This window comes from Vipera ursinii, assembly GCF_947247035.1.
Source record: "Vipera ursinii genome assembly, chromosome: 7".
Taxonomy (NCBI): domain Eukaryota; kingdom Metazoa; phylum Chordata; class Lepidosauria; order Squamata; family Viperidae; genus Vipera; species Vipera ursinii.
The window spans coordinates 56,883,513-57,005,408 of NC_139521.1; the positions used below are offsets into that span (position 1 = coordinate 56,883,513).

The 121,896-nt window shown below is 37.7% G+C and overlaps 2 protein-coding genes and 1 long non-coding RNA gene across 4 annotated transcripts in view; 2 read left to right on the forward strand and 1 right to left on the reverse strand.

Annotated features, from left to right (window-relative positions):
• TBCK (TBC1 domain containing kinase) overlaps positions 1–23,699 on the forward strand; it is an 89,951-nt gene extending 66,252 nt beyond the window's left edge. The window contains exons 23-25 of the mRNA XM_083367113.1: positions 607–782; positions 7,155–7,314; positions 21,962–23,699. Coding sequence (XP_083223239.1) covers positions 607–782; positions 7,155–7,314; positions 21,962–22,072 — 447 coding nt within the window. The 3' untranslated portion in view covers positions 22,073–23,699. The remainder of the gene's footprint in view (positions 1–606; positions 783–7,154; positions 7,315–21,961) is intronic.
• LOC310643071 overlaps positions 1–27,807 on the forward strand; it is a 937,169-nt gene extending 909,362 nt beyond the window's left edge. The window contains exon 3 of the long non-coding RNA XR_014493007.1: positions 27,784–27,807. This is a non-coding gene — a long non-coding RNA (uncharacterized lncRNA). The remainder of the gene's footprint in view (positions 1–27,783) is intronic.
• Positions 27,808–54,162: 26,355 nt separating this feature from the next.
• Positions 54,163–121,472, reverse strand: NPNT (nephronectin). Of its 2 annotated transcripts, XM_083367094.1 has the most exons (14): positions 121,198–121,472; positions 107,773–107,873; positions 95,257–95,307; positions 91,806–91,898; positions 89,752–89,844; positions 84,062–84,181; positions 81,431–81,550; positions 78,834–78,968; positions 77,632–77,754; positions 67,278–67,736; positions 61,393–61,488; positions 60,723–60,821; positions 58,408–58,664; positions 54,163–56,318 (listed from the first exon to the last, which is right to left on the reverse strand). In XM_083367094.1, exons 1-14 carry the CDS (start codon positions 121,266–121,268, stop codon positions 56,223–56,225), a joined length of 1,914 nt encoding a protein of 637 aa, XP_083223220.1. In that variant the 5' UTR covers positions 121,269–121,472; the 3' UTR covers positions 54,163–56,222. The 2 variants fall into 2 exon arrangements, with proteins under 2 accessions (XP_083223220.1, XP_083223221.1); XM_083367095.1 differs by lacking the exon at positions 89,752–89,844.
• Positions 121,473–121,896: the final 424 nt, after the last annotated feature.

Genomic DNA, 121,896 nt, shown 5'->3' on the forward strand with positions numbered 1-121,896 from the left:
TTGAAAGGTGGAACAGTCATAGTGTCCTCCATCCCACTTAGTTTAATTAGCAAAGAAAGATTCCTGGTTCATTTTTTCCCCCAACAGTATACTTTACTGAGAAGAAAGTGGTTGCAGATTAGAGCAGGCAGAATCTGTTGGCTTAGTGCAAAAATTATGCAATCAAGTTCCCCTTTTCCCTGGCCACCCTCCTATTATCAGTCAATGTCCAATTAAATGTTCTCAGATTGTTTTGGACGTGGACCTGTGTTCACACCTTTCCCATCTCTGCATTCCTTTTGCTGACTTTGTACTGGATTGGTGTGAAATGCAGTCAGAGCCAGCATCTCTTCAATCCCAGCACCCCCTTAATCACCCACATTCCAATTTCTCCCCTCCTCCATTGCAAATGTCAGGCTGGCAAGATGCGATGCAAAGCAAGAAGCAGAATGTCAGCCATGACATGCCACCCCTCCAGAAAAAGGCTGTTAGAGAAGAATGGCAGCCATGACATATAGCTTGCAAGATAGTTGGAGAAACATATTTCCTTACAGAATGTTCACAAACTCTTAGAAATGGTCAATGCAAATAATAACTTTTGTTGCACTTCTTTTCTTTGTTGCAAAGTCTAGGGATTCTATCCAATTAAATGATCTGAAATCTGAAGTGTCACCACGGATCTCAGCTGAAGATTTGATTGACCTCTGTGACCTGACAGGACCTGGCCATTCTAAAATGCCAACCAAGAAGACAAAGTCTAGCAAACCAAAGTTGCTTATTGTTGATATTCGGAACAGTGAGGAGTATCCTTCTATGCTGAAAGTCATGGCTTAATAATTTCTCACTGTTTTTGTCCTTGTCACAGTTTTGGATTGAAAAGTATTTTATGAGAAATGGGAGAAAAGCTTCCCACTAATTGGAGGAAGATTAGTGATTGAAATCATAGGACTGAACTATCTTTAATCTATTATGTGTGTGTGTGGGGGGGGAAACCTCAGCACTTAGAAAATCAGACATCAGTAAGAAAACAATCTACCTTTATTTTCTTAGTAACATCTTTTTTCTGTGTTCATTTTTAACAGCAACAACAAAAATCAAAGCAAACGTATCAGCATGACACAGAATTAACCATCCTAATATCAGCAGTGCTAGAGAGTTGCAACAGAGTAAAACATCACAGACCCCATACTCCAAATTATGTGTTTCTTTGTGTGTTTTTTTATCTCCACACTATTAACCTTGTGTGATAGATTGGGTTGAGAAGTAGCCCAGAGTCACTGTGTGCGAGTTGGGTGGCTATGTAAATGTGATAGAAAAATAAATACATAAATAAAAGGTAAAGGTAAAGGTTCCCCCACACATGCATACTAGTCGTTTCTGACTCTAGGGGCTGGTGCTCATCTCCGTTTCAAAGCCTAAGAGCCAGCGCTTGTCCGAGGACGTCTCCATGGTCATGTGGCCGGCATGACTAGACACCAAAGGTGCACGGAGTGCTGTTACCTTCCGACCGTAGTGGTCCCTATTTTTCTACTTGCATTTTTACGTGCTTTCGAACTGCTAGGTTGGCAGAAGCTGGGACGGTTAACAGGCGCTCACTCTGTTATGCGGCACTCGGGATTTGACCCGCCAAACTGCCGACCTTCTGATCGACAAGCTCAGCGTCCTAACCCACTGAGCCACCGCGTCCCTAAATACGTAAATAGTGATGTGCAAATATTAATGTGGAAATCATTGGCTCAATGTAGAATAAGATCTCCTTTCTTTCCCAAACTATTGGAAGTTTCAAAACATGGTCCACTTAACTGCAGTAGTACCAATAGATTTTATGTTCCCTTCTGTGCCAGTTATAGATAGCTAACAGGTTTGCTTTCCCTCACTCTCTGCAACAATGGTTGTTGAAACTCTTGGGCAATTCACATTATTGAAAAGGATTATGAAAAATGATGATCCTATTTTTTTATCATTTTCCCCCTAGATTCTGGATTTTTTGTTATCTCTCTATCAGGTCACACACTCACACACACACACAGAATTACTTAGTTTTCCTTTATCCAACATAGCTTCCGTTACTCAACGTATCTTCTCAGTGCCTACAGATCTGCTTTTCAGTAAGACCCAATGAGAAATCCTATGTCTTCCTATTGCAGGTATCATTAATTAGAACTGCTACTTTTATTTTTACTACTAGAGACTTAGAAACATTTAGAACTGAATTACTTTTAATTTTAAACACCCTTTTCTTAGTCACACCTTTATTAGAAAACAGAATTGCTATGGCTTGAAAACAAGCCAAAACCCAACCCTCAGTATGTTGTACTATCTAACTAAAACAGCGGTGATCAAGGATAACTGTTTTTTTATAGATATTTATTAATTTCATGTGTTTGTTGAGGTTTGCAAGGCCAAGCTTCACCATGTTAATCTGTTGGCTCTTCATTATTTAGTTTTCTGAAGCTTTTCTCCTGCAGTAGTTTAATCTTTTTAAGCCAGATTCATTTATAAGGAAAGCTTTTAATTTTGCCTGCACGACATGTTAAAAAAAACTCACAGAAACTTGAGCAGTTCTGCTACTAATAACTCTTTGTTGAAATTAACAGGCAGCTTTTCTTGCCAAGGCAGTGGGTGTGTAAAGTTAATAACATTTCATCTGTAAGATTTGCTGTTAAACCCAGAGGTCGGCTTTTAGTAGATCAGTGAAATATATCCAAAATAGGAAGTACTACAAAAAGAAGCAATAACTTAGAGGAGTTTAGTTCCATAGTCAGTGGAGAACTATATCCCAAGCACAGAAGGCATTTCTCAGTTCACAGAGATCACTTTGTTGTTTTTTTTCTCATTAACTGTGAATCTTGGTTTTACTTAAAACAAGAATCTACAACTTGCAATCCTTGGGAACCCTCAGACTTCCCCATTTTCTGATGAATTATGCTTAATTGGATACGATGAATAATCATACTAGCAGTGTTCAGTTCACCCAATTTAAATGTTAATTAATTTTCTCAACTCTTCCCACTTTTTGGAATGTACTCCCTGGAGTTCATTTGAAAGCCAAGTGCTGCTTTCAGTAGTGGGGGAAAAGTTCTTTTGTGCTCTTCAGGCAAAAGGCTTTTTATTCTCAAAAATAGGCCTGTCTTACAGATTCTTAGGCCCAGAATCCTAGTTATAATTTTGCGTATGTAATACAGTCTGAAAAGAATTAAAAATGTTTCCAGATTTAGGAGTAATTTAATTTTACCAGTATAAGAGTAAGGTAAAGGTAAAGGTTCCCCCGCACATGCGTGCTAGTCGTTTCCAACTCTAGGGGCCGCTGCTCATCTCCGTTTCAAAGCTGAAGAGCCAGCGCTTGTCTGAGGACGTCTCCGTGGTCATGTGGCCGGCATGACTAGACGCCAAAGGCACACGGAATGCTGTTACCTTCCCACTGTAGTGGTCCCTATTTTTCTACTTGCATTTTTATGTGCTTTTGAACTGCTAGGTTGGCAGAAGCTGGGCCGAGTAACAGGCGCTCACTCCGTTACGCGGCACTCGGGATTCGACCCGCCAAACTGCTGACCTTCTGATTGACAAGCTCAGCGTCCTAACCCCACTGAGCCACCGTGTCCCTAGTATAAGAGTATTGTGTAGTTATTTTATATATATATATATATATATATATATATATATATATATATATATATATATATATATATATATATATATATATATATATGTTTTCGTAGATTCTCGCGGGTGTCTGTATGTGTAGATCTAGAGTCTCGGGTTTCTGAAAGGAACGCGGGAAGAAACCCGAGACTCTAGATCTACATATATATATATATATATATATATATATATTAGAAAATCATTTTGGAATAAAATTCCAGTGAGGCAATCAGGTCATTTCACAACAAAGGTTTCATCTGGAAGCCACCTAATTCAGTTGAAATTAAAATAAAACTCCATTAAGGAAAAAAAAGCAGTTCATATCACAATAAAAGCTTTATCTGGGAGCCTCTTAATTCACTTGAAAGCTTGCCTATAACAGAAGGCTAAAGGTCAATCCATACAGACTCTAGCCTGTTTAAATAGTATTCAGCCTGATGAAGCATTATGAAATTTTAGGCAATTGCGTGGAAAGGAAGAAAGAGATTCAATTTCCAAAGCTTATAAACTTGTTTTTGTAGGATAACATGTATAGACTGCACATATCTAGTCAACCACTAGATGGAAGTCTGATTGTCCTATATTTGTCTATTCTTTCATCTAGTCTCAGCCCTTTGAGGTATTCCAGGCAAGATGCAGAACTAGGAGTATTAGTTCTATCTTTGTTGTAAGCTTTCATTAACAGTATCTTCTTGCAAGTCTGAAAGTATATCTCCTTCCCCATTGCCTTTACAGTCCCTAGGACCCCTGAGATGTTTGCCACTTCCCATTCCTTCTGCCGGTTCAGCTGTTCTTATCTGAGTGTTGCCTAGTCTATGGTTCTTCCTCATATCTCCCAACATCTTTCCCACATACTATTACTTCTAATGTTCACATAGAGATTTGGAATCCAGATATGGTGTGCCCGTATCCAAACTGTGCAGTCAAATAATTTGGACATTATTCTTGAGCCAGTGTCACTGACTTTGGTGATTAGAGTTTAGTTGTGCTCATCATCTTGTACTTTGATACACCCAATATTCATGCCTAAAAATTTTGATACAGTATGTTTAAAAATAGTATAATTAATAACAAATTGATTGGAAAATTAGGCCAAATCTAGCAACTTGGAGCTTCCATTTATTCTTATTTTAGTGGTGGTTCCCATATAAATTCCTATAGAAGCTAGGCTAAAAATAATTTGATTTATATTACAGGTATAAGCTGTAGTGAATTATTTTTTCTCCAAGATAAGGGAAATCTTTCTGTTAAAAGTTGGCACCGTGCAGGGTAGCATTTAAGTGAAATAACAACGTAACATTTAAGTGATGTATGCTTTTGCAATATTCAGCAGGTTTTTTTAAAAAAAATATGTTACAAAAATGTCAGTCGTGTTTCATTGTTTTTGATGAGGATCCCTGCAAAATTCTTTACAGGCCTTTAGTTCTGTTGCATACATTTTTGCTACTTATAATCAGCTCATTACTGGAATGGTTAACATTCTATTTAAGATTGGAGTGAATACTTCAAACACATGCACAGTGACCTGCTAAAACAATTGCAGAAACCCAACATAAATGTTTTTTCTCTTTTTGAGGATATATTTATACAGTTGTCAGAAAAGGCTATCCTATTTTTATCACTATTATACTACTAATGATAAAGATGTAGATTTATTTACATATTTTGTTGTTGTAGTCCAAAGTATAAGATAATTATTCCCTCCAGCTAGGTGAAATTAATGAAATTAACTAGTGGGATGGGTCAGGTTTTTGTTGATCTCAAGGAAATGTTGCTGTTATGCTTCTCATGGTATAATCTTGACAGTCATCCAAATGGAACTGCTTATACAAGTTGTTTTAAGAGGTATTCAAACTAGTATTAATCCTAGATTAGCTGTAAGCCTTCCTAAGGGATTTTAAAAATTATCATAGTGTTGCAATAACTTAAATAGAAAGTTATTACCTTAATTTTTAACAGGCAAACCAACCATTTGTACTCAGTAGATGAAATTGAGGACCCAGATTGTTGGGGGCAATTAAGCTGACTTTGTAATAATGCCGCTTGGGGGGTGTATGTAGCCCTAATAAGCAGGCATATACATAGAATGAAGGCTACTGCTAAGTTTGTAAAGCCGCCCTGAGTCTTTGGAGAAGGGCGGGATATAAATGGAATTAAAATAAATAAATAAATAAATAAATAAATAAATAAATAAATAAATAAATAAATAAATAAATAAATTGGAACTTGTTTAGCTCCAACAACAGTATTAATTTACTCTTGGTTATAATATTTTACAGTCAGATAGGAATAGTAATGCAAAATGATATGCAATTAATAAAACTTTATTAAAATATTGAAGCCTGTATTAATAACTATTCAATACCAAGCTGAACTGTAGCTATTTTTTTAAAAAATCTTTAAAACACATCAGATTTAGTAATATGTATTAAAAACACATTCCTTGCACAAATATAGAGGAGAGCATGTTGTACTTAGTATAAGAATGAAAAAGAGCCTAACAGTATTAATAGTGAATATTATGCATGAATATTGAAAAGGAACCTTCATTATTACCCACAGAATTTATTGTCTATCAGTATTTCTGGGATTACATCTTAAAGATCCTAATACAGAAGTTGGAAAGTTATGGACCAGAGTCCTTATCTGGGCTTCAACATTGTCTCAATTGCTAAGGATCTCATTTTGTCTCCCATGCTCTGAAAAGTCACCCTGAACTCCATAATAATTTTACTTGGTTATAGAGAAGCTGCATAACTTAAAGAAAAAGAACTGCTTTAGAATTCTTACCAATTGAAAAGCAGAAGAAACCATGCAAGTTAGAGCAGACCAAATCTGCTGAAGACAGCAGAGTCATTAGGAAGAAAGAGAAAACTTTGGACAATCACATTGTCCAAAGATATGATGATGTTGAATACCTTTGGGCCAGTTTGAGAGGTGGACATCTAAGTTACATAGTCCTACAAGAAGTCTCAAGCACCAGGTTTATAGCTGAGTTCCTTACTCCTATTTTAGAGTAACAATCTCCTTTGTTCTAGTTATCATTTGTAGAAAAATAGTTCTAGTTGAAGCAAACTTTGGGTGAATTCGTCTTGTTGGGGCTTCCCTTACCTGGTGTTCTACGAAAACCAGAACCAATAGCTGCTGAATAATTCCGGCACTGAATAGCTTACAATTTAGTTTCCCATCTTTGTCCTGATGGACCATTCTACCTGTAAATGTTGCTTTTAAGGAGACAATCAGAATGAGATGGGGATCCTTCCAGAGTTTTCCCAGGTCATTAGTTGTCAGGAGAACACTGCAGTCTGATGCTTGGTATGTTTTTTAGTGTTTTTTATTGTTTTAAAATGTTTTTAAGATTTTAACTGTAATATATGCTTTTGAATTGTGAGCCACCCAAAGTTGCTTGCTGAGTTGGGTGGTTATAGAAATTGAATAAATAAATAAAATGGCAGCATTTATAAGATTTCTAGTTTTGCTCTTGTTCATGGTCCTCCTTCTCAGTTTCCTTAACTAAAAATTTTTTTATCTAGTTTTAACCGTGGACATATACCAGGAAGTATCAATATCCCATTTGGATCAGCATTCACTGCTGAAGGAGAATTCATCCAGTGCCCTGCTACTTCCACACTTCAGAGCTTTAAAGGGAGAGTTGTGGTGATAGTAGGACATGTGCCAAAGAATGCAGCACAGGTAAGTTGGATGGGGGAGAAAGTATATCTATTGTTCAGAACAATGATTGGCAAATAGTACAGTACCTGGACTGCAATTTTACAGACAACTTACAGATGTAAAAATGTGTACCCGAAATCCACCATCAACTACTGTATTTGCACACCTTAAAAAATCAAGTAATACCTACATAAACATTGAAATTTCAAATGCTTTTTTAAAATGTCCAGGTCATCCTTTCAGCCTGGTTATTTGGACTATAACTTTGATCATCTACAATAAGTTGTAGAAATTTAATAATTTATTTAATAATAAGTAAATTAATAGTTTGTTCAGTTCTCATGGGAAATATATCAGAATTTGATTAACAGGCAACTCAACTAATCCATTCAAGGATATCTTACACTCTAAAATATATGCAATGTTTCATAACAAGGACGGGCTAAAGAGACCAACCTATGTTAAATAAAAAGGCAATATTTTATTCCATTTTAGTTGTTGCTTGCCCAAAATTTATTTATTTATTTATTTTATTGATAATGATAATTTTAATGATAATATTGTAAGGAAATCATAGGGAATGACAGGGTAAAGGAATTGTCATTTTTAGTTGTTTCAACAGATTGCTAATGCCTAGCAATCACATCTCTCTCTCTGGTGAGAAAGAAGTTCCCTGAGAATGGAATCCAGCTCAGAAGATTAAACATCTGGTCCCAGTGACCGAGCCAGATTGGATCCTGCAATATTATCCTGGGACACATTTGCCTTATTTCAAATCACATCTTCCAAAGTAGGATTCCCTGGATGTCTGATTCCAGAGGAAACTTGGGGATCTCTGGATCAAATTGAACCCAAATTTGGCTAAGGGCTAGAATATTTTAGAATTTAAAGGCTATGATTTTGTGGTTACAGCTATTAAAATGAATGGAGCAATTAGTGTTTGGCAGGGAAGAACAAATTAAGGGATGGTGGGACATATTCCGAATGATTCAAGGCATTTAATACAGAACAGAGGGAGATTTCTTGATACCATATATAACAGTAAATCGTGCTAAAAGAAACATTCACATTCACTAGCTTTTTCCGTTACAGTGTAAACAATCTTTATTTTAAAAAAAGTCTCAGATATTTATGTTTTAAATATATATAAAAAGTAGTAAAATACAGAAAAAACACAATGAAGTATTTGTGAAGGAGCAGAAAAATTAAAAAGATTTTTTTAAAAAATATAGGGGGATTGTTAAGGAATTGCCTTACTAAAATTCTTTAATTCTTTTATTGATTTATTTATTCAGCAAATATGTGCCCCAGGGCAATCAAACAACTTGCCAATTTTCATATGAACTGCATATAAAACAAGAAATAAAACATCCACAATCACAATTATAGCATAAAGACAAAACAACACATAGCCCATAAAAAACATGGATGCAAGAAAATATAATAATTGTGCATATTCTATTGACTCAGCAGCAATACGTCCCAGCAGTGTGACCAAGGCCTACATTGTTTGGTAGTTTGCATTGAAATGCTGCTTGTTTTCAGTTAATGTATATATCGAGGAACTTGTGCACATTTCACTAAAGGAACAGCAGATTTATACATATTTTGGGATTTTCTAAAACTGTTAGTACAGTATTTCTTTTTCCCTTAGGTGTTCTTGTAACAGCTCCATATTTCCTGAAAAATTAGAATTTTGAGTGTTATCACAAACAATTCAGAGCTACCATGTAAAACAGCAGTCCCCAACCTTTGGGCTCCGTGGCAGGAGGCGGGGAGAGGGGATGGTTTTATACACGCACCTGCCACTTGCACAAATGGAGGTTTATACACTCACCTTTTACTTGTGAAGCCCAATGGGCTGTGGACCGGTACTGGGCCATGGACTGGGGATTGGGTACCCCTATCTACATGTTACAAAGCTCGTAATGTAAGTTGCCCAGTGTCACAATAGATTTTTGTCTTTGAGACTGTCCATCCATAGCAATATCTGTAGTGCAGTTTTAGGAACTAATTGACTGGATATACACTAAGCTCTATGTGAAGTGATTTAGGACATTAGTTATTTTCTAAGTTATAAGGCTAAATCAGCTAATAAGGGGACTCTGGTTTGAGCTGATAAGATTTTCTGCAAGAAGTGTTCTTTTAAAAGAGATAGCCAACTTTTAGCTTCATTAATCTGGTGACAGTAATATTTAGAAATTTTGTTCTGTGATTATAAAAACAACAGGTTCTTGAACTCAAGCTCATTCCAGATATAGTGAAGATTAAACAAATGAACTTTACCTTTACCCTGTTTTTATAACTGTTAGTGATTAGGGAGTGTGAACTTTTTATCACCATTCATTTATTTTGCCCTGTAAAAATTATGGTACGGTATGTTTCTAAGTCATTAACTGGAACCATTTTTAAATAGTTTGGTTATATTATTTTACTATTGCATTAGAATGCTTGTTAGTGTATTATATTTTTAGAATTATAATTGATGCGATTTCATCTCCCCAAACTGTATGTGTTCTTTTTTAATTCTGACAATGAAATAAGGCAGGATGACACATTCCTGGCCTCAGCATATATCTCTTTGCCTCTATGAAACTGATAGATTTTTAAATATGTTTGGTGACCTTTCCATGTGGGAACTGTTTCCTTGGCTGATAACTAAAGAAAATTATTTGTTTCATAGCATCACAAGTACTGGGAAATTAACTTTAGGGTGCATTTTCAGTGGAAAATTATTGACTCAGTGGCCCCAAATAACAATACTACACAGTAGATACACATAGCAGCATTCATTAGTGTGTGCCAAATCAGCTAATCCAACTCTGGAACCAACCCAGTCTCATGGAGTTATTGTGGAGATAACCCAGAGTTAGAATCAGAAAATAGAACAACATTGTCTCATAGCTGAGCATGGGAAAACCAAAACAATTATTTTTGTTGTTTTTTTACCAGTAAATGAAATCCATCAAAGAGTGGAAAAGAACATGCTACAAGAAATTGAAATATTTCAAATTTTGTACAATTACAGATTTTTTGAAGCCACAGTTTTTCTACAAATTGAGTTGTGTTTTCTTATTTTCAATTATCCATAATTTAGTTTTTGGGGAACGTTAATTTTATATAATTATAAAAGTCCCCAAGGGGATGAACAGCTTTGTAAAGTTTTAGACATAGGTTATCTGTTGAAGCATAATGGAAGTCATGAATCTTGTCAGTTGGCCAGGTCAATTAGTTATTGCAGTTAACAAAACATTATTATTCGGGGAAAATCTGGTGAAAGATTTAAAAAGGTTTGGAGATTTTTTGAAAATTATATTTGTCTCATTGTTTATATGAGTTAAAATCAATCATGGAAGGCTAAGATGAGAAACAGTATACAAACAGCAGGTGCTTTATTTTTTCCATTATTTAATATGTATTGCAATTACAGTCATACAACAAGATCATAAAAGTATATTGTAAGTGAAATGCTGAATGATAACAAGGAGATATAGTATTTGATGACCTCTCTTCTGATAATAGTGATGATGTATTTTTAGCCTATTAAGAAAAGACTCATAGACTTTTTCATTCTAACTAAATAGCACATGATGTAATGAATGTTACAAAATTCACTTGCTACTATCTTCAATAAGATTTTGTGCTTTGCAAGAGGAGAGTGGTTATTTTGAAAATGTGTGTACTTTTAAAGAAAAGAGATAAATCCATAAATTAGATCTCAAATTTAAAATAATATATTTAACTGTACTGTATGGTAGGTTTATTTCTTATCGTATTTTCCATCTACCTAGATTAATAGGAACTTTAAACTGCTTGTAAGCTGAACTCTTATACCTGCCATTTCTACTTGAAATTATGGAGTGGAAGGGGTACATTCCTTACCAGTTGAGAATTTAGGGAATGTTCTTTTTATCTTGAGTGAACAAATAGTGCATTTTTGTCATAGTTTGTTCCTTACTACTTATCTCACTCATTACCTTGATGTTTGTAGAGTTGTACTCTTTCACTTGTTTTAAATTCCAAGCCACATCTAAGAAACTTTCTTAATGCTTTCTGCTTCATTGTTCAAAAGATCATTCATTATTGGTCAGATTGTTCAAAAGATTGTTATGTGCCAAATCAAGTGATTCCAGATACCAAATCAAGTGATTCCAGATTTAAATATTGATGATACTGGCTGGGAGAAGATTCATCAAAATACTTAGTTTGCTATTGGTTCCAAAACTTTTGGCTTTTGAATATATTGTGATGAGTGGAAACATTTAGATAAACAAGTAATTCAAATGCTTATCTGTATTAATATTCTATAAAATGTAAATGTAAAATCAACAATTCAGGATTTATCCCTTTCTTTAGAGCATTCTTGTTGATTTGTAATATTTTATCTAACTTTGAATTTATTATAAAAAGTTAAAGAATAACCTGTTTTGACAGCATGATCCCAGAAAGCCTCAAGGCCAAGTCAATACATAAACTATATTGATGTATAAAAATGCAGGTGTTTTCCTATCCTTTTTATCACCCTGTTCTAAATGTTCAATTATTCTTTCCTAGAGTCATCTACTGCCGCACAAAATTAAAAGCTGTAAAACAGTTAGCTTTTGATACATGACTATGTACAGGTAGTCCTCGACCTACGACCACAATTGAGCTCAAAATTTCTGTTGCTAAGTGAGACAGTTGTTAAATGAGTTTTGCCCCATTTTACAGCATTCTGGCCAAAGTTGCTAAGTGAATCACTTTAATTGTTAAGTTATCAACACAGTTGTTAAATGAATCTTGCTTCTCCATTGACTTTGCTTGTCAGAAGGTCGTAAAAGGTGATCACATGACCCTGGGACACTGCAACCGTCATAAATGTGAGTCAGTTGCCAAGTGTCTGAATTTTGACCACATGACCATGAGGATGCTGCAACAGTCATAAGTGTGAAAAATAGTCATAATAGTCAGTGCCATTGTAATTTCGAACAGTCACTAAATGAACTGTTGTAAGACCACCTATATAAGTATTTTGAACTGAATTATATATGAAAAAGCATATTGGCATATTCAGAAAGAGAAATTTATAATAAATTTATATAGCAGTGTTCTTGCAAGCTTTCCTGATTTGCTTAGATTAATTTCATACTTCAGAATTTTAAATTTAAATTAATTGGATTTTAAGTAGAGGAGAGTTGCAATTGCAGAAGTTATTAATTGGATTGTATTATTTTAACATTGTGTCTTTCTCATTCTGCCAGCGCTTTATGGATGTTTCTAAACAGAGGGCTACAATTGCTTCTATTCAAAATATGTTTTCCTGACCCTTTCTTTTGGGGGAGGGGGCAGGAGAGAGAGTGGAATTAGGCAAAAGTGCTAGAAGACATGAGAAGGGTTAAAATAGAAGAGACTCTTCTATAAATTATCCGTGACAGAGGCAGCATAATTGCAGAAATGAAAGCCTAGTTTGGAAGCATCCTAAGTTGACTATGTAAATAAGTAAAAATAAATATGTAACATATAGTCAACTCTATTGATACTTCCTTTGTTGCTTCTTTCCCCCCCTCTAAGTTCACTTGGAAAAACAAAAGTTGAAAACTTGTGGAAGCATTTGGAAGCCGTACAGTTGTCTTGTGTTCAACCTTAAAACTTGCATTATCTCCACCCCCCACCTCCAGATGGGGAAAAGCAGTGAAACCAGTTTTCCAGTCATCTGTATGGTGTAGGAAAGCTAAACCATTGTGTAAGAGTAATGATGACCACTTAAAAAAAAAAAAGAAAACAGGACAGGGCTAAGAAAGATTGTATGGCAGTCACATTATCACTGCAACACAGCTACAGTTTATAGCTCTAGTCCAGGGGTAGGCAACCTTGGCTCTTTTATGACTCGTGGACTTCAACTCCCAGAATTCCTGAGCCAGCAGGAATTCTGGGAGTTGAAGTCCACTAGTCATAAAAGAGCCAAGGTTGCCTACCCCTGCTCTAGTCCAATTGGAGTGTCCATCTATTATGTTGTTCTTATTGCCTTGTTCTAACGCTGAGCTTTTCTACTTTTAGTTTGCTCTGTTCACTTTCCAGACTCGGCTAATTTGCATCAAAGTCTCTCTCTCTTTATCTCTCTCTCTCTCTCTCTCTCTCTCTCTCTCTCTCTCTCTCTCTCTTTCTTTCTCTCTTTCTCTCTCTCTCTCTCTCTCTCTCTCTCTCTCTCTCTCTCTCTCTCTCTCTCTCTCTCTCTCTCTCTCTCTCTCTCTCTCCCCCCCCCCCACAAGAAGGAGGAGGCAAAGTTCGCCAAGCAAATTGCAAGGACTAGTCCAGGCAGTTGCCAGGTCTCAGCACTGACGTAAAAACATAGACACACATAAATGGTATTCAATCAATAAAATTGCTATTTACTTCAAATTATTGGCCAGATCAATAAAGGTCTGGTTTGTACAGCAACCAAACAGGACAGGTATAGATGCCAACAAATAGTTAAGACTGCAGAAAAAACCATTGCAACCAGCTTGCCTTCCACAGAAAATCTTGTATATTGCACGGGTCAAAAGGAGGGCTGAGAAGATGTGTGCAGACAAACTGTTTCAACTACTCCCTTCAGGACATACCAAAACAACTAGACACAGGGAGGACAGTTCTTTCTCATGACATCATTCTGCTGAACACCTAATTCTCATAGCACTGTCTATAGTCTTTGTCAGGGGTCCCCAACCTTGGCAACTTTAAGACCTGTGGACTTCAATTCCCAGAATTCCCCAGCCAGCTGTTGAAGTCCACAGGTCTTCAACAGAGTTGAAGTCCACAGGTTGAAGTCCACAGGTCTTCCACAGAGTTGAAGTCCACAGGTCTTAAAGTTGCCAAGGTTGCAGACCCCTGCTCTATGTGACTTTACACATATAATATGGCTCTATTATCTTCTTTACTCTGCCCTCTTACTGGTATTATTATGATAGAGAACTTTTCTGTTCCTTTGCCTGTACACTGAAGCTTCTGCACTGGAGACAAATTCCTTGTGTGTCTAACCACTCTTGGCCAAATAAAGTATTCAATTCAGTTGAACTCATCTTCATTCAGTACTGCTCAATATGGCCTACAAAGGCTAGTAAACTCTGCAACATTAAAATAAATAAGCTACTACTTTGTCTATGAAATAAAAGAAAAGCCACATTTTGGCGCTGTTCCCTTATGCTCAGAGGACCCACTTGAAAGTCTAGTAACATTCAGTGCCAAAGATAATGCAGAAGTTTAGAAAAGTTAAAAGGGCCACCTCCTTTTTCACAGAATTGTAAGAAAGGGCACCTGATGTTTTTTTCTGATTCTATCTGGCACTAGGAAGCTATAGTAGTAGCTATACTTGCCTCCCTTCCCAGCAGCTAGCAACTCATTTTTCTTTGTTCAGCATAACTTATGATGGTAGGCTTGAATGGCATGGTGGCTTAGGAAATAAATCTCTAGACAAGGAATAAGTGCTGGGTTTAATGAATTACAAGTGAAAACTAATTTAAAGCATTCGAATTCTGCTGGTATCACAGGATGAAGAGTTGATAGATACATTTACTACATCCTGTAGCCTCATAGGCTGCCATAAGATAATTACATTTTCTCCCTCCTAAAGAAAAAAAGACCTAGCAAGCAATATATTATTTCAATATTTCTCCCCCAAAGCTATATGATTGGAGGGGCTCATTAAAAAAAAAATAACTGTAAGAAAAAGTTAAGAACACTTGGTGGTAAAATTCTCCCTTCTCTACCTGTAATTTAGCTTATCTAGAGGGTTTGAAGAGAAATATATAATTTTTATATTTTTTGTGTCTACAAAGATGGTATAATTTAAATATGGGTTCAAGGAAACCCTTTTATTTATGCAAAACTCAAATTCCTCTGCTCTGCACACCTATAATGGAAAGTTCTCCTATTTTATTACTGTAATTTTGCAATGGAAAACTAAGGTCCTCCCCTCTAAATAAATAAATAAATGTGAAACTTAAAGTGAAATCCATGTAAATATTTGGAACGATTCTCTCTCTTCCCCTTCAGCCAGAGGTAATACGTGCCAGAAATAACCCTTTAACTTTTGTTTTGTTAAAGAATAACTGTAAAGATTGTGTTCTGACTTTGAATGTAAGAAATCAAACAGTACTGGAAAATGACCTATCTCTATTCTGATTTTAGTCTCTTTGATTATTCACATATTCTGTTGCTTTTTAATTGTCAAAAATTTGGCTGCCGGTCAGATACACAGACTATCTTAGCAACAATAATTAGAGAACATTCAGCTTTGGCCCTACTTTTCATTTAACTTTTTGATTTTTAATTTGCCTTTCAATATAGAATTGAAATAAAGACATATTTTCCCTGTTTACTGCTGCTGTTTAGGTTCTAAATTATTTAACTCAGTATTCTATAAATCATTATATATCGGGATGAAGACTATTAAAATACTGTAAATTAGCAATAATACCAAATACCAATTCAAAAATACCCTAATGTGAAAAATGTATCCTATGATGACAGTTTTACATGTTAAAGCATATATTCCTTCATCCATGTGCAAACTAGGTGATAAAAAAATGCAAGTGATTTCCTACCCACCACCCAACCCTCAAAATCTGAATAGGGAACGTTGTATATGCACAAAAATTTCAATTCCTCTCTTTTTCCTTTTTTGGGTAGTATTTTAGATCAAGCATAGATCTGATTTATTAAGTCTACTACTTTATGGAATAGTATTTCTGTTAATATATACTAATGCTATTTTTCCCATGTCTAGTTATATATGAAAATATGAAAAAGCTGCATGCATACAAACTCTTTCTTTCATGTGCATTCATCCAAGTTCAGATTTGTATTGTAAGATCTGACTCTTTTGTCAAAATGTTCAATTAGGTGCCTTTTTAAAAAATCAACCCTTTTAAGTACTTCTTTTCCCTGCTCCAGACCACCCAGCTAGCAAATGCCGTATTTGACCAGTTGTCACAGATTGTCTCCCAGCATGATGGCAGTCATAGCTCATCATCTCTTCAAGAGTTCTAAAGGGGTCATTTGTCAAAGCTCCGTCAGTTACTTAGGCATTGCAAAAGAACAACACAGCACAAGATTCATTAGCTTTTATGAGACCTCAGCAATTGCTGTTGCCTTTTGGATAAATAGAACTTAGAGAATATGTGGGATATGCTAAACCAAGCATACCAAACCTTTTGGCTTGCCCGGGCCTCACTGAGTGAAGAGGAATTGTCTTGGGCTGCATATAACATATATAATAAGTAACTATCACTAAAAATGACATTATGTTAAAAATTTAACCTTGTGAGCTCTCAAGCTAACCTTGTGAACTCTCAAGCTTCCTCTTTCCACTATGTATTCAAGATAGACAGTGATTAATATTTATATGTATTTATATGTTAGGGTGCCAACCTAGCAGTTCGAAAGCACATAAAAATGCAAGTAGAAAAATAGGGACCACTACGGTGGGAAGGTAACAGCGTTCCATGCACCTTTGGCATCTAGTCATGCCGGCCACATGACCACGGAGACGTCCTCGGACAAGCGCTGGCTCTTCGGCTTTGAAACGGAGATGAGCACCGCCCCCTAGAGTTGGAAACGACTAACACGCATGTGCGGGGGAACCTTTACCTTTATATGTTAGGGTGTAGGAATATACATATGTATATTTAAAATCCAATAAACGCTACTGATATCTGGGATGAAGAAAAAACCTTTTTAACCACTGAGCTTTTGTCAGTCCTCTGCTGACATCATTGAAGTAAGAGCAAATAGCTGGAAGAACTCGCTTTTATAGCTATGTGATATTTAGCGCTCTGGTCATGGAGCGTGTGTTAGTGGTTAAAAAGGTTTTATTGGATTTTAAATGTATCTACCTGGGATTCCAGTTTTTAGAATTGCTAAGGATACATATGTATGTATACAGCATGTTTATATGTGTGTTATGTATGTGTACACTTTTGAGAGCAGGCAATCGAACTTTAATGTGTACCAATGTGCCCACAGTAAAAAAAAATGACAATTTTTTGACAGTTTACGATCTTGTGGGGCCACTTTACTAGCTGTTTGGTGCCTCATGGAGCCTGTAGATCTTGGATTGATCATGCTGTGCTAAACCATGAGGTATATGAAAAATCGGGGAAATGTCAATCTAAGTGCCTTCCCTTTCCTCTTTTTTCATGAGCATCCAGGAAAAAGAAAAACAGTCCCAAATTCAGTTTCACTTCAGCATGCAAAACAAGGGATTGTAGCTAAATTCTAACTCTGAATGACTTGCAAAAAGAGCAAAAGGTTAGAATATGGTTCAGCCATTAACAATCAGAATATATATATATATATATATATATATATATATATATATATATATATATATATATGTTTTCTGAGGTTTTCGCGGGTGCCTGTATGTGGATCCTTGGTTTTTCGGGTTTTTCCCCGCGTAGAACTAAAGGTGTAGGCGCAACGTTTCGACGAAATCCCATCCGTCATCATCAGGCTAGTGGTTTCTGCTTCCTTCTTCTGGGAGAAGTATGTGGCTGTTTGTTTTTCTTTTTTAAACTGCCAGAGGGGGTGTGTTCCGTGAGTGGAAGTGTGCTGATTGGGTGGGGATTATGTGTGTTCTGATTGGGTGGGAGTGTGTTTTGAATGGTGGGGGTGTTCTGATTGGGTGGGGGTGTGTTTTGAGTGGATGGGCTGGTCTCAGCTGCCAGCCTTAGACCTGAGCTGGTGAGTTGTGCTGTTTTTGTTTGCCTTCGTGTTTGTGGTGGTGCCATGTTTTTATAGTGGGTGTCAGTTTGCTTATTATGTGGTTTGGAGGGGTTTAAAGTGGCTGATGTTGCAGCTGTAGTTAGGTTTCTGTCCTGTGGTTGTGCCTCCCCATCATTGTGGGTTCGGATTTGCTTTTTGAATAGTTGTGTGGTGGTGATGTCATGTGATGTTATCATGAGTTTGGGTCTGGTATCATTCTTGGTGGTTGGGACTCGTCTGTCAATCAAGGCGGGTTTCCAAATAGCTGGTAGGCGAGAGGTATCATCTCGTTTGTTCATGCTGTGGGGGCGTTTTTCTATCTCAATGGCTTCTCTGATTATTCTGTTGTTAAAATGTTCAATTTTGGCGATAGTTTTGGTTTTTTTAAAATCAATTTCATGTCCCGTGGCTTCAAAGTGTTGGACCAGGGATGAAGTTTGTTCTCCCTTTCTGAGTGAGTTTTTGTGCTCTTCAATGCGTGCACTTATTCTTCTGTTGGTCTGTCCGATGTATGTGGTGGGGCAGGTGGTGCATGGGATTTCGTATACTCCTTGGTTTTCTAACCCAATTATGTCCTTGGGGTTTCTTAGGATGGTGGATACTTTTCTGTCTGTGTAGAATGCTGTTTTGATGTTGTGTTTTTGGAGGACTTTGCTGATTCTGTCTGTGGTCCCTTTTATGTATGGGAGGAGGGCTTTGCCTTTTTCTTGTTCTCTGTCTTGGGTTTTTGTGGGTGTCTCTCTTCGGATTAAGTTGGTAATCATGTTTCTTTGGAATCCATTGGCTGTTAGTACATTAGTGAGGTTGTGTAGTTCGGTTTTTAGGTGTTGTTTGTCAGCTAGTTGTTTTGTTCTGGAGATGAGTGTCTTGGCTACGGAGTTGATCTGTGCTGGGTGGTGGTGTGAGAGTGCATTCAGATAGCGGTTTGTGTGCGTTTTTTTATGGTAGATAGTGTGTCCTAGGGAGCCGTTGGATTTCTTGTAGACTAAAACATCAAGGAAGGGAAGTTGGTTGTTAGCTTCTGTTTCCATGGTGAATTGTATTTTGGGGTGTAGGCTATTGAGGTGTGTGAGGAAGTCATATATATATATATATATATGGATCTTTGGTTATTCGGGTTTTTCCCCGCGTAGAACTAAAGGTGTAGGGGCGACGTTTCGATGGAATCCCATCCGTCATCATCAGGCTGGTGGCTTCTGCTTCCTTCTGGGAGAATGATTTTCTATGAAATAGACCTAAAATATTGATGTTCAGTGTGCACAAATAGACCCTTCGTTGACAGTGTTGGCGTCAGGAATGACCTTCTCACCAAATGAACAAGAAAAAAGAGCTCTAAGTTTGTCCTATCAGTATTGTACCCCTACTGTATAAATGTGAATTTCTGAAGCTATCCTTGCTATTGGCCACAAAGTCTTGCTATGTTTATCCTGTACTGATTTGGCCCCACTTGAATAAGAAGAGGGACGCCAAGATTCCTTGGCTTTTTTCTTCACTAAAGCTTTTAAGAACAATTAACTCTGACTGTTATCAGCTATATTACTTGCCTATACAAGTAACAGCTAGATATAGATCATGTACTCTATCTCCAGTCTCCAAAGACCTACATGAAAACCTTTGAAAGGATGTTTCTTTTAGCTTTCATCACAGACCAATAGATATTATCTTGTATTTGTTCAACACGAAAATATTTGTTATGAAACATAACGAAATTATCCATTTATTGTTTAAAGCAAACTAATCCCTGGTTTTCAAATCAAGAAACCCATCGATTTACAGTAGTTTTTGTACTGTTTTTCCTTTTTAATTGTCAAAATATTTTTGTTGTTAGTTTAAATAGGCATGTATTACTTTTGTCCGCTCTGCATAGGGATTTTGTTTATTATATGCATTACAAATATTATAGAACATGAGTTAAAATGAATTGACATCATAGCTGAATTATGTGACCAAATTCTAAAAAGATTGTTCATATAGGTGCATTACAGAGAAAGTATAAAGCATTTGTTGTGTAATGTTTTAATTAAATAGCTATGTAAAGGATACCTATTCCTGCATGAGCCTGTTATAGCATTATAATGAATTTGAGTAACATTCTGTGGCATTCTGTGGCATCCATTTATTAAGCAAATGAAGAATTTTCCTAACCACTATTTTCAGGTAAAAATTAAGACTATTTTCTTGAATATAATAGGTAAAGGGTTAATATGGCAATAAAAGAACCATATTATATAATTTAGAAAATGGAAAACTATATCAAGTATGTATGTTTAAAAAATATTGGAAGTCTCGTTAAGTATTTTTGTTTTGTCTTGTTTTTCTTTCTATTGTTTTCAGTACTTTTTTAAATTTCTTTTTGTATTGCTTGGTACTTATCTTTTAACTTTCTAAACGTACTTAATGAAAATTATATACATAAAAAACCATAATAGCTACAATAACACATGTTGTCTACTAATTGAGCATATATTTAATGCAATTATAAGACCCATGGTGAAATCTGAAAGTCAGCAACATTTCTCATTGGTCTGGAAAATATTTGTGTTGTTTCTCCATTTACACGTTCATCTCTGAAAACAAATATGTTGGTCTGCTTTTAACTGAGTGTAGAGGTCCCACCTTAGACATGAAGGCAGCTGGATAACTTTGGATCAATCAATCTCTCTCAGTACTCATGTCAGAGAGCTGTTGTGAGGAAAATAGGAGGAATGTACAGTACAGTGTGTTCATTGGTACAGTATGTTCACTGTCTTGAGTTATTTAAAAAAATAAGGTGGGATATAAATAAATGAAATCCGTACATAAAAATTAAATATAATAAATCATTAGTATATTGTAATAGAATAAATAGAAATCAGTCAAATAAAGAAATGAATATGGATCTTCAAATTCAGTTCTCCAGACCTAAGCATGCAAATGTTAAACATTCAGGATAATTTTCAAGTGATACATGAGACAACACACTGTTGCTCTACAAGAGCCTTGGTGGAGCAGTGGGCTAATGCCTCCTTAAGTAACACCAGCTGCCTGCAATTAGTGCAGGTTCGCATCCCACCAGGCTCAAGGTTGACTCAGCCTTCCATCCTTCCGAGGTAGGTAAAATGAGGACCCAGATTGTTGGGGGCAATTAAGCTGACTTTGTAATAATGCTGCTTGGGGGTGTGTGTGAAAGCCCTAATAAGCAGGCATATACATAGAATGAAGGCTACTGCTAAGTTTGTAAAGCCGCCCTGAGTCTTTGGAGAAGGGCGGGATATAAATGGAATAAAAATAAAAATAAAAATAAAAATATGGATAAAGGAGGTGATGGTAGGATGGTGGAGGAGGATTACCACTAAAACTCAGCCACTTCAGCTTGGAAAAAGTAGGTAAAGCTTCTGTAGTATTTCCTGTAAAAAACAAACATAAAAATTACTCGAAAATAATATAGTAAGTAAAGATTGCTCTTTGATAATAGGAGAATGCAGAAGATTTAGTAAGCCTTCTCCCTAGTTTTTCTTATATAGCTACACATAAGTGGTCCTCAACTTACAATCATTCATTTAATGACTGTTTGAAGTTACAACAGCACTGAAAAAAGTGACGTATAACCATTTTTCTTACTTATGACCATTGCATAATCCCCACAGTCACATGATCAAAATTCAGACACTTGGCAACTGACTTGTATTTATGACAGTTGCAGTGTCCTGGGGTCATGTGATCACCTCTTGCAACCTTCTAACAAGCAAAGTCAATGGGGAAGCCAGATTCAGTTAACAGCTGTGTTACTAACTTCATAACTGCAGTGATTCACTTAAAACTGTGGCAAAAAAGGTTGTAAAATGGGGCAAAATTTACCTGTTTCACTTAGCAACAAAAATGTTGGGCTCAATTGTCGTAAGTTGAGGACAGCCTGTATTGAAGCAATATATATACATTATTCTAATGTAAAATATTTCTACTTCAGTTCACAGCTCATCTGGTGAAAATAAAATATCCAAGAATTTGCATTTTGGATGGTGGTATAAACAAAATCAAGACAACAGGTCTTCTAACAGTTCCTTCTCCACAAATATGACCAGAAAAGCTTCAAGTGTCTCTTAGCTTTATGGAGAAAAAAATCCTCTTAAGAGTACAACAACATTTTAATTCTGCTCATGCCTCAAATATTGTGTCTGTTTACAGTGGTTTTTCAGTTGAGTGGGTTTTTTAAAAATGTATCATTTTTTACAGAACTTAGCTTGGCTGGAAGAAACCATAAAGCATGGGTCTCAACTTGATCGCATCACGTGATGTATCGTGATGTTTTTGCCTTTGCGGAGTGGGGGTGGGATCTGGCCCGCGGGCCGCCAGTTTGACACTCCTGCTATAAAGCATTAAAATGGTGTAATTCTAAGAAAGCTTCAATTATTTGAGCTTTGTCCATCTAGCAAGAGAAAAAAAACAGCAGTTCTACATATAAAATCTGCACTTATTAACTCAAATTATGAGTTTGAAATTACATGAATTAATAATATCATTTGAATGACTGATACATTTAAGATATAATTCTTTCAGTTCAAGAATTAATTTGTTTCACTTATTAGTTTATCAGGACCATGGAATATTTAAAATCAAGTAAGGTGGGGGGGAACTAGAAATTGCTTTCATAACCTGCTTGTTGAATCTTTTACAGAATATTTTTATAGAAATATGTCCAAACATCTTTCACTCTCGTTTGTTACAACTTTAACAAATAATAGTGCAGCAGTGATAGTGCAGCAGTGTCATGAAATAGCCTTGTCTGTTAAATTTAAATATATTGTGCTTTGAAAATTATTTGTAAAAGAATAAACTTTTACTGTTACATTTGAAATATTGTTTCTGTAAATATTAGCTTTGCTAATTAAGAACTGTGTCTCTCTGTGTGTGTTCCCTGAATCCTCATCAGTGCAAAAAATTGAAATTGACCAGATAATTTTCTCACTAAGGGACTGGAATGCTTTTACAATCCAGAAGAATAAATTGTTGGAAGAAAAGTCTTTATCATAGTTCCATCCAAGCCGGGGATAAACAACATGGCGACTGCTTTGGGAAGAGGGTTACAGTTTATTGCAGAGGAAAGCCAGGCAGGAAGATTGATCCAGAAAAAAGGACTGACCACATGTGGGTAGTGGGTTTTTATACCCCCTGGACTCTATTGTTTGGAGTTATTTCCGGTTCCTGTTTGGGGCTATTTCCTGTGTGTCCTGAGTCTAAGTGGGCCCCTCTAGGAATCTTGCTGGTTGTGGGTATGTCTTTGTCTTTCCTAAGTGTCTAGCTCCAACCTTCTTGATGGCTCACATTTGCATTTCTATAGAACTAGTTTTCTGTTTGGGGGGAAGGAGACCTGAAACTATTAAGAAAACTCAGCATGCTTTCCTGGTTCTTCAATTTATTTTTAGGAAATATATTTTTCTGCCCTTTTAATATTTCCTTCTCTGGGGAGCTGACTTCCCTCAGTATGATTTGAAAAATCTAAATGGCAGTGTAAAAAATAGAGTTCATGCAAGGTCATTTCTCCCACAGGGTCATTAGGGTGTTTTTTTCAGGTATAATTTTTCATTTTATTAATTTGGGACACATGTAAGAGTACCATTGGATTTGGTAAACATTATTTCCCACGCACATATTACTTATGTTTAAATACTTCATCAAAAAATAAGATTAAAATAAAAATGGCAAATATTTACCCTAAAATGAGTCTGATTTTACTTTTTTCATAGAGACTTTGATAATCAATATTCTCTTTCAGAAGAGAAGTTGAATGGTGGAAGTTTTCAGATCATCCATTCTTTAACTTTGCACACATCATTAACATGCTCTGAATCTACATTTTGAAATGAAGACATTATTTATTTTATTTTATTTATTTTTATCCCATTTATATCCCGCCCTTCTCCGAAGACTCAGGGCGGCTTACAATCTAAGAAGCACAAATCAATGTGCTTAGCAATAGCCTTCATCCTATGTATATGCCTGCTTATTAGGGCTTTCGCCCCCCCTCCCCCCAAGCGGCATTATTACACAGTCAGTTTATTGCCCCCAACAATCTGGGTCCTCATTTTACCTACCTCGGAAGGATGGAAGGCTGAGTCTTTTATATATATGGTTCTGTGTGAGTGGCAGGCGTGCACACCCTCCACCAGCGCAAATGGAGCTCTGCATACAATCGCAAGTGCTCTGCTCACATAAGTGGACCTTCATGCACAATCACCCACCACTTGTGCAGCCCAGTTCTGAACAGGCCACAGCCCAGGGATTCGGGACCCCTGATATAAAAGACACGTAAGTAATAAATTGTCTTATTCCATCATAAATACATTTGACTCAGATGTCTCCACTTCCAGAGTGTTAGGGGTTTGAGCCACTTTAGTTTAAAGGTTAAGACACCAGTCTAGAAAGAGGGAGACCATGAGTTCAAGTCCTGCCTTAGCCATGAAAGACTTTGGGCCAGTCACTCTGTCAATTCAATCTACCTCACAGGGTTGTTTTCTGGAAAATGGGAGGGGAAGATGTGTTAGATATATTCACTATCTTGAGTTATTTGTCAGTATAATAATGGTGGCATGCAAATGAATAAATAAAACTGCCTCAACTGCCATCTTGACTTTTTTAACCTCAAGCCATGTTCATAAAAATTAAATAGTAAACAAGCTTTACAAGGAACTTCAGAATGTTTCATTATGTCAGTTATATAAGAAAAATGGAGAAAATTATCCAGATTTCATTCGCCCAGTCCCTTCATCAACCAACAACCCATCCCAGTAGAAGTTAGAATGAAGACAAGGAAATACTATTTCATACCCATTCAATAGTTCATTTTTTAAAAAGCTTTGGAATGGTTTGGGAACATGCTTAGAAAATGCAAAGCTATTTGGGGAAAGTTTCGGCATGTTTTATTACTGCCTGCTGTTGACAGTTGACTTACTGCTTAGGCCTCTTCTAAGGCCTAAGCAAGTATAAATGCTATTTCATCTCCAAAGAGATCTGGGGAGAAAAACATATAAAGCAGGATTCAAATGTTATCGTTCTTAGAATAAATCTACTGAAATTTGCTAAATGAAGTATATTAGTTTTAATAGGTCTGCTCTAAATATAATACCACCCTAACTCTAAGTGACCTAAAAAGTTTAAACCCGGCAGCTGGAAAAATCTGTGATTTCATTCCTGTCACTTAAACATTACAAAAGATAAATGGTGCTGGCTGAACTTAGATAACCCAAAATATACAATGCATCTTACCTCAATGCCTTTGATTCTTTTTCTTTTCTAAATATAAAAATAAGATTTAAAATAATTCTTTTGCAAAATAGAGCTGGATATCTCTTTTGTCCTCCAGGTATTCCAAAGCATGTTCCCTCAACTATCAAAGGACGTGTTTTTCTAGTGAATATGCAGTTACCTGGCAGTAACACTATAAGCTGATTCTAGCATGAGTCACTGATTCCATCTTTCTCTTTAGGGAGAAAATTTATCTTTTTCCCCCCCAGTTTTAGAACATAACTCTGGCGCCACTGAGCACAAAGGTAGCATAATAAATCTTTCTTCTAGTAGATAATTGTTAATATTAGTTACAATAACCTACTTGTCAGTATCTGGGGAATCAGGGGCAGTGGTTATTACAGAACCCAGGATATTTAAAAGATTTACCGTAGCTTCGTTACCTTCCTATTACTAGGTGGAATTGCTTGCTTCAACCCTTCAGAATAATCTTTAGTTAATCCTTTGTAGTTGGCCTATTTATTTTCTGGCATTCTAGATACTGAAGGATGATAGGTACTGGTGCAAATTTTAACAAATATCTATTTTAAATTTGCATTCATTTTAGCCATTTTCTCCAATTTGACAAATCTCCAAATTTTATGTTAACTTGAAATTCCTGGAGCTATTCTATTCTATTCTATTCTATTCTATTCTATTCTATTCTATTCTATTCTATTCTATTCTATTCTATTCTATTCTATTCTAGTCTGTTCTGTTCTATTCTATTCTATTCTATTCTATTCTATTCTATTCTATTCTATTCTATTCTATTCCATTCTGTAAATAAATAGAAAAAAGAAAAGGAGATTGTGGTTTAATTGTATAGCTTCTAAACCATACGCTATGCAGAGATTCCATGGATCATTTTTTGGTATCGGCAATTAATAATTTGCATAAATTTAGACACTTGAGTTTATGAATCATTAGTTATGGCTTAATATTATATGTAAACCCAGCATCTTCTACAAACTATAGTTAAAAATCATGGTGTAGCACACGAGTGTGTAATTGTTTAGCTCTTCTTTTTTTCTACATATTTCAATTTCACTTCAGTCCCTTGGTTTCATGAGAATCAAACATTATACTGATTTTTCAGAGTTTATTCCCTTTTTTGGCAACAGCCTCCCTCAAACTGGACTTCTCAAGATGTACTGGATTATATCTCTATTATCTCCAACCACCATAATTTTAGTTGATTTTTAGTCCATCATATCTTGACACCAGATTGGGGAAAGCTACTGGCTCAAAAACTGTGAGAGGGACCTTGGGAGTCCTAGTGGATGATCACTTGACTATGAGCCAGCAGTGTGAAGGAGCAGCCAAAAAATCTAATACAATCCTGGGTTGTATAAACAGAGGCATAGAATCAAGATCACATGAAGTATTAGTACCGCTTTATAAAAACCTAGTCCACCCCTGGAATACTGCAACCAATTTTGGTCACCATAGTACAAAAAAGATGTTGAGACCTTGGAAAAAGTTCAGAGAAGAGCAACTAAAATGATCAAAGGCCCGGAGACTAAAACATATGAAGAACGGCTGCAGGAATAGGGTTGGGCTAGTCTAAAGAAAAGAAGAAACGGGTGAAATGATAGCAGTATTCCAGTATCTGAGGGGCTGCCCCAAAGAAGAGGGTATCAAACTATTCTCCGAAGCACCAGAGAGCAGGACAAGAAACAATGGTTGGAAACTCACCAAAGACAGAAGCAACCTGGAATTAAGGAGAAACTCCCTAACAGGGAGGACAATTAACCAGTGGAACAGCTTGCCTCCAGAAATTGTGGGCGCTCTATCACTGGAAGTTTTTATGAGGAGTCTAGACAGTCACTTGTCTGAAATAATATAGGTTCTGTTGCTTGAGCAAGGGACTTCCAAGGTCCCTTCCAGCTTCTATTCTATTCTATTCTATTCTATTCTATTCTATTCTATTCTATTCTATTCTATTCTATTCTATTCTATTCTATTCTATTCTATTCTATTCTATTCTATTCTATTCTATTCTATTCTACTGTAGCATTTGTGCCTGGATTCAATGTCACCAAATTTTCAGTTGAATAGTTAAGAATCTGCTGCCTTGCAAATTTTAAAACTGGAGGCATGATAAGATAGTTATATGTTTGCCTCCTCCATGAAGGAGTTGTTTTTTTTTAGAAATAGTTGGAAGGAGTGTCCCAACATTCATTGGAGCTGCTGAGAGTGCAGCCATCAAGAGCACTCTGAAATTATTCATTAATCATTACATTTTGGAGAAAAATATAATTGATAATTGGGCCTTCATAAGCTCACATTTATCAGATAGAAACTGAACACAGATTTATGTTAATAATAATAATAAAGTTGGAAGGGATCTTAGAGGTCATCTAGTCCAACCCCCTGCTCAGGCAGGAAACCCTTTGCCATTTTGGACAAATGTCTGTCCAGTCTCTTCTTAAAAACTTCCAGTGTTGGAGCATTCACAGCTTCTGGAGGCAGGTTGTTCCACCGATTAATTGTTTTAACTGTCAGGAAATTTCTCCTTAGTTCTAGGTTGCTTCTCTCCTTGATTAGTTTCCATCCATTGCTTCTTGTCCTGCCTTTGGTGCTTTGGAGAATAGCTTGAGTCCCTCCTCTTTGTGGCAGCCCCTGAGATATTGGAACACTGCTATCATGTCCCCCTTCGTCCTTCTCTTCATTAAACTAGACATACCCAATTCCAGCAGCCGTTCCTTATATGTTTTAGTCTCCAGTCCCCTAATCATCTTTGTTGCTCTTCTCTGTACTCTGTTAAACTTCAAGTGTCTTACTTCTTTGTATAAAAGGATGGGGGATTAATAATAGTGTTTCTGTTCTCAAGATTCATTTGAGAAAGCCATGACTTGCCAAAACAGTACTGTATAAAATGGATTTAAAAACATGTTTATTATATTAGTGAATATGAACAAGATGATATAAGAATGACTCTGTTCTCTCTGCAATCTGAATTAATTTGCATATCTTAAGAGACATCTACTTTTTATTTTAGAGTAAATGTGTTACTTGTGCATACTCCTAGCACCAGCAAAATAGTAACCACGTGCTTCCACCTTAATAACAAACTAGCATATGAAGTTTTGAAGGTCTACTTAAAAACAACTTACTCCCTTATAACCCCCTTCCAAAGTATCTTGAAGTAATGTTGGAGCAGACTTTTTCCTATAATATACAGTGGCAAAAATCAATACTAGGAACAACATACTCCAAAAATTATGCAAAACTAAATGGGGAGCTTCACCTGCCTCCCTCAAATTATCAGCACTAGGGCTGGTCTACTCTGGAGCAGAATACTGTGCCCCTGTATAGCTTAATAGCCGTGAGATACCAGACTCAACAACACTATGAAGATTACATGCAGATATATCAAAACCACTTCCAACTTGCTGGGATTCCTGTTCTGAGCCATAAAGCACTGCTAACTTTACAAAGGTAAGATGTACTAGTGAAAGAATTCAGAAAAAATATGAACAACTCACTCCTACCAGTGCACGCTGACCTTTGTCTCTAAAACTGAAATCCAGGAAGCCCCCAATGGCACTTGCACAACATCTGTCCAACTACTTTAACATCTCTATTCCAAATGGAAAGCCAAACACCCAGACATAGGAAAACACATAAAAGACTCCACAAGAAAGGTGCCAGGATAGGATTCACACCTCATATGATATCTTCCAGGACTCACTATATAAATGGGGTGTAATATCATCCCCTCAGTGTGACTGTAAGCTCCCATGTCAAATTGTAGATCACATTGTAGAAAAATGTGGGTTAGATAGCATCATCACCAGATGGATTTGTAGCTGGCTGACTGGCTATACTCAGCGTGTGGTCCTCAATGGAATGGCATCTACATGGAGGGAAGTGTGTAGTGGGGTGCTCCAGGACTCTGTTCTGGGCCCAGTGCTCTTCAACATCTTCATCAATGATTTGGATGAGGGGATAGATGGGGAACTCATCAAATTTGCAGACAACACAAAGCTGGCAGGAATAGCCAGCACCCCAGAAGATAGGCTTAAGATACAGGAGGATCTTGACAGACTTCAACATTGTGCGCTAACAAAATGAAATTCAATGGTGAAAAAAGTAAGGTTCCACATTTAGGCAAGAAAAACCAAATTCACAGGTACAGTATAGGTGCTACCTTGCTCAGTAGTAGCAACTGTGAGAGTGGTCTTTGGGTTTGTCTAGTCTAATGAAGAGAAGGATGAGGAGTGACATGATAGCAGTGTTCCAGTATCTCCAGGGTTGCCACAGAGAAGAGCAAGTCAAGCTATTCTCCAAAGCACCTGAAGGCAGGACAAGAAGCAATGGATGGAAACTAACCAAAAAGAGAAGCAACCTAGAACTAAGGAGAAAATTCCTGACAGAACAATTAATCAGTGGAACAACCTGCCTCCAGAAGCGGTGAATGCTCCAACACTGGATTTTTTTTAAAGAAGAGACTGGCAGCCATTTGTCTGAAATGGTATAGGGTTTCCTGCCTGAGCAGGGGGTTGGACTAGATGACCTCCAAGGTCCCTTCCAACTTTATTATTATTATTGCTGTTGTTGTTATCGTGACCAGCTGTAAGCTGAGGGCACATACGTGCCAAGTATCTGACTTTTTTCCATATAAAGCATCTGCACTTCAAAGATTAGATGGACTGGACATTGGTATTTAAACATAGATGTTTTTTAACATGTATATATATTTTTAACATTTTAACATTTCTGTTAGAGTGTGTGTGTGTGTGTGTGTGTGTGTGTGTGTGTGTGTGTGTGTGTGTGTATTCCATGTATGTATGATATAAAAAGGTAAAGGTTCCCCCGCACATGTGTGCTAGTCATTTCCAACTCTGTGGTCATGTGGCCGGCATGACTAGACGCCAAAGGCGCACAGAACGCTGTTACCTTCCCACCGTAGTGGTCCCTATTTTTCTACTTGCATTTTTACGTGCTTTCAAACTGCTAGGTTGGCAGAAGCTGGGACGAGTAACAGGCGCTCACTCTTACGCGGCACTCAGGATTTGACCCGCCAAACTGCCAACCTTCTGATTGACAAGCTCAGCGTCCTAACCCACTGAGCCACCACGTCCCTTATGTATAGGTAAAGGTAAAGGTTCCCCTGCACATGCGTGCTAGACTCTAGGGGCCGGTGCTCATCTCTGTTTCAAAGCCGAAGAGCCAGCGCTTGCCCGAGGACGTCTCCGTGGTCATGTGGCCAGCATGACTAGACGCCAAAGGCGCACGGAACGCTGTTACCTTCCCACCATAGTGGTCCCTATTTTTCTACTTGCCTTTTTACGTGCTTTTGAACTGCTAGGTTGGCAGAAGCTGGGACGAGTAACAGGCCCTCACTCTGTTACGCGGCACTCGGGATTCAACCCGCCAAACTGCCAACCTTCTGATCGACAAGCTCAGTGTCCTAATCCACTGAGCCACCGCGTCCCTTTTTCCCTTATGTATACTATATGCTAAATAAATGTGTTGAATTTGTATCTTTACTTCCTGAATGTAAGTTTTGAAGTTTTATTAATTAATTAATTAATTTATTTATTTATAATGAGACTTGTATGCCGCCCTATCTCCCGAAGGACTCAGGGCGGCTAACAACAATAAAATACAAATAAATACAAATATTAAAAAAAGAATTAAATTGTGTCAAAGTCCCACTAAAACCAATAAAAACATTTAAAATCATAATTAAAAACCCCATTATCATCAGTCCAGGTCGGCCTGTTGGAAAAGATATGTCTTAAGGTCACGGCAAAAGGACCGAAGGTCTGGGGCCATCCGGAGTTCCCGGGGGAGTTGATTCCACCAAGCAGGTGCCCCAAAAGAGAAGGCCCTCCCCCTGGGGGTCGCCAGCCGACATTGTCTGGCTGAGGGGACCCTCTCTGTGTGAGTGCCCAGGGCAATGGGAAAACGTTCCTGGCAGCAGACGGTCCTGCAAATATAAAATAAATAACAATAATAAAAAATAATGATAATAAAATAATTAATTTTATTATTTTCTCCATTTGTAGAGAAAAAAATAGAATTAGTAGCCTTGTATGTAAGTTAGTTACTAGCTATGATGGAGTTCTTAATAGATCCACTTCAAATGGCAGTGGAGTGTAGTTAGCTAACTTTTCCACCATACACAATAATCCATAATTTGGGAGTTAGCATAGTAATACTCTTGCACTCTATCAGAGACTGAAATCTCATTAAATAATACTTTAGTGAGTTATTAGGAAACAGTATTGTTACTATTGAAGAGCATCTATAGTTGTAACATTGCTATTTTCACTTGGCATTTCTTGGCACATCAAGCTATCAAAAACTCTTTTGTGCCTTAATTGTTCTTGTCACAACGGATTCTTCATGAATTTATGAATGGTTGTTGAACTGAAGCTGACCATTTTGTGACTGTCTCTAGATCCTCATGACAAGCTGCTTTTGGCTGCAGATATATGCATCAAATAGTGGCACAAAGTCCAATGAGGGAAAGGAATTTGTTCCTTGTTTGAAAGTCACTGTTTGGCAATTTTTTACTTGCATGAAATGGTACATTGTTTTGTGGTAGGCTCTGGAAACTTGTATCCTCTTTGAAATCTTAAAGAATAAATTTATTCAAGTGTGATTAACTGGAAAATGGTAAAGGGATTTGTTTGTAATCTGTCCTTAGTCTCTGTGTGAAGGTGAATCTGTACAAAGGTGAATCCAAGATCATTCCTTGGATTCATAGTTTATTGAGAAATATAGCTATAGGTGACTTGTGACTGAGTGGAAGATGTGGTCACATTTTTGGTTGTCAACCATGTGTCTATGCAAAGTTTCCTCTTCAACTGAACCAGTTTTTCTCCTTGAGAACTAAAAGAAAGAAGGAAAGAATAATTTGGGATTTTATTTATTTTAAAAGGAAGCAGTTGTAAGGATAAGCACTGAAAAAATTGCTTGGTATTTGTCCCCTCTTCCAGATCCACTATTTTGAAAATGAAAGTTCATTTCAAAACTCAGATGGGGGAATATTGTAACCTGGAATTATTTAGATACATAATGAAGTTCAAAAAAGAAAAAAGAAAATCTAATACCTTTTTAAACCACTCTGCTCAAAGATATCCTGTTTTACAATCAGTAAAATAAAATATAGGGAAAAATTATGTTACTCTGAAAAGAAATGATTAGACTGCTGGCTTGCCTTAACATCAAGTAGTTGTGTTTTTTTATTATTTATTTATTTTATTTCAAGAAATGTCTTCCTCTGGTGGCCATACCTTGGATCACTTGATTTTGAAGTACTGAGAAACAGCCAGTGTGTTTAATTACTATTTTTATATTGTCAATGCATATGTTCACTATGCCTTGTAATTTAAACACAATGTATTTTCCTGAGACACAGAAGTCTGACTCTGTATGCTTTGTGAACTTTACAGATCACTACAATGCAGTCATTCTTAAGGAACTGCAATTATCTTTATTAAAGTAAAAGCTGTAGAGAAGAAAACTGTCCTAAAACCTAAGATTTTGACAAATACCATTTTTCTTAAAAAAGCTAAACGATGAAAGACAGATTGGAATGTAACTTAATATCTTTTCAACTAAATGGTACCAGCATGTTGACTATGAAAGTGTTAAACAAAGCCATGGTCAGTGAGAAGTGACAGAAAACTTTACTCGCATTCTGGAGTTCTCTAAACAACATCTTCCTACCACCACAGTCTCCTTTCCCAAATATAGGAACTAGGAAAAGGTGGTAGAGCACAGGTGTTTGCATATCGAAGATCTGAGGTCTTCCACAGCTCTTCAGTTTTCAGCATCTATGGATGTTTCCAGTAGGCCTCAAAAATATCGTACTCAGAATTCCAGATAGCCACGACTAGGGAGTGTGGATAATTCTGAGCTAGGTGGACTAATGGCAGTAGAAATGTTTGACTTGTGAACTTTGAGAAATAGAGTTCCCATTCTTCTTTATTCAGAGAAGCATTGAAAGCTAACCCTTAGACTCTCAGATTCCAAGATTCTCCAATAGATGTATCCAGTGATGGGATTCAGCCGGTTCGCACCACTTCGGCAGAACTGCTAGCTAATTTTTGGTTGCCCGGGATGGACTTCTGGAAGTGGCATCCACACAGAGAACTGGTTGTTCACATATTTGAATCCCACCAATGGATGTATCACACAAGTCAGGGGTCCCCAACCTCTGGTCCGCAGACCAGTACTGGTCCATAACCCACTGGGAACCGGGCCTTGCAAGCGGTGGGCAAATGTGAGAAGCCTTATTTGTGTATGCACCAGGAGCTAGGTTGTGCACATGAATCCATACCCTTCCCCTGCTGCTGCCATCACTGTTGCTGCTAATCCGGGGAGCCAGAAAGGTTGGGGACCATTGACATAAGTGAATAGATATTAACACTAAAATAGTAACAATATTAATATATCTCTCAGGGTTGTTTTTTTTTCTTTTACTGGTGCTTCTTCTTTATAATTGCTTTTGTTTCAAGAAATTACAAGCTAGACTCGATTTTTTAAGGATAATTTTCCATATGGAGGTTTTGGTACTCCAATCCATCATTTCTAAATTTCAGTGCTTAAAATACTCTGCTGTGACAACTTGTCAGCTACGACCAGTTTTTTTATTTTTGTTTTGTTTTTTGTAAAAGAAAAAGGTGCCGGAACTCACACATGTCATACAACCCACCTTGCCTACACTACAAGGTTCCATCCAAAAAAGGTGCCGGAACTCCATTCTGAGCGTTCTATGACAAAAAAAGCCCTGGCTACGACTCCGACAGATGCTTATTGATTGTAATTACTTATTTATTTTAAACTTGTACACATGTAATATCTAAATACAAGGTTGACTCAGCCTTCCATCCTTCCGAGGTAGGTAAAATGAGGACCCAGATTGTTGGGGGCAATAAGCTGACTTTGTAATAATGCCGCTTGGGGTGTGTGTGAAAGCCCTAACAAGCAGGCATATACATAGAATGAAGGCTACTGCTAAGCTTGTAAGCCGCCCTGAGTCTTTGGAGAAGGGCGGGATATAAATGTAATAAAAATAAATAAATAAATAAATAAATAAATAAATAAATAAATAAATAAATAAATAAATAAATAAATAAAAATACTCCTGTTCATGAAAACTTTTAAAATGTGCTTCTTTTGTCATTTTGTTGATTTGTTTCTTTTTCAAGGAGACCTACCTTTAGCCTGTAGCAAAATGGAAATCTGGTCAATCTGATAAATACTCTGAAATTACATAGCTGCAGTTATCTGAATCAGCACTGGAATAATAAAAATGCTGTGGAATATTTATAAAGACTAGGCATGCTTCTGAATTTACTTGGGAGAAATCATTTGAGCACAGAAACTCTTTGCTATTCATTAAAGAACTCTGACCATTGTCATGAATCTGAAAAAAGGTTGATGCTGTCTTAAGGCACCCCTCATTAAAGTTAACTGTTAAAGCAATGTCGTCTTCTTTTTTCAGATTCACATGGAAATCTGGAAAACTTTCCCCTAATAAAAGCAATAGTTAGTGTATTTGCATTCATCCAAAGTCTAAAAAGCTAGGCCAGGTTCTAATGAATCCAGGCCAGCAGACAAGGTTTATTTTTGTATTAACTCCAGTTTTTCTAATTGATCTGTACGGGCTTGTAATTTTTATAAATCAGTCATCAAGCTCTATGGCTCACAATTTGTTTTTTCGCCTTTAACATCATAACATAAAGGATTTGACCAATATTGCTAATGGGCTATTTTCTTCTGGCCCCATATGCAATGATCTGTTGCTCTCACTGAAAAATGAGAAGGTTGATAACAAAGGTTTTTGACTGAAGGAACTCAGATAATGAACTTTAGCACTTAGTTAAATGTATTTGTTATATGTATTCAGACAACTTTGTTTAGACAGGTGAGATAATGGAATGAGTATAGAACATACCTTCTTAAGAGTATATATTACTCTTAATGTGCTGTTAGTTTGTAAAATTTGCCTTATTGCTTTATTTTTCAAATAGTTTACAGGATGAAAGATGCACCTAGATACTTTCATAAATAAATTAATTGGATACAGACAATTTCCTACAAAGTTTCAATAGAGGTTTTGCTCCACTTCTATTGTCTAGTTCCCCTCTAGACTGCTCATCAGCCACATAATGATCTCCAGGTTTCTCCTAAGAACTAAAAGTTAAAATTTGATCTCATTAGAAGATATGATTAACAGTTCTTTGTCCAAAGCACTTTCTCTGCTGCTTCTTTAAGAGATAAGTTACAGCTGTTAATTTTTTGTGGAGCTCTGTATAAGTGGGATGTAAGAACTCCACTCTCTATGTCAGCCTTGGGATGATGCTATTAATAATACAGCTATTGTTTTCTTTTGTGAGTCTATTATGGGCTCCTATTTCTGAGACTGGCACATTTTATAGTTGTTTAGTCACTTTAGAATACACACCCGCACACACATACACACACTGCAAACAAAAAATAGGAAGAGATTTTGACATTTGATAACATTATTTCGGAAGAAGAGGATTTGAGCTGGCTGCAAAGTTTTTGTAGGCTGAGAAGATAATTGAGGCAGACTAGGCTCAAATTCCATGCAGTCTTTGAAACCTTTTGTTATGCTGTTGCTATCAATACACCTGCAAGTCAAGTTAGTACATAATCAAGTGGGTACTACAAGAAGGCAATTTTTAATGGCTCTAGCTTCATCTTTTATCCCATTTGGAGACATTATGTAAAGATCTAACTCTCTAAAGAAGGCTCTAATGCTGTGAAAAATGGAAAGAAGAGGTGATGACAGCCAGAAGGATGATGGCTGGACTCAGTTATATTGGCAACAGGTGCACTATTGGAAGACCTGGGAGACCAGGTTAAGGACAGATCATTATGGGAAAAAAATATGGTCTTCAACAGTCACCACTGACCTGAGGGCACGTAATAAATAAATTAATCAATCAATGGTATCTGCAAATCAACATTTTTAAGCTACTATTCGGAGTGGTAACAGTCACATTTATTTCTATTATATCATAGATAGATATATACATCTGTTATTGCATACTAATTTTCATGGAAGATAACAAACTGGATTATCACATATTCAAGCACCGTTTGTTGAATTGTGTATCACAATAAGCTGGATTTGCTAAACTTACTAAGCAAAAGTCATGGACTATACAATGTCTATGTTACAGACTAACTTTTACATATTGCTGACAATGCTGTTAATCGTGCCTAATTCTCAGCGATTCTATGGACCAGCAGTCTAGTGTGGTTTCTTTCACTTGTTTTATTCTCTGACTGATGTTAGCTTGGGTAGTGTATAGCCACTATGTTTTTTGGGCAGCCTCATTTCCTTTTACCACTGACTACTCTGAGCATAACTGCTTTTCCAGTGAATTTGATCACATGACATACCTGAAATAAGTAAGGCAGAATTTTGTGATTTGGCCTTACTGTGATGTGTCTGGTTTTATACACCCCAGTAACTTGCTGGTTTGTCACCCTTGCTGTATAAGGAATGCACAGGAGCTTTCTCCGACACCACAAGTCAAATGAGTTGATTTTCCTCCTGTCTACTTTTTCCATGATCCAACTGTAGGTAGCTTTTGAAAAACATGAAATAATCTGCATTTAGTTGGCAGGCTGATGTCTTTCTTTTCTATACTCAGTTCATGCTCAGCTGTGTGACCGAGTGTGATTTGATGCTTTATTTCTGAACTACCTTCACAACTTTAATCTTTCATTCGATTTCTTCACTGTCAGTTGTTATTTTGACATTTCCACACATCTTTATTAGAAGACAAAACAGTAAGATTGCTCCCCACAAATACATGTAACCTTCCAGGATATCATTCTATCATTGAGCATCCATGTTCATGCTTTTTCCATGCAAGTAGATATTCCTTCAAATACTACAGTGGACTGGGATGTCATTCCCCCCCTCCCACCGAGACCTCAGCTAGGGTATATTCAGATACCATGAGCATTCTTGAAAATAAAGAGGATATTTGAGGTGGTGCTTCAGAATGCTAGCATTCATTTTAAATTACCAGAGTGTTTAAAAAATGAAATAAAGTAAGGTTGTACATAGAACGTAAGAGATAGCCTGGGATTAGTTTCATGAGTACCTATAGACACCATAATAAGAATTTAGGATTTAACCCCATCTGTAAGTCCCTCTATTGTAAAAATAATACTGAGACTAATTCTTCCTCTATGGCATTCTGAATTACAGTCAAAATATCTAAACACTGGAGGGCCTTTACTCTGAGATGATGTCATGACCTCCCCTTAGCTGGCTTTGAAAACTGATACCGGAACATTCCTTACCTGGAGAGACAATGTCCCTGTGACTCTGGGCATATAAAAACAAAAGCGCATATGAGCCTTCATTGTCTGTACTGCAGAAACGTTCATACTAGTCTCATCTTACCATTATCCATTAAATACCCAGAGTGCATAAGACCATTCTACACCTCCCTGCTGCTTTCAGATATCAACCATTCTACAACATACCATTGTTACTACATTCTGTGCAACACTACTTAAAATTTATTGGATGATAACCTGTGCCATACACTAGACTTAATAATCACCTAGCTTGACAAACTAGAATGGTCTGTATTTTGATAGATATAATCTTCCAGGTGCTAATCTTTATATTCTCCTATACCCATCAAATGTTCCTATCCCAACTTTTAGATTTTTAGGCTTTTATATGTCTGTGTGTGTGTGTGTGTGTGTGTGTGTGTGTGTGTGTGTGTTTATGTGTGTGTGTGTGTGTTTGTGTGTGTGTGTATTTTCTATGTGTGTGTATATATATATATTTTCTATGCTTTTTAACTGACTGTACCCCATCCTTCTTATGCTGGTCTATAACATAATAAAGATTTGATTTGATTAGGCTGATTATAAAATATTTTTGGATTAATGATAAAGCTTCTTGTGGGTTTCACAACTTCTGTCTGCTTCTTCAGGTATATGAAAGATTAGCCTTAGGAGAGAATTTTTTTCATTCATCTAATGCTGCGGAGACAAAGAATAATCAAAGAAGGTCACTGTTTAATTTTTAAGAAATTGTGTTAAGCTTCCAATCAAGTCTCTTTGTTCACAAAGAAACACTTTAAGGACAATAACAGTTTGTACAATGGTTGCATATACATTTCTGATATTAAACTTGTGTGCATGCTTTCATTTAGATGCTGATCAGTTTATCCTAAGAATGGAGTGAGGCAGTGCTAGAAGATTATGGACTCCATTAAAGTAGAAAATGACCTAGTATATCAAGTCTTCTCTTGTGAATAATGCTATTAGGTCTTGCTGACAAGATAGACAGCAAGGGAGCTATGTAATTTAATTTGTAAATCTTCAGTTCCACCCACTTCAGTAAGATGCTGTACAATCTAGAAGTAATGTTATTCATCATAGGAATCTGTTTCTAACCATCACGATCCCCAAATGATTATACATGCATCATGATCTTTTAATTCATGCTGTTTTGTACTTGTGTCACAAGTAAAAATATGCAAGGAGTGGAATTTCTGCTGCAGTGCATGGCTCATCCTATGCCCATTCTTGCCCTTCCATAGATGTCTATATTTTTTAATTGAGGCACAGCAATAAGATAATTAACATCAGAGTATTTTTGCATTATTTCTGGGATTCTCTTTCTGGAGCCCTGGGTTGGGGGGGGGGGTTGAGAATGGTTTGCAAAGCAGTTTTTAAAGCTTCACAAGCCCTACTTTATGCTATAAATTCAATAAGCTCCAAGAAATAAAGAGAGATTGTATTTTTTCATCATTTTGTTTTCACAGCAACTCTACATTTAAGATGCTACAAGAGGCAGTTAGTTGCTTAAATCTTTCAGTGAATTTCAGAATTGTGTACAGATTTCCCAGTCATAATCTGATTCTGTGATATTGTGTGTGCCATATAAATTCTGCATGCAGGATCAGAAACATCCATAGACTTAGGTTGCTTTTTAGAGTCAAACAATAGTGATATTCAGACTGCCTGCCGATTCCTGCTTCCCTTTTAGCAGTGTTATTTCGTGATTTATTAATTAGATCAGGAGTGTTCAAAAAGGAAGCGAATAGAGATCACGTATGCACTAGCTGACCAAGAACAATGCACTCTTTCTATTTGCTGCAAGAAAGCTGGAAAGAAAATCTCTTTTATGAATAGCTAGACAATATTGATGGCTAGTGGAGAAAATCTTAAATTCTCTTTGGGTTGCTAAAACTTATCTCCCAAACCCAGACTTTAGATTTCCAAAATTTGGAGATGACCAGGTTATTTAGGTTTTGTTTAAAAGAGGCAAATGAGAAAAAAAAATCTAGTAATAATCAGATGGTCCACTGCATCTCCTTCAGAATTTCCTACAGGCAAAGCCCAGTTTTGTTTCAATATGTTGGGAATAGTGACAGCAAAGATTTGAGGGTTTTTTTAAAGAAAGCATTACAAAAATAATTGCTAAGTAGTTGACTTATCAGTAATTCTCATCCTTTTCTTTTTTTTTCTTTCCTCCAAATATACATACTTAATGTAGCAGGGCTTTAGTCAGACAACTCAGAAAAATAAAATTAACATCGAACATGTTTGTCTGTTTAAGTTGTGGGGTTTTTTTACCACCTGGGTTCTAATCACATGCAGGATTTGTGATCTATTAGGCTATTTAACATTTAAGATTTTAAAGCACAGGAAAAGACACGTGCAAAATGTTACAATAGGATTGGGGTTCGAGTTGGTTTCAAGACAGCATCTCGTATCTTTATTCCATTCTCAAATACCTAAGCAGGGACAGGCCCAGTTGCTATCTTGGCAGGAAACTACCAGAGACAGGGAAGTTGAAAAAATAATTACTTCAAATCATTTCCACATTTTTGCCAAAACTCTTTACATGGATATCAAGCTCAGCTTAAAGAAGATTTGACCCAAACTTTTTCAGGGCTACCTAATTTTGCTGCATCAAGGGAAAGTACTAGGTTGACCGTATCTGTGTCCAAAAGCTAAGCAGGGCTATATGCAATTCTTTTAAAACATAAATCACCAAGAGATCCCATTGTTGTTGTTAGCTGCGAAGTCGTGTCCAACCCATCGCAACCCTATGGACAACATTCCTCCAGGCCTTCCTGTCCTCTACCATCTTCTGGAGTCCATTTAGGCTCACGCCTACTGCTTCAGTGACTCCATCCAGCCACCTCATTCTCTGTCATCCCCTTCTTCTATTGCTGTCAGTCTTACCCAGCATTAGGCTCTTCTCCAGTGAGTCCTTCCTTCTCATTAGGTGGCCAAAGTATTTGAGTTTTAGCTTCAGGATCTGGCCTTCTAAAGAGCAGTCAGGGTTGATCTTCTCTAGGACTGACCGGTTTGATCGCCTTGCAGTCCAAGGGACTCGCAGGAGTCTTCTCCGGCACCATAGTTCAAAGGCCTCAATTCTTTGGCGCTCAGCCTTTTTTATGGTCCAGCTTTCACTGCCATACATTGCAACTGGGAAGACCATAGCCTTGACTATACGCACTTTTGTTGACAGGGTGATGTCTCTGCTTTTTAGTGTGCTGTCTAGATTTGCCATGGCTTTCCTCCCGAGGAGCAAGCATCTTTTAATTTCTTGTCTACAGTCCCCATCTGTGGTGATATTGGAGCCCAGGAAAATAAAATATGTCACTACCTCCATTTCTTCCTCATCTATTTGCCAGGAATTGAGAGGGCCAGATGCCATGATCTTGGTTTTCTTAAAGTTAAGTTTCAACCCACGTTTTGCACTCTCCTTCTTCACCCGCAACAAGAGGCTCCTTAGTTCTTCTTCACTTTCTGCCATTAGAGTGGTATCATCTGCATATCTTAGGTTGTTGATATTTCTTCCGGCAATTTTAATTTTAACTTGATTCATCTAGCCCTGACTTTCTCATGATGTGCTCTGCATATAAGTTAAATAGGCAGGGCGACAGTATACAGCCTTGCCGGACTCCTTTTCCAATTTTGAACCAATCAGTGGTTCCATGTCCAGTTTTCACTGTTGCTTCTTGGCCCACATATAGGTTTCTCAAGAGACAAATAAGAAGGTCTGGTGTGCCCATCTCTTTAAGAATTTGCCACAGTTTGTTATGATCCACACAATCAAAGGCTTTAGCATAGTCAATGAAGCAGAAGTAGATGTTTTTCTGGAACTCTCTAGCTTTCTCCATGATCCAGCGTATGTTGGAAATTTGATCTCTAGTTCCTCTGCCTCTTCGAAATCCTGCCTGTACTTCTGGTAGTTCTCGGTCCACATACTGCTGGAGTCTAGCTTGTAGGATTTTAAGCATAACTTTACTAGCATGAGAAATGAGTGCAATGGTGCGATAGTTTGAACATTCTTTGGCACTGCCTTTCTTTGGAATTGGAATGTAAACTGATCTTTTCCAATCCTGTGGCCACTGTTGAGTTTTCCATATTTGCTGGCAAATTGAGTGTACCACTTTTACTGCATTGTCTTTTAAGATTTTGAATAGCTCAGCTGGAATACTGTCACCTCAACTAGCTTTGTTGCTGCTCAGCTTTTCTAAAGCCTACTTCACTTCACATTCTAGGATGTCTGGCTCGATGTCAGTGACCACCTCATTGTGATTATCAGGGATATTAAGCTCATTCTTGTATAGTTCTTCTGTGTAGTTTTCAGATGTGATTTGCCTCTTTACTAGGAGGTTGAGAGAAAGTGACTGGCCTAAGATCATCCAGATGGATTGACCAGCATTTCCTCTGCTTTCCCCTTTATATTCATTGGGAAAGAAATTGATGTATAGCCTAACAAGTTTGTGTTTTACCTAAAAATTATAAGCCCTTCTTATGCATTTCAGCTACCCCTGTAACCTTCCACATTGGTAGAAAAATGATGAAACACACCTGTCAAAATTTATAATACTGTATTCTATGTTGTCATCTTCATAGCTTTCCAGCTTTCAGGTATCTTTTTACTCCAGAGGACTGATGGCTTCATTAGAAATGCTTAGATGAGGATGACTGCAAATTAATGCATGCAATGGTAATGAAAATGTCAGTCTGGGACTGAAAGGATATTTTATTGCTCTAGAACTATATATCTGGACCTGGATGCTCTGGGGTAGGTAACTCATGCCTTAATTACCATTCCAATGGATTACACAATATGGAAATGTTTTTAGAGACAACCTGGAAGTTGATCCAGAATGCATAAACAAGATTATTGGAAGGTCAGTCCCACTATTGCTTCACAACATCTCCCCTGAAGCTATTACATTAAACCAGTGGTGGGATTTAGCCAGTTTGCACCAGTCCAGCAGAACCAGTAGCTAATTTTTTGTTGCCCACACCCAAAATGGACTTCCAGAAGCGGCATCCACACAGAGAACTGGTTTGTCACATATTTGAATCCCACCACTGCATTAAACCTCTGGGTCACATAGAAAGTTTTATATGGTCTCACACCAAGTTACATCAGGCACTATTGCCAGAACTGAATCTCCGTGTCCAGTGACCACCCATTAGGAATGCCTGTTAAGAAATTAGGACTGTGTGAAGAATACAACAGGCCTTCTCTATGGGAACACTCATAGTTTAGAACTCTGTACCTCTAAAAGACCATAAATATCATTTGTTTTTAGGAGAACCTTTAAGATATTACTCTTCACTGGGCTTTCAATCCTCGATGAGTTTTATTGATATCCATCTTGGGGACGTCAGTTGCTTGACATTGTTTTTATTATTACTGGTTTTTTAAAATATATTTTATATTAGTTCTATTGTTGTATTTATAATTTTCCATGCCTTCTTAATAGCCAGCTGGAGAGAAGCACTGATTGACTTGTGTTCTCATAATCCCAAAGTTATATGGAAGAAATCAATTTATATCCCACTTTAATTTGCTTTGGACTAATTGGGGAATGAAAGTGGTATTTTGTGGAAGTGTCTCATGTGTTCTCATTGTGGATGATGGCTAAAAGATGACACTAAAAAGGAAATGTATTAGATTTAGCAAAATAGCAAAAAAAAATTGGTATTGAGCTAGTCACTCAAACAAGCTTTGAACAGAAAGACTTATATAAAAGCTGTTGAATGTCTTTCTTTTTTGACAGCTGAGTAATCTTGGAGTGGAAGGCAAGTACTGAGGTGAGATATTGTAATAATACCTTAGCAGAATGTTTGGCTATTTTATTTCTATTCATTTTTTTTTAAAAAAAGGAATTAACTTTTAAAGAGATAACTTGACATTCCATGTGAGAAGTTAAAATGACAGGACCTACAAGTTGGTTTCCTGCAACAAATAATTCCTGTTTATTTAACAGCCCTGTGAAAGTAAGTTGGTTACTCATGCCAGAACAAACATCCAGGAAATTCTACATGTCCCAAGGACAGAAAACTGATGTTATTGTTAAACATTGGATCAAGCAAAACATATCAGATGTAACGCACGTTAAAGTAATGAGTTGCAAAAATAAACCCTTAATTTTTAAATACACAGCCTTGTGTATAAAAGTTTTAATAAATCTTTTTTACACTTCTTCAAAATCATATAGGGACATAAATGCTTGGCCTGAAGGAACTGGTAGATGTGATCTCAGAACCACTGGACTATATTTTTCAAGGATCCTGGAGCACTGGGGAACTACCAGAGGATGGAAAAGAGCTGGTGTAGTTCCCATCTTCAAAAATGGGGAAAAATGGATCCAGGAAACTACAGACCTATCAGCCTGACCTCAATAGCTGGGAAGATTCTGGAAAAGATAATCAAGCAATGAATCAGCAAACATCTAGAGGCAAACAAAGTCATTACCAAAAGCCAACATGGGTTTGTCAAAAACAGATCATGCCAGACAAATCTTATTGGATTCTTTGACCAGCTGACAAAATTAGTGGACCAGAAAAATGCTGTGGATATAATTTACTTGGACTTCAATAAGGCATTTGATAAAGTAGACCACAACCTACTACTTGATAATAGAAAAATGTGGGTTAGGCAGCATCACCACCAGATGGATTCGTAGCTGGCTGACCAGCCGTACTCAGCATGTGGTCCTCAATGGAATGCCATCTACATGGAGGGAAGTGTGTAGTGGGGTGCTCCCCCCAGGGCTTTGTTCTGGGCCCAGTGCTCTACAACATCTTCATCAATGATTCGGATGAGGGGATATATGGGGAAGTCATCAAATTTGCAGACGACACCAAGCTGGCAAGAATAGCCAACACTCCAGAAGATAGGCTTAAGATACAGGAGGATCTTGACAGACATAAACATTGGGTGCTATCTAACAAAATTAAATTCAATGATGAAAAATGTAAGGTTCTACATTTAGGCAAGAAAAATCAAATGCACAGGTATAGTATAGGTAGTACCTTGCTCAATAGTAGTAACTGTGACAGGGATCTTAGAGTCCTAGTGGACTATCACTTAAATATGAGCCAGCAGTGTGTTGCAGCTGACAAAAAAGCCAACACAGTGCTAGGCTGCATTAACAGGGATAGAATCAAGATCACGTGAAGTGTTAATATGACTTTATAACATCTTGGCAAGGCCATACTTGGAATACTGCATCCAGTTTTGGTCACCACAATGTAAAAAATATTTTGAGACTCTAGAACAGGGGTGTCAAACTCAATTTCATTGAGGGCCGCATCAGCATTGCAGTTGCCCTCAGGGGGCCAGGTGGGTATGGCCAGGGTGGGCGTGGCTAGAGTGCGTACGACCTATTGGGTGGGCGTGGCCAACTCTACATCATTTGCATCAAGCGTGCCTATGGGGGCCTGGGCAGGAGTGGGACAGATCTGAGGGTCTCTGGCAGAAGGAGGGTCTCTGGGCCAGGGCCAAGGCAGTGGGGGCTGTTCCCTCACTTTTCCAGGATGGCTTCGCGGGCCACATGAAACCACTTTGTGGGCCGGATCCAGCCCCCGGGCCTTGTGTTTGACATGTTTGCTCTAGAAAGAGTACAGAGAAGAGCAGCAAAGATGATTAGAGGTCTGGAGGCTAAAACGTATAAGGAACAGTTGCTGGAATTGGGTATGTCTAGTTTAATGAAGAGAAGGACGAGGGGTGACATGATAGCAGTGTTCCAATATCTCAGGGAGCCAAGCTATTGTCCAAAGCACCTGAAGGCAGGACAAGAAGCAATGGATGGAAACTAACCAAAGAGAAAAGCAACCTAGAACTAACAAGGAACTTCCTGACAGTTAGAACAATTAATCAGTGGAACAACCTGCCTCCAGAATCTGTGAATGCTCCAACACTGGAATTTTTTGTGTGTGTGTGTGTGTGTGTGTGTGTTGGCTGAGGAATTCTGGAAATTGAAATCCACACATCTTCAACTTTCTAAGGTTGAGAAACACTAAAGTTTTATCCTTCACACTGGTCAATAGCAGCTTTTCAAATCACATTTCTTACCTGCAGTGATAGTTTTGGCAATGCTGAGTTCTTCACATTAACTTTCATGTCTTCAGACCTCAGGCATCTACCAGCTTAAAACACTGAACAGCTCTATACTAGAACTTCTGTTTGCAGATGGTTACTGAGGTGCAGCTGATTGGGATGTGAAAAAGGCTTTTCTTGGTGCCATTGTTACAAGGTTGAATGCCATACTCTGGATGCTCACTTAGCCCTTTCTGTCAGCTCTGTATTACTGCTGTCAATGATTAATTATTGTTATTATAATATTGGGCTTTATTATTATTGGTTCCATTGAAACACTAACTTTAGTTCATTATTGGAAAAAAAGAAGCAAAGGTATCCTAAAAATGATGGCAAAATGATGCATGTTCTGCCACAGAATACCCAACGTTTATCCTTATTTGAAATTAATAAAGCAACATTCTTTAATGCTATATCATAGAGAGCAAAATTGTCTCTAATTAAAGTATGCAGATAAATACATCAATTTTCAAAGAGCACAGGTTCAGTTGACATGGGACCAAGAATTATGTACATTCTCTAGTATATGTAAAAGTGAAAAGATCATGGAAAAGACTAAGGTCAACATTTTTTCCATTAGCAGCATCTTGACTTTGCCACCATTTTTGACTTGCAAATATTGCAGTATAACTCAGTAGCATTGATGTTTCAAATGTTAAGGTGCCCTTTCTGAGCTTCCTGCTAGTAGTACTACATTAATGAGATTTTCTAGACACCATGTAATTCCAGAATTCAAATTCTTTTCAGAGCTTCAAGCTACAATAGTTTACAGGAATTTTTTTTTCAACACCAAGAAGTAAAGTTCTGCCTTAGTTGATAACTTGGATATTATCAATCACACAACTATATATTTTCCCAAAAAGAATCTGAAGGCATATATACCTCAGTTACATAGCCATTTATTAATTTACAGACTACTCCAATCACAAGATTCTACACAGTATATAACAAAGCCAGAAAAGCAGAAAATTATAGAAATAAATTATAATACAAAAATGAAATGATTATGATTGATTAGCATCAGTGGCACAGTGGAATGTTTTTACTACCTTGTGGAATTTAAGAAAAAAGCACTACATATATTTCTGGGGAAAGTTATTATTAGAGCAAACTCGCTACGTCATGTGATATGTTGTGCCTTATTGTGATTTTTTTCGCATTGCCGGAGCTAGGCTGGGCATGGCCTCTGCATGATGCAACCGGCCCATGGGCCAACAGTTGACACCCCTGTTATAGAGCCACCACACTCATCAAATCTGCCATCTGATTCAGCTCTTATGCTTCCTGTGAGCAAGAGGTCTTTTGGCAGACTCACTTGATATATTTGGACTAGATGGAGAGGATCAATTTGAATAATGCAGATGTAATCCATTAATCTCCTGCAATAGGTCTTTGTAGACAATAATTTTGAACTGGACACAGAAGCTTGTTAGTAAACCAATGCAGGAATGAAATCAGTGTTATCTTGCAATGGTGGAGTTGTGCACCAGCTGTCTGGCTACCACAACTTCCATATTGCCTTCAAAAGCTACCTCATATGCATTACAGTGCATTAGTTTGATTGTTCATTTATTAAAAACATTTCCAGGCTACCTCAGTCAAAACAACTCTTGGTGGCCCACCTAGAAAATACTATTTACTATAAAACATATCCAACATAAAATAAAAGCACAACATGGTGACAATACACAGATAGAAGAAGCTAGAAAAGATGGCAACATCAAATCAAATCAAATCAGATTGTCTAAAATAGGTTGGTCTTCAAGAGGTTTTGAATGACCAGCAAAGAGGAAGCTAGCTTGATCAAGAGGAGTCCATTCGACAGTGTCCATGAGCAACAAAAAAAAATTGCCTGCTTGCCTCAGCTCCCTGAATCTCTGAGAGTGTAGGTTTTGCAGAAGCTTCTTCCTGGTAGATTCAATCAGGCCAAAACCAGTAAGTGAAGACAGTCATGTAGTATCTGGGTACCAAGCCCTTCAAACTGAGCCCAGAAACTAATTGTCAACTAATACAGGGTCAGTAAAACTGCTCTTAGATATTGTCATCATGTTTTCAGAAGTGTATGAGCTACTACATTTTTTTGTAAAGTTATTGTTTTTTTCATACATTTCAGTAGTATTTATTCAACAAACGTGTTGTCTGAGTTTAGCATTCACTAATACAAATTTAATTCCTAATCCTTTATTCCTTTCTCCAGCCATTGATAAAATAAATCCCAAGTTTGAAATTATTCTGTTTCTTCTTTTTTTCTCAACCTCATAGTAAGTTTGTCCATTTCTGCATATTCTAGTATTTTTTTTAATTATTTCTTCCTCTGGTGGTATTTCTTCATTTTTCCAATATTGTGTGAATATGATTCTTGCTGCGGTTATCACATGTTAAATCAAGTATATACTTTGTTTATCAATCTTTTCTGGTATTATACCTAGTAAAAAAAGTTCAGGTTTAAAATCTACATGCTTTCCCAACATCTTTTCTAGCCAAGTACAGTATGTATTTTTGTCCAGTACCTCTTGTTTTAACACATGTCCACCATACATGGTAATAAGTATCTGACTTATATTTACATTTCCGACATCTATCTGACAGATTTTTAAACATTTCTGCTAACTTTGCTGGTGGCAAGTGCCATCTGTAAAACATTTTATATAGGTTTTCTTTATAAGAAGTTGACATTGTCAGTTTATAATTTCCTTCCCACAAGTTTTGCCATTTTTCTAAATCTATGTTATTTCCAAAATTCTTTGCCCATGTTATCATTATTTAACTTGTTCATTTTCCATTTTCAAATTCAATAAAAAGCTACTGCATTTTGAACAACTGTAGTTTCTGAATAACATTTAAGGGCACCCCCATGTTAAAGCAGTCTAGGGTAATGGTAATGTTGGCATGGGTTTGTGTTATCCACGTGCCAAGAAAGAGCAAGCATATTTCTCACCCTTTTGAATTAATTCCATTTCCTCCTCAGCCGCTGTTGCTGATTTTAGAAAAGTTTTAAAAAAGTAACTTTTCCAATTAGCAACACAACTGGAAAAGATTGGAGAAAATGGACTGTAGAGCAGGATTAGGTTAATAATTTAAGAAAAGTGTGAGGATTTCCTGCTTTTTAAAAATGTTCACATCCATTTTCCTTCTTATCTGTAGATAAATAAGACATGTATGGTTGTTGATCAAAAATGTTGTGCTCTTATTAACCTTCATAATGTTCTGAGTTACAAAATATATTGCCTCTACTCCATGCATACAACCTAATCAAGGACAGCAGGGAAATATGCAGTTCAAAATTACTTTTTTTCTTAATAATTCACCGTAACTGAACAGTGAAATTCAACTCTTCCTGTTATTCTCTTGTATATTCCCTTTTAGCCTCAGTTTAATTGTCCAAATTAAATTAAGGCCATAGTCACAAAACCCCACCTATCCTGCAAAGATATTGATACTTTGCAAACAGCTCACAGCCTGCATAATGTTTTAATGCACAATTAATTTAATAGCTCTCCCCTGAAGAAATTAGAAACCAGCATTGCCATTCAAGCAGCCATAATATCTCAATTATAAACAAGGCAAAGCTGATGAAATGGTAGATGGAGGTGGCGGTTTCATTCAGTCAAGGTTTAATGGGGCTCATAAATACTGTAATAAAGTCAATGTGTCTGGCTTTTATGTAAATTGCTACCCAGGCTCTTTTCTGCCTTTAGCTTGAATTACATAACACTTTTTATAAGTATGCTAGATTATTCTGCAAGGTTATGTGGGAAATACCATGTGGTGAATACTGCCCATGTCCCCCATTAAATATTAAGTATTAAGTATGTCATCTGTCCAAGGAAATTTCTTACAGAGATTTTCAAATTGTTTTTCCTGGCTCGTAACAATTTCTCAGTTGGACTAGGGCAGGGGTCAGCAACCTGAAACAGTGAAAGACCCACTCGGAACCAGTTCCCTCACAAAAGGAAAAACTGGGAGCCGCAAAAAATGTGTGCGCATGCGTGTACATGCGCACATGCGCAGAACAGGGTTTGACTGAAGAGTGGAGCCAAGGCGAGATATGCACCTACCCTGCATATTTGAATTGATTGAACGAACTTTTTTAGTCCCACTTTTTTTTTGACTACACATAGCAGAAGACTGGGAGCTGCAGGAGACGGCTGAAAGAGCCGCATGCGGCTCCGGAGCCGCGGGTTGCAGACCCGTGAACTAGGGCAAGGGTAGGGTAGAAAGACTTGCGCTGCAGCTACAATATATTCATTTTTGCCATGTATAAAATCTGTGACATTTCTGCTTCTTACTACATTTGTCTCTCAGAATATCACAATGTGATTACACTTCTGTATGTTCCTGCGTTGCTATCATGCAAAATTGTAACCAAGTGTCAGAATTTTGGATGTAAAGCAAAATGATCCAATATTTGGCTCCTCACAATTCATAAAGTTCACTCATAACAATAAAAAATGCTTTTTTAGCGGTCTGGAAAAATAGTCTATCTTCCTTATTTCTTGCAGTTAATCTCAGCCTGATTTGGGGATATTGAAATGAATGAAAAAGCATGTTTGCCTACAACCCCACATATTTTTAAGACTTTTGACTGAAAGAACGTGTGTTACAGCAATGACTATTTGTTTGAGATTATGGCAAAAAGAACACTTAAGAAATATAAGCTCTTTATAAATGTCAACTGAAGCCCCACATAGCATTCAGCATGCTGAAGCCTATTCAGATCATGATTCTTAAGCTTAAATCTTAAAATATACAGTTGGGAAACAAATGCCTGAAGAAACAGCCTCATTAGCAATTTTTAGAAAACCATTGCAGCCAATGTCTATTAGAATTAATATTTCCAGAGTTGTTGCTTCACTTAAATTGGTTGCCCTTTTGTATCAGCAGAGCAAGTTCACAAACCAATCCAATATTATGAAAAATAAAACTTTTTTGGTTTTAGTAATTTTATCTTAATTTTATTTTTTTATATTATGTTGCTGTAAATTGAGTTTATTTCTTCAAATTTATATGTCCTCTATAGCAGGCCTTTCTCTTTCCTTTTCTTTTTTCTTATTTCCTTCTGAGAGAGAGAGGGAGAGAGAGGTAGAAGAAGGGAAAGAGAGAATATTCACGAGTGCACAGCAGTATTTCTTCTATATCCAAAATAACCCAACTTGGGACTCCATGAAACCTTTCTCTTTGCCTCTCCCAAATCCTCTCCATCTCATAATGACTAAAAGTTGATGACACTTTGTTCTACCATTTTGGATATAAAATATCACTCTAAAAACATCAACTAACCTTTAAAAAGACAAAAGTAGTGCATCCTCAATTCAATCCACTTTCCATCATTCTTCTTCATCATATTCATTCCAAAGCACAATAACAAGAACATCGTGTTCATCAACTTGAGCAAAGGTCAAAGCAACATTAAGCAAATGGCCCTGTAGCCCTTACAGTACCTTCTCAAACAATACTTGAGGAAGAAGAAAATAGTCTGTGATAGAAACATATGGATTTTAATTCAAAAGGTTTAAAAGTTGAAGAGCAGTTGAAGAACTAACCTCCCATTACTGCAAGGCAAAGCTTAATCAACTACAATTTAAGAAATGCTGTTGATTTTATGGTATTTTTTGGTTGTAACCTTCATCCAAAAAACCCCCAATGTATAAAACAAGTGAAATTATGTTCTGTTAAAGCCTTATTCCCATCAATGAAAGAAATAAGAACATCAGGATATTGATCTCAATGTATTGGATAACCTAAAGGCAAGATAGGTTATGTGGTTATGCGCATGGGCGTATGTATTCTTTGAACTGAATCCATTTTTAATACTCATGTATAATCCAGATTTAACAAATGTACTTAATACCAATCCACGCTTATAGATTGTGTTTGCATATGGTGAGAAATTCTTAGTATATTGTTTTGTATAAAGTTTCTGTGTTAGTTCATAATTTATGAATGGGTCTAAAACTGATTAAAACATGAGTAAACAAGGATACCATATCATTTTAATAGGTTGTATCAGAAAACTATTTTGACAATTATGAAGATAGTAATCAAAAGAAGAAAAGATAGATAAGTTATTATACAGTTGCACCTAGGTGCCATTAATAATGGACTTTAGGCATGTTTAAAATACTAACATTTTTCAAAAAAGAATGTATGCCAATTAAATATAGATGAAAGATTCAGATGTGCATCTGAATCAATTTGTTGGTTTGGAGCATTTTCTCACCTTCATTAATGATGATTTAAAAACCCATCTGCTGCAAGTAACATCCTCTTTCTTAGACCACATATATGGTGAGTCAGATAGGTCTGTATAAATTATCATAAATATTGTGTGACACAACAGTGTTCCTTAAATATATATGATATTTTCTACTTGTATACCTCCAGAAATATACCTACAACTTAGAAAGAATAGCTTAAATGAAAATTCTTGATTGTTGCTTTTATGAAATCCAAGCATGACAAATATTTTTATGATGCATTAACCTGTCACAAGAAGTTTCCAGAAAATAATTTTCAACAGAAAATCTTTTGACAACTCAACAGACACTGAACCAAATATATGCATTCAAAGGGAAGGCATTTCTCCAAACATGAAGCCATGAGATATCTTTGCACATGGTGCTCATGTGACTCACTAGAGATTTATGAGTTTCTTTTTTGCTATTATTCTAAAAGCGGGACAACCAAATATGGAAGCAATTCATGCCTCTATGAGTTACATTTTACTTTTTCAAAAGCCATTATTCAAATCTCTTTCAATTCATTGCTGTTAGAAGCAGCAACCCATATCTTTATTGGGGATTTGTTCCCATCTAGAAAATAGTTAAGTCTGCCTATTGAAAGAGGAGCCTAATGTGGATGATGAAGTGTATCAGAGCTGAATCATAACACCGTCTTGAATTGCGTACATATTACAACACAAACATGACATTCCTAGCTGAGCTTATATCTTATTCACTCCAATAGAAGCCCATTAAGTGGAATTGAGTAGATCCATTGGAAAGTTAGGGAAGATAGTAATCAAAAAAGTATACATTCTTATTTAATTAATTAATTTGTATGCAAAGCTTTAGAAAATATAAAAATGCATATAGTTTCCATAAAACATGATCACGGCATAATTTAAAGAATGTGTTATTTAATACTGTCAGCATAATTCAGGAATAACAGAAGTATTTGGCCAGAATCTATAAAAGCATTTTTAACAAAAGGAAATATTAAGTTTTTTTAACATATTCTTAATTCACCATAATGAATTTTGTGTACTGCAGTTTTCAACTCTGTTAAAAAGGACAAAACACTTATTTTTGCAGCGTGATAGTTGATTATCAGATATGCAAATCCACTGACTACCGCTAGTTTAATTCAGATTTGCATGTCATCTCTTCTGCATTGTACTGTGTAGCAATAAATCTGTGATCTCTGGAGCTTCTATAGAACTGTACATGTGAAAACACTTTAAAAGTCTGTTTCAGTTTACAAACATGTAGCTTTTGTTATTGTTTTATTTGATATATAAATTTAAAATGATTTTTTTTCTTTTAATGACCCTGTAATCCCTTGCATCAGGGGGGGGGGTTTCGAGACTACTAAATGGAGCTTGAGCATTTACTTACCAGATGCCCTTCCTGATGCCTATGCAGTTCACAGCAGACAATAGCTCATTGCACCCAGAGAGAAAAATATCTGCCACTACCTAGATTGAACTAAATCTCCTGATTGTGAGGCAAAAGCTCCACATCTAGGCCACCATGTGTTCATAAATTAAAGTTGATTACAAGTAGTATACTACTACTATTATTATTATTATTACAACTCTAACTCCAAAGAAAATCATTAGTTATATTTGTAGAGAGGATCATTTATCATTTTTAGAGGTTTATGCTTGATAATCTTGTAATATGATACTATTGAAACTAACAGCTTTTACATTTTTTAGTCTTAAAATACTGTATTTTTCGGACCATAAGACGCACCCAGTTTTTAGAGCAGGAAAACAAGGAAAAAAAATATTCTGAACCAAATACTATCGGTATACTAAAACAGGGCTTTTCAACCTTTTCATCCACTGTAACACTTTTAGGACAAGGCAATGTCTGAGTACCACCAGTCACCCAGCAAGGTGTCAAAAACTTGACCCGCCCCCCAAAAAAGGGGAAAAAATGATAAAGTACAGGTAGTCCTTTCTCTCTCCTCTCTCTCCCTCTTTCTCTCTCCCTTTCTCTCCCTATTTTTCTCTTTCCCTCTATTTCTCCCTTTCTCTCTCTCCCTCTATTTCCCTCCCTTTCTCCTTCTCTCTCCCTTTCTCTCCCTCTCTATTTTTCTCTCTCCCTCTATTTCCCTCCCTCTTTCTCCTTGTCTCTCCCTTTCTCTCTCTCTCCCTCTTTCTTTCCCTCCCTATTTTTTCTCCTTCTCTCTCTCCCTCACTCTCTCCATTTCTCTCTCTCCCTCCCTCCCCCATTGTCCCTCCCTTCTTTCCTTCCTTCCGTCCCTCTTTGTCCTTCCCTCTCTGCATTAGAGCAGTACCCGCAGAGGGGGCCCTGTGGCCCGGCCGATTCGCGTTCCTGGCAATCTCCCTCGCTCCGTTTCACCCTGCTTTCTCTTGTAGCAAGGGAAGCTGAAACCGAGCGAGGGAGATTGCAGGAGCGCCAGATCGGCGTTTCTCAGCACATGCCGATTCGTGCTCCTGGCAATCTCCCTTGCGGAGGTTGGGGCTGGCCATATGGATCACCTTTGGACCATAAGACCCACCCTCGTTTTCCTCCCCACTTTTTTGGGGGGGGGGAAAGTGCATCTTATGGTTCGAAAAATACGGTACGTGATGACATGTCACATGATGATGCAAGTTTGACATTCCTGGTCTAAGATGTTACTGTTTCAATGGCTGTAATGGAATGTATTAAAGGCCATCAATTTACTTTTACAGTGCTTCTTTACAAAGTACTATGCCTTAATAAACATTATTTCTGTCAAAAAATATATCTATAACTGATTTAGTCTGAATGTTGCAAATTTTTAATAACTGCAAAATTTCAATGACTTTAACTCTTAAATATCCTGCAATCTTATCAAAGAATGCCCCTGTGAACTCAAGAGACTTTAATAAGTTCTAGAAATAAATACATGTAATTAAATGGGTGAGAGGATGGTTGAATAGCTTTTAGGGTGCCATATTATTGACCTCTGGTATATAGTGAGAAATACAGGAAGAAATCACACATTAGTAAGAAGTAATTTCAGATATGGAGTAAGTTGAAATTAAGTTAAATTATTTTTGACTTATAAAATGTGATATGTTGGTCACCTGTTTTGTGTCTTATTAGTTGAAGATCTACTCACTTTGAGGCAATGAAAAAGAGGATTTTCCGTGGCAGTCCCCACCACCTGGATAGTTTCTTGGGGAGATTAACATATGGGGAAACTTTTTAAATTTTCCATTTTTTGTAAATAAGAACTAAAAGGTCCAAATTCTAAGCCATTCAAAACTCTCTTTGGATTTTCTATTGCATTTTACTGCATTCTACTGCATTTTTGTTGTCTTGGATTTTTTTTCTCTATGCTCTACTGTGCAAGACGGAGTTTTGATAAATCTGAAATTGATCTGTTTTGCAACCCTCCTTCTATGTTCAGGAAAGTCATTCTGCATTTCTTTGCTTATGAACCCCAAAACCTATTTTGTTTCTTAATAGTTTCTGACTAAGAGAGGAAAAATTTCTATCTGCCAAACTTTCCTTGACTATATTTTTAAAAAAAAATCCATCAAGGCCAAGTTGTGCTACTGATATCAGTCATGAATGCTTTTCTTTTCAGAAAAGGACTGCTGAGTCTAATTCTCCTGATTCTGGTAATACTTACATTATACAGTTTTTTTTGCAATTATGTAAACTATTCTACTATTTTAGTTTTGAAAGGCAGGACAATTGCTGGGTCTTATATATTGGACTACCAGCTTGTTTTGCTGGTTTAACTGTAACATGCGCAACTACTATTTCGCCTTACAACTAGAGTTTGCAAATATACAACATATATAAATACATTAATAATCATAATACATATTTATACATAACACAGCACTACCCATATTAAGGGTTGCAGTGCTATTCTTTAACTGTCTTTTATAATAAGATAATGGGATACATGTTATCATACACACAGAGACACACAAAATACTCTTCTTTAAAAACTGATGCAGTACAATAACAGCTGCATCTTTAGCTTGTGACACAAAATGAGCCATAATCAGCCAATGGGAAACACAAAGAAGACATGAATTCAGTTGTTGACTCTTTTTTATAACATTTAGGCAGTCTTTTCTTCATAAAGGACGTGTATTTATCCTTCATTCAGAACCTCTTAAAGCACAGGCAATGTTAATGGCCTCTTCAACATCTGTTTAAACTTTCTTTACTATTACAGAAAATTTGAATTATTTATCTGGAGATCCACTGTGATTTCACAAAGACAAAGGAGAAGTTATCAATCATTTACATGTCTCAAATAATAGGTATGGACAACAAAAGTCTGTTCTCTTCGCCCATCTGTACCACTAATGGACCTGAGAACATCGGCCTTTTCTCAAACTTATATCATCCAGCCCAATTTCCCCAGTTCTTCCTTTTCCTTTTTCTCCCTTAAAAATAACCTGAGGGGAGAAAAAAAATAAAGACATATAAGACTGATTGGGTTCATGTATCATGTTAAGCTATTGCTTGTTTAATAAGTAACAATGACTTTAGCTATACATAACACCAAGCTATGAACCATGATTTATGGCACAACAATTATACTCACAAATTATACTAAGCAACACTACATTTTGGATAAGTGCAATGTGTGAACTTGGCAACTTTCAGCTTATGGGCTGCTGTTCCTTTAGTTTATTATATGATGTTGAGAGAAATATGGAATATTTTTAGGAGTACTTAAAAAGGAGCAAAATATATTTGCATTTACTTCTGATGAACATTCATTCAGGTTTAGCTTTAAGTTAATCATGGATTATGAATGGATATATAACAATAAGGGAGGTTGCTAAAACTAAAAAGGTTAAATTAGGAAAGGTGTCTGACCAGATGGATGATCAGGTTCTTATTATAAATGATTTGAGGATGAATTTTTACAACCTTTACAAAGCCTGATTAATCTTACAAGGATAAAAGATGCCAGAGAATTGGAAAGAGGCCAATAAAGCATTAACATCCAAAGAAGGACAAGATTTGACTTTAACAAGAAGCTATAGGTTAATATTATTGAATAAAAACTACAAGTTGTGTGCAATTATTTTGGCTGATAGACTCAAAATAATTTTGCAATAATTTTGCAATAATTATTCATGGAGATCCACATGGGATTTTACTTGAAAGGATAACCTTAAAACAAACTGCCAAATCTTTCCATGTGCATGCATGCAGTAATCTTGCTGCAGTTATCATATGCAAGGTTCCCTTAATTTTTCCATCTGTTAGTCCATTGGTCCCAAGGAAAGACCTTTGGTCTCAATTGTATATTAACCTTTTAAATCCTCCAAATCAGTTTATATACTTCAATCCACAATATTGTAGTTTTTTACATGTCCACTACATATGATAAAATGTCTCTGCTGTTCACATTTCCAACATGTATTTGAAATGCTTTCATATATTTCTATACTTCTAGAGAATTTCTCCACTAACATATTCCAGCAGTACATCATTTTGTAAAAATTCTCTTTAAGATTATAGCATAATGTAAATTTCAATCCTTTCAACCACTTATGTATCCCATTGTTCCATATGTATATTACTCTCAAAAGTTTAATTCCCTTTATAATTCTTTTCATCATTATTTCACTTGTATACATTTAAAAATTCCAGTTCCATCTTTTGTACCCAATTTCATTTCAAACTCTGTCTTACAATATTCAAAATGATAAACTCCTTTTTGTCTACTTGAAATATGTATATTAACTGTAAATAAAAAAAACATTTTCAAATGTCCCTCTGTCATCAATTCCTCTTTTGAATTTATTTTATATTCCCCTTGACAAATTTCTAATATTTCATGATAAGTTAGCCATTTATATTTGCTTATTATTTCTTATCTATCAAATGTTTCTTTATGCTGAGAGCCACAGAAGTGTTTTCAGGTACAACCTGAATTTTTATCTATTTAATACAGTATTCTCAATAGGGCACATAGTGATTTTTAAAATTCACATTATAACCTTCATTCTATCATACCACAAATATTCATGCCACCCAAATTTTGGGCACAGGGGAAGTGTTCCAGATTTTAAAATTACAAATTCTTGCAACTGAAGTAGGGAACTGCAATTTAAGTAATGCTTTCAAATGTAATCAATACTTGAAGAAAAATGGTTATTGTGGAAAGAACAATGTTTTGAGGAATCTGGGGAAGACGACATGCTTTATATGTTTCAAGCTCAATCCATAAGACAATACAACATGGAATTTAATCCAATACTGGGGAGCGTGGGGAAGATCTTTAGTAGTATAACGCTTAAGATATTAGATGATTTAATTTTTATGGTGGTCATAGAAAAAGGTGCTCTGCAGATTCTATTTTGATAATTAACATTAAGCAATCAAGACACTCATTGAAGAAATTGTAACACATATAGAGATTAATAGAAGAAAATGTAACTCTATTGAATATACTAAATATAAATAATATTGTGCTCTCTCTTTCTTTCTGTTTATTTTTTCCCCCTTAGATCTCAGATTTGTACTCACACTTTTGATGCCAGGTCCTTTCAATGTTATATGCGTTTGACTCCAACCATGACCTCTGTTCCTTCCCCAAATTGCTGGCCCATGAATGCCAGTCTTTCTTAAAAAGACTTGAAGCAAACCAGAGTGTAACCCAGATACTTTATGCCTAAAGGATAAGCACAGCTCTTCCGAGCGAGCTAAATGGCCAAGTGGGAGAACCAAGCGGGCAAATCGACCTGCCTTCCCTTTCGGCTGAGAAATAGATAAATATTGTCCACCTGTTTAAAACAAAGTGGGAGAAGAAAACACATCATTTCAACATGTCCTTGAAAAAGAACATAATAATAAAGAATTAAATTTATGGCTGCAACAAAAGACTAATACTGACCACCCAGCTGTAGCACTGCAAGTAATGTGAGGGCAGCACTGATTTGACTGATTTTAAATTATTTATACATTTCCAGCATATGGTCTACTCTGAAGGCACCATAAATATATATATATATATATATATATATATATATATATAATTTAGTTAAAATAATAGAAGAAATGACTTGGATCTGAAAAAGCATTAGCATAACATACTGTATATATGAGTGCTGTCACCTGCATTTTTCTATAATGTTGCAGAAGATATTCTATCCAATTCAGAAAGTATTGTTATCTTCAAGCTGTAATAACTGAATGTTGGGTCTTGAGAAACATTTTTTTTGCAAAAAAAATATTTTCTCATCAATATTCTTTAATTATATTTGATCCTGATGGTTTTCCATTGATGAAAGGTCACTTTGGGGATCATACTACCCAAACAAAACTTGGGCTGCAACTGACACCAAAGTATTAATAATCTGGACTTATTCTATGTACTCCCATTGTTTATTTTGGAATGTCCACACATCATTTATCCTAAGAGAGAAGATAAAAGCTTTTCATTTGAAACTGTAATCTTAAAATATTTACTGCCTGGAACAATTCATGTTTCTGAGGAAGTGAGAGTTCAGTAAATCTTCTACTTTCTCTTTTGGATATGTGCAGGTTTACATCCATAGATTTCAGATAACTTTAAACATGTCCATTTCTGCAACAATCATCCCAATTTCTGTAAACATAGTATCTAGAGCCAGCCAAAGTATCTAGAGCGCCCGACCTGCGCTCCTTCCAGCGCGATCTAAAGACGTATCTCTTCGAACAAGCTGGCCTGGCCTGATGGGATGGGGTTGGGTTTTTATTACTTTTAATGTGTTTTAACCTATTGTTAAGAGTTGTGGGCATTTTATTTAATCTCTTTTAATTTTTGTATTTTGTCTTTTAACATGTACTGCCCTGTTCACCACCCTGAGTCCTTCGGGAGAAGGGCGGTATACAAATAATAATAATAATAATAATAATAATAATTATTATTATTATTATTATTATTATTATTATTATTATTATTATTATTATTATTATTCCAGAAATATATCTAACATTTGCCATTAGTTAATCTTCCATGTATTTCTTCATGACAGGATAAATAGTATGTTGTGCAAAAGCTATCAACTTTAGAGGAGAACTGGAAGACAGGAATGAGTCAAAAAGGTAGTAATTTATTTCACTGATGAGAATTCAAAAGTCTACCAAAGTATGTTATCAATATTTTATATATATATAATTTATTTTAATATTTCAAGTTAGAAAAGTTCTCTAAAGAATGTATACCTTTTATACAAATGTGGTAATAACAAAACAAAGGCATAGCATTAAAAGGCTTAACATCTTAACTAACCTTCCATGTATACTGTACATACTGTACTTGTAGTGTGGCTATATTATCTAACTGTAATTCCCAAAGTGATTTTGGTCCAAGCCCTATTCAAGTGACTTGAGATGTCTCAGTAGAACTAATTGTATAAATCCATATTCAGAATCACAAATTATAAGTAAGTAGTTTTCTAAAGCTTCAGCTACACAATAGGCTATACAGATTTAGATTTAGCTATAATCTCTCATGAAAAATTGTCAATTATAAAGAAAATAACTAAATGCTAGTATGATTTAGAAACAAAAATCTGAATAAATATGCAAGGAAATTGTTTTAAGATGTATTACTGTGTAGTTCACACACTGTTTTTAAAACTTTCCCATTCAAGAAATAGTCCAATGAAAATGGCCCCTGAAAATTTATATACACAGGAAAGCTGAAACAAAACTCTAACAAATTCTAACAAAATTCTAACAGAAACACTTTTCAGCTCCAAATAAATCAATTGCCAGAAACTATATGCGAAGATTTTTCTTATTTCTGATTCTTTGCTTATCAGATAGTCCTATCTTAAATGGAAGGAAATTGATACCTGAGGAGTCTTTAACAGGTTCCCAATGTAAATCATCATTTCTTTCCTTGATCCATCCACACAAACCACCATCAAAGTTGCAAGTATGAATCAGAACACCTGCAGAAAAGAGATGCAAAATCAATAAAAAGACCTTCAGATTTGAGACAGATTAACTCTCTCCTTTATAAACATGCTGGGATGTGCATTCCAATACTTTGTAAGGGTACTAGATTGGTAGAGGCTAAGCTAAGTGTGTGGCTATTATGTGGAGTCAATGTTCACACAAGCAATGTAAAGAATATATCAATCACATTTGCAAAAAGGAGAAGCTTTTATTAGTGCATCAATTGATGAAGGCTAAGGAATTCTAAGCCATTTTCCTACAGTGTGCTTCTCTTCATTTCTGCTTTTAGAAAAGTATGGGATACCCAATTTAGTTAAAATTTGTTATCTTGGGGAAAATTATAAAGTTCTGTAGATTTCATTAGATTTATTCTACTACTTTCCTCAGAATTCAAGGAATGACTTTCTTAGAAAGTAGAGTTCTTGTTTTACAGCACAGCTGTTTTGTACTCATAAGTATTAAGGTGGCACACATATTGTTAGGAAAGTAGTAAACAATAAACAGTAATGCTTTCTAGAGTGCGTTCTAGAATGATATCTAGATCCAAAGGGACAAACTGCTTACCTGGATCATCGTTTGCTTCATCCTCATTGGCACTTATCCCTTGTTCAATTTCAAATGTTTCTAAGAGATTATTGCTCACTCCAGGCTGGCGGGGAACTGGAAGAGGAAACCATCAAGCCATTAAAAAAGACTATAAAATAGAGAAGGAAGTCAACCACAGATTATTACATAGATTACCTACCAACCTATTGTCAAGCTTCACTGCAAAAGCCATTTGGGTGAGCTTGTAAGAAATACAAGGATTTGAGCTAAGTAATAATTATAGAGGCCACAACCAACTACTATGACTCATAAAGAAGACTATAAAGAGAGAACCATATTCAGACCCTCTTGCATTTCCTTCCTAACAGCTTTTTAGCATGCTAGTTCATTTCAATCAAATCTTTGTTTCAGCTTTCATTGTGAAACTGCTCTGTTTTCAGTTTTTTCCTAACATCTAGAAGACCCCCAAACTCCTTTCCAACTCTGTTATTCTGATATTTGCTTAAAAATTGTGCGATTCATTTAACAACCATGGGAAAAAGGTTAACAAAATCTAGTGTGACTTAAGGCTCACTTAAGGTCCATCTTGTTTAAAGATGGAAGTTCCAGTCCCAATTATGGTTCTAAGCCAAGAATTACCAGTACCTGTATAGCAAAAATAACCTATGTAATATATACCCCTATACATGATTATCATGAGGTTTGTGACTTTGTTAGGAATCAAGATCCATATATGCTTGCTAAGGCTAAGTTCTTGTTGACAATACTATAGAAGAGGCTAGTAGTATGCATACTACAGGTAATTAGAGAGAACATCTTTGCCATTTAAATCATTATGACATTTACTTTGGGGAAAAATGTTTGTAACTATAATAGCATTAACACACTTAAATTTAAAATTACCTTTCAATGTCCACAACTTTTATCTCAAAGTTCCTCCTAATTTGGAGCTAGGCCTACAAAAGGATCTAAATCTTCTGAAAGAATAATGCCTTAGGCTGTTTGCCACATGAAAGCTTGACAAATTGATGTAATCCAAAACACGAAAGGAATTTCACGTGCAGACTGTACAGCTGGTCCTTTGATTTCATGTATATCAACTAAAGAATAACATGCAATTATTATAGCTTTAGACTACTCATATCAATATCTCTAAATGCCAAACTATTTGTGCTGTGTAACTAATATTTCTCAGAGAAACCAGCAAAAAACTGAGAGTTGAATCCTTGGCATTAAAGTTGTAATTCTTTCAGATTTACAGTCTCGACTGATTTTTTTTTAACTTCTCAGCAGACATGCCTGAGATCTTACAAACAGTAGAGACAATAAGCCTACGCTGATACGTATATAATGAAGCCTTTTCTGACAAAACTTTTCCTTTGGCTATAGGAATTCATGATTCTGCACTTAATACCGCAGTAGGTAAAGAGCACCTAGATATACATAAAAAAGAGAAGACTACAGAGTGAATTTGAGTGATTTATTGGTTAACATTCTGTGGATTCATTGAAAGAATTTCCTCAATTAATTAATTAAGCATTCTTCCATCTCTGAGCAACTTAATGGATTTCTAAGCATACCAGCCCTCCCTTCCTCAAGCCCTGCTATGTCACCCCATTCTGGTATTCGAGTTTCTGGGGGTATGAATGAAAAACACCAGGAGTATATACCAAAACTAAAAGCTGGTATCAGACTTCACCTGTGGTGTAAAGGTCATCCCAACTGCCTAGCTAAAGCAAGCAGGCACTTATATTAGACAGTGAAGAAGGAGGAGGTATATGGTCTTTCTTTTTAGAGACAAGAGCAAACCTATTATTTGAATTGGTATGCTAAGGGTCACAAGGTGAATGATTCAGAGGAGAAGAAGAAGAATAAAAAAAAAACCAGGATGGAAGCTTAGTGAAATTTTGTATAGTACAGATGTCAACATCCAAGATACTTTTAGAAGATATTCCCTATTCTCAAGAACCTGTACAGATGAAAGATGAAATTTGATTCTGATTATTACCAAGTTGATGACGAGAAAGAACAGAATGATCAGCGAGCTGCATTGGCTACCAGTTGTCTTCCGGGTGAGGTTCAAGGTTTTGGTAATGGTTTTTAAGGCCCTACATGGCATGGGTCCGGAGTACCTCGGGGATCACCTGCTGCCGGCGTCAACTTCCCTCCGCCCTGTGCGTTCCCACAGAGAGGGCCTCCTCAGGGTGCCACCGGTCAGAGAATGTCGGCTGGTGGCCCCCAGGGGGAGGGCCTTCTCTGTGGGCGCCCTGGCTTTATGGAATCAGCTGCCGGTTGAGCTCCAGATGGCACCTGACCTTCGCTCCTTCCGACGTTGTCTGAAGACCTACCTATTTGAGCAAGCCGGCCTGGCCTGATGGGGGATGTGCTGGGGGTTTTATTGGGGATTTTTAATATTATTCTACTGTTTTTAGCTCGGGCTCTTATTTAATTCTTTTTTAATTTTTGTATTCTGTATTTTTTATGTGCCCTGTTCACCGCCCTGAGTCCTTCGGGAGAAGGGCGGTATACAAATATAATAAATGAAATGAAACAAGGTACATGGGTATAATTACAGAGCGATAAGTATTATGCTAGGAAAACTGAAAACCTAGGATGGGAACAGATTATCTTGGTGGACGTCTACCCATATGCTTATTAAATATTAAATACTGACTTGAGGGCACATAATCAGTTGATAAGTTAAAACATTTCCAGTTCTTCCAAGCTTAACCTTGTTGCACCATTTTATTTGCCTGGCTAAATAGTAAGTGGCAAACATGACTGTTTAACCATTATGAAGCAGTATCATCTGCTCGCTCTCAGGGAACTGGAAAGATAAACTGCTGTCAGTTGTAAGCACTTTCAGAAGCCAAAGTACAGTTAATTTCACTGCCTTTCATTTTGAAGGAAAACATTTGCTTAGATTCAGAAAAGTAGTCAGAAACTTAAATTGTGAGTTCCAAACCTGTTCCAACTTGATATGAAGCAAAGTGACTGGCTCAAGGTCACCCAGCTGGCATTGTGCCTAAGGCAGGACTAGAACTCATGGTCTCTCAGTTTCTAGCCTGAAGATTTAACACACCAAACTGGCTCTCTAACACGTACCTATCCTACCCTAAAAATAAGATTTACAAACCAGTTGATATGTTTATACAGCATGGCAAGCTGTATATATATATATATAAAATGAAGTCAGTCCTTGATTTTAATATAGCATTTTTAACATTTGAAGATAAGTTATATATTAAATTCTGTGTAAGATATACACATGATGAAACATTACAGCAAGTAAATGAAATTGTGTACCTAGGTGAGATGCTTATTAAAAAGAGGGAAATGGGCAGAGAAATTTTAAGATGTGTCAACATTGATAGAAAGGAATGGGAGGCAACAACTTATTTATTATTTATGTATTGTCCAAATCCAATATTAAACTAAAATGGAATAGTATGATTATTAGGTACTTATGTACGCAAGTGTAGTTAAATAGAAGGAGGAGAGGAGAGATATTGTTATTCTGTTCCATCAAATGACTTCAGCCCAGAAAATGTTTTATAGTCAAAATTTTAGCTCTACAGATAGGTTGGTCTGCCTGTCTGTCTCTCTGTCTATCTGTAATTTATATAATCAACCATCTCACAAGGAAATGAATCTAGGTGGTATACAACAAAACATATCTAAAAATCATTATCATTAAAAATATTAAAACCATTAAATAACTGTAAAAAATACTAAGACTGATAGATGCAGGGATGTTAATAATAATGGAGCTACCTCATTAGTTCACCTTGTCAGGGGGCCCAGACCTCCAGATCTTGAGGGACCTTCAGAATCTTAGATGTGATGAAGCCATTCTCACCTCAGGAGGGAGGGAGAGAAGACTCACAGTGTGGGGATTATAAATATTCTAACAGATTTTCCTGAACATTAGCTATTTTGTGAATGTGCCTTATTCCCAATCATACTGTAGTTCAGATTTCTTCTGTCATAAATAAAAATAAGCATCCACTAGGATTGGATATTAAACAATATGAGCAATACAGAACAAAACAGTGATATCTGTGCAATTTACATATTATTCACTTTTTCATTCACTGGATTTATTTATTTATTTATTTATTTATTTATTTATTTATTTATTTATTTTATTTTATTTTATTTTATTTTATTTTATTTATTGCCGCCCATCTCCTATCCAGCAACTCTGGGTGGCAGAGTCCTATCCTGAATGTGGGTAACAATGTTTGCAAAATAATTTTTAAAGAACCCTTAATAATTCCTACAGAGAATTAAGTTTCAAAAACATTGGGTATTCTTAGATAATGCCTTCATCTTCCTCAGGCTTAACTGATGTGTTTTCTGTCTCCTAATTTATGAGGACCTTATACCTACAATATATATTAAAGGTGGAAAATTCAAATAAACTGTTTTTCTGGGGAGGGAGAAAACTGTCTTAAGAAAGTATGCTAATAGTTGTTGCTGAAATACAGCCAAAATCACTCCCAAAGTTATTCAGGAATGCACTTGTCCATACAAGATAATAAAATTCATATTCTATTAGCTAAGCCCTGTTACTATTCTGGGCACCAAAGAAGACTTTTCGAAATACACTCACAAACTCTATAATTAACGTCAGTTGTGATGCTAAAGATGAAACAGAGCACTGGGATATTTCTTGGCATGTATTCCAAAACATGCAAGTATCAAATGTCATTTGTGTCATGAAGCTGACTTGGCATGAAAGTACTGCAATATTTTTAAAGACATCTCTCTAAATGATGCTCCCTAATGAAGAAGCACCATTGGAATCATGAAGTCCAAATGTCTCCCATCTGATGAGCTCGTTCCATAAAGCAGAAATCAACAGTTATTTTTAACTTGACTTTCCTTTTGATTCTTGTGCAAGTAGCCACAAGACGGTTATGGGAATTCACATGAAACAACATGTCTCTCAAAAACATGTTTGGAAATTAAACTTGGGTCCAAAATATTAACCCATTACATATTTAGTATTGTTTATTTAATTCATAGCCAAACTTCCCATACCACTGCATTCCATTTGATTTTCAAATGTCCATCTGTTATTATTGGACATGTTGATCTAGATTTTCCTAGAATAGACCACAAGCTACAAGTCCAGCATTCTATTCCCACAATGATCAAATGCCCAATGTCAGTGGGAAATCAACATGCAAAACATGATGAAAGTAACAGCATCCTCCAACACATGTCCTTTATCGCATAATATTCACATTGCATCTGATATTAGAAGTGTACAACTATCATGATTAGCTGCTGTAGATTACCTTATTCTCCATAAAAGTGTCTACACTGTGACAGTATGAGAAATCTTATTTTGAACAACAGAAGAATATCAAATTATACAGGATCTTGTGATATAGTATTCCAAATAGTAATTATGTGCTTTTGTAACCATCCTTCAGTGCATAATGCTGGTTTGTAAAGAAAAGATTTTTTCCAAACCAGACATAAATATATTCATTTTTATTATTCCTTTCTTACTCATTCTTTAAAAGTAGTTAATAACAATAATAGTGACAGTATAGAAATACCCTGAGACATAATGTAGAATTTTAAATCTGTCAACTTGTGGATCAATATTAAAAATGTTTAATCCCATGAATAGTTTTGTCTTAACCCAGGGGTAGGCAACCTCGGCTCTTTTATGACTCATGGACTTCAACTCCCAGAATTCCTGAGTCAGTTGACTCAGGAATTCTGGGAGTTGAAGTCCATGAGTCATAAAAGAGCCGAGGTTGCCTACCCCTGTCTTAACCCATCACTTTCTCTCTCTCTTCTACTATTCCTGCTCATTGATGAATTTAGTCTAGTTAATTAACTATATTTCACATTAACACATGAGAAAATTTAGCCTTACTTACTAAATACATCTCCTCGGGGTTTCTGTGGCTCAAATGGGATCCTATTGTCAACCGTAGGTCCCAGCTGTGGTGTAGTTTCACTAGGAAAAGGCAGAGGCTCCTCAGTTACTACTATTGGCATTGTTGTTGTTACAGGCTTAAATGGAATTGTGGGTGGTTGGGGAGGACTTGTCACTGGTGGAGATCTTGTCACTGGACTGAAAGCTGCTCTTGTTGTGGTAGGTTGTGTTGCCAATCTAGTATATGGTTTGTATGTTGGTTTCACAGTTGGTCTTGCTGTTGTCTTCACATAAGGCTTTGGTGTAATTACATGTGGTAAATATGGCAATTTGACAGGATATTTTGTACCACCAGATTCAGGTATTCTGTTGGTCATGCCACTGCTTCCTTTCAGAAAAGTTGAATTGCTTTTAAATACACTGTATGGGTTAGATGGATCAATCATAACTTTGGGAATCCCTGGAAAGAAAAAACCAAGAAATGTGCAAAGTTAAGAAGTGATGCAGTATTAAGCCTAACAAAAGCAACCACAAAACAAAACAAAAACAAAAAAACAGGATTTCTATCAATACAAAAGTATTATGATGCTTGCTTATAGCTCTGTGGATATCATTTTTTATCTTTAATTCTTAACTACAATTTCCATATCTATATGGGATTGTCAAATAGTCAAGGAGATGCATTTTTTCCATAAGTTGGCTATGTAGTCCAAAATAAACAGGTCTTCTATCATAATCATAATAGTAAAGTTGGAAGGGACCTTGGAGGTCATCTAGTCCAACCCCCTGCTCAGGGTATAGGGTATAGAAACCCTATACCATTTCAGACAAATGGCTGGCCAGTCTCTTCTTAAAAACTTTTAGTGTTGGAGCATTCACCACTACTGGAGGCAGGTTGTTCCACTGGTTAATTGTTCTAACTGTCAGGAAGTTTCTCCTTAGTTCTAGGTTGCTTCTCTCCTTGATTAGTTTCCATCCATTGCTTATTGTCCTGCCTTTGGGCACTTTGGAGAATAGCTTGCTTGCCTCTTCTTTGTGGCAGCCCCTGAGATATTGGAACACTGCTATCATGTCACCCTAGTCCTTCTCTTCATTAAACTAGACATACCTAATTCCAGCAGTGGTTCCTTATATGTTTTAGCCTCCAGACCTCTAATCATCCTTGTTGCTCTTCTCTGTACTCTTTCTAGAGTCTCAACATCTTTATTTACATCATGGGGACCAAAACTGGATGCAGTATTCTAAGAGTGGCCTTACCAAGGCATTGTAAAGTGCTATTAATACTTCACGTGATCTTGATTCTATCCCTCTGTTAATGCAGCCTAGCACTGTGTTGGCTTTTTTGGCAGCTGCAGCACACAGCTGGCTCATATTGAAGTGATTGTCCACTAGGACTCCGAGATCCTTCTCAGTTACTACTATTGAGCAAAGTACCCCCTATACTATATCTGTACATTTGTTTTTTCTTGTCTAAATGTAGAACCTTACTTTTTTCACCATTGAATTTCATTTTGTTAGGTAGCGCCCAGTGTTTAAGTCTGTCCAGATCCTCCTGTATCTTAAGCCTGTCTTCTGGAGTGTTGGCTATTCTGCCAGCTTGGTGTTGTCTGCAAATTTGATGAGTTCCCCATCTATCCCCTCGTCCAAATCATTGATGAAGATGTTGAAGAGCACTGGGCCCAGAACAGAGCCCTGGGGCACCCCACTACACATTTCCCTCCATGTAGTTGCGGTTTCATTGAGGACCACACGCTGAGTACGGCCGGTCAGCCAGCTATGAATCCATCTATAGTTCCAACAAAACTAGACAGCACCAGTTTGTAGAATTTTATTGAAGGCTACTGCATTTTAATAGTAAGAGAAATTATTCAAGTATATGCTTGTAAACATAGTGGAGAATTCAGTGTTGTACACTTCTAAAATACATAAGCAAATAACATAAGTGCTTAAATATTATCTAAATTAAATTGAGGAATTTGTTCAATAGAAGAAAGCACATTTTTCTTGGCACATACATTGCTCAAATTAACTTAAGCGAAACTGTTATAACTAACGAATTTAGTGAATAGGTCTAAGAGCAGAAGCATGAATCTATGCATGGAATGAAAAGCAAATTTTCCAAGATAGCTGCAACATTTTATTTGGGCCTCTGCATGATTTTGTACAGCAAAGTGGTGATATATAGGTCTGCTCACTGAACTATGTCAATGGGTTGTAGCCCTGACTCAAATTACCTTTGTTCCTAAATGTACATGATATCTAAGCCATTGCCGTCCTTGACAGTATCCATCAAAAGTGTGAAATTAATGTCTACTTACAAGTGGTGATGACACTTACTACAGTAAGTATATTTACATTTTGTAAGCCAAATTGAGATAATATTTATTTATCAAATTTATTTGTTGTTGTTGTTAGTTGCGAAGTCGTGTCCGACCCATCGCGACCCTATGGACAATGTTCCTCCAGGCCTTCCTGTCCTCTACCATTTTCTGGAGTCCATTTAAGCTCACGCCTACTGCTTCAGTGACTCCATCCAGCCACCTCATTCTCTGTCGTCCCCTTCTTCTATTGCCCTCAATCTTTCCCAGCATTAGGCTCTTCTCCAGTGAGTCCTTCCTTCTCATTAGGTGGCCAAAGTATTTGAGTTTTAGCTTCAGGATCTGGCCTTCTAAAGAGTAGTCAGGGTTGATCTCCTCTAGGACTGACCGGTTTGATCGCCTTGCAGTCCAAGGGACTCGCAGGAGTCTTCTCCAGCACCATAGTTCAAAGGCCTCAATTCTTTGGCGCTCAGCCTTTCTTATGGTCCAGCTTTCACTGCCATACATTGCAACTGGGAAGACCATAGCCTTGACTATACGCACTTTTGTTGACAGGGTGATGTCTCTGCTTTTTAGTGTGCTGTCTAGATTTGCCATGGCTTTCCTCCCCAGGAGCAAGCGTCTTTTTATTTCTTGGCTACAGTCCCCATCTGCAGTGATCTTGGAGCCCAGGAAAATAAAATCTGTCACTACCTCCATTTCTTCCCCATCTATTTGCCAGGAATTGAGAGGGCCAGATGCCATGATCTTGGTTTTCTTAAAGTTAAGTTTCAACCCAAGTTTTGCACTCTCCTTCTTCAACCTCAATAAGAGGCTCTTTAGTTCTTCTTCACTTTCTGCCATTAGAGTGGTATCATCTGCATATCTTAGGTTGTTGATGTTTCTTCCGGCAATCTTAATTCCAACTTTTGATTCATCTAGCCCTGCCTTTCTCATGATGTGCTCTGCATATAAGTTAAATAGGCAAGGCGACAGTATACAGCCTTGCCGGACTCCTTTCCCAATTTTGAACCAATCAGTGGTTCCGTGTCCAGTTCTCACTGTTGCTTCTTGGCCTGCATATAGGTTTCTCAAGAGACAAATAAGATGGTCTGGTATGCCCATCTCTTTAAGGACTTGCCACAGTTTGTTATGATCCACACAATCAAAGGCTTTAGCATAGTCAATGAAGCAGAAGTAGATGTTTTTCTGGAACTCTCTAGCTTTCTCCATGATCCAGCGTATGTTAGCAATTTGATCTCTAGTTCCTCTGCCTCTTCGAAATCCTGCCTGTACTTCTGGTAGTTCTCGATCCACATACTGCTGGAGTCTAGCTTGTAGAATTTTAAGCATAACTTTACTAGCATGAGAAATGAGTGCAATGGTGCGATAGTTTGAACATTCTTTGGCACTGCCTTTCTTTGGAATTGGAATGTAAACTGATCTTTTCCAATCCTGTGGCCACTGTTGAGTTTTCCAAATTTGCTGGCAAATTGAGTGTAGCACTTTTACTGCATCGTCTTTTAAGATTTTGAATAGCTCAGCTGGAATACTGTCACCTCCACTAGCTTTGTTGTTGCTCAGCTTTTCTAAGGCCCACTTCACTTCACATTCTAGGATGTCTGGCTCGAGGTCAGTGACCACCTCATTGTGATTATCAGGGACATTAAGCTCATTCTTGTATAGTTCTTCTGTGTAATTTTGCCACCTCTTCTTAATCTCTTCTGCCTCTGTTAGGTCCCTGCCATTTTGGTCCTTTATCATGCCCATTTTTGCATGAAACGTTCCCTTCATCTCTCCAATTTTCTTGAAAAGATCTCTGGTCCTCCCTATTCTATTGTTTTCTTCTATTTCTTTGCATTGTTCATTTAAGAAGGCATTCTTATCTCTTCTAGCTATTCTTTGGAATTCTGCATTTAATTGTGCATATCTTTCTTTTTCTCCCTTGCCTTTCGCTTCCCTCCTTTCCTCAGCTATTTGCAAAGCTTCCTCAGACAACCATTTTGCTTTCTTGCATTTCTTTTTCTTTGGGATGGTTTTGGTTGCTACCTGTTGTACAATGTTGCGAACCTCTGTCCATAGTTCTTCAGGCACTCTGTCTATCAGATCTAATTCCTTAAATCTATTTGTCACCTCTACTGTATATTGAACAGGGATATGATTTAATTCATACCTGACTGGCCTAGCGCTTTTCCCTACTTTCTTTAATTTAAGCCTAAACTTTGCAACAAGAAGCTCATGGTCTGAGCCACAGTCAGCTCCTGGTCTTGTTTTTACTGACTGTATAGAGCTTCTCCATCTTTGGCTGCAGAGCATATAGTCAATCTGATTTCTGTGTTCACCGTCTGGTGATGTCCATGTGTAAAGCCGTCTCTTGGGTTGTTGGAAAAGAGTGTTTGCTATGACCATCGTATTCTCTTGACAAAATTCTATCAGCCTGTGCCCTGCTTCATTTTGTACTCCAAGGCCAAACTTGCCTGTTATTCCACTTATCTTTTGGCTTCCTACTTTAGCATTCCAATCTCCCATGATGATAAGGACATCATTTTTGGGTGTTAGTTCTATAAGGTGCTGTAGGGCTTCATAGAACCGGTCAATTTCATCCTCTTCGGCACTGGTAGTTGGGGCATAGACTTGGACTACTATGATATTGAATGGTTTGCCTTGGATTCGAACTGAGATCATTCTGTCATTTTGAGGGTTGTATCCCAGTATTGCTTTTCCTACTTTTTTATTGACTATGAAGGCTACTCCATTTCTTCTGAGGGATTCTTGCCCGCAGTAGTATACCTGATGGTCATCTGAATTAAATTCACCCATTCCTGTCCATTTTAGTTCGCTGATACCTAAGATGTCGATGTTTAGTCTTGTCATCTCTTGTTTGACCACGTCCAGCTTTCCTTGGTTCATGGATCTTACATTCCAGGTTCCTATGGAGAAAGAATCTTTACAGCATCGGACTTTCCTTTCACCACCAGACATATCCACAGCTGAGCGTCCTTTCGGCTTTGGCCCAGTCGCTTCATTCTTTCTGGCGCTACTAGTACTAGCCCTCTGCTCTTCCCCAGTAGCATATTGGACGCCTTCCGACCTGAGGGGCTCATCTTCCAGCGTCATATCGTTTTGCCTTTTGGTACTGTCCATAGGGTTTTCATGGCAAAGATACTGGAGTGGTTTGCCATTTCCTTCTCCAGTGGATCACGTTTTGTCAGAACTCTCTGCTATGACCTTTCCGTCTTGGGTGGCCCTGCACGGCATAGCTCATAGCTTCATTGAATTACGCAAGCCCCTTCGCCACGACAAGGCAGTAATCCATGAAGGGGATCAAATTTATACAGCTGTTTATCTCATAGAAGTCATTCTGGACAGCATACAAGAAATAACGGAAACAATGAATATATAAAAATATCAGGGTGAGGGGTGACATGATAGCAGTGTTCCAATATCTCAGGGGCTGCCACAAAGAAGAAGTCAAGCTATTCTCCAAAGCACCTGAAAGCAGGACAAGAAGCAATGGATGGAAACTAGTCAAGGAGAGAAGCAACCTAGAACTAAGGAGAAACTTCCTGACAGTTAGAACAACTAACCAGTGGAACAAACTGCCTCCAGAAGTGGTGAATGCTCCAACACTAGAAGTTTTTAAGAAGAGACTGGCCAGCCATTTGTCTGAAATGGTATAGGGTTTCCTGCCTGAGCACGGGGTTGGACTAGATGACCTCCAAGGTCCCTTCAAACTTCTTCTTCTTCTTCTTCTTCTTCTTCTTCTTCTTCTTCTTCTTCTTCTTCTTCTTCTTCTTCTTCTTCTTCTTCTTTTTCTTTTTCTTTTTCTTTTTCTTTTTCTTTTTCTTTTTCTTTTTCTTTTTCTTTTTCTTCTTCTTCTTCTTCTTCTTCTTCTTATTATTATTATTATTATTATTGTATTAAAATATATATTAAAAAACCACAAGGTACAAGAGAGACTAAATGTTTCACCGGCTTCCTGGGATTACCAAGATTCATGAGTTAGCCAGGTCTTGACAAATTTCCAGTTCCTGGGATTACCAAGATTCATGAGTTAGCTAGGTCTTAACGAACTTCCAGAACATTAACTATGATGGAACTAACCTCACTTCAAAGGGGAGAATGTTCCCTAAGATGGAAGCCATGATGGAGAACACCTGTCTCCTGGAACTTGCCAAATATAGTTACCTAGCTGAAGGGACTCATAGCATGCCTTCTCTACCAGATCTGATGGAATGGGCAGGGGCCATCTCAGGGAGAGATGGTCACTCAGATAACCCTTCCATATGCCACAAAGGTTAGAACCAACACTTTGAATTAAACCCGGAAATAAATTGGCAACCAATGCAACTCACAGAGCAGAGGTATAACACATTACAGTAGTCTAATCAAAGAGGGGACTAGGGTATTAGTGACTATGAGCAAAGTCTCCTGATCCAAGAATGGGCAGAACTAGCACAGAATATCCAGCTGTGCAAAGGATGATGCCACACCCAAAACCCAGCTAGGCATACCTCCCAAACAGGTCAGTAGTATGTACAGGGTTGGCCTCTCATGAATGGTTAAATCACTGATGAGGGAGGCCTTATATTCAACTAACCTAGCATTTATTTACAGCAGCTGAAATCCAGGTCTGCTTAGAGGGTACCAGGGCTGAGACCACAGAGCTGGAATGTGAAACGGGTATAACACAATGGTCTTGAATTCCCCAAGATGGCACATTCCCTGTTTCTCACCATATTTGCCCATGGCAATATTTTCCCATAGCTAATGAATATTAGTTTCATGTACAGGATGGCAACCAGAATTCTGTGCTACCAGTAAATAGCATGCTGGTAAATATGAGTGCCAAAGAATTGAGGCCTTTGAACTATGGTGCTGGAGAAGACTCCTACGAGTCCCTTGGACTGCAAGGCGATCAAATCGGTCAGTCCTAGAGGAGATCAACCCTGACTGCTCTTTAGAAGGCCAGATCCTGAAGCTAAAACTCAAATACTTTGGCCACCTAATGAGAAGGAAGGACTCACTGGAGAAGAGCCTAATGCTGGGAAAGATTGAGGGCGATAGAAGAAGGGGACGACAGAGAATGAGGTGGCTGGATGGAGTCACTGAAGCAGTAGGTGTGAGCTTAAATGGACTCCAGAAGATGGTAGAGGACAGGAAGGCCTGGAGGAACGTTTTCCATAGGGTCGCGATGGGTCGGACATGACTTCGCAGCTAACAACAACAAACAACAGGTAAGGAAGACTAACCAGTATGGATAGTTCTATCCATGGCTACTTTATTGGTCCTTTATCGAATACCTGGATCTTACAAACAAAAAAGAAACACACCTAGCCTTTTTAAAGTTCTACCCACTGTCTGTACATTCACTTTTTTACTCTGATATGCAAATACAGATAATGTGAGAGATTATTTTAGCAACTTTCACCTTATAAATATAACAGGTATAACAAATAAGCTGTTCAGTGTCGCCTGACCCATGACAAATAAGTTTGATCAGTAAAGAAATAAAAATAAATGGTCTAGTGTTCCCAAATAACCATCAGTATAGTTAATTTCCATGGTTAACTCAATAAAATTAAGATCACTAAGACCACAGTTCATAAACTATACTCACTTCAAAATAATATCTAAGGGGCTTTCAAGTATCCTACAAAATAAAAAAAAATGATCAAAAAACTCACTTTCCAACAAAAATAAATCAGCAAGTAAGCAAATTCTTGCTCAAACAGACTACATTTTGTTATGCTTCAATCATCCAACATGTCTAAGAAAACAGTTTGGAACTGTACTAAGATATACAGAGACAGTTCTTCACACATATCTTCCTTTGAGTTAGTAACACAGACAGCAACTCAAAAAATGACAGAACACAACTCAAATTTACTTCAGGTGGCTATAGTAAAAGACTTATTACTATCAGTAAGGCAATTAGCTGAGCTGTCCAAGATACTTCTTTTTAGGTTCCTTCACAATTTTTTTTGAAAAATACCTATTCAGATGTATTCATCAGGCATGCATATTCCCGAAAGTAAAAGCTACCATGAAAATTAGCTCTAGGTTGAGTTTTGGGGGTGGGCCTACTATAAGCCCTACCCCCAAAATAAGCCTAGTTTTAGGGCAAGGTACATGCCTAACAATCAAGCTAGGGCAGGGGTGAGGGAGTGGAGCTGCCCCAGGTGCCCTGCACCCACTTACTGTTGCAGCCAAACCTCCCATGAATTGACACCTGCTTCATCTCACTGGCCCACTTCTTCTGTGGTGCCCCCACCCCTGCCTGCATTTCACCATCAGAGGCCTTCAGGAAATGCCTCTGCAGCTGAAAATGGAGCTCCGGATTCTCTTCCGGCCTGCATTTTGTGGTCAGAGGCCTTTTGTAAATGCCTCTGCAGTTGAGAACCGTAACTTGGTTCTCGGTTGCAGAGGCCTTTCCAGAAGGCTTCTGACACCGAAATACAGGCCGGGGGAGGGGGGCACCATGCGTGTCAATCCTGAGCTCCATTCTCAGCTGCAGAGGCATTTCCTTCAGCCACAGAAAAAGTGGGCCAGCTGGACGGGGCTGTCGGTGCCACCGCTGCGAGGTGAAACCATAGAAAAGACAACCCCCAGGAAAGCACAGTATTACCTGATCACAGAGCCTTAGTATTCCAATCCACTACAAATACCTTACCAACTTTGAAAAATACTGAAGGGATTTTATTATGCTTAAGGTTGATGTTAGTAATATTGATTATTGTAATCATCTTTGTTTATGTGCAAGGAGCTTTGTAGGTGCTTTATATTAGGAAATTAGTTATATAAAAGCAAATGTTTCATGCTTTAGGTACAGGTGATTGCTTACATGAAAAGAGCATGGTAAGGGAAGGGGGAAAAGGAGTTATGGTGGAGCCTGGGTTGTTGTGTATGAGTCATCATCTAGGAATTATTTTTCTTTACCTTCTGGTTCCTAGTACCAAGACCAGATCTCTTTGTTCTGGAAAGGTATTGTTGTGTAGTGAGTTCATTGCGCAGGAAAGGAGACGAGGCAAGTGAGTTCAGCAAAGCTCATGGTTTATTGCTTGCAGAATCTGAACTGAGAATTGGGCTTCAGACTGCAGCAATTTATAGCCTGGCTGCTAGGCGGCAGCCAATAGGTTTGAAGCAACCCATTTCCGCCTAGGGGCAGCCAATAGCAGCACTGGAGACGGGGAGTCTGAGTTGCTGGAGAGCTGTTAGCTGCTCCAGCTTACCGTGGTGTTACAAGTGAGCCCAATACAAAACAGGTATAAAAGGTGGAAGACATCTTTCCTGGTTGTTCCCTTCATCTCTCTACCAGCCATGGAGAGAGATGTGGCCACTCAACTCTATTTTGATCAAAATAAAAGTTGTTTGCTTGCTGAAACCTCGGCTCAGGAATTTCTTTTGGCTCTTTTAAATTCCTGAGTAATGCTGGGGAAATACATTTTACACCAGCTTTTTAATATGACTACCAAAACCAGAGTACAAATGTCCAGGTGACCACCAGATAGCAAGCAAAGATTTGGAGTTTACAGTGTTTCCCTATGACCATACAGTGATTATCTGGATTTATTTATTTTATTTTTATTTTATTTTAATTCCATTTATATCCCGCCCTTCTCCGAAGACTCAGGGCGGCTTACAAGCTTAGCAGTAGCCTTCATTCTATGTATCTGCCTGCTTATTAGGGCTTTCACACACCCCCAAGCGGCATTATTACAAAGTCAGCTTAATTGCCCCCAACAATCTGGGTCCTCATTTTACCTACCTCGGAAGGATGGAAGGCTGAGTCAACCTTGAGCCTGGTGGGATGCGAACCTGCACTAATTGCAGGCAGCAGGTGTTACTTAAGGAGGCATTAGCCCACTGCTCCACCAAGGCTCTTTAAGTAGTCCAAATGTCCTAGCCCTAATATTAAGCCTCTTGAAACTTTCAGAATACACTTTTTTCTTTTATGAGTGTTAATGAAACTGAGATGAACACAAATAAAATGAACTTCACAAAGAGGTCATGTCTCATTTGGATTCAGAATACCAGATTAAAAGGATCATTACGTACTTATGCAGTTTAATCCATCTCCTCTGTACCCTTCTTTGCATTTACATTTGTAAGACCCAAGCGTATTGTAACACTGGGAATAACCTCCACACTGATATTGGCCAAGAGAGCATTCATCTATGTCTGTAACAGAAAAGAAAATAAATACTATTTTAATGGTAACAATCATACATTTGCATTTTCAAATGAACAATTTCTTTAAAAAGAACTGAAATAAATCCTATTGCTGTATTCAAAAGCTGAAATTCTAACAATCAAAATTAAAATGGAAGGCAAATTTGAAGAGTCTTGAATGAATCTGATGTTTTAAGGAGTCTTTTGCAAGCAATAAAATAATAAAAGGTCAGAGGTTTTAGATAGTTGAGTTTTGACTTTTTCTGTAATAATATGATACTGCAAGCTACAAGAAAGAACCACATATTACAAGATGGATTCACACTGGTTGAAATTAATAGCCATGCTGGCTGATGATCATTAGAGTTGAACCCTACATGTCTAGATGGCTGGGAAAAGTTCTATGAACTATGGTTTATTAAGCATAGTGGCTGGCTTTCCAGTTTATGCTATGCAAAATCAAATATAATCACATTTTATTTGATATTTGAATCCAGCCAAAAAATTGCCTCACCCACCCACCCCACCCCATTCCAATAGGACCTTTTTTTAAAGTTCCTCTTCACTTCCTTCATAATTCAGGTCTGTCAGATCTGAGCAGAAAAAGCCCAGATGGTCAGTAAATGGTGGCACTGAGCTTGCCTTTATATAGCCTAAATCACTATCATAAATTTTATAGAAGACAAGGAAGTTACCTCCTACACCTCTTAATTTAGTTCTAGAGTATATAAATGTGAATCCACTTTGATAATTCAGCATACTAACTATAGTGGAAAGCCAGAGAGCGTAAACTCGGCATTCTACAGTTCCTGAGATCTGAAGTGAAGTTGCAAATGCACTTGGCTAAATATGTTTTATGAGTTTTGTAGAAGAGAGCTCTCTGATTATACAAAATATGATGACAATATTCAGGCAAATACAGGTGTCAAGTCCCTTCAGAGCTTCCCTGTTGTCCATGGTAGTTGAAGATAGGGAGAGCAGAGCAATCCTGCTTCCCTTTCAGACTTATGTTTTTCAAGTGCTTCAAGTCAACTTTGGTGCAACAAATGTTTATAAATGGTTTTTCTTTTATGAATGATTTTCATTACCATGGCATTGGTATCTGCCTCCAATGTACATCAAATCAAAGCCTTTATGACACTTGCAAATATAACTTCCAAAAGTGTTGACACATTTCCTGAATCGGGGACAGGTAACGCTCCCAGCGATGCATTCATCCACATCTACAAATAGAAGTCCATTAATAATTAGTAGCAATGAGTTTCATGTATTCAAATTTAAAAGCGCATTTATCTTGGATAATCTGAAAGTTCAATAATCTTCTAGGGCATTACTTTTTATGTAGTATTGCGGTGTGCATAAATTATAGTTCAATTTTAAGATGAATGTACGGCTAATTCTACTTTTCCTCCATAAAACCCATCTTTTCAAATGTAATTTCACATCCCTAATGTGGCATAACTTTATAAAAAGCAAGTTTAAATTCTGTGTGCAAAAATTCTGAATGTTAGAAAAGGAGTGATAAAGGAAGAATTAGAACACTGAAATATTTAATTTAGGAAGAGGTAACTAAAATCTAGTATCCTTCATAAGCACAATTTATTCTGATTTATTATAATTTACCCTGTTGCACAAGTGAATTTTATTGGCAGATTTCCATGCTGAAAATAAAGTTCAACCAAGGACATTAAATGACTGTTGAAAAGATTTATTCAATCCAAACCAATCATTGGAAGGTTTCATATCCAAACTACAATGCTTGTCAAAAGCTTTATTAACTGTTTCTGGAAACTATTACAAAATGGAACTATGTGTTCACAAAATGATTTATAGAGAAAATTTCAAGACTCCAGGCATACCAGATTCTAGGGATCAACATTACTATATGAAAAAATACATTCATAACATATCCTTTTACAACACTGAAAGGAGACATTTTAACCTCTGAGTTCAATTACCTTCTCAATTGAAAATATCTGTGATAGATCTTTATCTGGTTTCTGTATGAACACAATAATATTAACACCATCAAGCAACAACATCTGCCTATAAATCAGTTGTGGTGGTCCCAGTGGCTTTTGACACACTGGGTGCTGTAATAAAAAATCAGCACTTAGAAAATCAGTGTATTGACAACATTTCAAAAGGCCATACTCTTTGGTCCATACATATACTATACAGATACATTATGACATGCTAGATTCTTGGGAAGAACTTGATACGTATGAAAACCAATACCAACTAAAGAACTGGCAACTCTGATTTCACATTGTTGTTTATATAATATAATTTGGCTAACAGTGCGTCCAACCACAATATTTAACTTGTATGCCATCTGACTCTGAATGACTCTGGGCTCCTCACAACAATCACACAAATGAATTACAATAAAATCAATAAAGATAAAGATAAAAGAAGACTAGAGTGATGAAGTGAGGAGTCTCCCTTTTCCTCACCAAAGGTCTGGATAAAGAGCCATGTTTTTATGTCTCTACCAATCAAGAGTGGGTGGGGGGTTCTTTGGAGGAGAAAGCAGGGCTGCTACAAAGAAGGCACACTTCCAGGGTCCTAAGAGATGACATTCTTTAATCAAGGGAACCCACTGAATGGTTCCTTCAAAACTGGTCCCTTATCAAACTGCCCTTATTATCAGGTTTCTCCCAATTTTCAGTTAGAATCTGCCTGTCTGAAGTTTAAGTTCACATTGCAATTGTATGCGGCCATATGAGGAAGCCATAAGATGAACCATACAATCACAAAGCAAAGTCTGCCTCTTGCATACTACATCACAACATAAGTATAAAAAGGCAGAGATTTCATCTTGATGACCCAGTACACGTTTCATCCTTTTGGCATCATCATGGTTAGGAACAGATACCTCTCTCTGCAACAGTTTCTAAAAACAATTTTTATTTCTGACAAATATTGTAACATGGAGAAAATACTTAAAACTATGTAATGATTTCCTACAGTATTTACACTGAACAAATTCATTTCAGTGATCACTTGATGGTCTCCTTTACATTAGTATATTCTTTCAGTCTTATAATGCTCTTTATTTCCAAAACCTATTTGTGAATGACTGTTCAGATTGGTTGAAAATACATGAAGACTCTTTACTTCTTAAAAATCATTTAGGTAATTTAACATTTTCAAGAACCAGAATGACTCTTTGTTTCGTCATTTCAGCCCCACATCAATTGTGAATGGTTCATTCATTGTTGCATTTAAAACAAAAATGGCATATTTTTCAGTCTTTTTTTCACTACTGATATCACTAAGAATGTTAAAACATTTTTTTCAATTTTATTCTTCTGCAATTCTTTAAAAGTTCAACATGCATATTAACAGAATTCAAAGGCCCAAGAATATTAAAAATCCCACTAATATATTAGGAATGGAAAACTGTTGTTTCTAAGAATTTGACTTTGCTTGAGTACTATTTTGACATGAGTGTGATACATGCTCACATAGGGGTGTCCAATCTTGGTCACTTCGAGACTTGTGGACTTCAACTCCCAAAATTCCCCAGCCAACATGTTTTAAGTTGCCACGATTAGATACCCCTGTTTTAAAGGCTCTTTTAATCTCCAAAATTCCCTCCTTCAAACAAAATTTATTGTGAAAGGCTGCCCAGAATTTCCACATCTTATGGAAGAGCGAAAATAAATATTTTTTTACTCACCCATGCAGGTTCTGCCATCTGGTGCTAGCTGTAATCCTGGTGAAGGACAACGACAGTGTATTTCCCCCTTAACCACATCACAGCCATACTGACAGTTTGCCATTGAACATGAGAGAGCATCTGTGGAGAAATCAATATGCTAATCAAATGCTTCAGAATGTTCCATGCTGTCAAGTTATTTTTAAAATAGCATTGTAATGCAATTTAGCAACAGAAAAAGCCAATGGAAACATTGCTGTGATTACTTTGATGAGATGTTTCCTTCCTGATTGCAGAGAAAACTCTGTTATTTCTCCCAATCCTGATGTACTAAAATACGGTAGGCAAATTTATTTTAATAGTAGAAAGGCGGAACTTCCTTTTTACTATTAAGAGCTGTGGTGGCACAGTGGTTAGAATGCAGTATTGCAGGCTAACACTGCATTCCCACCTCCAGGAGTTTGATCCTGACCGGCTCAAGGTTGATTCAGCCTTCCATCCTTTCAAGATCGGTAAAATGAGGACCAAGATGATTGGAGGCAATATGATGATTCTGTAAACTGCTTAGAGAGGGTCTGTAAAGCACTATGAAGCAGTATATAAGTCTAAGTGCTATTGCTATCCACTTACAGGGAAATTATACTAGAACATTAAAACAGGGAACCATGGGAAAGCATGGGATGATTTTGATAGATTTCATTTGTGATATTGTATTTTTGGGATTGTGTGGAAGGCTGCCACTTATTTAACAAGTTTTCAGAACCACAGCTTGATGAATCTTTGGATTTCTGACAAAAGCCTACAGTTCAGGGAAATTTTGGAAATTAGTATTTTAAGCACCAACATCTATCCTCAACTCATTGTCCAAATACAGAGAATGAATGCCACCTTGAAGCAGTAACTTCATTACTACATGAAGTACTATAAATTGCCATATAAACTGTTTACCAAACTGACCACACCTTTTAGCCATGGATGTCTTTGCTTAAAATAACTTAGTTCCTATCTCTACTCTTTTACCATTTCATACAAGTTCTCCCCACTTCCAGAGGCTTCCCATTTTCTCCAGAAAATTCAGACCACTTAGCACCTTCTTAAGAATCAAGTACACCCATAGTGAAGCTTCCTCTAAGCACTCAGTTAACTGCCATTATCTGACTGCTGTTAGAAATCACATATGGCTTTTTCCTCCCTGTGACTTTAAAATAATTCAGATACAACCTTTCTAACAGCATCCCTTGTACAGCATCCCTTGCACATACAGTGGCACCTTGGTACTCATTGTAATTGGTTCCAAGAGGCCCAATGAGTACCAAAAAATGACAAGTACCAAACAAAATTTTCCCATAAGGTATAATGTAGTGAGTCACAAGGCATCCAAAATCGACAAGTTCTAGCTTATGTGTTGAGTACCATACAAATGAATAGTCTCGGGACAAAATTTTCTGGTTTCAAAATGTATCAAGTACCAAATCTGTTGAGTTTCAAAGCAGTTTAGTACCAAGGTACCTCTGTATTCATCTTTCACTGCTTCCAATTGCTCTGAAAATGTATTCAGTTTTCCATTACTTCCTGAATTCTCAACCGTTTTCCTAGCCACTTACACATTTCTATCCCACCCATCCTTTCTCAGTGAGAGAAAAGAAAAATTAGAGTAAGTGTGTATTTTAAACACTCAGCACAGGTGGGGCAAGCCTGAATATTTGGAAAGGCTATAAGGACACAGAACATTCTTGGCAAAAAGTAGAAATCAGCTCTTTTGGTAGTTCTGTTTCTGATATCCTCTCAAGTCACAATTGCCCGACTGGTTGAGCTTTAAAGTTTTTAAACCTGTTGGCAGATCTGATTCTGATCAGGGTGAAGATTGAGAAGAAGCAGGAAAAAAGAAATAACTGATAAGAGAAATATAGAGAATGTCTCACCCGAGACCAAAATTTCTGAAATGTGTGTGGGGGAGGGAGTTCCAAATGAAGAAAAATGGAGATGGAAGCAAGGGACAATCCCTCAAAGCCAGAAAGAGGGACAGGACAAATATTTTGTGAGTCATGTGGTGGTGGTACAGAAGTCAGAGATAGAGAATAGACTTGAAGGTAGAGAGTAGCTAGTGATTTTCTTGCCAAACATGGCAGTCATATAATACAATGGCTTGGCTGCAAGGCTACTAAATATTAAAAGCCTATTAATTCTTGGGTTGGGCAGGAAGAATAAAGAATTTTACATTATTGAGGGTATATAAATAATTTGCGTACTTTCACCAGCAATGATTAACTATTTTGTATGGTTTTTCTTACTGTCTGCAACAAAAATTTATAGCTAGTAGAGATGTGAATCTTCTGCCAAGATAAGTTAAGAAGCCAATCTGTGACAGAAAATTAATCAATTACTGCCAAGACCTGGCCATGGAATTCTGACAGCAATACTGCAACTTAACAAACATCCATAATTCCTGCTATGTTGTTACATTCCAAATATGACAATTGTGAATCACATAAAAAGTGACTCTTGTATTTTGTAAAAATAAAACAAATGGAATGCTATTTCTTCTTCTTTTTGTTTTGTTTTTTTTAATCTCAGAGTCCTTTAAGGAAAATTAGCTCCTGCTTCCAAGGAATTCCACTGTAAAAAAATTGAAACAATGAAAACTTAACCTACTAGAGCATGATCCATCAGGCATAAGCATGTATCCATTCAGACAATAACATTTGTAGCTTCCATAGGTATTCATACATCGATGTTTGCAAGGCCTTGGTTTCAATCCACATTCATTGAGATCTAAAAAGGATATAAGGAGAATGAGGAGGAAGAAATAAAACATTAGATGCTAGCATTTGAAGTTTCAGAAGTTCAAATTCAGTTATTTTAGAAAATTAAGTCTGCTTTACAGTAGCTAAGGAGATATATATATATATATATATATATATATATATATATATATATATATATATATATACTCATACATACACACATATACATATACATATATGTATGTATGTATGTATGTCTTGGCGTATTCAGGTCTACATACATACATACCAAACAAGCCACATTGTAGCTTAACATAGCATCATCTGAGCTAAGGCAGTGAATAGTTTTAAGCTTGCTATCTCTGTGTAATGTTCCCAATAACAAATGCCAATCAAGTATCTTTTATGGAAGTTCTGTTATTCTTAGAAACAAGCATACATTTAGCTTTCGATGAGTATGTCTAGTTAAACCAATGTAGTATGTTCTTTTTTTAAAAAAAAAACTTCACTTTGGTTAATTGGTTGTCATGAGGAATTCAATCATTACTGGACAACATAACCCAAATTTAGTAAACAGATATGAATATGTACAATATATTGAAGGCAAAATGCAATAACGTATTAAATTTTTTATACTGTTCAGATTCAGAAAGTGTAGGTTATGACAAATAGTTTTGGTACACATGGTTTGGTACACAAATGTAATGATTTTGGCAGTATTACGGCACAGTGTTAAAATAAATCTTAATAGAGGAAATATATTCTACTAAGCTTCTTACTACTTGCTTAATTTTAATTAAACATTAATTGTATATTTTTGCTGACTTTGTTAAGTAACTTTGAGAATAAGTCAAAAGCAGAGAGAGTCTGGGTTTTAAAATTGTAATTTTCAAATCTTGCAAACTGCACTGGAAATAGGGCGTTTCACATCAGCTTCATTGTTTCTGTACTGGTATTCCATTCAAAGGCTAAAAAAGTTGACTTAGGGGTTTCACAGTATAATTTCATTAAAGGGGGAAAAATCCTTTTTTTTTACAATTTAACTGTTTCACTGTAACATCTCTAATAAACTGCCTTTCTGTTTACATTCTGTAACAGCTTTCTTAGATCTGTGTTAAAAATATTGGATATATTTTTAATCCAATATTTTTATCAGCATTATGATAATTTATTTATTTATTTATTTTATTACATTTATATACCGCCCTTTCCCGGAGGACTCAGGGCGGTTTACAGGGTAATTAAAAACCAAAAATACAAAAGTTAAAAACCAAGTTTAAAAAAGATTAAATTTATCCCTGTATAAATAAAAAGGGACGCGGTGGCTCAGTGGGTTAGGACGCTGAGCTTGTCGATCAGAAGGTCGGCAGTTTGGCGGGTCGAATCCCGAGTGCCGCGTAGCAGAGTGAGCGCCTGTTACTCGTCCCAGCTTCTGCCAACCTAGCAGTTCGAAAGCACGTAAAAATGCAAGTAGAAAAATAGGGACCACTACGGTGGGAAGGTAACAGCGTTCCGTGAGCCTTTGGCGTCTAGTCATGCTGGCCACATGACCACGGAGACGTCCTCGGACAAGCGCTGGCTCTTCGGCTTTGAAACGGAGATGAGCACCGGCCCCTAGAGTCGGAAACAACTAGCACACATGTGCGGGGGAACCTTTACCTTTACTATAAATAAAACCCCAATTAAAATAAATTAATCCTCAGCCTGGGCCAGAGAGCTCGAAGAGCCAGGTCTTCAGGCCCTGGCGGAATGAACGGAGGTCGGGGGCAGTCCTCAGCTCCACTGGCAGCTGGTTCCAAAGGGCAGGCGCCCCCACTGAGAAGGCCCTAACCCTGGGTGTTACCCGCCGGCAATCTCTGTGGGAGCGCACTGGACGAAGGGAACTTGATGCCAGCAGCAGGTGTTCCCTCAGATATCCCGGACCCAAGCCATGTAGGGCTTTATAGGTCATCACCAGCACCTTGAATTTCACCCGGAGGGCAACCGGAAGCCCATGCAGCTCGCGGAGTAGAGGTGTTACGTGGGAGTATCGGGAGACCCCCATCACAACTCGCGCGGCCGCATTCTGCACCAGTTGAAGCCTCCGAGTGGTCCTCAAGGGCAGCCCCATGTAGAGAGCATTGCAGTAGTCCAAACGGGAGGTCATGAGCGCATGAGTGACTGTGCGTAGGGCATCTCGGTCCAGATAGGGTCGCAACTGGCGCACCAGGCGAACCTGGGCAAAAGCCCCCCTGGTCACGGCTCCTATATGGTCTTCAAAATTGAGTCGTGAATCCAGGAGGACTGCGAGCCCTATCAACGGGGGGGGGGTAACACCTCACCCCCCATCATTAGAGATGGAATAGTCTGGTTGACCCGAGATGCCGATATGCACAGCCACTCAGTCTTGGCGGGATTGAGACGAAGCCTGTTTCTCCCCATCCAGACCTGGACCGCCTCCAGGCACCAGGACATCACGGCGAGGGCATCGCTGGGTTGGTTCGGGGTGGAAAGAAAAAGTTGGGTATCATCAGCGTACGAATGATCTCACCCAGCGGCTTCATATAGATGTTGAACAGGAGGGGCGAGAGAACCGACCCCTGAGGAACTCCACAAATGAGACGCCTCAGGGCGGATCTCTGCCCTCCCGTCAACACCGACTGCGAGCGGCCCAGGAGATAGGAGGAGAACCACCGTAAAACGGTGCCTCCCACTCCCAACCCCCTGAGACGCCGCAGCAGGATACCATGGTAGATGGTATCAAAAGCCGCTGAGAGATCTAATAGGACCAGGACAGAGGAGCAACCCCTGTCCCTAGCCCTCCAGAGATCATTCACCAGCGCGACCAATGCCGTCTCCGTGCTGTATCCGGGTCTGAAACCCGATTGGTACGGGTCCAGATAATCAGTTTCCTCCAGGAACAGAGGAAGCTGATGCGCCACCACACTCTCAACAACCTTCGCCAAAAAGCGAATAATAATATGAATATCAAAGACTCCACTACAAATTTCAATCACACAAAAAAATAGCCTTCAGTAAGGATTTCTTAAGTAGAAAAAATTGTCTATAAACGGGCCTTGGATTTATTTTGTGCATTTGGAAAATAAGTTAAGGCCATTAAGGCAGGCATAAGGTCACAAAGGATTTCATACAATAATCAGAGGGCAACGTTTAAATTGAGTTGTGCTTTTTTCACTGACCTCAGTAGCCTTTGATCATCTACATGAACTATGCAGACAAAGCAACAGGAATGCACATATCTCCGTGTGACTTGCAAATACACTGAATACACATTTTAGAAACTCACAATCCTGTGCAGCATTCCAGATACACGTTTGCAACTCTCAGAACTAATTGAATCCTGGCAATTGTTATCTATACTATATAACCCTATCTTTTAAAAAAAATCTGTTTTAGCCAGTGGCACTATACCTGTGGTTTTTGTACATAAAGGAAAGGAATAGTTATAGCTAAACATGTCAGCAATTAGTTTAGCCACAAAAGTGTAAGTATTTTAATAAATTGGCACACATGTTGCATTTTTCAAAAAGATCAGAAAATGTGTTCCATAAAGATCTTGCTTAAAATACTATAGGAACTAAAAAAGCAAATCTAACAAGTTGGATCGAATGTAACAAAAAGTTACAAAAACATTAATTATCAAAACCTTTTTAAAATATCCACTGCGGTCTTTCATGTTTCTTTGCATTTTGAAAATGATTTAATGAGAAGTGCTTTAGCAAGCTTTGTTTTTGTTGGTTGCTGAGATTTTTCTTCATAACCAGAGGCTACAGTTATACACAAAAAGGATAGTACTAAAATAATAATATAGGAATATTGCCATCATTAAAACTATATATTGAAGAGCATATAGAGAAAGCTAGGTGTTGAAGCAGCCCTTTTAAAAAGCCAGTCTCAAAAGCGCAGGCTGCTAAGCTTAGCTACTGCATTATAGGAAGAGAAATGGTTAATGCTTTTCTTAGAAAGCAAATGGCTTTTGTGTGCTATCACAGCAGAGCAGTTCCTAGCTAAAATATATAATAAAGATTTAACAGTTGCATCTAACAATGAAATACAATTGCTTTTCAGGTGCCCTAAAATCAAAACTTTTAATCAGCTAGATGAAGTGAAACTGTGCTTCCAGGATCAGGCTTGGAGACATCATCAATGCTGAGATCCACCCACAGAGGTGTGGAAGGATCTGACAACTCTGCAGTATTTAAATCCTTTTCAACTTCTCTTTGTTGTTGTCTGCATGCTCCAAACTAAAGTTCAACTAGGGACAAGAAAGCCATCTTCCCAACCACCAAAGAGATCTAACCATAGGTCCCATTCTCCTACTGATAATTACAGACTGCACGTGCACCAGCAGAAGACAAATGAACTATTATTACCCTCAATTCAGCAGGTAACAATAAAAATGTTTAAAGAACCTTAAGAACAATTTCCTTTAACAGAAGATGTGGTAAAATATTGATCCTAGGGTTAATTATTCATAATTATTAACTTACATGGGTTATAACCTGAATCTTGTGAGTGACAGTTCAGTCAGTATAATAACCCTTACCAAGCCACGTTGTCTGATAGTTTTCCTATTGCAAAAATCACATTTTCTGAATAAACTCTATCAAACATGCAGCATTATTCTAAATGAACTACCTATTCTCAAGATATGATGGGACTCCAGAAAGCCCTGCTAGATGGGATTTATAAAAGTATAGTCCCAACAGATCTCTAGAACTTCAGGCCCATAAGCATTCAGATTCTGATTACTATTGTCCCATGTACGTTGCACTACCTGAAAAATGCACCAAGGACCTGCTCAATTGTCACAGCTAGCAGACTTCTGGGAATAATTTAATTATCTTCTTGAATAATATATTGCAAAGTGCTAAGAGGTCTGCTGTACCTGCTTAATATATATCAAAAAGAAGTTCTATCCCTTCTTCCAGCTCAACTTTTCCTATTTTGCAGCATCTTAGATACAGTAGTTGTCTTTCTTATCTTCTGTTATTCGCTAGGTCTGACATTATCCAGGTACAGCACTTTCTGCTTATGTTTTTCTCAATCTCTAGATGGAGCACCAAATCCTGGATTTTCTGCAAATCGTAAACCTTTTTCTTAAATGTGTCAAGAGATGTTACAGTAAACCTATAAGCTTCAGGATTGCCTGTATGTTATATTATTATTGCCAATGCTCATACTATACTGTGCATGCATTTTACACGCTAATACTAGCACTACTGTTCCTGGAAGAGAAATTGCCAGAGATATTAACAAATGCTACAATTAGGATGTTTACTTAACCTTATATAAGCAAGCAGCATTTTATCAATTAAAAAGGAGCTTAGAAAAAGTAGCATACATCCCAAAAGCTCTGAGCGGGTAAATAACCACAGGAAGAAAGTTGTTGAGGAAGAGAATTGTTTGGAGGATAGGGTAACTGTCTTAAGGAAGTGTCAATGCTCAGTCTAATTGCATGCTGCCTATATTGCAGGCTTCTTTGTGGCAGCCAGACGTTTGTTATCCTTTCAGCCTGTTTGCAAAAGAGGTTTCCATACGTATTGAAGCCGTGCAGGTGGAAAGCATGGACCACCTGAAATAAAGGATTGTCCTCACCCCTCCAAGGCAAGTATGTGGTATGATCTTCCGCAGTGGTGAAAAAAGGTGGTTCACTGGACCAGTGTTGAGAGGTTGCAAACAGGTGTGCAGCTTCACAATGGAGGAGAAGGCATAACAGAAGTCAAATGGTTGAAACTCAGCAACACAACATGGCACTTGATTAGGTGAAATACCATTTCTGCATGTTACACTCAACTGTCTCAGTTTTCTTTAAAAGAGCAGTACCAGACTGGGTTCAGGGGAAGAGACAATCTAGTTGAATTTGCAGCATGGGCCTGAAAAAGCTGAATGTTCAACTGAGAAGTCGCTGCTATACAAACCTTGAGAAGGTGAATCTTCTTGTAAATCTGGAGTCAGAAATTATTTGAACAGATTAGCACTTCTACTACTGGGGCACCCACAAATGATACACAGTACAACAGTTCAGATTTAAGTGAAGTGGAAGGTTAAATTTAGAGAAAAACACCAACTGAAGCACAAGAGAGTACTTGCTACAGCAGGGGTGTCAAACTCAATTTCATTGAGGGCTGCATGAGCATTGCGGTTGCCCTCAGAGGGCCGGGTGGGTGTGACCTGGGTGGGTGTGGCTAAAGTGCGTATGGCCTACTGGGTGGGCGTGGCCAGCTCTACATCATTCGCATCCAGGGTGCCTATGGGGACCTGGGCAGGAGTGGGACAGATCTGAGGGTCTCTGGCAGGAGAAGCGTCTCTGGCCCAGGGCCAAGGCAGCAGGGGCCGTTCCCTCACTGTTTCCAGGATGGCTTCGCGGGCCGCATGAAACCACTTCACAGGCCGGATCTGGCCCCCGGGCCTTGTGTTTGACATGTCTGTGCTACAGGAACAGTTTTGTGATAGGCCCCATTGCACCCACTCAGAATCTCCAATGTTCTGAGAATTCCTTTAGCCCCAAACTCTTGGCAATTCTTGCTTAGATTAGAAAGAAGGGTATGGTATAACATTAGTTATACTACCAAAAGTAGAAGAAAATGCAACAACATGATGCATTGAAGGAAGGGGGAGGAGAGGGGGAGGGTTAAGGCAGGGAAGAGCCCAGGACAAAATCTCACAAAAATCTTTCAGGTGAAGTTTAATATATCTGAACAAGTAAGTTTTTAAAAACATTTAGAATTCACTAAGCTGTGGAAAGATGAATAATTCCCAGGAAACACATTTCCTGTTGCACCAACTTTCTCAAGTTGTCAGACATTCTAAAATGCTCATTTCATTTTCCATCAGAACAGAAGCCTAGGAAAGCTTTATTAGAATTCAAGAGTGTAACTGCACTTTTAAGCCCTTGAAAACAGAGAATAAACAGGCATACATGTCACTTAGTTGCACTTTTCTTCATCTGATGGAATGAATTTTACTTCTATTTAAATTATTTTAGCCTATGGATTTCTTTGCTTATTTTTTGAGAAAGCAGTGCTGATAACAGCAATTTATGTTAAGTTCCCACCATTTGCTTAAACTGTAAATATTTGTGGAGGATTGTGCTTGGCTGAACTAAGCAACAACAATTTGAACAAATGTTTCAAAGAGATAATACAATTTCTCATTGAGTTCAAACTGGCCAAGGGGGAAAATAGTGTGACCCACAAGCGACATATGCCTGCCAGCAGTCCTCTTTTTTCGTCCCCAGATTACAAAAAAGTGGGAAGAATCTCCTTAAAAATACTCCTTTTTTTCCATTTGGGGGAATCAGGATATTTTAAGGGGGGGGGGAATAAAAATTTCCTATCCTCAGGCCTACTCTGGGAATGAAGACTTTGATGTGCCCTCAAACCAATGGAAATAAAGAGAAGATATCAAAGATTCCACAATTGTTCACTTTCATTTGATAAAATATACCATTGATCTTGTCTATCATTAAATCAAGTGGGCAATATCTGTGCCCCAGAGAATGAATGAAGCTGTACCTCTGCAGTATAAATTATTCCTCCTTTATAATTCTGATAAGGACCAAACAATAGCTACTATAAAAGCAATTAACTGAAGTTTTGTAAAGAAGCTTGATTTTTATTTGTTTTTCTTTTCCTTTTTTGTTTCCTTACCTTGGTTGCATGTTTTCCCAGTGTATCCTGGATGACATTTGCATTTGTTTGGACCAACACATTCTCCATGCTTACATCCAGGTTGACAAACAGCTGTGAATACCCAAAAAGAAGGCTATTATTCTCCTTTCAAATTAAAATGTTCACAGAATTAAACAGAGTAAATTAAATAAATTTTCATGGTCTTTGTAGTTGTTGTATTTTGTTACCTGCTTTTATTGTTGTTTTTTAACTTTATATTGTTTTGAGAATTTCTTTAAAAAGGTCTTCACTAATTGTTATAGTAGCCTTTATTAGAGTTAGAGTTGTGAAGTAGTACAGCCTTTCCAGTACTATATGTTTCTACTACAAAACTCCACCGCCTGACACATTTTCCCAAGAAGACAAAATAAAGCTGACTTATTTATAAAACAAAAAAGCATAATTAAAACTGTGGCCTCTTTCCAAAAAACGGTGTCTCTTTGCCACAAAAAGGAAGCATCTTTCTTTGGCATAGGTATTTAAATATGAAATCTTAGCTATATTTTGCCCTGTAAAGAAATAAAAAAATGTAACAAATGCAAGTAGATAATCAAGAATGTCATCAGAATTAAGACTCCTTGAGTTGGGCGGAGGCGGGGTGGAGTGGCTGCTCCTAGGAAAATTACTTTAAGGTTGCAGCCTATAGTGCATAACTAATCCTTCTGCCATGGTGAATAAACAGAAATGAAGGCAGAAACTGCAAGGAGATTGCTTTTAATTAAATGCCAAATAAGCTTATCCTTCAACAACACTTTGTTAGGCTCGCATTCTACAAGGTGGCAAGTTCTGTCAAAAATATCCCAATATATATGATATGAACAGAAACAAATAGAATGCTATGGATTGACAATAAATAATCTGTAAATATGACTGTAAAAGGACTATTACAGTGTGGGAGCAACTTAAAACAAGGACTGACCTCTGAAAACTGAATGTTCTTTTTAATTATGGAGCTACCTGACAATCTTTGCTTGCTGACAAGAAGTATTAATATAACTATTAATAATTTGTTTTACTGATGAAAATTTAAATAGAATGTATGATATTCTTTATTCCAGATATGTTTATTATCCCAAAATTACAATGGCTAGAAGTGCACATTTACAGATTGTTAATATGCTTTCAGAAATCTTTACCATAGGCAGGTGGTTTTTAATCTTTGAGCAGTTCAATAAGCAATCTTTTCTTCTATCATCTTGGAATGACAGTGCCAAATGCAGGGAAAATAATATTCTGTCTGTTTTAAATATAGCAGGCATTAGAATTCCAGAGAGATTTCCAACTAGTTAAATCACTGCCACTTAAAATTACAATTGTGTATGAATCAGTCACTGTAAATAATGCACTGCTTTACATTTTGAAAGTGTTATTTCATTACACTCATGGACAAAAATATCTCCAATATCTCCAGAAGTTAAGCTACTTGGATTTTTCATGTAATAGTACATCTATACTGTAAATCAAGGCAATATATTACAAACATTCCTTAGTATAGTACATAATATTGGAACGCCTCCAGAAAGTTCAGTGGAATTGTACAGACAGTAATGTCTGAAGCTGATTCTCAATTCTATGGCAAAAAACAAGTTGCCACAAGGAAAGTTGACACTGATTTGGAAACAAAAGCCACCCATAATTTTGGCCTGAGAATTGGAAATCTCCAGATAACATTAAACTTTATTTTCTCTTGAAATATCTGAGCATGGACTTCAGCCCAGATAAGCCTTAATAAAAGCATTCTAAGATTCCTTGCTCTATCTTGTGCAACAACTAGAAGATGGGGAGAAATCTCAAAATTATCAACATAGCCCAAAAAGGAACACCATCCCTTTAGAAAATCCACATCTCAAATTCTTTATTAAACGTCAGTATAATTTTTTTAGAATGATTATTATACAGTAGTAACATCCTATACATGTGGAAGTACAGGGACTGGCATTTTATTCATATGCAGTTTCCTGGCCCTGAAAATATTGGCTATTCTTCTCCTACATTCAGTCCAAATGGCACCTTTTGTGGTAGCAACTAATTCTATACATAATTGTATGCTTGAAAGCCAAATTCCAATATTCAGTTGAATGTATAAAAATAGCATAAAAAATCTTTCAGTGGAATATAATCCAGATATCAAATCTATTGGACGTGTTAATCTGAAGCAAACTTGTTGAGAAGTAAGTCTTTAGTGAAGTAAGTGCCTGGATAGGCTTTTGCTTGGAAACTCTTAAAGAGCTCATGTAATTAGAAATCAGAATCACTGTCAATTAGTTATAACTGAATTAGTAAACTTATTTCAGATTCGACAACAGAGGGTGTTGTCTTGAGTTATATACCTGCATTACAGAAATCAAAGCACAGGGCAGCTAGATTAATTTTATGCACACTGGGTTTTCTCACTATTGCTCTGTCTAAATGTGTTGGGACTGCAATTCCTAGAAATTCAATCCTAACAGATCTGGAAGGCCACTGGTTGAACATAGTTATTGTATGTTGCTGGGCAGTTGCAGATGTCAGATCAATGGCTATTAACTTGATGGTAGTGTGACTGCCATTGAAGGCCAACTCCAGGCAGATAGCGGGCTTTCCTATTTAGTTGGTTAGCTAGGTTTTAGAAGAGTCTGCTCTACTAGTTGGGCCAAGGGTACAATCCAGCAGGACACATGCTGTTTTCCTCTGGATTTTGGACACCTAGATAGGACCCAACCAGATACAATAAAAAATATTTCCAAGGAAACATACATAGAGGTGCAGTGAAGTCCTAATGAGGTTTGTTCATAAGGAAGTCTAACAGTATTCTCAGATAAGCATAGACCAAAATTGCTAGCTTGGTCACTATTTCTGGCACAGATTCAAATAGAAATTTGCATACAGCAACACTGAAATAAATGACTAGAAAATAATTTTATTTTTTTTAAATCCCATTTATATCTCGCCCTTCTCCGAAGACTCAGGACGGCTTACAATCTAAGAAGCACAAATCAATGTGCTTAGCAATAGCCTTCATTCTATGTATATGCCTGCTTATTAGGGCTTTCGTGCCCCCCCAGCGGCATTTTTACAAAGTCAGCTTATTGCCCCCAACGATCTGGGTCCTCATTTTACCTACCTCGGAAAGATCGAAGGCTGAGTCAATCTTGAATGACTGTGTATAGCATAGTTTGAAATTGTAAATAGATAAACAATTTAAAACAGGCTTTCCTGATAACTTATTTATAAAACTGAAAATGATGTCACAATAGATTCATATTAGTTAGGAAATCCTCCACTGTATGGGAATGCTTCAAAAAAAAGGGTTTTGTTGCCTTAAAATAACAAACAAAATAAACACATATTTTTTCTCAGTTTACATAGAACATTATTTCCCCCAAATTAGCAGTTACAGCTCCAAAACACCATTGTGCCAAAATTATTTCAAGAAATATGTTCAGCTAACCTTTGGGTTGGCACCTTATCCTGGCTATTCTCTGTCTTAAGATGTAGAAAGCTGCAAAACAAATTTCCATAAAAAGCAATTCAAGCTGTTTTTAAAAATTATTTCTGAAAGGAGGGTGAACTTGGATGGGATTTTATCAATTTGCTACATTCCTGCAGACTTACACACACATTCAATTTTTTTTCTGAAACAAAAAATAAACAAACTGAGACACATGTAAAAAGAGAATACCTTATATGTCACTAACTTGCTATGAGGGTTTGCAATGAGATACATTGTAAAGTTAATAGAAAGAAATTGTGTCATGCTATTCCTCTTTGACCTTTTAAACTCCAAAAGTGAAACAGGCTCCCTAATCTCACCAAGCAAAACACTATGGTAAAACAGTCTATTCCAACATCCAGTACAAATGCAATTCAAATATTCAAAATATTTTTTTTTCTTTTAAAGAAACAGTATCCTTTTCTATCCAACCAAAGCATCAATTTTTGGCCCACTGACATCACTTACAAATTTAACAAAAATAATAAAAGAACCTTTGGGCATCTAGAGACTTCAAGGGCACAAAAGCTCAAGGCAACAAATTGATTAGTCTCTAAGATGCCCTAGTTTCTGCGGTTGAAGATTAACACAGCTATTGCTTTAGGAATTTTAGTAACATATCTTATCAGTTGTGAGACAATTAATAGTTAAAATCATTGCACTTTTAATATATTGGATTACAGCAGCTTATGGGTTGGATTTTTGTTTGTTTGACATTGGCTTGTGTGATAGCCACTGTGGTTTGTAAACTGTGATTTATGCTTTAATATTTTTCTTGAACTAGGTTATTATGGCTTATTCAACAATTCATAAATTAGCCATAATTAAAATGCCAATAGTTAAGATGCTTGTCTAGAACTGGGAAGGTCCAGTATCAGTTGATGCTGAGATGGCCATGAAAATTCACCTTGAGCTCCTAGAGATAAAGTGGGATAAATATCAAAATAATGTTAGCAGTAATGATAATAAAGGCACTCCAAGGACAAGGGGACATACAACCCAAAGTACTTTAAAAGGCTTCAATAACTAATTTGCTGCAGCTGTAGCATTACATGATTTTAGCCTTTCCAGCCACGATGTCCCAAAATTGAAATTAAACTGAAATGCTAGAGAAGAAACACAAAAGCAATAGCACTTAGACTTATAAACTACTCCATAGAGCTTTACAGCTTCTCAAAGTTGTTTACAGAGTCAGCATCTTGCCCTCAACAATCTGGTCCTCATTTTAACCACCTCAGAAGGATGGAAGGCTGAGTCAACCTTGAGCCAGTGAGAATTGAACTGCTGGCAGCTGGCAGAATTAGCCTGCAATACTGCATTCTAAACACTGCATCACCATGGCACTGTAACACTTCAGTTTAATTTCAATTTCATTTATTAAAAATAATATAATTCAAGATCTAGGGGGGAAAAAGAGTAAGTCCTGACCTACACCTGTTTAAGCAGAATAGCAAAGCTTGGTCCAGTCTTATGTGAACCAGCAACAAAGAAAAGGCAGTTTACCTGTTCTCCCTCCCTCTCATGCATGAAGAAACTTTGCCTGCTCCTGTTATTTATTAGTGCATCATGAAAGTAAGACAGAAAAGTAAAATTCCCAACAAGCACAAATCTTGCCACAATGGATACTGTTTCCTTAAAAATGCAATACATGTTCCCTTTGAAGTTACGCTAAAGTACATTAGACTTTTTCAAAATATCATTAAAGGGGAGGGGGGAAAAAGAATAACAGAATCTCATTGTTTTCTATACAAACACAATAATGCAGTTCTGTATTAGTTCAGCATACAATAATTCAGATTCATAAACTGAAACTTAAATAGTGAAAATAACCTCCTCATATTGTACTGCTCTTTTTGGTAATGGAAAAGTTCTGTACTCTGGAACAGAGCATGATCACAACCAAAACCTGCTTCTTAGAATAAGCTACCTTATATATACAGAATTGTATTAAAAATGTAATTATTCTCCCCCACCAAAAGAATGTTTTCCCCTTCCATAATATCTTTTGGCAACATTCAAAAAGAAATTCCACGGTTAATAATAAACATGCATTAAAGGGAAGATTAATATTTAGAAAGGGCAGAATTTAGCAAGTCGTTTTAGCCACAAAGCATAAAAAAGAAATAGTATTTTCTCAAGCATTGTTTTTTCCCCGCAGCTGTAGCAAGAGGGCAGAAGCATGCAAAGGGTTAGGTTTCCTGGACTCTTTACATTTTTTTATGAAGCTCCCTATAAAGTTTGTCTGCATTTCAGTTAAGCAAAGTCAGTTTTCTGGAAGCATTTTTATGATGAAAGGGGTTTTCATGATGTTGGCTTAAAAAGTAATTTTAGGAAAAGAAGTGGAAGATGAGTGTTCTTTGAAACTGAAAGCAAGCTTTCTGACTGTGGCAAACTACTTGTAGTCCTGCAATATTATACTTCTGGGCTGGGAATGAAGTCCTTACAATCTGATCACAGGGAGTAGTCCTCGTTTAGCATTCACAACACAGGCCGGCAACTCTATCATTAAGTGGCCCAGTCATCAAGTGTGATATCACATAAATGTGGCTTGCAACATTCTGCTAGTTTCCCCCATTGAACTTGCTTACTGGAAGCTGGCTCTGAAGGCTGCAAATGGTGATCATGTGATTCTACATGCATACTGGTTGCCAAGCATCTAAGTCATGATCACTGTAATGGCCACAAGTCTGAGAATCAGTTTCCTTTTAAGCAACATCATAATTTCAAATGGTCACTGAACAAGTGGTTGGTAAAGCAAGGACCGTCTGCAATGTCTGTGGACCTTAAAACATATCTAATGTTCTTAGGATACACTATTAATGTGAAATGTGCTTGAAAAGCCAGAGTGCTTTCTGTGCTTTTACTATAAAGTGCATATCATTAACCATGCAATCATAGGCAGATTTGCTCAGAAGGAAGTTTTAACAATTAGAATCATTCATCTTGTTTAGACTTGGTTTGTTAAGCTATGATTTGTTGAATAAGCCACAATTTGCTGAGTAGAGTATATACAACAACATGGGTTATAAATGGTAATAGTTGGATTCATGCAACATACCAAGTCAAACCAATCAAACAAATGAATCATATTTGTGTTAGCACACTTTACTTCTTTATAATTTGCATTTCAATAATATACATGCTTCAGCAAAACAAATAAACCGTATTGGAATGTCCTATGACTGAAGCAATTTGGTCCTTGTAGATTTTTCTCTAAGTGTTTAGCTAGATGTAAAAAAAAATACCCAAATTTTATCCTGTAGAAATGTCAACATTGTCAATAAGTGGGGGGTTTTTTCTAAAAAGAAAAATATCAATAGAAAAAAAGGGAGAAATTTTTAAAAATTCAGAAACTAAACTGATTGTTCCCTGTACATATTTGCTTTCCACAAATTACTTTAGCTAACTCACGGTTAGCCTTAATTGGGCAGAGAATCACACTAAGAGTAGAATTGGTTGATTGACGAATGTGGAAAATGTACTGGGAAGTAATTCAGGAGTTTATAATAAAGCAAGCAAAACTACATCCTATGATAACTCTTTATAGGCTCTGGTATCTTATACCCCCTCCTAGGAAGAGTTATCATAGGATGTAGTTTTGCTACATGGTGACACAGTGATTAGAATGTGGTATTACAGGCTAACTTGCAGGCCAGCAGTTTGATTCTCACTGGCTCAAAGTTGACTCAGAATTCTATCCTTCCAAGGTGGGTAAAATGAGGACCCAGATTGTTGAGGGCAATATGCTGACTCTATAAACAGCTTAGAGAGGAATGTAAAGCACTATGAAGCAGTATATAAGTCTAAGTGCTATTGCTATTTGACCCCATTTTTTGTAACCTTCTTGCTTATCTGAATGGAGTTGTACGTTTAAAATTATCATCTTTACAAACTCAATAATCCATCATACATCATAAAAGCCAAATCCTGCCAATGTACTTTACTTTTTTTCATCCTGTGCTGGCTTTAGGAATTGTGAGAACATCCTTCTCTAAAGAGCTTTAAATATCCTTTCAAGCCAATTAATGATCTTTGACCAAGTTAACAGACATCATAGAGATCTTCGCACACATTCATAGATACAAACTTGCTGCAAAAATAAATAATCTTTATGTAGCTGAGTAACCCAGAAGGTAAAGTTTGAAAAACACTCCCAGCCACAAAAAAGACTTTTCCAGAGGTTATAATCACAGCCAACTACAAAGAACAGATGATAATCATCTTTAGATAAATTTGCCCCCAAACATAACTTAGATATTGTTCTCAGCCCCTTTGATCTTTCTGAAGTAATTTAAACAAAGCTATCTTTTGTTTTAAAATAACTGATTATGCATTTTTAAATTCCTAAATCTGAAGACTATCCTATTATGTTGAAGTTTTAAAAGGAAGCATTTTACACCTCTTTTATTGCTGTACTTTCAGAGTAGAGAAGATTGCATGTAACACAGCTTAACATTTGTTTGAGATGGTATACATAAAAGGGCTGCAATCAGGTTTAATGAGAATATGTTAAGTAATACATCAAAAGCAAATATCTGGTCTATGGATTATGGAATAAAGACTGGTGGAGGCCATTTACTTGGGACATGTTCAACTTATTTCATGACACATTGGGATTATTTTAAAAAGATAGAGGGGTGCCAATACTTTTGGTCATATCTGTAAGTACATAAAATTGAAGCATATTGTAGGAAACAACAACAAAAGTTTTGAAAAATATCCAGAAATGCAAGTTCACAAGTGGCCAGCCTTCTCTAACTTTCATAAAAGCCAAAATTTCAGTTATACGTTTAAAGAAACAGAATTTCATCTTGCCAAGTTAAAGAACGGTATGTGCCTTTGGGCTTTTCATATTAACCACATCAAATTTGCTACTTGGATTTTCTTTCACTTTAATAGAGCAGTGCTGGTTATTGTCAACTTTGCTAGGTAGATCAGAGAAGAGATACAACCAGATGGGCTAATCTTATTTTATCATAAAGCTACAGAATTCTATAAGTTTCTCCCGCCATCTCCTTTACAGCTGAAGAAACGAGGGAAGGTATCTTTTGAAACTCTTGCTCTAATCGTTATCCAGTTGCAGTCTATGCTGACTCTTATCCAAGCATTTCCTAGGACCCTAGGTAGTATCTCCAGACCTAATTTGGGAAGGTCTTTCCCATATTCTGTTGGTTCCTTGCTTATTAAGTGAATCACTGCAGATGTTAAGTTAGTAACATAGCATCACTGGTTTCCCCAATGACTTTGCTTGTCAGAAGGTCCTAAAAGGTGATCACATGACTCTGGTGATCCCATATATGAGTCAGTTGCCAAGCATCCAAATTCTGATCATGTGACTATGGGGATCCTGAAATGGTAGAAAGTGTGAGAAATGGTCATAAGTCCCATTTTTTAGTGCTGTTATATCTTTGAAAGTTCACTAAACTGTTTTAAGTCAGGGTCTCCCTGTAATATGTACAGCTTGAACTAAAATGCTGTCTGCAGGATTTTTGAACAGTCCTGTTTTTTTCCTGCTACTTGATGCCTCTCTACACCTCCATGGATGGGAGGGAACTGTGATGAATTCCCCAAAGCTGCTTATAGACCTCATTTTGGGGGGTTCAGAGTCCCTTCTAGGAATCTCTGGAATTAATTAACCCTGAAAAACAGCCACATCCTGTTTCCAGAGTGCCTATATCTACTACAGAGTTACCACATAAATGTACAGTCATAAACCCAAATTAAGCCTCCAAGACACAGCTCTCACATTGCAGCTAGCAAGGTTATTTCTTGAACTTTAGTGAAGTTTCTATCGAGCAAATCTTTCTAGCCATTCCAAAGAATATTTTTAAATCTGAGCAGGCTAGGCTGATATGGTATAAATAAACAAACCAGCCAAATACTGCCAAGCATTTCTATAAGAAGCAACTAAGAGGTGGGGACTCAGGCTGTGATCTTAATAGGGATATTGCAAAGAAGCAGAATAATCCCACCTTCCTTAAGTTACATATCCAATGTTTCTTTTCCAGAGTAATTTTTCCTGCCTTTCGAAGGCAGTTATATATGTAACTACACCCATACACAAAGAGCAATCCTCAACATGCCAGCCATTAATCTCTTTATCCTTAAAGGGAAAAGTTGTTGCACATGAGCAGAACCCAGATTAACACCTTCCAACAATTAACAGAATAAAAAAAATATGTTTATATATTTAGAATCTCCCCAGCTATCCAATTCACCCACTGCTATGCTATGTTGCTTTATTATGAAGGAGAGTGACCTGAGCTATTAATAAAATTAGTTAAAATCACAAGATAGCTTTAGAACAGGTAGTCCTCAAGTTACGACCACAACTGAGCCCAAAATTTCTCTTGCTAAGTGAGACATTTGTTAAATGAATTTGGGCCCATTTTATGACCTTTCTAGCCATGGTTGTTAGGTGAATCACTGCAGCTTTTATGTTAGTAACCAAGTTGTAGTGAATCTGGCTTCCCCATTGACTTTGCTTGTCAGAAGGTCACGAAAGGGGACCCCGGGACACTGCAACCGTCAATAAATATGAGTCAGTTGCCAAGCATCTGAATTTTAACCATGGGACCATACTGCAATAGTCATGTAAAAAACAGTCATAAGTCAATTTTTTCAGTGCCATTGTAACTTTGAATGGTCACTAAATGAACTGTTGTAAATCGAGGTCTACCTGTAGTTAACATCTTTCATGCATACACAAACACACACACACATACAAACACACACACACACACCTATGTATATGAGCCACAGCTACCAATGTTAACTTCTCGTGTACTGTCCTGTGTCTAAATTAAAAAGGTAAAGGTTCCCCCGCACATGCGTGCTAGTTGTTTCTGACTCTAGGGGCTGGTGCTCATCTCCGTTTCAAAGCCAAAGAGCCAGCGCTTGTCCGAGGACGTCTCCGTGGTCATGTGACCGGCATGACTAGACGCCAAAGGCGCACGGAACGCTGTTACCTTCCCACCGTAGTGGTCCCTATTTTTCTACTTGCATTTTTATGTGCTTTCGAACTGCTAGGTTGGCAGAAGCTGGGACGAGTAACAGGCGCTCACTCTGTTATGCGGCATTCGGGATTCGACCCGCCAAACTGCCGACCTTCTGATCGACAAGCTCAGCGTCCTAACCCACTGAGCCACCGCGTCCCCGTGTCTATATTAGAAAGTGCTATTTTTCACTTTCAATTCTTTTCAAATTCTTAAGATAAAACCACCTTGCCTAATCTTTACCCTTTTCCTTTCTTTTTGATGTTATTAGTCACATAAAGCTGGGAAACATTGGGAATGAGCTCCTTCAGACAGCACTAATTTGTTGCTAAAAGAAATACTAACATTTGCTTTAAGATTAAGGTTTTTTTAAAAAAAATAATTGAACGGATCCAAAGATGGCTGTCCTGTGGCTAAAAATGAGAATATTATGGTGACCAGTGTCAGCCTGCGGTTGTTATTGAGACTGCATGCCACAGTACCCATCACCTGTTACTTTCTAGAGGTCACTGAAGAGGATGCCTTTGTTACAGATTTGATTCCTAGGCCAAGCTCCTTCTTAGAACTGGAAGATCGTGTTGCACAAAGGGAGTATTTAATTCTTTGCATCTGTTGCTTAGAAGTCAGTGAAAGCCTTTCTCCTCTGAAGCTTCCAGTCTTGGAAAGCATAAGTGGAAGTTTCAATTGTATGAAGACAGGAGGGCAAACTTTTGAAACAGCTCCCATTTTTGATGCCCATCCACTGTTCTGTTTATATTAATGTTATCTAGTTTGGCTAATGAAACGTCTGCAAGAAAATGACCAGACTCAGAGAGCACCGAGAACATCTCTTTTCAACCATAGATACAAATATTCTCTACCAGTACCCAGTATTTCCGTATCTAGAGCCTTGGTGGAGCAGTGGGCTAATGCCTCCTTAAGTAACACCAGCTGCCTGCAATTAGTGCAGGTTCGCATCCCACCAGGCTCAAGGTTGACTCAGCCTTCCAGCCTTCCGAGGTAGGTAAAATGAGGACCCAGATTGTTGGGGGCAATTAAGCTGACTTTGTAATAATGCCGCTTGGGGTGTGTGTGTGAAAGCCCTAATAAGCAGGCATATTCATAGAATGAAGGCTACTGCTAAGCTTGTAAGCCGCCCTGAGTCTTTGGAGAAGGGCGGGATATAAATGGAATTAAAATAAAAAATAAAAAAAATCTTTTAATAATAAAAAAATGCTGCTGCCTTCCTCTCGAGTTGTATACAAGAATTAAATTTTGATATATACTATGCTACTTGTACAAAATGTGATACCTTAATCAGGACAGTGGCCTTTTAACTTTAAATAGACACAGACACATAAACACTCACACCGAGAGAGAAAGATATGAAGAGACTATCTTCATATTAAACTGAAGAAATCAGAATTCATTTTGTTTTGTTTTTTATTTTGTTTCATTGTACCGAGAACTTCACACATTATTGGAACTAAGCTGAATGGGTAAAATCCAAGTAGATTTTTAAAAATGGTTTTCATTCTAAATTATAATGAATTTTACCTTAGTAATTTGACTTCTTACAGGGAATAAATGGGTTAGTGCTGCACCTGCAAATAGGTCTGAGATAAAGACAAGAGTGATTGCCGTTCCTGTTTTTACAAAGATCTCAAGGTGTCTCTTAAATTGCCATTCTGTGCTAACTGGAGAATGGTGAAGATAGCTGAACTATGCAGTTTGGAGGAGATAGGGAGGGACACTAGGAGGGTTTGGAAAACTACATTCCTGTGGAAGTTAGGAGTTTCCTTCCTCTTTAGCTTTTCAGCTGTTATGTTCTACCGACACTAACAAAGTAGCAGAGGGAAAAGCAGACAATCAGATGTGTGCAATTATGATACCATAATTATACACATTTTATGGCACAAATCTATAACTGGATTGAGCTTGAATCAGCCTCTGAACCATGGCTCACCTTTCACCCTGACAGTTATCTAATCTAACAAAAATAGCTTACTGAATAATAAAACCCACTACATTTAGTTGAAATCTTTAAAAAAAAACATTAAGAATTAAACATCCAGCCAGGCCAAAGGCAAAGTAAATCCACATAAATATATGGAATTAATCAGAATTGTCTATTGGGATAGAGTGAACTATTCTGCAGTTATTGTCTTCAAGATGACTAACGCACTGTATACAATACAGATGTATAATCTGTTCAGTAAAATTTAAAACTGGAACAATGCTAGAATTTTCACACAGTTTTGACTGTTATCATCAGCTTTCTGGAAAGACTAAGAAGATGTAGCCAATATAGAATTGAAAGTGAGTTGGAAACTATTCATACATGAAAACAAAGAGCACCCAGTATGAGGAATCGTTGGTGCTCTCTGAGCTTGGTTGTTTTCTTGCAGACATTTCATTATCCAAACTAGATAATGTTATCAATGCACTGGTGGTGTTATCCGGTTTAGGTAATGAAATGTCTGCAAGAAAACAACCAAGCTCAGAGAACACCAAAGACAGCTCTTTTCAACCCTAAGGTACAAATATGATGGGGGTCTCCCGATACTCCCATGTAACACCTCTACTCCGCGAGCTGCATTGGCTTCCGGTTGCCCTCCGGGTGAGATTCAAGGTGCTGGTGATGACCTATAAAGTCCTAAATGGCGAGGGTCCGGGATATTTGAGGGAACACCTGCTGCCGGCATCAAGTTCCATTCGTCCAGTGCGCTCCCACAGGGAGGGTCTTCTCAGGGTGCCACCGGTTAAAGATTGCAGGTGGGTAACACCCAGGGGTAGGGCCTTCTCAGTGGGCGCGCTTGCCCTTTGGAACCAGCTGCCCGCGGAGCTTAGGACTGCCTCCGACCTCCATTCATTCCGCCGGGACCTGAAGACCTGGCTCTTCGAGCTCTCTGGCCCAGGCTGAGAATTTTTTAATTTTTAATTTTAACTGGGTTTTTATTTTTTCTCAGGGTTTCATTTAATTTTTTTTAAATTTGTTTTAACTTTTGTATTGATTTTCTTTTAAATACCCTGTAAACCGCCCTGAGTCCTTCGGGAAAGGGCGGTATATAAATCTAAATAAATAAATAAAGAAATATTCTCTATCAGTACCTCGTATTTCCTTATCTTTTAATAAGAAAAAAAGTGCTGTTGCCTTCTTCTTGAGCTGTATACAGGAATTAAATTCTGATGTAAACTATCCTATTTATACAGAACATGATACTTTATAGCCTTTTAATTTAAATATACACATATACACAAACATATACACAAACTTAAACACACATACTGAGAGAAAAAGATATGAAAAGACTTTCTTCATATTAAATGGAAATCAGAATACTTTTCTTTTTATTTTGTTTCATTGTACTGAAAACCTTACCTTCACACGTTATGGGAACTAAACTGAAGGGATATAATCCAGATAGATTCTAATACACAAAATGACCCTGATTTTTTTTAAATTTTTAGCAAACAGAATCCAGAAAGTTTGTAATGCCTGATGATATCATTTAAATTTAATTAGTTTGCTTTGCTTTTTTCTTTGATTTTTTTCCCTTTTTCCTTAATTAGTCCTAAGTTTTGTTTAAGACTTTCAAATTACTTGCTGCCTAACAATTGTCCTTTCTCCTGGTAGTAAGGCAGCTCAGCTGAAAGGAATTATTACACTCTACACTCTATTACACTCTAGAGTTCATAATAGTTTAATTCTTTACTCCTCCGTTGTAGTGCATTATTGTTCTAAGGTCATTCTTTTGAGCATATTTGTGAAAATAGCTTCAGAAGAATGGTAAGGGGTCAAAGAAACATGGAAAAGGCAAACATGTCAGTCCAAATGGCAGGTTGATGACTGTGCAGGCATGGCAAACTGGTATATTTATTCAGGAAGTGTTGTAAGAGAATATTTCAAAGCTTAGATCACAATGTCCTAAAATTTGTCTAGACATTGTGACAGATGTTGAGAGAAACCTAGCACTGACCTTCTTGTGATAACCTGAAAGAGGATAATTAATCAAAGATATTAAATGGGATGTGGTGCTGACTTATCCATCTGTTCACAATATCTTCTACAATAAGCTAATGCAAATATCATTTAACTGAGTGTTCTCTAGTATTAGGAAACAGTATTTCAGTTGTCATTGTCAGGAATTGTGCAGAGATCTCCTTGAGCTAACAAGAAGTTGCACAGACAAAAAAGGTACTGAGAGTAGCAAAGTTCATACAGTAACCACACAGATACACTGAGGTGTGAAAAACAAAATACTTTACGTTGTGGTGTAATACAAAACACAGTCAAAAAGAAACAGTCCAGGTCATACACATGTAAAGAACAGATAAACAACCTTAGCTTTACTTTACTTTACAGACCTGAGAAGGTCATACATGTGAGAATTGACTGGAACTAATGAAAATTACTTTTTTATTATTGCACACGGTCATTGTCTGTGGCAGTTGCTAAGTGAGGACTAGCTATCAAGAGTTGTCTGACCACATGAAATAGGCCTTTGTGGGGTAGGTAATTGGTCCAGTGAAATCATTTTTATTTATGAAGCCACTTTAAATTATATTTTACTGGATTTTTTCCATTGAAATTGCAGTATCCTAAAAAGGCGTATTTAATTTCAAATATTTTGTTTGTTTTCACAGAGCCTAAGTAACACCTACTATAGATGGTCTCTATAAATACAAGCACGAAACCGATGCCTCCTTTTATGAGGGTGAAAAAAATTATCTGTAGAGTACTAGATGATTATGACTGTCATATGCTTCATAATGTGGGGAATCTAGGAAGATCACGTATCTAACTTTGCAATAATTTGTCAAAAGCATAAATATCTAAATATAGGTATTTGCTGGATGAAGACTATAGTGATTTAACAAGCTAACTGTCTTAATTCAGTTGATAGCCACCATTTCTGTATCATTATCATTTCCTAGCTTCTAACATACCTTTTCAAAGTAGCAGTTTAAAGGGTTGATAGAACAATGAAAAAAGTGAGAAATGTTATTAATAAATGACCACAACAGGACACTGTCAGGATAAACAGAAAGATGAAAACTGAGCTGGATTGTTTTTGTTGCATTTTTTTTAAAAAAAACGTTAGATAGGATATTTCCACAAAATTCTATTTAAAGAGCAATTGCTCACACACAGAACATGTGAATTAAAATTTAAGTTTCAAATAAAAATTAATTTGGACAATTAAAGCTGGTCAAAGAAAGATATACCAAATTTAATACCGAGGTTACAAGAAAAAGAAAAATGGTGATTCCATTGTTTATTTCTGCCACTTACGGTACTGTTTGTATGAGTACTTGGACTTTACAATGACCAGAGTTTTTAACCTGCCAGTGTCCCTCCAGGAAAGAGCAGTAGCCAGTATATATTATAAGCCCTTCATCAGATGAGTGTCCATGATTTCAGGAAAGCTATTACAGTATTAGTCATGTCCAAGCCCCATGAGGAATGGCTCAAAGCCCCAGCAGTGGTGATACTCACGTTGGCAGTGGCCCCAGGCGTGGCGTGCCCAGCCCCAGCAGCAATCCACTCTGCTCCCAAAACGGCACAATCCAGTCGTGGAAAGGATCTGCCTAGGCCACCTGCACCAGCACCAAAAATAAGCTTTAAAGAGTAAGTTCAAGACTCAGTTCGTGCTAAGTTATAGTTGGTTTATTGGTGCTGAACTGAGTAAACCTCAACTGGCTGGGTTCACACAATGTACTAACTTATGACATTAGAAACCAAATGGCTGGGTTTACCCAATATACCAACCAGAAATATATGCACTTGGTTCATTATAATGTTAATGTTAATATCACCCTGACAGAAAGGAAATGAGTGAACTATGGAACTTTTGTCCAATTACACTACAACAATATTTTTGCCCAGTCTTTTTATTGTAAACTTTCAAGAAAGAAACCAATCATTGCATTTCTGGGTCCTTCCTTTTTCCATTTTTGTGAGTTTTTCTTCTTGCAGAAGAGATATCATGCTGGTTAACTCCTGTATATCTATTTCTCAACCTTGGCAACTTTAAGAGGCATGGACTTTAACTCCCAGAATTTCCCTGTCAGCCATGCTGTCTGGGGAATTCTGGGAGTTGGTCCATACCTCTTAAAGTTGCCAAGGTTGATGAATACTGCCCTTCTGGATAACTGCAACATCATGTAACAGGGCACGTGTAGTATGTGATGGTTATTGTGGATGTTAATTCAATAGACAGAACTTTCAAACAATTTCATTGCATCCCAAATGCTGTATTTTTAATTGGGATTGGTTTAGACATTCAGGTGTCATTTATTAAATAATATTTTTAAGCTTCCAGATTTTATCATTATTTGGGAAGCATGTTTTTACTCTTCTTATTATCTTGGCAAGCCATCTTGAAACCATCTGTCATAAAGTTTTCATATGTTTTTGAATTATCTTTAAAGGGTCTGGGAAACTATTTTTCCATCTTAGGCTAATATTTTTTATTAGTTTAGTTTCTCTTTCATTCCGTCTCTTATTAGCTTAACATATCCAATGCCATGCAGGTTTACCATGGAAATCAGATGTTTCTGGTGCTTTTTTGTAAAGATAATTTAACCACATAACCCAAAATGTGATAAGGGTCTTAAAACACAAGTTGCATGAAAATTCTTCTGGGTAATCATCCTTTATTTCTAGCCATTCACCATAAAAACAACAACTTAGCTGGAAGATATTATTTCTAGGCAATTCCCCAGATCTACTAGGATAAGATCAACATTCTATGTACCATCCTGTCCTCTAATTATATATTGGACATACAACGTACAAGAGATAAGGTCAGACATTCTGAATATGAAGCTGAGCTAGGAAACTTTTCTTCCAACATGCTAAAAACTACAGCTGAAATACATATTCAAGATGAAGGCACCATATGTCAGTAAAGGGATAAAGTTGAGGCAGCTACAAATATTTTATGATGATGCATTGTCCTTTGATTAGCTATAGCAATATCCATTTGATTACTGATGCTATTCAAAATTTGTACACTTCTCCTGTTAAAGCATAACATACTATAAAATAATAGTAAAGTGTGTTTTACTTGAGCAAATCAACTGACCCCATGGAATAAATAGTGATTACCAAACAAATTGTGAAAAGGATAGGTAAAGGGTAAGCTTTGAACTAAAATCCCATCCAGCATATTTTCTTATAGTCTGCATATTCTCTAATTTGCATCAAAGTTTTTTAAATCAAATTTTGACACATTATAACTGTAGCAATTACATGCACATTCCTGCTTTTCAGCCCTCACTTTCAGATTTCATTTATCTGCATTCATGTTTAAACTTGAGCTGTAAACTTGTCAGCATGCTATTTCATCAACTTTGTGCTCAAATCATTACCTTCTGATTTATTCAGCTTACTAACAGAGTTTTTACTATTTGATAGACCTACTTGATAGCAGCAATAGGAATTTCAAAGACAAGACAAATTGTTTTCCTGTAATATTCCTACAGTCTACAGTCTGATGGCAACAATTTAGCACCTTCCAGATGCCTTGCATTCTTATAGTCCTCAACAGACATGTGCCTTTTCCTGAACCATCAAAGTATCTTTAGGAAACTGAGATCAGGGACAGTGGAAGAGATCCATAATTGTCCATTTAACATAGGCAAACACATTTCTGCATGAGCACCCTATAGTTGTCAAAAACCAAGAGCCATAGGCATAAATTTGATGCTCATCCAAAGATGGCAGGGTTTTGAAGGATTCAGGGTTTTAAGCTGTCAGGGTTTTGAAGGATTCTGATACTGAAGTTTCAAGCAATGAGTGTATTAAAATTGGAAAGCCATTAAACAAATAAATTCTTTGTGTAACAGCATCCCAGAATCTTCCCATGTAATATAAGTTAATAAAGGTAAAGGTACCCCCTGTCCAGTCCTGTCGGACTCTAGGGGGCAGTGCTCATCTCTGTTTCTTAGACAAGGGAGTGAGGGTTGTCCAAAGACACTTTTGTGTTCATATGGCCAGCATGTCTATATGCTGAGGTGAACAGAACACTGTTACCTTCCCACCGAAGTGGTATTTATTTATCTACTTACATTTGCTTGCTTTAGAACTGCTGGGTGGGCAGGAGCTAGGCAGGGATGGGAGTTCATCCCACTGTGCAGTGCTCGGTTCTCAAACCCAGGACAAGGTCAGTGTCTTTAACTGATGAACCACCATACCCCTTTTAATAGCCAGGTTTAAATCCTGGGCCTTTTCCTTTTACCTTTTTAAGCCATGAAGAAGGAACTATGCCACTCCTTTCATTTCAATTATTTTTTCAACTAGAGCAGATAAAACCTCTCCCAACATTAGTCTGAATCCTTCCTTGCTCCTGGCCAAAGATCTCTGAAAGAACCAATTTCCACCTTTTTTTTAGGTGGAAATGGCAATAATTCTAATAATATAATAATTCTGTCTAATGAAGAGAAGGAGGAGGGGTGACAGGATAGTGGTGTTCCAATATCTCCGGGGCTGCCACATAGAAGAGGAGGTCAAGCTATTCTCCAAAGCACCTGAAGGCAGGACAAGAAGCAACGGATAGAAACTGATCAAGGAGAGAAGCAACCTAGAACTAAGAAGAAACTTCCTGGCAGTTAGAACAATTAACCAGTGGAACAACCTGCCTCCAGAAGTGGTGAATGCTCCAACACTGGAAGTTTTTAAGAAGAGACTGGACAGCCATTTGTATGAAATGCTATAGGGTTTCCTGCCTGAGCAGGGGGTTGGACTAAATGACCTCCAAGGTCCCTTCCAATATTATATTCACATACACACATGTAAACTATGTACACATGTATACATACACACATGTAAACTATGGATTGGATTCTCTCTGTTCCCTTCTGTCCTTCCCTATTGGCCTGATATTTCCCAAGAGAGGGAGATGTCCATTACTTCTTCGGGAAGGAATTCCCTCCCACACAAACATAAACATAGACTTTTGCACTCTCTTGTCAGACACTTCCCTATTCCTGAATTCATCCCTCCATTACAAGGAGGTTAATCGGCATAATTATATCTTCCCCATTCTGAAATCAGCCCTCTTCCATCTCAAAATCAAAGCTGCTAACATGCACCAAAGCTGAAAGATATAACCAATTATGCCTGAATTAGTAAGGGCAATTTATTTATTATTATTTTGATAACAAAATTTAAATACCTAATATTCCTTTCTCTTCCTACTTTCCCCGCAGCAGCCTTGCACTGAGTGTGTGTGACTAGCCCAAAGCCAAACAGCCAGTGCTCATCGCTAAGGCGGGACTAAAACTCACAATCTGCTGGCTTCTGCCCTGATACCTTAACTACTGCACCAAAACACACCAAATCAAAGGAATGTCAAAAGAAGCAATTCTTTACTATTTCCCAGGATATCTCTCTTCTAGGTATTTTTTCCAATGAATCAAATATGACAGATCGCTTCTTGTGTGTCAGGTGTCTGAAAGAACTTCCACCTTCAATTCTTCGTCCCTACTTGCAGAGATGGAGTAAGCACAATACAACAGTGATGCATAAGGCTGAGATTCCAAGCTCAAGTGGTGGCAAAGCAATGTATGTTCAGTGCAGCTTGAAGCTGCTAATAAAAGCTGCAGGATTGATATGTGTATGTACAGGAAAGAGTGCAGCTTCTTAATGGTCATATGACAGAGAGAAATTTGGTAAAGAGCCAGGAGACAAGGGAGAGACTTCAGTAATGCAGGGGCCCTGTTAGTGATGTCAATTAGCAGAACATTTTTTAATGGTCTTGGCTTGATACAACTGATCCTTGAGGAGATGCTGATCTATCTGCTATCCTGGAAAAAACAGAAGCTCTCAGGGAAGGGGGACAAGCAGGAAACATTAAGCAGCAGTCACGGATAATATCTGTGTATGTCCTAACATTGCAACACTAGTGTAGAGACATAAATTGACATGTTAAATGAGAACCCAGTCATAGGCAAAATATTAATCCAATGATCTTACTGTGGTTAAGATAGCAATGGAGGAATTCTGTTTCATCATCTAAATATACAGTAGATGATAGGCAGAAGATAGTTGGAACAGTATATCCAACAGATGAAACAAAATGATGCCATGAACTGTTGGCTTTTATCAGAAATTAAATGAATTCATAACGTGTGGTTCTGGAAAATCTGTTGAATGAGCCAATAATCTCTTTCCAGGGCAGAGGGAAGACCATAACAGGAAATGAAATGGGCCATTGTGGAGGAAAATTAAAATACCACTCGAATGGCATCCATACATATCCTTGACATAAGGTCAGTCAATAATAAAAGCCAATGAAACTGTTTCTCAAGGCCCCTGAAAGAGACGAACAGTGCAGACAGCTTCTGGTAAGAGATATGGCAAGTTGTCAAGGGTAGCAAAAAGAAATGTTGACTTTCATACATGCTATTCTAAGAAGCCAGAAAAAGCCATAGAGAAGAAAATAAGTTGTTTTAAATAGAATGAAATGTCCAGAGCAACCTGATTTCTTTCCTCAAGGAAGAATATATTACTAATCACTGTGAAGCAATTCTCCCCACTTTGAAGAAAACAAAAGAAGCAAGATGACAGAGTCCCCTTAAAGCAGGGGTCTTTAAACTTGGCCCTTTTATGACTTGTGGACTTCAACTGCCAGAATTCCTCAGCCAGGCACACTGGCTGAGGAATTCTGAGAGATGAAGTCCACAAGTCATAAAGGGGGCCAAGTTTGAAGACCCCTGCCTTAAAGTCATGTGTTTGAGCCTGCATATTTGGTCCTGCTATTGCGGATTGATATGCGAGGTCAGTTAGGGAAGGCAAGTCACTTGGGGTGGGGAAGATGCTGGGAGGGGGAATTATAATTTTCAGGAGCCAAATAGATATGGTAAGAGGGCTTCAGGGTAAGAAGTAACATACCACTTGTTGTGTGGCAAATCATACCACTTGTTTTGCAAGCTAGAAATATAAGAGATGCATATATTGGATTAGCGGCAGCAAGGACGACGGAGACGCGTCTTCATTCAACAGCCTTTATTTAACATAGCCCGGACAAAAAACAGAGCGGTACAACATGCCTTATATAGGCAGCTGTCAAACGGGACAGCAAATCAGGTGTGGGTGTTTTTCCCGCCGAGGGACCTTGCGCCAATAGTCAGCTGGCAGCTTTGACATTTCCCCAGTGATAGCGCAAGCGTGTTAGCTGAGGAAATCCCGTCAGCTGGCTTAGGCGGGCAGCCGGTATTTTGACAGCTAGCAGCTGCCAGAGTTCGCGGCTGGGGCGCATGCGCCAGTTTACAGTTTAGCGGCTGCCGCCATTTTGACAGCCCGCGTTTTTGACAGCTCGTGGGCAGGGTGCATGTGCGGCGTTTGACAGCTGTCAAACGGCCACGTGTGGAGGGCCTTTGACAGTCCGCGGAGCATGACTGCGCATGCGCGATTCCTTTGACAGCTGTCAGTGCGGCCGCGTGGAGCGGCCTGTGACAGTTGTCATTATCGGGAATATGCTGCATATATAGAATGGGGAAAAAATTGTATTCAGCTGATCTGATGACATATAAGTCTATGAAAAGTCTGTAAAAGTGTATCAGGTTTCTGTGATCAATTTGAACTTCAATAAAATGTGTTGTGCCTTCAGATCTGACAGTAATTGGAGTTCCAGTGTTGAAAACTATCCCCCAGAGCCAAAGGCTCCTTTTAAAAAGAAACTTAAGTTTGCTTTGCAGGAAAAAATTTGGGAAGAAAACTGTAGAGCAAGCTCTCATTATACTTTTGATCAAATTATAAAAACACAGCACTCAAAGCAAAATCAGAGGAATCAGACTAAGCCATAGACAGACATAAGGAATCTGGATGATGAAGGGTATATTGAAAAGGGAATGTTCATTTGAATAGACAAAGACTTGTCGGATCTCAGAAGCTCACCATTCTTAGTAAAACACTAAGTGCAGTGCATGAATGGAAAGGCTCAACAGAGACTCCACTTCCTCAGGGTCTTCTGGAAGAACAGGGTAGAACAACGACCAATGACCTTCTTTTACCGGTCTACTATACAGAGTGTCCTCTCGCACTGTATTGTGGTTTGGTATGCTGGCCTGACAGCCACGGATAGGAAAATATTACAGAGGGTGGTGAGCACAACACAAAACATCGTTGGCTGTCCCCTGACACCACCGGATGATATCGCCAGGGCTTGCTGCCTTGAAAGAGTGAGAAAAATTCTCAGGAACGACTCATACCCTGGTCGGTACCTCTTTACTCTCCTACCATCGGGTAGGAGATATAGAAGTATAGAAGTATAGCCAGCCACACCAACAGGCTGAAGAACAGCTTCTATCCATGGGCTGTCAGGCTCTTGAACGGGAAATATTATTACAGCTGTTTATGTTCCACGTGATGCCAATGTCAGCACGGCACTTTCCAAGCTGTATGACACCATCACCAGGCAGCAGCAAACTCACCCAGAGGGAGCTCTTGTCGTGGCTGGGGACTTCAATCAAGCTTGTCTGAAGACAGTTCTTCCCAAGTTTGTACAATATGTGCAAGTTCCCACCAGAGGGAAGAACGCTTTAGACCACGTGTATTGTAATCTGAAACAAGCATACAGAGCTTTCTCTCTCCCCCACCTGGGTACATCTGACCATCTTTCACTCCTGTTGTTACCAAAGTATGTCCCTCTCAGGAAAAGAACTCAGGCAGTCACGAAAAGGGTCAAAACCTGGCCAGAGGGTGCTCTCAGCCAGTTGCAAGACTGCTTTGAAACCACTGACTGGAGTGTATTCGAAAATCAACACCTGAATGCATACACAGATGCCGTACTCTCTTATATTAGTACATGCACTGATAGTATAACAACAGAAAAGTGCATTAGAGTTTACGGGAACTGTAAACCCTGGATGACTGCAGAGATATGAACACTCCTGAGAGCCCGGGATTCTGCCTTTAAGGCAGGGGACAGGGACACATACAGAGAGGCCAGGGCAAATCTTAGAAGAGGCATTAGGATGGCAAAACAGCAGTATAAACACAAGGTGGAGAACCACTTAGCAGACAACAATCCGAGGCAAGTGTGGCAGGGACTGCAGCATTTAACCAACTACAAGGGCAGTACGAGGAGCATGGTTAACACCGATGCCTCGTTGGCTGAGGAGCTGAATATCTTCTTCGCTCGCTACGAGGTAAAAAGACCAGATCCCGTAGCCTCTGCTGGCTAACCTTCTGATTTTCAGCAACTCACCCTATCTGAAGACCAAGTGAGAACTGTATTGAAGGCTGTGAATCCCAGCAAAGCCGCAGGCCCAGATGGGGTGCTGGGGATAGTGGTTAAGAATTGTGCCAACCAATTAGCAGGGGTCCTGTCAAGAATTTTTAACATCTCCTTGCAAACGGCATGTGTACCATCGTGCTTGAAAGCAGCTACCATTGTCCCAGTCCCCAAGAAAACTGCAGTTGAGTGCCTGAATGACTACAGACCTGTTGCATTAGGTCTGTCATGAAATGCTTTGAAAGACTGGTTCTCCAACATCTCAGGACATGCCTCCCACTGGATTTTGATAAATATCAATTTGCCTAAAGGGGAACAGGTCGACAGACGATGCTATAGCTACTGCTTTACACTCTGTAGCAAGTCATCTTGAGAAACCTGGAAGATATGTCAGGATGCTTTTTGTTGATTATAGCTCGGCTTTCAAAACCATTTTGCCGAGCACTCTCATCGAGAAGCTGACTGACTTGAAATTTTCACCCTCTATCTGCGATTGGATTCAAGACTTTCTTAGGGACCAGTTACAAACAGTGAGGGTCGGGTCCACTTTGTCCACTCCCCTGAAGCTTTGCACTGGCTCACCACAGGGCTGCGTGCTTAGCCCTTACCTGTATTCTTTTTACGCATATGACTGTGTATCATCTGACCCATCTACTGCAATAATTAAGTTTGCAGATGATACTACCGTGGTGGGACTTATTACAGGTGGGGATGAGACAGCATACAGGGCGGAGGTACAAAAACTATCCATATGGTGTAGTAACAACTTGCACCTGAACATCGGCAAGACGAAAGAGATAGTGCTAGACTTCCAGAGGAAAAAAGAGGAACCTGCCCCACTTTACATCAGGGAGGATTGTGTGGAGAGTTTCCTCCTTTAAATTTCTGGGAGTCTACCTCTGTGAAGATCTGACCTGGAAAGTTAATACAACCCAGGTGGCCAGAAAGGCCCAACAGAGGCTTCACTTTCTCAGGTTCTTGCGGAAGAACAGGGTAGAACAACGGCTTATGACCCTCTTTTACCAGTCTACTGTAGAGAGTGTCCTCTCGTATGGTATTGTGGTTTGGTATGCTGGTCTGACAGTCGCAGATAGGAAAGCATTACAGAGGGTGGTGAGCACAGCACAAGACATCGTGGGCTGTCCCCTGACACCACTGGATGACATCGCCAGGGCTGACTGCCTTGGAAGAGTGAGGAAAATTCTCAGGGATGACTCACACCCTGGACAGTATCTCTTTACTCTCCTACCATCAGGTAGGAGATATAGGAGTATAGCCAGCCATACTAACAGGCTGAAGGACAGCTTTTATCCATGGGCTGTTAGGCTTTTGAATGGGAAATAATTTAATATAATATAAACTTTATAATAATATAAACTTTATGCATAAGTGATTTGCAAGGCCGGTGCGTTGTGCAGTTAGCTCACAGGCTGTAATAAGATGGAGGGTTTGTGTCACTGTAAGTTGGGGGTGGGGGCACAAAGGGAGGCTCAGCCAATCTCAATGTATACATGGTTGTACTTTGACAATAAAAGGGTCATTCATTCAAATAACTATGTATGATTGACTTGTGAGGCCGGTGTGTTGTGCAATTAGCTCACATGGTGTAACAAGATGGTGCGTTTGTTGTCACTGTGAGTTGTAGTGGGGGGAGCACGAAGGGAGACTCAGCCAATCTCAGTGTATACACATTGTACTTTGAAAATAAAGTTTCATGCATTCATCAGCAAAACTGTTAAAAATTTAAGTTAAAAAAATGACAAAGTCTTGATAAACAAGGTTCATAAATCTCATTAAGGAAGGTTGAGGAAGAACCATCAAATTCAAATGATATTACTAAACATTCAAACTTTCCGTAATGAGTATCAATGGGAATTAGATGTCTATATCCCTCTTTCATGTCAAACAATTTGAAAGTTCCTCTGAGAAATGATTTGTAGATTTTGTCATATTCCATGATTTCAAAAAGATGGGGAAAATGATAGTATTCATTAATAGATAAGAGGGTGAAGGAGTTGGTAACAATGAAGTATGTCAAAGGCAGGGCACTTACAGGGGAAAAAATGGGCAGATTTTTTTCTGCAAGTTCTCATTAATAAAAGTCCTTTAGGTATCCATCTGTCTTTCATAAATATGATGTTCTGTGAGAATCCGAGCTCCAGGAATAAGACTGAAAGTACAATCACAAAGTTGATGGATGTCACAGTCATTGTCTCCCCATTTCCAAACACATCAACTTCATTGCTTGTGAATTGCTCAGAGCAATTGCAATTGGACAATGCCTAAACTCAATTAAACAAGAAATAAATAAAACATGGCCCATGCATTGCCAGGCAAAGGAGGACACTTCTGCCAGAGGATGTAATGTGGGTGGTTTCAAGCCCTGCAGGCTGTGAGTTTTGTAGGCAGGTGAACTAAACATTAAGTCATTCTAGTCCTAATTAATATATGGATTATGAGTTTGAAGCCAGTCCATCCCCAGGACTATTAGAAAATGTGATGGTAAGGCTAAATAAAATCTAGTCTGATGGCTCTTGATATTAAATAGCAAATGGTGTGTTTAGAGATGGGCTTTTGACACAAAATCAACCATTAATAGCTTCAACTCAAAGTGGGAATCAGCAGATTTCATAGGGTGAGCATACTTATTGTGATGATAGATTCTATGAAGTCACCAATGGTAATAATAATAATAATAATAATAATAATAATAATAATAATAATAATAATAATAATAATAATAAAGTTGGAAGGGACTTTGTAGGTCATCTAGTCCAATTCCCTGCTCAGGTAGGAAACCCTATACCATTTCAGACAAATGGCTGTCCAATCTCTTCTTAAAGACTTCTTCCAGTGTTGGAGCATTCACAGCTTCTGGAGGCAAGTTGTTCCACTGATTAATTGTTCTAACTGTCAGAAAATTTCTCCTTAGTTCTAGGTTGTTTCTCTTTGGTTAGTCTTCATCCATTGCTTCTTGTCCTGCCTTCAGGTGCTTTGGAGAATAGCTTTACTCCCTCTTCTTTGTGGCAACCCCTGATATATTGGAACACCGCTATCATGTCACCCCTCATCCTTCTCTCCATTAAACTAGACATACCTAATTCTGGCAACCGTTTCTTATATGTTTTAGCCTCCAGTCCCCTAATCATCTTTGTTGCTCTTCTCTGCATTTTTTCTAGAGTCTCAACATCTTTTTTTACATTATGGTGATCAAAACTGGATGCAGTAGTCCAGGTGTGGCCTTACCAAGGCATCGTAAAGTGGTATTAACACTTTACATGATCTTGATTCTATCCCTCTATTAATGCAGCCTAGCACTGTGTTGGCTGTTTTGGCAGCTGCAGCACACAGCTGGCTCATATTTAAGTGATTGTCCAGTCTACTAGGGTCTGCAGTTGTATTTCCAAGCCACGTGGGTCTGTAGTATAACCAGAAAATTTTGTGTCGTAAGTCTGGGCTTCATTTAATTTCTGGGTCCCCTAGCCTGTGAGAGTTTGGAGATTGGAACATACTCCATACTCAGAGACCAAAGAGGCTAGTGTAATATGAAACAAGATTTCCTTTTTACAATGAGATTTGCCTACTGATGTAGCCATAAGGTCTGTTATTCCTCACCATTCCTAAATGTCTTCATGAATTACGAAAACCAAGTAAGTCTGGAGACCTAAATCAGTTCCAGTCAATAAACAGCAGGTGTGCATTCTTTTTATGGCTTCAAATCACAGGGAAAGATAAACACTTCCCATGTACAGGTTTCCATTTAGATTTGTTCCTCCTGACTGTTTGCATTGTGATATCTAGTTAAAAACAGCTTTGTTTCTATTATTCTGGGTTCCAATGAAAATGGCTTCATAAATGAGGTCAAAGTACTGCAGTTATGATCTATTTAACAATTGCACAAAGATAATAGGTCTATCAGTTACAGAAGGGTTGTGGCAACTAAGCAATGTATTTCAAAAGAAACTTGGATTGCCTAAACCTGTCAAGGCTTGCCTATCATGCATCTTTACACAACTGAAATATTTGCATTGAATGGTGGAATATAATTGTGCCCTTAATGTTACAGCTTGTCTGATTAATGTTTGTTTTACATATGTGTTTAGAGATATCCAAGCATACCTGGAAAACATACAGGTATAAAAAGAAATTAAAAGTTTTACAGGATAATAAATATTCCCTGGTTTACTGTCAACTGCATAATTTATCTGACAGGAGATAGGCATTTTTTTCTCTTTCATCCCCAAACACTGAAGCTACACAGATGCTAAACATAAGAGTTCTGCAGGCTGCAGTTACTTGGTATGACAATCCATATAATTATACATGAACAATGGTGAAATAACCACTTCAGCAATTAAAGTATTTTGTTTTAAAGCTCTTTCTTCCATGTTTACCTTTTGTGAACATGTTATTTTCACAAAGCACAAGCGACAGAATATGATTAATATCCATAATCATATGTTATGCTTACCATCTCTCAATAGCCTATCAATTAAACTAGAGCAATTTTCCTTGCTAGTATTCTTCCTGCACATTCAAATGCAGATTAGATTCTTTCCATCTACACTAAGTGTAAAACACAGTTAAGTAAAAGACTGAGGCTGATGGGTTACAGACAGAAGATTGTAGACTTAAGCCCTGACACCTTCAGCTGGGTCTACCTAATAATAGAGAGTTCCTATCAGTCCGTTTAGACACTTAAAATAATTCAACTGTCCAATGATCTGTTTAGGACTACCATAGCTACCTGTATCAAAAAAATAAATCAGTTCAGATTAGGACTCACAGCTATTCACATTTAATTAGAGGTAAATTCCATTGGAAGAGATGAAATTACTTTCAAATAAATGCCAAGCTGCAAGCCTTCCTAGTTCAGATGGTTCCCCCCTCAGAGCGAATCAATGCAATGCAGCAGTTCAGAGACCAAACTACAAATCAGAAAAACCCTGTGCTGAATTAATCTCCCATTCACAAAGTGGCTTTTCCTCTTTGCTAGAAATTTGAAACTGACCAACTTCAAAGGTCTGCTGGGATCCTTGTAACAATTCAAGGTTCGGATTTCCAGAGGGATAGCCTTAAATTAGTGAAAAACAAACAAAACCAAAAATTCCCAATAACAAACAGGAGTCTTCCGTGAACTTTAAAAAGCTGTATTATTAAGTCATGCATCTGATCAAATGGACTATATAGCATGGAAGCATGTGCCAATCATTATGTCACAAATCTTTTAGGCATATGAATTGTTTTCTGCACCTGAAGGCTATGCTTTATTACAAAAAAGGGGCGCAAAAATAAAACCCTGCGTTTCATTTATCTACTTATTTAGAGTTACTAGGGACTTGCAAACTTCTTATTGCAGGTGCCACTTATTGCCACTGATTCCTCCCAGCTCTGCTTCCTCAAGTAAGTGAAAACTTTCACAGCTGTATTTTGTGCAAAGTGTGAACGGAGCGTGCCCCGGATCCTGTGGAGTGGAAAACCGATTCCACCTCCAACAGGTTTTCTACCCTGTCTTAGCCACTCAGGTGTTAGAGGGGAAACAAGAAGGCAGTGTGTCAAGGTTGTGAATTGTTTCCTTCCTTTAGCAAATTGGACACTTTCTCGTTCTCCACCAGCTCGGAAAAGCAGCTTCTTCTTTCGCTTCCCCAACCTTTTTCCTTCCAGGAAACCGATCGACTTACCTTCCGTCGAAATCCCCTAAAGCCTCCAGGTAAAGCCAGGATAAAACGAGGACCCTCCAGGATAAATCCATGTCGAGAAGGGAAGACAGACACAGACAGAAAAAGAAGGGAGAGGGCGAACAAGCCCCGGGTCGCTCCACCACCAGCGGCAACGGCAGGTTGGGAAGAGATGCAAGAGGCGAAGGCGCCGGAGCGCGTCCCCCCCCCCTCCGGCTCTTCTAGGAGGCGCCCTCAACCCAGCCCAGCGCGCCGGGGAACTGAGCGCCAGCGGGGGCCTCCGGGGGCGCCCGGCTGCAGCTAATCCAAGTCCTCGCAGGAGGCGAAGAGGTCGGCAACAACGCAAGCGGCAGGAGGGAGCCCCCTCCCCCACGCCTCCCCCCCCCCCGCGCGTCCTTGCCTGGCGCTCCCCTCCCTTCAGCTCCGAGGCGGTCACGCCGCCCGCTGCCGGGAAGAGAGCGGAGCGCAGGCGTGCGCGTCTCGGCTCGCCTTCGGGTGAGCGTGGGAGAAGCGCGGCCGATCCTAGCGCCAGGTTGCCCTGCGGAAGAGTGTCGGCGGCCGTGTCAGGCGGCTTTCTTGAGAACGAACGGAGCCTTGGTGGAGCAGTGGGCTAATGCCTCCTTCACTAACACCAGCTGCCTGAAATTAGGGCAGGTTCGAGTCCCACCAGGCTCAAGGTTGACTCAGCCTTCCATCCTTCGG

What these genes read in the sequence shown, in the direction of transcription:
- NPNT (XM_083367094.1), bottom strand. Translation starts at nt 121,268, where the DNA reads ATGGATTTATCCTGGAGGGTCCTCGTTTTATCCTGGCTTTACCTGGAG. An exon ending in GATAAGGTGCCAACCCAAAG is followed by an intron (nt 91,899 to 95,256) that starts GTTAGCTGAACA and finishes GGGTATTCACAG; the next exon opens with CTGTTTGTCAACCTGGATGT. An exon ending in ACCCCGAGGAGATGTATTTA is followed by an intron (nt 61,489 to 67,277) that starts GTAAGTAAGGCT and finishes TTCCTCTTCCAG; the next exon opens with TTCCCCGCCAGCCTGGAGTG.